General features: G+C 44.0%; 1 protein-coding gene across 1 annotated transcript; it reads right to left on the reverse strand.

The window, feature by feature from the left end:
* Positions 1-14,053: 14,053 nt before the first annotated feature.
* On the reverse strand, positions 14,054-104,363 carry TMEM255A (transmembrane protein 255A). Its single transcript, XM_029607840.1, has 9 exons — positions 104,025-104,363; positions 68,181-68,323; positions 61,056-61,118; positions 51,920-52,009; positions 48,493-48,570; positions 39,913-40,001; positions 31,029-31,188; positions 17,024-17,167; positions 14,054-14,593 (listed from the first exon to the last, which is right to left on the reverse strand). The coding sequence occupies exons 1-9, from the start codon at positions 104,086-104,088 to the stop codon at positions 14,429-14,431; spliced, it is 996 nt and encodes a 331-aa protein (XP_029463700.1). The 5' UTR covers positions 104,089-104,363; the 3' UTR covers positions 14,054-14,428.
* Positions 104,364-132,562: the final 28,199 nt, after the last annotated feature.

Consider the following 132,562-nt stretch of genomic DNA (forward strand, 5'->3'; position numbering starts at 1 on the left):
GGTTTTCCTTTTTTTCCTGAGTACAGGGGAAGCTTTGATAAATTGGGCTGAAGCGCTGCTGTAAGGGGATCAGTTATGCATTGGTTGGTGTTGGATTTAGATTTAATTACTCATCTTTTCCAACTCATAGTAAAGGCTGGTTTCAGTTCATGTATGGTAAAGGTCCCTACCCCAGTGGCAACTTACGTGCTTGGTAGATTTAAACCCTTTCCTCATGACCTGTTGAGGCTTACCCCTCCCCCCCCAAAATCTCAGGTGCAGCTGCTTGTTCTGCCTAAATAAAGCTACACCGACTTTCACAACAAAAATATCTGGCAAAGGCATGATTGGTACCAAAAAAAATAGGACAAATTACAACTAACTCATTTGCTAATGTGGCACCAAGAATAGTACTGTAGAAAGAACATTTTCCACCGAATGGCCTTGCTAAAGGTGACTAGTTTGTTGTTTTTTTTTACTCCCCCCTACACAGGATCCAGGCAAAACTCTGCAAGGTATTTAGATGGATGAGTACACCTATAATCTATGAATTTCATGATCAGACATCACAAGCGTTCACTGAAATTTCTCCAATCACACCTCCCTACGCAAGTTTTTACTGTCAAATGTTCTTGAAGGGCGTTTGTCTAGCAGGAAAACAGTGTTTGCAGAAGACAGCCTGGAGTCTCAATGTAACCATTATGAGGCAGATCTTCAGCACTACTTAGTCCAGTAGGGACTTATTTGGCTAAGTGAAGGAAGCTGTTCATCGGTCACCACTTAGGTGGATAAGTAGTTAGTCGGACAAATGGTGGGCATAACAGGGCGGAATTACATATTTGACTAGCTTAGCTGGATAAGTGCTGATTTTAGTTTTAACCTGAGTAAGATAATCAGATAAGTTATGGGTCAATGCAGTAAAGTGCGCACTGTTAGCCCCCGGTTGGATGCGCGTTTTCCACGCGCTATTTTTACCCCTTATACAATGAGGGGTAATAGCGTATGGAAAACGCGCTGCCAACCCCCCTGAAACTAATAGCGCCCGCAACACGCAAATGCATGTTGATGGGCCTATTAGTTATTCCTGCGAGATACAGAAAGTAACGCCTGCCAAAGGCAGGAGTTCATTTCGGCCAGCACCGGGAAAGTGTACAGAAAAGCAGAAAAAACTGCTTTTCTGTACACCCTCCGACTTGCTATCATAGTGATAGTAAGTCGGAGGCCCCAAAAGTAAAAAAAAAATTAAAAATTAAAATCTGCTCGCGGGTTGGAAGACGAACGCTCAATTTTGCTGGCGTCCGTTTTCCGAACCCATGGCTGTCAGCAGGTTCGAGAACAGACACCGGTAAAATGGAGTGTCAGCTGTCAAACCCGCTGACAGCCGCCGCTTCTGTCAAAAAGGAGGTGCTAGGGACGCCTTAGTGTTCCTAGCGCCTCCTTTTACCACAGGCCCTCATTAGCATATATTTTTTCTTACTGAATCGCGGCCCAGGAGAGTGGCCTGGGCACACATCGGGAGAGCGGGTGCTCGCCGGCTCTCATGCAGGTTTTTCTGTATCAGTCCGATAGTTTGAATACTGACCCCACTGCAATCTGGGTAAAGAATGTTACCTTGATATACAAAATGAAACCATCTTTCAAATAATTCCTCCGCTGAGAGAGGTAAAAACTAATTCACTTATTTGCAAGGTATCACATTAATTTTACATACTGTATGCAAACCTTTTAGGACCCTCAAAATTAAAATAGATAATTTGCCTTTTTAATGCTTTCAACATGTTGGAAAAGCACTTATGTAGCACAGGGTGGCCAACTCTGGTTCTAGGGAGCCACAAACAGGCCTGTTTTTCAGGATATTCACAATAAATATGCATGAGATAGATTTGCATACACTGGGTCTTGAATGTATGCAAATCCTTCTCATGCATATTTATTTTATTGTGACAATCCTGAAAAGGCATCCAGTTAAATGTGCCTCCAGGAGGTGTGGAAAGCATTGATCTATCTGACTGGAGGTATAGCTTTGCTCCATGTGGAGGGATCAGGGGTAAATATAGGGTGAAGGTTACCCAAGGACCTCAGATTTTCCTTGTTGAAAATTACCTCAACCTGATGGAGGTGGAGGTCACTTTCCATAAAGTCACTTTGAAAAGTGCTGGAAAATTATTGCAAATAACTTACATGATTATTATTATTTTTTTTTATTTATCAACAACATCAGTTCCAAGCCTAGCAATACTATCATTTGATTATATCCTTTATATAAAGCAAATCTGCTTACCTGTAAACAGGATTCTACGTGTACAGCAGGATGAATCAGTGAGGGTGAGAGCAGTGATGTTATCCAAAGTCACTAACATAAACCTAGCTTTCAGAGCTCAGTAAAGAGTTTACTAAGGATTAATTGACTTACGAGCCCCTAAGCTTGAGCAAGGAGGTTGTATTGACCACACTCTGACTGTTAGTCCTTTAAACAGGCTTCAGAGGAAAGGTCACTGACCCTGATCCTGCAGTGATCTCTTTGCTAATATTTACAGAAATAATAAAAAGGTCACTGACCTTGTAAAACCTAAAAGTTGTGATTAGGCTGAGAGAAGGGGATGCTTCTCCCGCTCCTATGCTGCAGCTATTTGGGGTATGTGCTATTCTGTGATGCATAAAACAGTTTATTTCCTAGCGTGTAGCCAGATGGACTCAGACCAGTGGGTTATGTATCCTCTGCTAGCAGATGGGAGACAGAGTCAGATTTCAAGCTGACATCATCCTGGGTACATATATCCCTGCACTGACCTCACTTCCTCAGCATCACTCCATTTCCTAGCAGATGCAGACACTACCCAAATATACTAGCACAGTGTTAAGGTACATTTATCTTCTTGTTGCAATTTTCCTAAGAAGATCGAGCCCCGCTCTCCTGTGGTGATACCTAAGGGTCCCTCCCCCAGTTGAGAATTCCTGAGATGATCTCCCATATCCCTCAGAGGTGAGCCTCGGTCCCGACGTGGACTTAGCCCCCAGAGTGGCTGAAAGGCAGCGGGTGCACATCCAAGCAGGGCAGTGAAGACAAAACCCTCTCCCCCTGCAGATGAAGACCGTCCGGTGCACAAGCGGTAAGCACCAAGACCAGGTAAGAAGGACATTTTTAATTCAGGTCTCCGGTCTTCAGAGCTCGGACCGCCGTACCGACTCTGCTTCCGGCAAGTTAAAAAGGAAGGGAGCACCGATCGGGTTGAGCAGCCTTGATTAGGCTAGGCCCCGATCCGGTGCAAGGGTCCACACACATGGAGACTCTTAGGGGGGGGGCACCATCTTACACACGGGGGTCATCGGCGCCATCTTCCCTTCCCCTCGGCAGTACGTGCAGGACAATCCGGCGGCTGATGCACATAACTTATGCGCATCCCATAGAATTGCACACAGCAGCACACACAACCGAGCCGCGTGCACACTGGAGCGCACTCCGTGTGCATATCTACGGCCGCACACAATTCACGTCCACAGTGACGCTAATTTGTGCGCCCAAGCATAGATTCAATGGCACCGGCATCCAAGAAGGCCAGAAGGCACTCTCTTTGTACAGGCCTGCCATATAAGAGCCGCGCAGCCTGAACAGGAGTCCTGCCTGTGTCAGTTTTGTGAAGAAGCCCAGGGGGGACCAAAGCCTGGATCTTCACTGTCTGAGGATGGGTCTGGAACCACTACATAAGATAGTTCTCCGGACCTTTGCAACTCAGAGATGACTTCTCCACAGGAGGGCACCTCAGAGACCTCTACTCCGACTCCCCCTGGGATTAACATGGACCCAGGGACCTTCTCCTGGTTGGAATTTTTCCAGGGGCTGCAAGCCTTTGTACAGGCGCAATTAGCCCCAGCTGCGCCCCAGGCTCAACCAGTGCCGGAAACACAAGATCCTCCAGGCCTTACTCGAATGCCTCGCCTAACTAAGAGTCTCCCTAACAGGGACCCGGTTACCTCAGATGATGATGACTGCTCCCTGGAAGAAGGAGAAATCCCTCCAGGTCTGGAACCATACAGAACCATGCTTTGTTTCTTCCACAAGAATGAATTACCAGCCCTTGTTTCCCAGACTCTGAAGACTCTGGGTATTCTAGGCACGGACCCCATGGCGGAACCAAAGAAGAACCCCATCTTAGTGTCCCTTCGTAAAGCCTCATGCTACTTCCTGATGATGGAAGCCATCCAGGAACTGATTGACCTGGAGTGGGATGCTCCAGAGCCCAGCTTTAAAGGAGGTCGGGCCTTGGAAGCCTTGTACCCTCTGGAACCAGCGGCTAAGGAACACCTGCGATTTCCAAAAGTGGAAGTCATGGTCTGCACTGTCTCAAAGCGAACAACCATTCCCGTTGAGGGAAGGGCTGCATTGAAGGACACTCAGGACAGAAGATTGGAATCCATCCTTAAACAGGCCTTCGACGCAACAGCAATGACACTGCAGATTGCCTCCTGCTGTGCACTGGTGGCACATTCCGGTTTGCTCCTCTCGAGAGAGGCAAATAACTCCGGAATGTATACTTGTGAGACAATGGAACCTGCAGCAGCCTTCCTGATGGAAGCAAGCTCAGTCCTAGGGGTAGATTTTTAAAAAAAGCGCGTTCGCATACTTTTATTTGCGTACAGGCGCAAACAAAAGTACGCTGCATTTTATAAGATACGCGCGTATCTTCTAAAATCCTGGATCGGCGTGCGCAAGGCTGCCGATTTTGGGCAGCCGGCGCGCGCCGAGCCGTGCAGCCTGTCACCGTTCCCTCCGAGGCCGCTCCGAAATCGGAGCGGCCTCAGAGGGATCTCTCTTTCGCCCTCCCCTCACCTTCCCCTCCCTTCCTCTACCTAACCCACCCCCCCGGCCCTATCTAAACCCCCCCCTTACCTTTGTCAGTAGATTTACGCCTGCGAGAAGCAGACGTAAATCTACGCGCGCCAGCGGACTGCTGGTGCGCCGTGCTCCGACCCAGGGGCTGGTCCGAAGGACTGGACCACGCCCCCGGTCCCGCCCCCGAAACGCCACGTCATTCGGCCCCGCCCCCGACACGCCCCCTTCCAAAAACCCCAGGACCTACGCGCGTCCCAGGGTTCTTCGCGCGCCGGCGGCCTATAGAAAATAGGTGCACCGGCGTGCAAGGGCCTGCTCGCGTAAATCCGGGCGGATTTACGCGAGCAGGGCTTTTAATATCCGCCCGCTAGTGCGTACCTCAGCCAGAGGAGTAGTCTCGGTAGTGGCAGCCAGAAAACAGTTATGGCTGCGAAATTGGTCTGCTGATGCGACCTCTAAAGTGAATCTCACAAGAATGCCCTTTAAAGGATCTCTCCTATTCGGAAGCGAACTGGTAAAGTTAGCCAGCAAGTGGGATGAATCACTATTGCCTCGGCTACCGGAAGACAGTGGTAAAAGGGTAAAAGATCCCAGCACCCCTCGCCAAGAAGAGCCAGGGGCAGAAGTTCTCAACACTTTAGACCCTACAGGAACTCACCGTTCCAAGCACCCCGTCCTTCCGGAAGGCCCCAGTCCTTTCGGAACTGACAGACCAAGAGAGGAACAGGCCCGGGGGCAGGCTCCAGCCGTGCCCCTCTCCAATGAGAAGGGGCTGATCCATCCACAGGAAGAGGAAATAGGAGGTCAACTTTCCCTCTTTTACCAAAGATGGGTCGAGATCACATCGGACAAATGGGTGCTAAACATCATTCGAGTAGGTTACTCTTTGGAGTTCCGCAGCATTCCTCAGGACAAATTTATTATGTCACCCTGCCACTCCCATACCAAAAGACTGGCAGTGGAAGCCACAACAAGATTACTCAGCCTGAAGGCAATAACTCCGGTTCCTGCGCCCCAACAAAATAGGGGGGGCTATTCCATCTGTTTTATTGTTCCCAGGAAGGAAGGGTCATTCCGGCCCATCTTGTACCTCAAGAATGTCAACCGTCATCTGCAGATACTACACTTCCGCATGGAGACCCTTCGCTCCGTAATAATGGCAGTACAACCAGGTGAGTTCCTGATCTCCTTCGACCTCTCCGAAGCCTACCTTCACATTCCAGTCCATCAAGAGCACCAGTGTTTTCTATGCTTTGCGATATTGGGTCACCATTACCAGTTTCGAGCACTACCCATCAGCCTGGCAACTTCTCCCAGAACATTCTCCAAAATCATGGTGGTTGTGGAGGCCACACTAAGGAAGGAAGGGATCTTGGTTCACCCTTACCTGGATGACTGGCTGATCAGGGAAAAGTCTTCGGAAGACTAAACAAATTACAAACTGCCTCCAGCTTCTTCTTCCTTTCATTCGACTGAGGGATTGTAAGTGCATGTTGGATTTAAGATGCACTTCTGGGCACATTCCCATTCATCCTGCTGACAGGAAGTTCCTTAGATTTGTGGTGAAAGACCTGCACTGTACATACACGTTGCTTCCCTTCAACCTCTCGGTGACTGAGGATATTCATAACATTAATTTTTTTATTTATATCCCATCATGCAAAGACTCCTTGCGGGGAGCCCTCTGTGCCTACCTTCACACAGGGACCTTCTCCAGCAGGGCCCAATTCTTCACGAAGATCCATCTCGATTCTCTCTTACGGTTTGGCCCTTGAGAGGACTCGCCTAAAGAAGTGCGGTTACTTGAAACCCATGATTGACACCCTGCTCCAAGCATGCAAGTTCTCCACATCCCTGACAATAATATGGATCTGGAGAATATTCGAAGCCTGGTGCGAAGACCGTGGGACTCTCCCACGGACAGCCAAAATCCCCATGATCCTGGAGTTCCTACAGGACAGTATGAAGAAGAGGCTGTCTCTCAACTCACTCAAGGTCCAAGTAGCCGCCCTCTCTTGCTTCAGGGCCGAAGTGAACAGTATCAGTCTAGCAGCTCATCCGGATATGACCTGCTTCCTAAAAGGGGTTAAGCAACTTCGGCCACCCCTAAAGTGGCCAGTGCCTCTATGGAACCTCAATCTGGTATTAGACTTCCTAGCAGGGGCTTCTTTCAGACCAACACGCGGTCTGTCACTATGCTTCTTAACATTGAAGATGGTATTCCTGGTGGCAATATGTTCAGCTCGTCATATCTCTGAACTACAGGCACTATCCTGCCGGGAACCCTTCCTTAGGTTCACTCCTGGAACCATACAGCTGTGCACTGTTCCCTCCTTCCTACCAAAAGTGGTTTCCGATTTTCACCTGAACCAAGCCATCTCCCTACCATCTCCTGATGAACACAAGGACTCTGAAGACTCACGCCTTCTTCGCCACCTAAATGTCAGTAGAATCCTGGTACGATACCTGGAAAGATTGGAACCGATGCGCAAAATGGATCGCTTGTTCATCCTTCACAGCGGGAAGAAACAAGGAGAAGAGGCCTCGTGGGCAACCATAGCCCGCTGGATCAAGGAAGTAATCAAGGCAGCCTACATGGAGGCAGGGAAGCCCTTACCACTGCAGGTTAAGGCTCATTCTACTAGGGCCCAAGCAGTATCTTGGGCAGAGACCAAACTGCTATCTCCCGCCAAGATCTGTCGGGCGGCGATGTGGCCCTCCCTACACACCTTCTCCAGGTTAAGAACATAAGAACATAAGAAAATGCCATACTGGGTCAGACCAAGGGTCCATCAAGCCCAGCATCCTGTTCCAACAGTGGCCAATCCAGGCCATAAGAACCTGGCAAGTACCCAAAAACTAAGTCTATTCCATGTTACCATTGCTAATGGCAGTGGCTATTCTCTAAGTGAACTTAATAGCAGGTAATGGACTTCTCCTCCAAGAACTTATCCAATCCTTTTTTAAACACAGCTATACTAACTGCACTAACCACATCCTCTGGCAACAAATTCCAGAGTTTAATTGTGTGTTCTACCACCTGGATGTTCAGGCCCAAGAAGACGCAGCCTTCGCAAGGGCAGTACTAAGTGGGCCACGGGCAGCCTCCCGCCCTGTCCGGGAGTAGCTTTTGTACATCCCACTGGTCTGAGTCCATCTGGATACACGCTAGGAAAAGGAGAAATTACTTACCTGATAATTTCGTTTTCCTTAGTGTAGACAGATGGACTCAGTATCCTGCCCACAACTGCCCCCAGAGAAGGAGGACCTGGGAAAGTAAACCTTGAGACCAAACAAATACGGGTAAGCCGTTGCCTACCCTTACATCAAGACACCCACAGTTAGTCTGGTGTCGGTGTTGACTTAGTTGAGTGCACTGGCGGTCTCCAGTTTTTTAATTCAGTTGAATCAGTTAATCAAGTTTAATAAGTATAACCAAGTTATGCAAAATATATATTCACAATGGCTTTTTGAGGAGGATACTGAGGAAGTGAGGTCAGTGCAGGGGTATATGTACCCAGGCTGACATCAGCTTGAAATCTGACTCCGTCTCCCATCTGCTAGCAGAGGAGCACATAACCCACTGGTCTGAGTCCATCTGTCTACACTAAGGAAAACAAAATTATCAGGTAAGTAATTTCTCCAATTTGAAACACATTAAAAATAACAGATGTGCATTTTGTTTGATCACTCATGTTTTCTTAAAATGCTACACCTCTTACAAATTCTGCCAGGGGTATGTAAACTTATGAGCACAACTAAATTTTCCAAGTGAGAAATTTTAAGTCCACTAACATGAGAGGTTCAAATAGATGTTTCATGAGTTGAGCTAGCACCATATTGAGGTCCCACTGCTCTGTAGACTTATTGATTGGAAGTCTGGAATGCCACAGTCCCTTCACGAACTTGAATACCTAAAGGTGGAGAGAGATCAGTGTCTCTTCAATTGGCTTGTGATAAGCCACGGTGGCACCAAGATCAATTATGAGGAGGATGAGAGGAAGAATAGATACTGAAGCAAGTCACTTGGTTTACAGGAGAAGGGATCATTTTCCACTTGAAAGTATAGGATCTTCTGGTTGAAGGGTTTCTAACTGAAATCAATACATCCTCTGCTGCCTTCAGAAGGCATAGAGAGGAGACTATTTATGTTCAACATCCATGCTGAGGGCCACTGATGGCAGTTTCAGATGGCAGAACCTGCCATCCTTCTGAATGGTGAGTGTTGAATTTATCCTTAATGGCATTGGAAACCAAATTGATGGATGGACAAGATATAGATGCATTACTTCCTGTGGCCATAATGGTGCTATAAGGATTATCTTTACCTTGTCCCAAAGTACCTTTTAGACCAAGGAAGGTGAACTCCAGTCCTTGAGGGCTGCAAATGGGCCAGGTTTTCAGTATATCCACAATGAATATGCACGAGAAAGATCTGCAAACACTGCCTCCATTGGATGCAAATCTCTCTCATGCATGCTCATTTTGGATATCCTGAAAACCTGGCCTGTTTGCGGCCCTCAAGGACTGGAGTTCTCTATCCCTGTTCTAGACGGTGTTGGCAAATAAAGAAATGGGTTGGTATGTATCCAGTTTAGCAGAAAGTGGCAGGAGCTGAACTGTAGCTGCTCAGATGCACAGAACAGAACTTTTTGACCTTCCTGTTAACTTTTGAGATAAACAGGTCAATCACTGGCTGTCCCCATTGACTGAACAAGTTGCCCAATACTTCTTGATCCAAGGATCATTTATGCAGTTGCAATATTCTGCTGAGGCAGTTCACTAATGTATTCAGGAGTCTTGGACAGTAGGTCCCTTGGATATGAGCACTGTGATGTGCTACCCATGGCCAGATTTAGATGGCCTCCTGGAAGAGGGCATAGGCGCTTGTACCTCCCTGCTTGTGTAGAATATGGCCACTTGATTGTCCATATGAATCAAGATTCTCTTTCCTAAGAGGAGACAGAGAGAGGCCTTGGAGCTTGGTGAATGCCTTACAGCTTGACTCTCTAATATGGACCACAATTCTTGGGCCCACATCACACCAGTGTGTGCCCCCCCCCCCTCCCATCCCTAGGCAGAGATGAAGGTAGACAGTCACTTGATGTGTGTAGCATACATAATGAGAATTTATAGATTTATTTACCACGGAAGGGATGTTCTCAGCCTGGAGGTCATGTAGAGGTGGTGGGATAATGGTTGATAGATCTGAATCCATTGGTTCCAGAGAGCCCACTGAAAGCCCTGCATGTGCAGAGGAGTCATGGGGAACCACATGTACCACAATCACCATGTGTCTGAGAAGGACCAGAACCAACCTGGCTGACACTCGATCTTATTGAAGGAAGGACCTTACTAGGCCTATCAGCAATATGGCTCTTGCAACAGGGAGAAATGCCTTTTTCTGAATTAAATCTATCCAGGCTCCTATGTATTGAATTATTTTGAGTCAAAACAAGGTTTGACTTGGCAAAATTAACCTGAAAGCCCAGGAACAGGAGGAGCCATATGGACTTTGAGGAACTCCTGACAGCGATGGACCCATCACCAACCAATCATTCAGGTATGGGAATACCCAGAATCCCTGCTGACAAAACTGTGCCACCACAACTGCAAGGGGTGCAGCTTGAAAGATCATATGACACCTGTTTTGGCTGATCTCCACTGGAGAATCAAATATAAAACAGCAATGCCAGGGCACAAATTACTGTTGTTGGCTGCTTTTCTCTAGATTAATGCTCCAGCTTCAAAACCCCACAAGAGCCCTATATGCATCACAGAGAGATTCATTGGATGTCCCGTCAGTGTGTCCTGATCAGTTGACAGACACGGGGGGAGTGAGCATTTACTAAGCCTGCACCTGTCCTTTGGGTTGTGATCTGTGGTTGATGGACTGTATGAGGATATTCAAGAAAATGCAAAAAACATGTTCTTTTAGACAGGCAGTAGCTGTTAATTTTTTTAACAGTTAAGAGGGTCGTACTTCAGAGCAGGTTTTTCTTTTTTGTTGGTTTTGCTTATGCTATGTATATTTTTATGTATGCTGCCTAGTGCTGTGTTACTGATGAGATATAAATAAAAAAATTAATGTTATGAATATCCTCAGTCACCGAGAGGTTGAAGGGAAGCAACGTGTATGTACAGTGCAGGTCTTTCACCACAAATCTAAGGAACTTCCAGTCAGCAGGATGAATGGGAATGTGCCCAGAAGTGCATCTTAAATCCAACATGCACTTACAATCCCTCAGTCGAATGAAAGGAAGAAGCAGCTGGAGGCAGTTTGTAATTTGTTTAGTCTTCACAAATCTAGTATAGGCCTCAATCCCCCCACCCCCCCCCCTCCCTTCTTGGGGATTAGGAGATACTGGGGTGCAATCTCTGCCCAGGCTTCTGGGAAAGGACAGGTTGGAGCAGCTTCTGCTGGAGGAACAGCTCCACCTCCATCCGGACCGACTGAGGAAGGTTCAGAGCAGAAGACGTGAAATCCGTTGGTTCAGAGGAGGGTAAGCAGTAGCCAAATGCCACACTTTTCAAGACCTACTGATCCTTCCCTCCCACCAGAGGAGACAGGTCTCAGTGTCGTCAGAAACTGATGCCTGGCTTAGATTGCATCTGCTCCTGATACTTGTCCTCTATCGAGTGGAGGGGGCAGGTGACGCTGCTGAAGAGTGGGAGAAGTGCAATGATGCTGAAAAGAGTGGAAGGGGATTTCTTTGGAATAGTGGGCACTTGTAAGAGGAAGACTGGCTTTGGGCAAGAGACAGTTGGACCCTCACCACCGGTGATAATGACTATAATGTGCTCTTTAATCAGAACCACTGTCTCTTGATCATCGTCACCGAACAAGCTGTTCCCCATCCAAGGTACATCTACATGACAGTCATGTACATCCTCTCAGAGGCCACGTGCCCACAACCCACATGAGCCTTTGGCCTCCTATGCACGGAGCCAAACTCCTAGCCGCAGTATCCATATATGGAACAGATAAGGTGCTTCTCACATTCCTCCATGTCTTCAACTGCTCGATAGAAGGCTGGATGTCTGGGTCTGACAATTCCATCAAGGATTTTAGCTTCTGGACACATACATGACAATACTGCACCATGCAAAGCTGGTGAGCCAAAATCTAGGTACTTACTAAAGAAGCTGGGGAGGCCTTTTTTAAAAAAAGGCATTCAATGCCTTGAGGTCCTTCCTAAGGAATGTTTTACAGTGATCATGAGTGAGCTTAGCACACTTCAATGCTGACTCCACCACCACAGAATAGAACAGCAGACTACCCTAAAACCAGGGGAGGGGGGGAGAGAGTGTGAGCAGGGGAGGTGAGAGAGTAGGGGGGTGTTTGAGTGTGGGTGCCAGAGAGGGGGCCTATATGAGGAGATTGTGAAGGAGTGTGTATGTGTGAGAGTGTGGGAGCTCGCCTGTGTGAAGGGATTGTGTATGTGGGAGAGAGCGAGCCAGTGTGAAGGGGTGCGTGAGAGACATAGGTAGCCTGTGTGAGGGTGTATGCATAAGAAAGGGAGCTTATGTGTATGCAAGAGAGGGACTGTATGAGGGGATGTGTGTGAGGGAGCCTGTATGAGGGTGTGTGTATGTGCACTAGAGAGAGGGAGCATGTGTGAGAGAGAGGAAGGGACAGGAAGAGTCTGTGTGAGGGGCAGTACTGAGAACAGGGTCAAACTCTAGGAGTGGCGATAGAATGGAAGGGGTTGAGCCTAGAGGTGGAGGATTTGGGGCCTGAGAGGGCAAAGTGGCCAGGGAAGTAGGAAGAACGAGTAGAAGGGACACTCTTATAGTGAATTTCTAGGGAAATTCTGCATCTTTAAGTAATAACTTGTTTTTCTGTATTAACTTAAACTGTAATTACTAAAAGACAGTCATGTAAATTGTGTTATTTTGACCAATCTAAAGTTTGCAGAATTTTAAGGTTTTGTGTGCAGAATTCCTCCAGGAGTAATGTCTGCCTCGTTGACCATCTGACTACACCTTACAATGTGAACTCTGCACTGATGACGTGGATGGCACCCTGGTCAACTCCAGCTAAAATAAATGGCTTGGCACCATGGGGATTTTCCACACGATGAAGGATGCTGGGACCTGCACCTCTGCAGTTTTGTCCTGTTTGGTGTTGAGGATGGCCCGGCTCTGGCGGAACCCTGTGCCAATGGCTCTGATCTATTCTTAAGCTTCTTTTAAGGATGGCTCAAAAGGTGGTGGCCCATGCTGCTTGGGTGCTCTTTTTGGTGCCTCATCTGGTGCCACAAGGTTTTACACCACAATGACTGAACTGGCTGGTGTCATGTGCTGAAAGTCCAACATCTTGCTCCTCAGTGAGGAGCAGCCCTGCCGATTCACCTCATGCCAAGGTTTTGGTTCTTACCCTCCTCTGCACCTTCTTTAGGGCCTTCTCCTTCCACACGCAGTAGTGCTGCACCCTGGGGGATATCCGACCCCAGCTATAGCAGTTGGAGGAGTTGTGGTCCAGGCCCAAGCAACAATAAATAGCAAATGGAATACATATCTGTGATGGATATCTGGTGCCCACAGAGGCAGGCCTTGACCCTGCTTTCTTGGCCTTCTCCATGCATCTTGACATCTTCTGATTTCCTATTTTATGTTTTTGAATTCAAAAGTTCTGTTTGAGAAGCTGCTGAGGCAGCAGCAGAAAAATTAGAAAGTAATGAACTAAATAGGGGCCCCCAAAAAATAGCAAACAAAATTCCAGAAAAGATTGGAATGCTTCGGTGCCGTAACAGACAAAGAAAGATTGAGAGGGTCACAAGGCAGAGTGTAATGTGAAAACTCACACACATGCTCATTAGTTTTTGCTAAGCTCAACAGCCAGGTCTGTGTTGGTGCCATCACCTAATGGCTAATTTGTGCCTGCTTGCTGACAGAGAATATAACAGAAGTAATTCTCGAGCTAACCATAAACAAACAAAAAAAAATAGCTGTGGGGAATTTAAGTCAAGCTTACTTCTCAGGAAATGTTCAAATACATCTGTGTGTAGTGTGTGATTGATTCTTGAATCAAGCAATGCAACCAACTAGAAACCCTTGGCAAAATAGACTTTCTTGCTTCCATGCCACAGAAATAATAATATACAAGAACTTCGCATACAACAAAAATAAGATTCTTTCATACTACAATACTGATTGAAAGATGCACCCTGTCACAGCCGACGCAGAAGTGCTCCCCTCTGGGGATACAGCAATATTTTACACAACTCTACATCCTTGTGCTAGAAAGGAGGAGGTAAAAATACATTTATTTAATTAATTATTAATTTATTTTAATTTTTTTTTAACAAAAAAACGGTTATTTGCCTCCATGTTATAGGGGCGGCTTGGGCCAGGAAGTTTTGCCAATTCCTCCCCAGCACCGCACGAGTCCTCTGCTGGAAGTTCATGCCTGGGTAACAGGCCCAGGCTGTGGCTCCTCAGTTCCTGCCATGTGCTGTCCCTAAAATACAGAGGTAAATATACACACAAACACCCATATAATATGCTGAATGTTATTTATCGTCGCTTAAAACTGCTTCAGCACTACAAAATGGCGTGGTGCACTTGCAGGGGGGAGCATGGTGGTGGTGTAGCCGAGCTTTAGGTTGCGTTCTCTTACGGTGTGTAGGGCGGTGGCTTTTCGTCCGGTGGAATATAGGGAGGGGAGTAGTGAGGGGGAGGAACACTGGACGGCCACAGGAGGCTCGATGTGGACTGGGACGCTGCAGGAGGGTCATCTGAAAGTCCAGAAGGAGTGGAGGCTGGATAGATGTTGGAATGCTGCCAAAGAAGACAAGATCTTTTCAGTCTGCAGCCTGCCACCAGAGCCCTTACAGGGGTTTAGAAATTTATAGAAAGAACTAATACAATGACTTTAAAAAAAAAAAAAAAAAAAGTCACTACAACACTACAGTATATATCTAGTGGAGCATGAACTTGTTATAATTCATTTAAAAAAATAATAAATTGTAAATGTATAATAAATTGTATTATAATACATATAAGGAAGAGAAAGAACAAATAGCAGTGAGAGACACAAAAGACCCAACCATTCACTATACACTAAAAAACAGAATTCATGTCAAATGAGAGGGGCTTGCAAAAAAAAAAAAATAAATTCAATTTCAGGAAAAAACACGTTTTCCATAAAATTATACTTTCTTCTTTTTCTAATGAACGCAGTCAGAAATTGGCTCCAGCCACTGAACTGCACCGGATAACAGCAAAATCCAGAATCAGGTACAAAACTTAGATTGTAAGCCCTCTGGGGATAGAGAAATACCTACAGTACCTGAATGTAAACTGATGTGATATCTCAGATTGAATGTTGATATATATTAAAAAAAAAAGAGCAAAATCTAGATTCAGCGCTGGAAAGTCCTAAAAACCGCTGCATCTAAAAAATACTTGAGCACGCAGTTGTCACTCTAAAAATAACCAGAAACCTCTTGCAAGGCACTTTCTTACTCCCACACGATTTCATGCCCCCAATACAAGGTTGCCTTTCGCCTGGAATGGCTGCCTCAGGGGAAAATATTTACCGTCCAGTCTGCTCCTATGAATTTAGAACAGAAGTGAATACTGTCTTAACACTGACAAACATTCAAATGCATTCACTCTGCAAGCTCCTCACTATCTTCTTCTCTTCCTACACCCTTCCTCATGAGCTCTATTCATCGGGCAAGTCACTCTTCTCTGCACTCTTCTCCTCCACCACCAACTCTCGACTCTGAGCGTTGCACCTTGCTCCATATGCCTGAATAGGCCTCCTTGGTCGGTGCATCATGCTCCTGCTCTGGCTATGTTCAAATCTTGAGGCTGCTTTCAATCCCTAACCACTTCTTTACAATAAATGCATGTTTCTGTTGGCTAGATTGTCAAGCTGCCTGAAGCAGGGACCGTCTCTGACATGTGCCTGTACAGTGCAGCATGTGTCTACTAGAGTTTTAGAAATGACTCGTAATGGTAGCAGTAAACTCATCAGCTGAGCAGCTGCTTTACAGAGAGAACTCCATTTGTAAAGATGTGTTCAGAGGAACGATGGTGAGACCTTATAGGTAAATGCATATCAGATTGGGGGAACATCTACTTGGTTATCTTGTGTAAGTGTAATATGATCATTAATAAACTAATACAAATGTTTTTAAATTTTAATTATTTTAAAACTTGGGGGATGAAGGAGGGTAAAGCCAGAGATCAGTCGGGTATGTAAACAAGGCAGCAGAGCTGGATGAGGCTTGCGGTCTGTACCTGCCACTGGAGTTTTTATCTTGCATAACCTCGTGGCCAGGGTTTTCTCTGAGAAAAGCTTTTTATTTGCAGATTTTTTTTTCCAAGCAGTTGGGATAAACTGAAAGGTTCAGAGAGTTACAACAGATCTGACACTTTGTGCTAGAGTATCCTTTCCTTTTCTGATGTGGCCTTGATCCTGTTTTTCAGAACTTAATCCAACAAAATGACTGTGCCTATGTTGCTCAATCTTCCTGTATTCAGAACTCGAGAGTTTAAGCTCTTGGGGTCGAGCACATTGTACCTATGTGAATTATTATACAAGGGTCTTGTCTGCATTGATTGCACTACAAAAAAATGTTCTTATTACTGTTACATCCAGTTCTTTGTCAGCACATTTTGCACTCAAGGCATCTTGGTGGTCAATTTTCAAAGGGTGCAGGTGCCTAACTGGTGGTCAGCATCCTAAATTAGCCTTTTTGAAAAGTTCTAAGGGCTGAGTGCTTAAATTTAAGGTCCTAAAAAATGAGCGGGTATGGGGGCGAAAATTCTTAAATTTAGGTGAATTTTCAGCTGAAAATTCCAGTCTCCCAAGATCACCTGAAATTAAATTTAAGTAATCAGTTTTATTTTTTTTATTAAAAATAGCCTCCTAAGGACAAGCAGTCATATTTATTTATTTATAAAACTTATTAATTGCTTTCCAGTTTTACAATAAAAACTTCCAAAGCGAAGTACATAGTCAATTTAAAAACAATAAAACAAAACAAATTAGAACATAACAAAATAAAATAAACAAAACAGACACTTAATAAAACAAAATTTCTATCATGCCCTATGGACATGTTTTCCCTGCATAGCGCAAATATGTGTACAATACTGAATTAGCCAGTCAGCCTATGCTCATACCAAAAATGGGCTTTGATAAAAAAAAAAAAATAATAATTCAGTCCAGTAAGCCAGGAATGAATTACCACCTACCTGTAAGTCGTAGGCTGTGTATGGTGGCAGATGAGGCGTACTGTGGTAGAAGCTGTTATAGGATGGCACATGTAGTCTTGAAGTACTTGATGCTGTGGGGCGCGGTGTTTCAACGGTGCAACTAATTGTAGGGAGAGCAGGAACCTGAGATGCACACAAGAACGTCAGAACAGCTTCATTCTCGCCACCACACTCATCCCACGAATTGATCCGTTCTAGCAAAGCTCATGCCATAAGAACATAAAACAAAAAGAATATGCCATACTGGGTCAGACCAAGGGTCCATCAAGCCCAGCATTCTGTCTCCAACAGTGGCCAATCCAGGCCATAGGAACCTGGCAAGTACCCAAAAACTAAGTCTATCCCATGTTACTGATGCTAGTAATAGCAGTGGCTATTTTCTAAGTCAACTTAAATAATAGCAGGTAATGGACTTCTCCTCCAAGAACGTATCCAATCCTTTTTTAAACCCAGCTACACTAACTGCACTAACCACATCCCCTGGAAACAAATTCCAGAGTTTAACTGTGCGTTGAGTGAAAAAGAACTTTCTCCTGTTAGTTTTAAATGTGCTACATGCTAACTTCATGGAATGCCCCCTAGTCCTTCTATTATCAGAAAGTGTAAATAACCGATTCACATTTACCCATTCTAGACCTCTCATGATTTTAAACACCTCTATCATATCCCCAGAATTGTATACAGTATTCAAGGTGCGGTCTCTCCATGGAGCAAATCAGAGGCATTATGACATTTTCCATTTTATTCACCATTCCCTTTCTAATAATTCCCAACATTCTGTTTGCTTTTTGACTTCCGCAGCACACTGAACCGACGATTTCAATGTGTTATCCACTATGAAGCCTAGATCTCTTTCTTGGGTGGTAGTTCCTAATATGGAACCTAACATTGTGTAACTTTAGCATCGGTTATTTTTCCCTATATGCATCACCTTGCACTTATCCATATTAAATTTCATCTGCCATTTGGATGCCCAATTTTCCAGTCTCACAAGGTCTTTCTGTAATTTATCTCAATCCGCTTGTGATTTAACTAGAAACATAGAAATGACGGCAGAAGAAGACCAAACGGTGCATCCAGTCTGCCCAGCAAGCTTTCACACTTTTTTTTTTTCATTCTTTTCTGTTACTCTTGTCCCTTTAAATAATTTTTTTGGTTCTAATTCCCTTCCACCCCCGCCATCGTAGATAGCAGTGTTGGAGCTGCATCTAAGCGAAGTATCCAGCTAATTGGTTTGGGGTAGTAACAGTCGTAATAAGCAAGCTACTACCATGCTTGTTTACTCAGCCTGTGCAATTCAGTCCTTGTTGGTTGTTTGAATATAAATCCCCTTTTCTTCATTCCCCCTGCTGTTGAAGCAGTGAGCTGCGCTGGATATGTATTCTAAGTGAAGTATCAGGCTTGATTTGGGGTAGTAACCGCCGTATCAAGCAAGCTACACCCATGCTTATTTGTTTTACCCAGACTATGTAATTCAGTCCTTGTTGGTAGATGACTGAATAAAAAACATCTTTTCTTCATTCCCAATTTTTGGTTTGGGGTAGTAACCGCCGTAACAAGCAAGCTACTCCCCTGCTTTTATGTGGATGCAAATCCTTTTTTCCACATTTCCTCTTGCCGTTGAAGCATAGAGCAATGCTGGAGTAGCATTAACCATGTGTATGTTTATTGAATAAGGATATTTATCTCCAGGTAGTAGCAGTCATTCCCACAAGCCACCCCCATGCCTCTTCTCTTCATTCACTTCCTCTAGACTTTATGGATCCACAGTATTTATTCCATGCTCCTTTGAAATCCTTCACAGTTTTGGTCTTCACCACTTCCTCCGGAAGGGCATTCCAGGCATCCACCACCCTCTCCGTGAAGAAATACTTCCTGACATTGGTTCTGAGTCTTCCTTCCTGGAGTTTTACATCATGACCCCTGGTTCTGCTGATTTTTTTGCAATGGAAAAGGTTTGTCGTAATCTTTGGATCATTAAAACCTTTCAAGTATCTGAAAGTCTGTATCATATCACCTCTGCTCCTCCAGGGTATACATATTTAGATTCTTCAATCTCTCCTCATAAGTCATTTGATGAAGACCCCATCTTTTTGGTCGCCCTTCTCTGGACTGCCTCCATCCTGTCTCTGTCCCTTCGGACATACGGTCTCCATACTGAACACAGTACTCCAGGTGAGGCCTCACCAAGGACCTGTACAAGGGGATAATCACTTCCCTTTTCTTACTCGATATTCCTCTCTCTATGCAGCCCAGCATTCGTCTGGCTTTAGCTATCGCCTTGTCACATTGTTTCGCCGACTTCAGATCATTAGACACTACTCTGAATAATTTTGTATCATCTGTAAATTTGATTTCCTCACTCGTTCCTTTCCAGAACATTTAGAAATATATTGAAAAGCACGGATCCCAATACAGATCCCTGAGGCACTCCACTGTCCGCTCCCTCCATGGAGAAAAATTGTCCATTTAATCCTACTCTCTTAGCCAGGTTGTAATCCACGAAAGGACATCGCCACCTATCCCATGACTTTTCACTTTTCCTAGAAGCCTCTCATGAGGAACTTTGTCAAATGCCTTCTGAAAATCCAAATACACTACATCTACTGGTTCACCTTTATCTACATGTTTATTAATCACTTAAAAAAAGTGAAGCAGATTTGTGAGGCAAGATTTGCCTGGGGTAAAGCCATGCTGACTTTGTTTCATTAAATCATGTCGTTCTTTTTTTTATTATTGATAATTTTTATTGCCATATTGTAAGTGACAGCATTGATACAGAACCATTGGTACAAAGTCATCGTTACAACCAGTTAGAACAGTAATTAAGAATGCTATCTGTATAACAAATGTAAATAATACACATCAATAAACATGAACTAAAACAGACTCGTATGTGTCTAACTGTAACAGTAAAACAGTCAATACCGCCGGATAATACCAGTGACATAGTTAAGCAGTCATTGGACCATACAGCATTATGAACCCTTCCCCCCCCCCCGCCCCTCCCCCCCACCCCACCCTCTGGGTTAATCGGAGCTGCTCTACTAGTGAAAGGAATGGTGTTCAATGATAGTATAGGGACCATAACTACAGGTCAAAGCTCTCGGACCAGGTAAGGTTCCCTTTTAAGATGCCTGTCCAGCCAACCATTGTTCGTAAAGCGCCCATGTCTTTGAAAAGCCCTGCATACACTGATGTCTATATGCCGTTATCTTGCCCAGTGTATACATAGTATGAACCTGAGCCTGTATCTCTGCCAGTGATGGTACCCTGCTCTCCTTCCAGAGGCGAGCAATAACACACCTTGAGGCCACCACCACATATTTAATAAATCGCATTAGCGCCCTATTATCTCCTTGTAGATTCACAAACAGTAAAGCTTGTACTACAGTGAGGGCTATAGGCGAGTGTGAGATGGTCTCTAGCCAATTCGATACCTGTGACCATACGGATTGTATATTAGGGCAGGCCCACCACATATGCAGAAATGTTCCCTCTGCTCCACATTGTTTCCAACACTGCGCCGGCTTATTAGGGTACATACGATGAAGCTTCACTGGGGTGATATGCCATCTATACAATAATTTGTACCCATTCTCTATGTGCCCAGCGGAGATGAGCCCCCTCCCCATGTATTGGAAGACCTCCAGCCAATCATTGTCTGAGAATGGATCAGGTAAGTCCCGCTCCCAAGCACGTAAGTGCACATAAGTGTAAATAGGTTTCCCCATTAACATCCTGTAGATGCGGGAGATAATTTTATCCATTTTATCAGCTTGCCGACCTAGACCTTCAAAATCCGGAATGCCCTTGGACAATTCTAGGTGTATAGCCTTTGTCTGGCAGAAATGGCGAACCTGAAGGTAATGAAACAGATCCGTGTCAAGCAAGTGATGTCTAGATCTGAGTGTAGCAAAGGGTATCAGTCCACCCGGTTCCCAGACATGAGCTAATTGAAATATTCCTCTCTCCCGCCATCTGCGGAGGACCATGGACTGTTGGCCCGGAGAAAAAGAGGTATTGTGAAATAAATAAGTGCTATGATATGAAGCTCGATCCCCTACCAACACATTCCTCCAGTGGGACCAGACCGTATAGGTACTCCGGACTGTCTCCGGAAGCTCAGGTGACCCAGCCCACGTATTTTTAGGTTGCCACAGCAAGGCTGCTAGGGGCATAGTCCCCAACACTGCCTGTTCCAGGCGAACCCATAGTGGTTGTCTCTCCCTCTTGTGCCAATCAACAACAGCTTTAAGGTGCGCTGCCGCATGGTACCAATGTAGGTTAGGGACACCAAGGCCCCCTTGTAATTTTGGGCGATATAATACTTTTCTGGATACTCTCGGCTGTTTTCCCTTCCAAATAAATTTCAATAACCGCCTCTGCCACTTTTCTAGCAACTGAGAGGGAAGTGCTAGGGGGAGTGTCTGAAATAAATAGAGCAGTCTGGGGAGGATATTCATTTTTAGGACCGCAATCCTTCCCACCCAGGAAATGTGATAACGGTCCCATTCTTCCAAGTTTTGATAAATTTTATCCATTAGCGGTGGATAGTTTAATTGAAATAGGTCCTCCCCAGCTCCAAGCTGTATACCCAAATATTTAATTTTTGTAGCTGCCCATCGGAAAGGATGAGCTCGCTTGAGCTGATCCACCATATGAGCGGGGGCTGAAATATTCAATAATTCCGACTTTTCCCAATTGAGTTGAAATCCCGACACCTTTCCAAAGTCCAGCAACTCTTGGCTAATAGCAGGGAGCGATTGATGGGGGTCTGTGAGGGTGAACAGAATGTCATCAGCAAAAAGTGATAGTTTAGATGAGAAATCACCCACTGTGACACCCGAAATGTGTGGATTATATCTTATTTTCGTCGTAAAAGGTTCCAAGAATAAAGCAAAAAGAAGGGGGGAAAGCGGGCACCCCTGCCGGGTGCCTCTACCTATCGGAAAAGTATCAGTGTAGCCCCCATTCACCTTCAAACTCGCCCGAGGGGCAGCATACAGTTTTTTTATCCAACCCAAAAAGTAATCCCCTATCTTAAAGGCCTTTAGAGTGTGAAATAGGAAGGACCAATGAACATAGTCAAAGGCCTTCTCCGCGTCAACCGCCAGCAGGAGGCTAGGTACTGCTCTCTGCCGTGCCCACCGGATAGCAGCAATGGTCTTTCGCACATTATCTGAGGCCATACGACCAGGAATGAAACCAGCTTGGTCAAGGTGTATGAGACCAGGTAGTATAGCATTAAGTCTATAAGCAAGTATCTTCGCCAGCAGTTTTAAGTCCAGATTAATTAAGGAGATTGGCCGATAGGAGCCACAAAGCGTAGGGTCCCTGCCTGGTTTCGCCAATATAGTGATACCGGCAGTGTTGGAGACCTCCGATAGAGACCCTGCAGACCTCAGAGAATTAAACAATCGGACCAGCAAAGGTGTCAGGGTCTCCGCATACTTTTTATAAAAGGTAGCCGTAAAGCCATCCAAGCCAGGGGACTTGCCTTTTTTTAAGCTCTTGATGGCCCAGGTTATCTCGGCTCCATCAATCTCTTTATCCAATAGAGCCTGCTGAGCAAGCGTTAATTGAGGCAGAGGAATATCCCGCAAATATTGCTGGATCTGATCATCCTGTATGTCCCTATTTGTAGCATACAGTGCTTGATAGAAATGCAGAAAGCGCTGCCGAATATCCCTGGTTTTAGTCAGTATAGTCCCAGACTCATCTTTGATTTTAATAATGGTATTGGCAGACCACTGCTTTTTCAATTTTTGGGCTAATTGTCTCCCAGCTTTATTCCCCCCTTCATAATGGATCTGCCGAACCCTTTCTAAGCGATAGGCAATGTCTGCTACTTCCAGAGCCTCCAATTGCCGGCGGCATTGATCCATACGTGCAAGTGTTTTTTTGGAGCCGGATTGTTTATGCGCCAATTGCAATTCGGTAATCTGGCGGAGCAAGCATGCTTTTTCAGCATTCTTTGTTTTTTTCACATATGTGGCCCTCGCAATTAGTAAACCCCTGGTGACTGCTTTTAGGCATTCCCATATATTCAAAGGTGTGGTGTCAGGATTATCATTTCGCTGCAAATAGTCCTCAATGTGACCCCTCAGGGCTTTAGAGAAAAACTCATCCTCCAATAAACTATCATTTAGTTTCCAGTATTGCACGCCTCGGTCATAATTCGATATTTGCAACGTTAGACCAATGGGAGCATGATCAGACCATGTTATAGCATCTATAAAGGTATCTGTGACCTGGTTAATAAGAGATTTCTCTACTAAGAGGAAATCAATTCGGGAATACGTGTGGTGCACTCTGGAAAAATAAGTGTAATTCCTGGATGAGGGATTATGGATACGCCAGGCATCTAAAAGCCCCAGATTAGTGAGAAATCGTTTAAAGAGTTTCCTGTCCTTGCCTGTAGGTAGCCTAGTCCCCTTGGAGTTATCCATATGCGGATTAAAAGTCAGATTAAGATCACCTCCTACAATGAGACACCCCTCAATGCAGGTTTCCATTTTACGCTCAAGAGTACAGAGAAATTCCCCTTGGTTGGCATTGGGGGCGTAGACATTCACCAGGGTATAGAGCCCATCACCGATCCGGAGCACTACAATAACATAACGGCCCTCTGGATCATGTATAAAAGCTTTCTGTTCAAAAATGATATCCCTGTGAATGAGAATGCCCACACCAGTATATTTATTGCTTTTGTTACAGGCGGCCCAGAACTGATGGGGAAAATTCGCATGTTTCATCGTATGTTCGTACCTGCGCTTTAGATGGGACTCCTGAATAAAGGCAATGGTGGACTGCTGTCTGTTCAGTTCACTAAACAGGAATTGGCGTTTACGATGGGAATTGAGTCCCTTAACATTAAGGGACAATATTTTTATGTCAAGCATTCTGGACACAACGTGGGACAGCGCAATCCGTATTAGAGCAGATACCTATGGTCAGGGAGGTGGTGGCTATCAGTAGGGCTATGGAGGCCAGGAAACCATGAACACTTAAGAGCGCCAGCAGGGCTACCTTCACGCCTCGAATATATTCCCCATTCCACAGCAGCAGCTTATAACTCAAATCACCCAGAACAACCCCTATTACCCAAAATACCCATCCAAACGGAACCCTCTTTGGGGAACCATTCACCATGAACAGAGAGGAATCGGCCATCGTGTGTCTAGCCCCCTCCCCCCCCACACAACCATTTAACATCAGAAATTGATGAAACTATATATTAAAACAATCTTCCTTTATGAGTGTAGCATATACCCTGCTACCCGTCGATAAACTTCGCAGCCATGAACTCTCAAAAGAGGTTCGCAACTGCACATTGTCCCGTGAAGGTCAAAGGCACGAAACTCACGGCCACAACAAGTCCAGGACACTCACATGAAAACCTGAGAATCAAGTATTCTTAGGAGGGGATCGCGCCTGATCCGGCATGCGGCGTAACCTTCGTCCTCCCTTGGCAACTCGCTGCCATTTGGGGGCCTCAGTACGTTGGCCTGTCGTCGGACCTCGCTGCAACGCCGCCTCGAAGCCGGAATAGCCCGCTGCTTGCAAAATGGCCGCTCCCTCATGTGCCGTTTTAATCTTATGAAAATTACCTTGCAAGGTGAAGGCCAAGCCAAACGGAAAGGTCCAGTGATATTTAACATTGTCCTTTCGCAGAGCCTCCGTGACAGATTTCAGATCTTGCCTCTTCCTTATGGTTGATGGTGCTAAGTCCGCAAAAATCATAATTTTATGATTCTCCCAGGTCCATTCCATTCGCTTTCGGGCCGCCATAGCGATCCTCTCTTTGGTAACATAGTCGTGGTATTTAACAATAATGTCCCGGGGCCGGTCAGATTGTTGATTGCCCAATGCACGATGTGCTCTGTCTATTTTAATGTGTAAAGCACTGGAGACCTCCGTTGCGGGCCGGTCTAGCGAGTCCAGAAGCATGAGACTGATTTTCTCAATGGTGGCCATACAATCCACGTACTCCGGAGTTTCGGGTACCCCTCTGAAACGAAGGTTCTGGCGACGCGAGCGGTTTTCTAAGTCCTCCACCTTGTCAGCGAGGGACTCGAGTTCAAGGGTTAGACTTCGCCGTTCGGCTTGCAGCGTTTTAATATCCTCAGCGCAGGCTTCAGTTTTAGTCTCTGCCTCAAAAATCCGGCGGCCATTTTCTGATATGTCCTCCTTCATCTCCTCGATCGATGCAACAATGTCCTTTTTATAATCTTGTAGGTCCTGTCGAAGATCTTGACGAAGCTCTGTAAACCAGCGTTTTAATTCCGTCCTGGAAGGTAAGTCATCGTCAAACGGCGTCACTTCCTCAGAGAGTGGACTCCCCGGTTCGTTTTCCTCCACGGTCGCCATATTGACAAGGCTCGCCACTTCTAGTCCTTCTTGTTTTTTGTAAGAAAATCGGCGTAGATCGGCAAGTTTTTTTCGTTGGGACATCGGAGGCTATAGCGCTCACGACGGGTAACCGGACAGGCGAAAATATATCGCAGCTGAGGAAGATTGTAATGGATAGTAGGCTGTGGGGAGCGAGAGCCCTCGTTCACCCTGCCATTCACACCGGTGACGTCACTCCTCTCTAAATCATGTCGTTCTATATGTTCTGTGATTTTGCTATTTAGAACACTGGTAGGTCTCTGTTCCAAGTATGCATCGGGTGGGGGGGGGGGGGGGGGGGGCTGGTGTCTGCTTTTTCAGCGGCCGTGGCAGCTATTTCGGCAAGAGTTCCCTGAAGGTCCAGGCTTCCCACGAGTGGGTCTGATCTCAGTGCGGGAACGGTGGCCATGTTTGAATCTTCAGCTGGGGAATCCCTACCATGGTTGCCTCCCGCCATTGTTGGCATAGGGAAGCACTGAAGAGACTCAGATGTTAATTCTCTCCTGGGTAGAGGAAATTCTTACCAGTCCTATTTCCCTTTAGATTTGGACTCAGATGAGCCTCAGGTTTTTTCTACCAAATTTATCTTACTGATGCACAGGGTTTATTTAGCAGAACAGGCGTCAGGGGGAAATTCTAGATCTTGTTCAAGATCTGGGAGTGTGTCTAGACCTGGCGGTGAGGGTCAATTTTGGGTTAGGTAAAAGGAAGTGCTCAGAGCGTTCATGAGGTGCTGGATCCTTCTTCCATGCAAGAGGAACGGATGATACAGACCACTCTGATGATCTGTAGGCTGCGATGGCAGGTGTCCTGGGGGCGGATATGGTACTGGATGCAAGAGACCCCATCGAAGGACCAGATGAAGTACCGGTGGACGAAAGTGACTATCCTACGGTGGTACACCTCTTCCAAAGAGAGAAACTCTGGCTGCTGATTCTCTCGGTGCTCCAGGAGTTGGGGATCATGATATCCCAGGAAGAGGCTGACTTGGAGGGAGCGGACCCAGTGTTGGATGGTTTGCAGGGGCCCAGCAAAGGCCTTTCCCTTCCATAAGTCTGTGAAGAAGCTGGTAGTTTAGGAGTGGGATACTCCAGACACTGGCTTAAGGGTTGGCAGGGCTATAGCAAAGCTTTATCCATTACCGGAAGAGACTACAGAGATTTCGGTACTCCCTAAGGCTGGCGCTGCTGTATCGGCATTCAGAAAGATATTCCAGTAGCAGGAGTGGCTGCTCTGAGGGATATACAAGATCTCAAGCTTGAGCTCGATCTCAAAAGGATTTTTGAAGTGTTGGCTCTGAGTATAAGAGCAGCAATTTGTAGCAGTTTTATGCAGAGAACTTCTCTGCGGTGGATTCAGCAACTGCAAGAGACACAGGCTGGGGGTCTGGTCCAGCAGCACAGCAGGCTGAATGTTTAGATGGTGATCGTGTATGGGGCTGATGCTCTGTAGGACTTGATCCGGATATCTTCGAGGATCATGATGTTGGCGGTATTGGATAGGAGATTGCTGTGGCTATGGAATTGGTCAGCGGATGTTTGGTCCAAATCTCAGCTGGGAGCTTTTCCATTTAAAAGAAAAGCTTTTGTTCGGAGAGGACTTGGAGCAAATGATGAAGCATCTGGGAGAATGTAAGGTCCATAAGTTGCCAGAGGACAGGCCTAGGGGTGGGGGTGGGGGTGGGGCAGATTTTTTTTCCTGCTCGGGTTCAGTTCCGATTAGAAGGTTTCTCCAAGCTAATGGTTCTTCGGGTCCTCAGAGGCCAACTGCGGTAAGATCTCAGTCCTGGAGTCAATTCCTTTGAGGTGACAGGAAGCCATCATGAGACAATGCTGGCCCTGGTCTGGAGGGGCGAAGTCCACCCTTCAGTTCCAGCTATCGAAGGGATAGGGATAAAATTACAACGGATCAGTGGGTCCTAAATGTAATAAAAGATGGCTTCGCATTAGAATTTGCTGGCCTGGTCTGAGACGCTTATCTAGTGTCCCCTTGTGCTCCTCTCACAAAGTAGCTAACAGTTCGAGAGACACTAGACCACTTATATCTTCTAGGGCCAATAGTACCTGTTCCTTGGGAGGAGCAAAGAACGGGGAGATAGTTTATTTCGTGGTTCCAAAAAAGGAAGGGATGTTTTATCCAATATTGGATTTAAAGAAGATGAATGCTATGCTCAAGGTGCCTCGGTTCCACATGAAGACCTTGAGGTCGATCATAGCGGCAGTTCGTCAAGGAGAGTTCTTGGCATCTCTCGACTTAACAGAAGTGTATCTGCATATAACCATCAGACTGCAGCACCAGAGGATTCTGAGGTTTTTGATTCTAGAGCAACATTATCATTTTTTGGCCCTTCCCTTCGGTTTAGTGACAGCTCCGCATACCTTTACCAAGGTGATGGTTGTGGTGGCAGCTGCATTGTGAAGGGAGGGTGTATTGGTACACATGTATCTAGATGACTGGCTCATTTGGGCATATTCAGAGGACATCTGTCGGCAATCAGTTCAAAGAGTACTGATGCGCTTGGAGTCTCTGGGTTGGGTGGTGAATCTGACAAAGAGCTACCTAGTCCCCTCTCAAGACTCTACAGTATCTAAGAGCACGGTTCAATACATGGGTAGGGAGAGTGTTCCTCATGGAAGAGAGATTGCTGAAATTGCATAGTCAGATTCGGCACATTCTAGGGCTTTCAGTACCCAGGGTCTGGGACTGTTTACAGATCCTGGGCTCCATGGCATCAACAGGGAGCTGGTGCATTGGGCATTTGTGCACATGCGACCTCTTCAGAGGGCCCTTCTCTCCCGCTGGAACCTGTTATTGGAGGAATTTCATCTTTCCCTTCCATTAGTGGGGGAAGGCAGAAACAGTCTGTCGTGGTGGCTTACTCGCACCAATCTCGAGCGTGGGGTGGACCGGAGATTCCAAATTGGGTAATAGTCACCACGGATGTCAGTCTCTCAGGTTAGAGAGCAGTGTGTCAAAATCAGTCTGTGCAGGGCCAGTGGTCGAAGCAGGAATCCTTATGGTCTATCAATCAGTTAGAGACACAAGAAGAGTGGTTAGCATTACTTCCTTTCTGCCACGGTTGCGGGGCCGTCTGTTGCGCATCCCGTCAGACAATGTGAATACAGTGGTGTACATAAACCTTCACAGCAGAATGAAGAGTCAGGCAGTAGTTCTAGACGCCCGGGAATTGATCCTTTTGGTGGAGCAGCATTTGGAGTGACTGGCGGCATCTCACATCACCGGGGTTGACAATGTCCAGGCAGACATTTTCAGTTGGAGAAGACCCCGGAGAGTTGGAGCCATCAGAGGAAGCAATGCATCTCATCCATGAGAGATGGGTGTATCCCGATTTGGACTTAATGGCGACAAAAACAGAATGCCAAGGCGTCCCGGTTTTACAGCTGCTGAAGAGAGCATGAGGCAGAAGGAAGTGATGCCTTAGTTCTGCAGTGGCCTCAAGGGATTCTTCTTTATGTCTTCCCAAGGTGTTAAGGCAGATAGAGAAACATCCAGGTGACATGATTCTGGTAGCTTCAGAGTGGCCACGTCAGCTGTGGTTCATGGATCTCATCAACAGGGCCATAGATGGTCCACTGATGTTTGGACATCTGTCATCTGACTTTTGAGAGGAGATGATTGAGATGGAGGAGATATTCCAAAGCAGTGATTACTACCTTATTGCAGGCTAGGTGACCTTTCACATCCTTGGCATATGTGTGCATTTGGAAGGTTTTTTGAGTCTTAGTGTGCTGGTAACGGAAGACAGCCAGTTCAGGCTATGATGTCGCATAGTTTGGCATTTTTACAGGAAGGGCTGGTCAAGGGACATTGGGTTATCTCCTGGGTAAGATGCAGGGGTATCCTTTGTCTGCACATCTAGATGTCTTGCATTTTCTTTGGGGGGCTAAGAATTTGTTGCCTCCGGTGTGGAAGCTTAGTCAATCTTGGAATCTAAATCTGGTCCTTTAAGAGTTTGTGTGAGGCACCTTTTGTAACTCTAAGGAGGGCAAACGCTTAAAGTGGTTTTACTGGTGGCTATTTGTTTGGTCAGGAGAATCTCAGAGCTTCGGGCTTTATTGTGTCGAGATCCCTTTCTACAGATTTCGGATTCAGGGATTTATTTACGCATGGTACCCTCCTTTTTACCAAAGGTGGTTTCGGTGTTCCATCTGAGTCAAACAGTGGAGCTTCCAGCCTTTCCAGATTTGGAGTCATCCTTGCCTTATGCGAGGGATGTAAGGCAAGCTTTGTTGCAGAATCTAAAGGTTAATAATGATTGCCGAAGATCGGATCACCTTTTTGTTCTGTTTAGTGGTCCAAGGAAAGGAGGTAAAGCGTCAAATGCTACAATCACAAGGTGACTAAAGTAGAGGATCAGGTCAGCTTATATTTCTAAGGTCGTCCTGTGCCTGAAGGGTTTAAGAGCTCACTCAACTCGTTCTCAGGTGACCTCTTGGGTTGAGTCTCATCAGGTGTTTCCATAGGAGATTTGTAAGGCAGCTACGTGAAAGTCGCTGCACACTTTCGCCAGGCATTATTGTTTCGATATCAGGGCTCTGGCTTCTATGTGTTTTGGTGAGTGTGTTCTGCAAGCGGGACTCTTCTGGTCCCACCCGAGTTAAGGGGAGCTTAGGTACACTTCAGGAGTCTGGACTGATCTGGGTACGTACAGGGAAAGGAAAACTGGTTCTTACCTGCTAATTTGCGTTCCTGCAGTACCACAGATCAGTCCACAGACCCACCCATTTAATTACAGGGGGAGAGTGGTACTGTTTTGTACATAGTGCAGAGTTGTTGGAGGCTTCCAATGTTGGTCACTTACTTTACTTTTGGGGAAACACATTTTCCTTTGTCTGGGTCACTTCACCTTCCTCCAGCTTGTGAGGGGGAGGGAATTTGCTTTCAAAGTCATTATTGCTACTATCTTGGCTTGGTTACAGGTCAATACTGAGGGACTGCAGATGGCACACTGGGTTACGTTGTGTCAGTGAAACTTTCTCCGTCTCCATCTGCTGGCAGGAATGCAAAACCCAGGTGTCTGGACTGATCTGTGGTATTACAGGAATGAAAATTAGCAGCTAAGAACCAGTGTTCTTATATCCACCATGAATATGCATGAGACTGATTTGCATATGAGGGAGGCAGTAATGCAAGTCTATCTGAAGCATATTCACCTGAGCAGCAGGGTGTGCTCTTTGGACTGGGCTGAGAAGCGCTGGGTAAGAGGACGCACACAGAGGTCCTGTACGCATATAGGGTGTGCCCTTTTTAAAAAGCACAGTTCAGAGGGCATAGCACTGTTTTATCCAGGGAAACGGCTTTTAAAATAACTCTCCCTCTGTACTGTAAATTCACAAGGTTCCTTTCCATACCATACATCCATGTTCAATGAGTTTCTTTTAATAAAAGTGAATTATGCAAAAAAAAAAAAAAAAAAAAGACAAAAACCCCAAACAAACAATACTTAATGTGTGTGAAAGTTTCAGAATCCTTGCCAACTCTCGGTCACTAGACTTCTGATGAAACTGCTCCAATAAAAATCGGCTGAGGTGGATTTAGTTCTTTCAGCGAAATCAGCACAGCTCCTTACCATGTCTTTGAAGCCTCCGAGAACGGCGGCAGTGATGATTCCCAGGAACAGCCCCACAATATTCAGGATTGTTGCTGACCAGAGCAAGTGGTAGAGATGGATGACGTCCTGACAGCTGCTGACGTCAATGTACTCATAATACTGGCCCGAGGTGCCCGTCCTGCATCAGAAGAAGCACAACAGAAACACATTTTCTGTGGACAATTTAAGGTATTAATTCCATGAGTCAGCAGTCAAAGCAGAGTTGCTTACCTGTAACAGGTATTCTCCTAGGACAGCAGGATGTTAGTACTCACACGAGTGACATCATCAGATGGAAGCTCGGCATGGAAAACTTATGTCAGTTTCTAGAAACTTTGACTGGCACAATGAGCATGCCCAGCATATCATTATCCACACGGGGTCTCTCTTCAGTCTCGTAACATAGAATTATGAAAAAATAAAATAAACACAGGAGAAACCCAACTCCATGGTATGGCGGGCAGGTTTCGTGAGGACTAACATCCTGTTACAGCTAAGCAACTCTGCTTTCTCCTAGGACAAACAGGATGGTAGTCTTCACACATTTATTTATTTATTTATTTATTTAACATTTTTATATACCAGGATTCATACAAGATATTGCATATCGTCTCGGTTTACATTGAAACTGAAAACAAGCATGAGCGCATGCTAATTACATAGAACATAAAATGCTGATGCTGATAACATAGAATGCTAAATGAAACTGAAACAATGCTAAATGAAACTGAAAACAAGCATGAGAGCATGCTAAATTACATAGAACATAAAATGCTGATGCTGATAACATAGAATGCTAAATGCTAATTACATGTAATGCTAGTTGCATGGAATTGTGATAACAAGCATGAAAGAATGTTAATGCTAATGCTAAATACATAATACAGGGTATGAAGTTTGGGTCCGAGTAAGATTGGGTAAATCTTACCCAATCTTACACATGGGTAAATCCCTAGCTACAAGCTGTTCCTGAGCAACAAACAAGACCAACAGGCACTCAAACAGGTGCCAATGGGCACAACAACAGTGGTGCTGTTGGTAACAGAGGGAAACAGTCTGAACCCAAAAAATGGGCCATCCCTGTCCGGACAGTAGTGAGAGGAAAATGTGTGGAGGGTACTCCACGTTGCAGCCTTGCAGATTGCGTCTAAGGGGACCGCTCTCAAGTGGGCCACTGAAGTTGCCATAGCTCTGACAGTATGAGCCTTGACATGGCCCCCAAGTTGAGGTCCCGCCTGAGTATAGCAGAAGGAAATGCAATCTGCCAGCCAGTTGGCCACAACCCCTAATCTATTCCTGTCAAAAGAGATGAAGAGTTGCATAGACTGCCTATGGCCTGCTGTTCGCTCCAAGTAGAAGGCTAAGGCTCTCTTATAATCCAGACTGTGCAGAGCCCGTTCGCCCTGGTGCGAATGAGACTTGGGAAAAGATGTTGGCTGGATGACTGACTGGTTAAGATGGAAATCCTTCACCACCTTCAGCAAAAACTTAGGGTGCATGCACAGAACCACCCTATCATGGAAGAATTTTGTGTAAGGTGTATATGTCACTAGGACCTGAAGCTCACTGACGCTGCACGCTGAAGTGACTGCAACCAAAAAGATGACCTTCCAGGTCAGGTACTTCAGGTCACAGGTGCGCAGTGGCTCGAAAGCAGCTTTCATGAGCTGAGCCAACATCACATTGAGGTCCCAGGACACAGCGGGAGGCCACAGGGGAGGCTTCAACTGCAGTAGACCCCGCATAAAGTGACCCAATATGAGTTGCACAGAAATGGGCGAACCATCCACACCCTGGTGATAGGCACCGATAGCACTCAGGTGCATCCTGGGTTGGATTTTAAGCCAGCATCCGAAAGGTGCAGAAGGTAGTCAAGCAGTTATGGTGTGGCGCAGAAGAACTGGTCCAAGCTGTGAAGCTTACACCACATGGAAAACCTCCTCCATTTCAGGCCATAAGACTTCTAAGTGGAAGGCTTTCTGGAAGCTATCGGGACCAGATCTGCCTCGGCCAACGGGGGCTATGAGGAAGAAGAGAATATGAGTACAGAAGACCCTCACCCCAATGGTGGGCAAATGTATCCAAGACTGGCTTGCCGTCCCCCCTGTACAGGGAGCAGAACTGGTCCACCTTCCTGTTGTACGGGGATGCCCCAGAGATGCCCCAGAGATGCCCCAGAGATGCCCCAGAGACGGAAGGGCCGATCTGTCACAACCTGATTCAGGGACCATTCGTGGGGGTCAGAAGGCCTGATTTAACCTGTCTGCCACCACATTCCACACCCAGGCTAGATACATGGCTCAGAGCACCATACCCTGGGACAGAGCCCATGACCAGATCTGAACCACCTCTTGGCACAGGAGGAACAACCTCATTCCCCTCTGCTTGTTAATGTACCACATCGCCACCTGGTTGTCAGTCTGGATCAGGACTGCTTTGCTGGTCAGCCGATCTCTGAACTCCCAGAATGTGTATTGGATCATACAGAGCTCCAGGAAGTTGATTTGACACTGTGCTTCCTGGGCGGACCATAGACCCTGGGTACGGAGTACCTTGATATGGGCACCCCACCCCATGGTGGATGAATCTGTAGTAAGCACAATCTGGGCTGGAGGAAACTGAAAATGAACCCCCTGCTCCAAATTAGGCAGACTCTCCCACCATGACAAGATGTCACGGAGAGATGGCCTGCTGCCACTGGGACCATAAGGTCCATTGAGCTCTGGGCATATGCAAGCAAGCGAAGGGGGTAAATGGATGGTCGTGGCCATGTGACTCAGGAGTTGTAGCATGTGGTGAGCCGAGACCTGCTAGCTCCGTTGGATCACTCCCGCCAGGGACGCCAGCACGAGAGCCTGATCATAGGGAAGAAAGGCCCTGGCCTGTCTAACCTGGTGCTGATGAAGCTCAACTGAGGTGACGGCACAAACTGAGACCTCGGGTAGTTGATAAGTCCTAGAGACTCCAATGCCCGAATGGTCAAGCACAAGGACCATAACACTCCCTCCTAGGTGGTGTTTTTGATCAGCTAATCGTCCACATGGGGAAACACTTGCATCCCCCTTCAGCGGAGGTGTGCATGCACCATGGCCAGACATTTGGTGAAGACACGTGGGGCCGAGATGAGGCCGAAGGGCAATAACCTGTACTGGAAGTGTCGCTTGCCCACTACAAACCGGACATACTTCCGATAACTGCGGAAGATCCCGCTGTGGGCGTATGTGTCTTTTAGCTTGAGGGAGCACAGCCAGTCCCTGCTTTGCAGGAGGGGAATCAGGGTGCCCAGAGAGACCATCTTGAACTTTTCTCTTTTTAGAAATTTGTTTAAGGCTCTCAAGTCCAAAATAGGACGGAGTTCCCCAGTTCTCTTTGGAATCAAGAAATACTAGAAGTAGAACTCTAATCTCTGCTGCTGCGGTGGAACAGGCTCAACTGCCCCAGCCATTATGAGGGCTGAGAGCTCCTGAAAAAGTATTTCCTGAAGCAAGGACAGACCCCAAAAAGGGGACAGGGGAGAATCCGATGGGACACCCCGGAAATTCAGCCAATACTCCTGACACATGATGGATAGAACCCACTGGTCTGAGGTAACACTGGGCCAATGGTCCACAAAGAACCGCAGCCGGCCTCTGACCAGAGGGCCTGGCATCAAGGGCTGTTGGCTGGCTGATGTTCCCTCGCAACCAGTCAAAACCCCGTAGCAGGGCTTGTCTGGTGCACTGGCTGAGGTCTGGGGGTTTGCTGCTGTCTAGGGTGGCCCCTTAGAGCTCATGCGCTGAGAATGGACATGCGAGGCAGGAAAATAATATTTCCTCTGATGATAAAAGGACCTCCTTGGGCCCTGCCGAGAGGACTTCCAGGCCAAAGACGGCAGGTCAGACATACTGGCCAAGAGGTGTTGCAGGGTCTCATGGTGATCCTTCAACGGAGCCACAGCATTCTTCACCTTGACATCAAAAAGTTTGTCACCAGTACACGGCAGGTCCGCAAGCTTCTCTAGAACTTCCAGCCAGAAATTAGAAGCCCAGAGCCAGGCCATCCTACGGCCCCAATGCCCATGGCCACTACCCTCATCGCCGTCTCAAAAACGGAAACAAAGCAGGTCACACACTAGACCTCGTCTTCATCAATACTGACATATGGGCTAATTACCACACAAATATCACTAATATCCCATGGTTGGACCACGCTCTAATCTACGCCAACCTGTCTTCCAACCGCAAACTTACAACAGAAAAAAAGCCCACCTAGATCCTTCTCCTACCGGCCACCCTTCAACATAGAGACACTTCAAGATAATCTACAAACAGAACTAACAAACATAGACCTATCTAACACTGAAAATGCCACCTTATCCTGGCTCAACATCACTAAAACAATAGCAGACAAGATAAACCCCATAATAAAGAAAACAATAAAAAACCCAAAACACCAGAACCAATGGTACAACGAAAACATCAGATCAGCCAAACACGAACTCCGAAAAAAAGAAAAAACCTGGAGGAACAACAAAACAACTATGCTACTGAACGCTTACCGATCACACTTAGCTCACTATAAAAAAACCTATCCACAATGCAAAAAAAAAAAAAAAGACTTCTACTCAAAAAAAACAAACCACAAATTCCAACACAACCCAAGAATGCTCTTCAATATAGTACATTGCCTAACCAAATCCTCCAATGACCAGACATCACCAACCTCCAAGCTCTCAAGCAATGACTTTGCAGACTTCTTTAATGAAAAAAATCAAAAACCTCAAACAACAACCTGAACAACAACACACAAGACCCGAAAATACAAATCATTCAAACACCAAGCTGACCCAACTTTGATTCAGCATCATCACTGGAAATCCAAAATATCATCAAAAAAATGAACCCAGCTAAGCACCCTATCGATAGCATACCCAGACGATCAAAACCATCGAACCATAAATATCCAAAACTTTAACCGACATCGTGAACCTATCCCTCACAGAAGGAAACTACCCCGACTGCCTAAAATCAGCAATTATCAAACCCATACTGAAAAAGAACAACCTTGATCCATAAATCTCACTAAAATACCGACCCATATCAAACCTACCATTCATTGCCAAAATCATAGAAAAAATCATCCACTCCCAACTCAGTGACCACCTGGAAAGGAACATTCTACTTCCCATACAATTCGGCTTCAGGAAACAACTAAACACTGAATCACTACTCCTATCACTAAACGACACCGTGCTCAAAGGATTTGACAATGGCCACAGCTACCTTCAAGTCCTACTAGACCTATCAGCAGCCTTCGACACAGTAAACCATTCAATACTGATTGACCGTCTCTCTGAAATCGGTGTAAAAGAAAAAACCCTACAATGGTTCTCATCCTATCACAAAGGACCTACCAGGTTTCAATCAATGACACCCTCTCAAAGAAAATAAACCTTGACATTGGAGTTCCCCAAGGCTCCGCACTATCGGCGACACTCTTCAACATTTATCTTCTCCCGATATGCCACTTCCTCTCAAACCTTAAACTGACTCATTTCATATATGCCGATGACATCCAAATACTTATCCCAATACAAAACTCTCTGGATGATACCTACAAAAAAATAGCCAACTATCTCACCAAAATAAAGCAACTACTAACCAACATGAGACTTATCCTAAACATTAATAAGACAGAAATAATCATGCTGGATAGAAAGAATAACCCTATGCACATACCACAACATAATGAATCAAAGTCAGCAATCTCTCCTGTCACCCATGCCCGCAACTTAGGAGTCATAATTGACAAGGAACTATCCTTCAAGAATCACATCTCCGCAAAAATCAAAGAAGGATACCACAAACTCCTAACCCTACGCACCTAAAAGCTTTCCTTTCCCCCAACGACTTCAGAACAGTCCTCCAACTACTCATCTTCTCCAACCTGGATTACTGCAACTCCCTGCTATTCAACTTACCTTTCACCACCATCCGACCGTTCCAAATCCTGCAAAACACAGCTGCCAGAATACTCACAGGAACGAAAAAATACGATCACATTACTCCAACTCTCATTTCACTACACTGGCTTCCAATAAAATACAGGATAGACTACAAAATACTATCCATAATACACAAAATAATATATGAAAAACAAACAAACTGGCTAAGTGAATCCATAAAACTCCACTCACCAAAACGAAATCTCCGTTCAGCTAACAAAGGTCTATTAAAAATTCCACCTGCTCGTCACAAACTTACCTCAACTGGGAAGAGAACCATATCCCTAGGAAGCCCCGAACTATGGAACTCCCTCCCAACCGAACTGAGAACACAACAAAATTTAAAAACATTCAAAAAAGAATTAAAAACTTGGATGTTCATCAAAGCCTACCAAAACGCCTTATGATTATATGCTACAATTTCCCTCCCTATCAGCCCATATAAACATGCAGAACCAATCCATATAACGTAATTTAACCTGTACAATTTATAACGTAAAAGCACGTAAGTTAACCTATACAATTTATAATGACTAAGACAATTAAGTTAACAAGTGTATGAATTTTGGAACACTCTGTTGAACATCGAAGCTTTGTAAACCGTTGTGATGGTGAAACCGGACGGTATATAAAACTCGATAAATAAATCATATGTGGAACGAACTTCTTGTTTGCCACATTCAAGGCCATGCTGGATGACTGTCAAAAAAGCATTTTCTGCTGCTGGGGCAGGCGCTCAGACAGGTCCTGGATCTGCTTCCAGAAGTTTCAAGAATATTGTGTCATGTATAGCTGGTAAGAAGCAATACAGGCAATCAGCATGGTGCCCTGAAACACCTTCCTACCCAGTGCATCCAGTGCCCTGTGTTCCCATCCCAGAGGGGCAGAGGCATGGGTGCGAGAATGCTTGGCCTTCTTAAGGGCAGACTCCACCACAACCAACTGTTGTGGGAGTTGAGGCATCTCAAACCCCAAAGCGTGCTGGATCAAGTAAACTGCCTCAGCCTTCCTGTTCACTGGAGGCACAGAGATGGGGTGTTCCCAGATTCGAAGAAGCAGCTCCTTGAAGATCTCATGAACTGGAACAGCCATCACACCTCCTTTGGAGCATCCACAAACTGGAGAACCTCCAGCATTTTGTATCGGGCATCCTCTTCAGTCAGAAGTTGGAAGGGAATGGGTTCTGCCATGGCCCGCACGAATCCAGCAAAGATTAAGTCCTCAGGTGGTGACAAGCCACTCCTCCGGAGAAAATGGGTCCGAGGGAAGGTTCCCAGACTCATCAGAATAAGACCCGGAGGTATCATCTCCCTATGGGTCATAAAGGACATTATCGCTGAGATCGCCTGGACACACTGGTGGAGGGCCCTTTCCCCAGTCCGGCAGCTTGGGCAGCGAGGCCCCCGAAGGACACGGAACCAGACTGGGCATCGCCAGCCATGGAACAAAGGGCCTCGACGGTGCCATGGGCGCTGAGGAGGAAGGAGATGATCCAGAAGTCCTTGAGTGCAAAGAGACAGATGATGGTTGATGCCCGGCACCTCGCTCCATCAAAGGCCCCACAGTGGAGGGGTAGAAAGCGAAGGCTCGGTATCAATCAGTTCCCCTTGGCTTTTTGGAGTCAATGCTCCTGATGCCGGAGTCAAGGGTTCGAACTTCTTCAAGCCAAAGAGCTTCTCTATTTTATCCAGGCGAGCACACCAGCCCTTGGGGGGGTCATCTGGTCGCAAAACTTACACCCCCGAATGTTGTGTGATGCCCCCAAGCAGAGGATATATACATCGTGCGGATCCGTGAGGGAGATAGTCCGAGGGCACTGGGGACACTGACAAAAACCCAACGACGCCATAACAAAAAGGCCTGGCGTGCGATCGATGACCAGTGAGCACCAAAGGAAATACCACCTAGAATCGACCGCACAGAAGGAAGAAATCTTACTGCGCTGCCCAACTAACTAAGCCGGGGAAATGGAGAGGGACCAGGCGCAGGAAAGTCGAAGAATCCACTGAGAAAAAAGCTTTCCAAACCAAAAAAAGAGCATGAGCTCCACAACTGCGAGATGATAGCTCCGTGGAAAGGAAGAGACTGAAGAGGGACCCCGCATGGACGCATGGATAGTGGCATGTTCAGTGTGCCGATCAATGTTTCTAGAACCTCTGACATGTTTTCCGTGCTGGGCTCCATCCAATGATGTCACCCATGTGAGAGGACTACCATCATGCTTGTCCTAGGAGAAGGCCACTAAACACACTTAAGATCTCATCTTTATAGGCAGCTGGTCTTAAGCGTAGTTTTCACATCTCCCTCGCATGCATGCTGGGACTTTGTTATATTGGCTGTTATCTACGTAATGTTAATGCCAGCTTTTACTTTTGCGATACACTTATCACTAACCTCTCTTTCCAATTCCCTATACTCCCTCTGCCCTCATACTGCTCCACTCCTCTGAAGCTCGAAGACCCCTCTTGCACTCAGCCAGTGTAAAACTCAGAAATGGTCATTTTAAGTGTCGCCTTGTTTTATACTTTGCTTCAGCTGGATCCCTGCAGCCTAGCTTCAGGCTACAACTTTGTTGAATAAAAAGAAGTAATAAACCCCCTCCTCCCTGTTTTTATCTATGTTATTCTGGCAGAGAATGGAGCATTTCCTGCCCTCACCAACATTTCATCCATATCAGGAGTGGGGAGACTAATATACAAGTTGCCGATAGATACTGCATAATACAGAGGGTTGCCAGGCATACCAAGCCTGGCATAGCTACTGACCAACCTTAGTAACAGTTTCTTGGTATTTGGCATTAATGGTTACTGATTTTGGATAAGTTACCCCAGTGCACCACTGCACATTACAAAACATGCTACAGTACAGCTTCACAGTCACCTTCCACAGTTGTAGAGGTCGCAGCAATAGCAGGTATTGGTTTTTATTTTAATTGTACATGGACCACGTAGTGGCAGCTGACAGACCACCTGTTAAAAAAAAAAGAAAGAAAGGAGAGCAAAGGATCAATTGTGTATCTAAAGCCATGCATGCCTCTTTAGGAAACCTGGTTCTTTCTGGGATCTTTTGATATGCTCAGCTCCAGTCTGAATGGGGAGTGTGCTGCTAACCATGAGCTAGGAAACTGGTGAGCAACCCATGCATTCCCAGAACCTGACCTAGCAAAAGCTGGAAGATGGCATCACTGCTCAACTCTCAATGTGTCTCTGCTCATGCCTGGCCCAGATTTAACTGCAAGCTTGCATCCACCTCAAGTTTTAAACTCTGATCGATGTAGCGGGTTTACTGTGTTACTCTGCATAGATATGCAGCAATAAAGGACTAACAAATGCCAGGCTTCCTGCACCCACAGAGAGCCACCCCTCAGAGGAGTTTCTACAGGTGATACCTTTTTATTGGACAAACTTGAGACGTTTGTGATTGGCATTACAGAGCCATGCTCCATTCATTAGGTCAGAGCAGAATGACTCAAGTCTGAACTGAACACAGAGTCCTCCAGTTCTAGGATCACCCTGTAGCTTCAAGGATAAAAGACGAACCAGTGTTGATTATTGCCTCGTTACAACTATGCCCTTGCAGATCTAATTTCTCTAAGAAAGCAGGACATCACAAAAGAACTAAGTCAGGAGTAAGCAAGTCCTCGAGTGTCACTGCCAGCTCAGGTTTTCAGTTATCCACAATGAATATGCACGAGATCTACTTTCTGCAGAGGTGGTGCATGCAGAGCTACCAAAGACATTCATTATGGACACCTTGAAAACCAGATCGGTTTGGTGGCACTCAAGGACTGGAGTTGCCTACCCACAAACCAGATCATTATTACCATTTTCTTGGGAAGGAGGTGCTGAGAATCTAAAGGCAGAAGAGAACCTTGGTGAAAGCTTTCCTGAAATATTTGGAATCTATGATTCTAAGGAAAGAAGGAATACAGTAAAATAAATAAAATGAATTTCAATAAAGTTGGCTTTAATAAGCTTAGAGCAGAGCTCCCCAAACATGTCCTGGGGGACCCGAGCCAGTTAGGTTTTCAAGATATCCACAATGAATATGCATGAGATAAATTTGCATGCATTGCCTTCATAGCATGCAGATTGTATCTCATATATTCATTGTGAATATCCTGAAAACCTGACTGGCTAGGCAGTGGTGTAGTTAGTGAGTGTGTGTGTGTGTGGGGGGTGATAAGGCCACTGGGTGCTGGTCAAGCTGAAGGCGCAAGCTGAAGAAACAAAAGCATTGATGGCAGTAGAACTACCCCGTTCCCCTCCGGATTCCTTCACTCACCTGCCTATCCTCAAACAGGAGGAAGAGAATGGGGTCTTGAGCGTATCTGTGTATGACTGCATGTACGTGAGAGAGAGTAAGCATATGGGATTGCATGTGAAAGAGAGTGAGCATGCGAGACTGCATGTGGCAGAGAGAAAGAGAGCAAGTGTGTGTGTGTTAGATTGCATATGGGAGAGAGAGAAAAGGTATGTGTATGTGATTGCATGTAAGAAAACGTATGTGTGATGGCATGTGGGGGAGTGAGAGAGTGAGCATATGAGACTGCATGTGGAAGAGAGAGCAAGTGTGTGTGTGCATGTTGGAGAGTGTTTATGTGAGAAAGAGAGGAGAAAGTTTGTATGTTCATGAGAGAGGAAACTAGTGTGTATGTGTATGAGACCTTGTACGTAAGAGAGAGGAAACGTGTGTGTGTGTGTGTGTGTGTGTGTATGTGTATATGTATGAGAAAGGGAGTGTGCATGCATGTGAGCCTGTGCATATGAGGGAGAGGGAGCCTGCATGTGTGCAAGAGGGAGTAAGCATGTATATGAGAGTATGTGTATATGAAAAGAGAGGGAGCAAGTGTGTATATGAGAGAGAGGGAGCAAGTGTGTATATGAGAGAGAGGGAGCTTGCATGTGTGTGAGCCTGTGCATACAAGAGAGGGAGCGTGCATGTATATGGGAGTCTATGCGTGTGTGTATATGAGAGAGGGGGAGCTTGCACGTGTGTGAGAGCCTGTGTATGCGAGAGAGAGGGAGCATACACGTTTGTGAGCTTGTGCATATGAGAGAAAGGGAGCGAACATGAATATGAGAGCAGTTGTGTATGAGAGGGAGTGTGCATGGGTGTGACAGCTGTTTGATGGGAGAGAGGCAACAAGGCACAAGATGCCTAGTGGTAGGCCAACAGGAAGACGACGACAAGGACTACCAGTGGGGGTGGGGGGTAAGCCATATGGAGGGTTGTGACTGAGAAGGAAGGGAAGAGGTATGAGAGAGGGAAGGAAAGGGAAAGACACGGGATGAGAGTGAGGAATGGCATGATGATGGTGAGTGACAGGGGAGGGGCAGAGGGAGGAGGTGAATGGCAGAGGGAAGAGAAGGGGTGAGTGACTGGAAGGACAGGGAGGGAAAAGGAGTTGAGGGATGAGGGGGGTGAGTGAGAGGGAAGGAATATGAATGAGGAAGGGAAGGAAAGGGAATGAGAGCGAGTGATGGGAAGGGCAACAAGGGAGGGGAATGACAGAGGGGAAGGAAGGGGTGAGTGATTGAGAAGGATGGTAATAGGGTGAGAGGGAAGGGAGATGAAAGTGAGGGAAAGGAGATGAGTGACGGGGATGGGGTGAATGTCTGAGATGAAGGGGAAGAGGGGGTGAGAAGGTCAGGGCAGAAGTGTGTGTGAGAGAGACAGCGAGAGAGGAGAAAGTTTGTATGTTCCCTCCCCCCACTAATCCATGACAATCAGAGGGTGACTGGAAATCAAAGGCTCCCAGGTATGGAGAGGGAAACGATTTTATACTTATTAGTTTTAATTATTGGATGCCATTTGATATGTCTGCTGTTTTTAAATATTTTTTACTTGAGTTTTGGGAAATGTTTAAAGTTGTTTTATCCTTATTTATTAGATGCTCTATTTGTCATCTGCTTTGAAATATTTTTTAATTAGTATAAATTACTGTTATGGAGTTATTTCTTGATTTTGTTTCATGAGAAATGGTGATGTTTCTGTTTTCACATTACTGTAGAGCATATGAGTCTGGCTGGGAGGGGACAGAGGCTGGGGAACACAAGTGCTGGAGACTGGGAAGACAGAATAGGCTGGGGAGCAAGATTGCAGGGGCCTGGAAGGATAGAAAATTGCGACTTCTATTGCTTTTGTTTCCCTGAGATGGGAAATGGGAGAATTTGATTTTCTCTGGTTTTTTTGGGGGGAAATGTGCATCTGAATATTTCTCTATTATTTCTCTGGTGTTATACTGCAGGCAGAATCTGGCTTTTTGGGGTTTCCAGTTCAGCTTTTGTCTCCATGTTTCTCTTTCTAACTTATGATCAGTTATTCTGTATTTGGTGAGGGGGCAGGCAGTGTGCTGTAATGAGGCTGCAGTGATGTGTGCAGCTCTGGAAAAAAAAGGACACATTTAGAATGATTTTCCTTTTTTTTTTCTCCTGATGGTCAGAAGAGGAAAAAATTGGAAATTACGGAAGAATTTATAAATTTTACATCACGGTCCTTGACTCTTTAGTTTTATTCTTTATCAGACAATTTTTTTTTGCTTGCAGTACCATGTAGGGAAGGGGCAGGTTTGGCAGCCTGTCTGCAGGCAGGGAAGCTTTTGTTCACAACAATCTGTCAGTTCATTTTTTTTTCTGGGGTTTCTATTAGTCTGACTTTCTTGCCCTTAAACATTTCTTTGAGGTGTAGGTGTAGGGGTGTAGGTGTAGAGGTGTGTAGGCAACAAATGCATTGGCCCCTGTTGGAAATTATTTTAAGGAGGATGTTAGCATTCAGAAGAGTATTGTGCCATAACAGACAGGAATGAAGCAGAGAAATCACCAATATTATTAGTGGAATTATTTAATATAAGGCCTATAAGTTAAGTTCTGAGAATACATATGCCATTTTTCTTAGCCTGCATGTAACAAAAAACTGTAATAAAACAAGTCCTTAGATCAGATATATTGGAGCGCCATTACTCAGAAAGGCTAACTGCAGATATCTGAACAGAACAGGACTTAGCCTCTGGGCCACACCACACCGTTTGCTGGTGATGCGATATCGGATAGTTGGGGCCTCAGTGAGTACATGGGGTGGGGTCCAGAGAAAGAAACTAGGACAAAGGTCAGAAGAATTAACTTAAAAAGAGCAACATGAGAGACAGGTTGTTTGAAATTAGAGAACCAACAGCTCAGAGGAAAAGCTTTTTGGACATTACCAGTGTTAATGAAATGACCCTTGGAGTAGGGAAAAGCTTTTTGGACATTATCAGTAGTTAATGAAGTGACCAATGAGTTGTTGCTGATTTCCCAACGAGCTGTGTTTCCAGATTTTCCAAAATATCTCACATCGGAAACTGTGTGTGTGGGGGGGGGGGGGGGGGGGGGGGGGGAAGTATTTTGTGTAGATACTCTTTAATGCAACTTTAGTCTTGTATGCTTTTTAATTGCTTATTCTCAGACTTATATATAGTAAAGCTTCTATACTTGTAATTAAGTGCATTGTGTATTCTATCACATATAACCTACCAGTCAGCCACCCCACCTTTTACAGCCCCTGGGCGCTGGAGACCCTCGCTACGCCTCTGTGGCTAGGTGTATCCCGAGGATTGCATTGAGAATCCCGGAAATAGAGGGTTTTTCACACAAACAGAAATGTCACAAAAAAATGGAAAATGAGCCAAATTACAAAGGATGAGTATAAAGGAAGTGAACTAGCTCATAAGGACTAAATCAAGGAGGCCCAGATACTTTAGAAGACATGTTTAACAAGGGACAGAAAGGATAATCAAACATTCAATAACTACGATACAAGAAAATTGCTGGATGTAGAGGGAAAGCAGATAATGTTGAGAAGGCAAAGGCATTTAGAGGACAATTTTCAAAGGGATTTCCAGAGATAAAAAGCATTTACCCATGTAAGCTGCTCCTGCGTACGCATTTTACTTCCAATACAGCACGTACTGCACTTCCACCCGCAATGAACTGGAAGTACTCCCAGGGCAGAGTTAGGTTGGGGGAGTAAACCTAAAGCATAGTTTTAGATTTTCAAAATTAAGCATCCAGAGAAAAAGGAGGTGTGAATTTCTGTGGGTACTTTTTCCTTATGCAATTTTGAAAGGAAAAAAGCAGGCACTCCCTTTCCCTTTGAAAACTGGTGCAAAGTTTACAGGAAAAAAGTACTCGTGGATTCTGCAGCAAGGCGGGCAGTTTGCAAATTGCCTTCTGTAATACCTTTTTCTTTTTTGTTCAGCCTCAACAAAAAAGCCATAAAAGGTGGCAGGTGATGAAAGAAGTAAAACAATGGGAACAAGAGTTCAGGTCAAGCTAGGGATCGGGGGGGGGGGGGGGGGGGGGGGGGGGGGGGGGGAGTATTGGGATAAGCTGGATGTTTTCAAATCCATGGTCCTTGATGAGACACATCCTAGATTACTGTATAGAGGTGCAGGGCTATTAGCAATTATCTTTAACAGCTACTGGAGGACCGGAAAAGGCGCCATCTTTAAGAAGGGGAAACAGGAGGAAGCAGGAAATTATAGACGAGCCAGTTTATCTTCAATATCTGGAAAAGCACCAGAACAACAACATCAATCAACTTGCAAACACCTAGATGGTAACAAAGAGCTCTGGGCCTAAATATAAAAGATTTGTGTGGTTACAATTGATTTTTAACCACCTAGATATAACCAGTCAACAACTTCAGGGGCCAAGTCATGGCATGGCAAGAGCAAGGGTTTCAAGTAATCTGAAGGGCAGGATTAAAATTCAAAATTGCCTTGTCATTTTGCAGAAATGGTCAGAGATGAACAGAATGAAACACAAGGGCGCGCACACACACACACACACACAGTACTGCACTTAATATGGAAACATTAAACATACAAATATAGGTACTAGTGTTGCCAGAAAAAGATGTGGGGAATGGGGAGGGAGGTGATGTTTTACAGTAGCCCATATACTACGAGCCAGCCCTCCAGTATTATGAAGAAAGCTATCACACTGGGATTTATTAACAGGAGTATTACAATTAAGACATGTGAAGTGATTCTCTCATTCTACTTAACATTAATAAGTCCTTGCTTGGAAAACTGTGTCCAGATATGGGCCTTACGCTTGAAGGAACTGTATAAGAGTTGGAGAAAATTCAGAGGGTAGCAGCAGACATGATCCTAGCCCTAGCTCTTATAACCTGTGAAGAGAAGATGAAGGAGCTGGATTTATTTAGCCTCTGAAAGAGGCTAAGGGGTGACTTGATAGCCATCTTCAAACACAGAAAGGGAAGTTACTGTAAAGAGGGGCACTAGCTATTCTCCTCCGCCACTGGGGAAAGACGTACTAATGGGCTTAAATTACGGGAGTCGAGATTTAGGTTTGATCTTAGAAAGTGCTTTTTTTTTTTTCCCCCTATTTAAATTTTTATTGAACTACTTCAGCATATGGAACAGGCAAACAACCTCTCATAAGCAACAGCAAACAAAATAGTACAAAGCCAAACCCCAGTACATTAATCAAAATTATACATGTTATTTTACTAGAAACCCAGCCTCCCCCCACCGCTCCCTCCCCATAAAACCCACCCACCCTAAGGCAAGCTATGACATCATACCCTAAGGGAAATCACACATAAGCCTTCAGGTAATACAGTGCGGAAAATAAACATTAAACATCCAACAAACTCAAAAACTCATAAATAAAAGAAAATTACCCCCTATGCAGGAGATGTTTGCCAGTACCCAACATAAGAAGCTATCAGAAACCAAGCAAAAGCATACAAAAAAAAGAGAAAAAATATAGCCCATCTATGTAGTAGCTTCTCTATTAACTTATAGCCGTGCAACAGGGCATCCAAACCCTGGACAGAGAACCAGACCTAATCGCTGTCAATTTTCCCATATAATACACACTGTGAAGCCTTCCCTGGATTGATAGACTTGGAACCTCTGTTAGGCGCCATTTATAAGCTCTCTCACCTTTAACAGCCAACAGCACTTGCATCAACAGTTTATGCTCTAACTCAGGAAGTGACTAGTTTGGAATCCCCAGCAAAAACAGTTTTGGATCCCCCTCCACAGTCTGCCCCGTTAGTGACTGAAAGAATAAAATAATTTCAGCCCACGACTTCTGTACTTTAAGGACATCCCCACCATAAGTGAACAAAAAGTGCCCTTATCCCCACATCCCCACCTGCACTCTTCCGGAACCGCTGAGGACATTCTATGCAGCTTAACCGGGTTCAAATACCACCTGAAAAATATTTTATAACCAATCTCCATTAAGATAGCTGAAACAGAGCTTTTCTTTACAGCTAAAAAGCACGGATCCCACTGTGCGTCTTCTAGGGCCCCTTCCCCTTCCCCTCCATCTCACTCCCATGCCCTATTATGGGCTGGTTTATCCTTCAAACAGCATTTAAAATAAGTTTGAGATTGGTCTACTGAATTCATTGGCTTGGTCACAAAAGCCCTCAAATAGTATCTTGTCTTTCTTCAGATCAGAAACTACCGTCCTCTGATTCACAAAGTGTAATAATTGAGCCAATCAAATGTGTCTCTATGTGCACTGGAGAATATTTTTCCTGGATTTCTTGGAGAGACAACCCACTTTTGTCCAAACCTGCTCCAATCTGGTTAACCCTAAAGACGACCATTGAGAGCTAGAAGCCACATCATTACCCGGTGGGAATTCTGTGTTCAGAAAGTGCTTTTTAACTGTAAGGAACATCAAGCATAGGGACAAATCAGACAAGCATCTGTTTGGGGTGATACAGGCACAGTGCATTCTACCTGAAGGCAGTAGGATGGATCTGAATGACCTCGCAAAGTCCTTCTGGGCTTATTATTCTATAAGTTTACATCCACATGTGCAATGGGGAGGGGGAGAGGGGATGACAAATAGCTGAGGACACCGTGTCATCTGGAAACAAACAGTAGAGACTGAAAATGAGGCCAATGTGTACAAGACGACTCACTGGGTCCTGTTTCTGTATTTAGGGTATGCCTATGGATTAATTCACCCAGCAACAGGAGGGGTCAGCAAACAGCTCAAAAACAATAAATCCGGTCAAGACACAGTGGTCCATGAGACAGATCTTTGCTAATTCTGTAGAGACAGCAAAATGTATATTACAGAGGGTGTGAATGGGATGCTACATCTGTCTCCTTTTCTTTTCCCAGCTGGAATGCCATACAAAGCATTTGGCACAGCCAGAAGTGGTTCCGTGCATGTGGTTCTTGCATGTAGCAGGCAGTGGCAAAACAGCAATCAACCATTATTTATTACAACGGGATTACTTTTTTCCTGTCAAACTGTATGCATGCTAAAGATTATTATTTGCCAACTCTGTGACTTCTTAGGCTTCTCCTCCGTATGCTCTTGTGGTTCAAATGATTTCACGTACAAATGATTAGGTAGCATTCCAGTGGAACCAAATAAATACCTCCATAATCAGGTGTACCATCGAACGAATTCAGAAGCTCACCTCAGTGGTGTGGTCAGTATAAGAACTTGTAGTTTTGGAAAAATACTGACATCTTCCTGCATAAATCGGTCTAAGATCCTAAAAAAAAATAAAAGAAAAGAAAGAAAGCACTATAGTGAGCTGCTCAGGATAAATGAAACACTGAAGCAATAGTCAGTAGAGACGACTTCTGCCAAAACGATCTTAGCAGCTATGGGACAACTCAGGACAGCTGTGATAGGGGCCCAGTTTTCGAAGGTTTTTGTTTTGCTTTGGGCCCATGTAAAAACTAGTTTGCAAAACGGGACAGAAAGCACATTCCTGGATTGCTCTGTTGTGCTGATGATGCATGCTTTGTTTTTTGATAAGAGAGTCTGGGACTGGAATGGAGTCCAAAAACAACGGTTTGCAAATCAGTATATGACCTGAGCAAAGGAAAGGCCAGCCTGCTGAGCAGGGAAAGTTCTGCAGTGCGACCCAGCACCCCTCCTGCCAGGTCTGTCGGTTTCCCCGTCCATTTCCTGATCGAACTGGCTATGGTGAGATAGGACAGTGGCTCTCCACTGTTGATCGCTGGGGTGTGGGGAGGGGTTTGGAAATGAAAAGGAACAGACTGTACCCAGGACAGATGAGGACATTGGTAAAGTATTTTTAAAGATGAAGTTCTTGGATCCAAACAAGACTGAAAAAAAAAAAGCCAAAGCATCAGCCAAGAATGCAGCCATTAACAAATAAAGTCAACAGAGATTGATGGTCTTGTAACTTTAGCCATTCAAGATCCTTAGGGCTGAATTTTGAAGGCCATGCTCACGCATAAAACCGTGTTTTATATACGTAAATGCCCATTATAAAATATCTAGGGGCTTAGTGGGTGTACAAGTATGTGAATAATCTAGTCACACATGCCCTATCACATGAACCAGCGAGTGGCATTCTGGCAGGGGTGGGAAGACTCAGAACGTACACGTATCCCTTTTGATTTTAAAAGGGTGCGCACACAAGTTAACTCTGCATGAGTTATCCCCACGTACCGAGTCGATTACCTGTGTATTTTCACAGCACGCAAGTTTGCTTTGAAAATTCAGGATAAAGTCTGCACGCCAACGGTACACATGGACGTTTCCTAGCTGTGCGCAATCATAAAATTACCCTTGTCATGCACCACATTGTTTTCAAGGAGCTGTGCGAACATTTTCAGGATGCCTCGTCTCTTCCTTCGATGCAGAAATCTGCAAATAGTTTTAGCCGCGGTGGCTGCATGAATTGCTGATTATGGAAGTCTGAAGCAAATTAAGCTGCAAACGGAGTCAGCTGGTGATCACAGGCACCATTCAACAGCAGGACAACTTTCAAAATGCTCTGCGTCATCACAATGTGCTCTGACTCTCTGAGATGTAACTGAACTGTCTTCCAATAGGAAACACAACCCCCCCCACCCCAAAAAAAAACCTAAGTGTTGGGGCGTCAAGTGCCATAAGTTGGATGGAATTGAATAAATGTTTCAGAATTAGTAGGAGGGAGCTGTGATCTTATATGATCAGTTTTTCTATAGGAAACTAGACTAAAAACTAGATCTATACACTTAGTTGCAGGCTCGGGAAAAAATGAAAATATGCAAACATATACTGTACATAAACTATTAAGGAAATGCACACAGTAGCACCCTACCATGTAATAAAACTGTATTTCAGGGGTTACGGCTCAGGTGATTGCACAATCACCTCATATACTCTAAGGTCTCCTGTAAAACGGGATGAAAGCATGCCAAAGTCAATGTAAACCAAAGAACGAAGTACCAGGGATCAGACACATACATATATATATACACACATACACATACTTCTAAAGTACAATGTATGTATGTCGATTGCTCTGATTATCAATACATGTTGCTTCTCCCCTTAGTTAAACTGCCAAAGGTTTACATTTTGACCTAATCAGCATCATGGCATGTAACAGCAGAAACCAGGAACATTTCAGGTGCCCGCTCTGCCTTCCACATGCAATACTGTTTTGTCTACAGCTTTATCCTCTCTTCTCATTCACCAAGGACCATCTGCACTTCTGAAAACATTTTTTCAGTTCTATTACCCTTTTTCCCCACCACTAGTTCATTCACCCATTCCCCTTTCTGTGAAGAAATGCTCTCAAATCTCTCTCTCTCCAGCTTCATGTCATGACCTCTTGTTCTAGAACTTTGTTTCATGTCTCCATTATACCATTTAGAGATCAAAATGTCTGTATCATGGCCCCCCCTTGGCATCCTCTTCTCCAGAGTATTCATTTATTTACTTGATTTAAATTCCATTTGGCAGTTTACATTCAGGCACTGTAAGCATTTATATACACACTAAGGTCCTTAAGTCTCATCTCATTAGGCTTGTAGGGCTCTGACTCTGCACCAGTTTGATAGTTCACCATTGGATTTCTTCTACTCTGTCTATGCCCTTTCAGAAATTCCGCCTCCAGAAGTGGATGCAACACTCTACAATCCAGAGATGTCTTCCACTGATCTGTAGAAAAGGTATTTCCACTTCCTTTTTCCTTCTGTTGTATACTTTTTCCCTTGTTCTCTGGCATTCCACTAAAATTTCCCTGCTCTTGTCTCGCTTGTCTGACAGCCTTGGAAAAAAACCCATCAAATATGATCTCTCCATGATCCCTTTACAGTCTAGTACTGATCAACGCCCCACATCATGTATTCCTCCCTTGGGATTCTACACTGGAATCTGCATGTTTTTGCATTAAACCTCAAGTTACCAAACTCTCGGCCAGTTTTTAAGTTTCAAAAGATGTGTTTCTGGGCCTGGCAGCTGGCAACTTATTCTGCAATTACAATTTCTTTACATGAAACCCTTCTGTATTCTGTAGCTCAGCCTGCCTTGCAGAAGACTTTGCCTACATGCGATGGCTCAACGTACATTCAGAAGACCTGTGATTTGCAGAGAGCTTTGTTTGATAGGAATATGGAGGAGCCGCACCTGATTCTTACAAGACAGAAGTGTGGGATGTTCCTGGAAGACCTGCTCATTGAGCTTTGGGTCCTTGGCAATCGATGGAGGGTGGCAGTGAACAGAAATAACTTTGAGACATACCCCCAGGACTAGGGGATGGAACAAAAGCATTCAAATAAGAGGGAAGTAAAAACAACACCTTTTGTACGTTTACAATTTAGTTAACAGGCACATCATCCATTCAGCTCTACATCTTTTTTTCCTTTCATGATTCGAAGTGTCACGCATTTTCTTTCACAAGGGTTTTTCTCTTCTACTTGTATCAAATTATTCCCACCGACGCTCAGGGCGATGAACAATAGCTTGTTGTGTGAATTATTTATCACTTGCAATACTGTAAATATCTAACTAAAGCAGGGGCAGTATTACTGGGTTTCAAACTGGCATGGGATGCATAAAAACATTTACAGTAATGAACACTGAGATACACTTACTAGATGTCTGGCAGCAAAAACTCCATCAACAATGGCACAACAAAACGCAGCTACAACCCCAAAACTGATAAAAACTATGGAGGCCACTAGCTGTGGAAAGAAAGAAAGAAAAGGCGTTACAGTCTACAGTCATCACGGCTTGTTAGACATTTCAGAACAATACACCCTGTTATGGGCTCTCCGATATCCCAGACCTCCCCCCCCCCGAAAAAAAAACAGGAGCAGTTTGGGTAGCAGGAATGAAGACATGAAGTGAGCTGAAGGGAGGGCAGGGACCATTCGGTGCAATGTGGAAATGCACCAAACTCCCAAAACAGGTAAAAGGGGCATGGTATCGAAATCAGATGAAGGGCTCAGACTGTATTAGCCCACCTCCTCCTCTCTCTCCCTTCCCCTATGTCCCCACATTTATTATCAGGCAACTTGGGAATCAGCCTCACGGATGGCCTGCAAGGCCTTTTCCTTTTGATAGCTGCCAGATCTCGTCTTCTCTGTGCTGGATCCCAATGCTACCTTAACTACAAACTCTGGTTTGACTGTAAAGCGTTCTATCGCCTCTCCATTTAAATTTATTGTAATCTGCCTCAAGACTAACTTTGTGGAAAAGGAAGAATATAAAAAGACTCATTAACAAATAAGTGACTTGGAGGCCGCATTAAGGGTGCCTTGGGCCCTGGGCAGTACCCCAGGCATGGGTCTCCCCTCCCACACCTGTTGCGCTAATTCTGTATAGGACCTCCCCCCTAGGCTACGGCATCCCCTGAAGCACAGCAGCTTTGAACAGGGAATCATGGAAGTCAAGTAAAATGTTTTGCTTCCAGCTGTGCTTTTTCCCTCTTGTAGCATGCGACAGTGCAGCGACTGTTCCAAAGCATACACAGGACTGGTCACCTCTAGTCCCAACATGCAGCACTTTCCGCCTGCCCTCATTTCTTTACGAGAAAAAGCAGATAAAACTGATGCCTCCATTAATTCAAAGTTTATAAAGTTTTGCCCGGCCCCTTGCAGGTTGGGATACTTTTTATTGGACTAATGTAAAAATTGCCCAAAGATGTGATATACAGATGCTTTCTTCATTCTGTCAGAAACATGTAATTAAATAAAGTGGGCCTCATTCTTATGATTGTTATTAATTTATCAAGTCTTTCCGTACCATTTGTATAAAAAATTAAAAATAGATCACAAAAAATCCTGTGTACCCAATAGTTGTGTATAATGTTGCCATCTAATATTGGACTGGAAAATTGCACTTCATGTATCTCAAAATGGTTGGCAACCTTTGCTTTGGCCTAGGACAGGAAGCAGTGCATGCTGGGAGATTTGATTTCACCATAAGAGCAGCTTCTGCCTACAGAGCAGCTCTCGGCTAAGGCGGCAGCATCTACTACCTATCTCTTTAAGAGCTCGCGGAAAACAACTCTCAACTAAGCCGGCAGCTCCTGCTACCTGCCTTGTTGAAATTCCCCAAAAAATCATTGGGTATTCACCTGATTCACCTATGTATTCAAAGAAAGCTTTGAGCCAACTGTGGCACAGTTCAAAGACTTTGCTTCAATTATCATCATCTACATTTCATCTTCCAGTAAGAGTTGAATGAGGTCTATATTCAGCCACTATTTGGCTGCCTAAGTTAGTTGGATACGTTTATCTGGCTAACCTGGCTGAGATATTCGGCGGTGCAGCTGTGCTGCTGAATACATTTGGCTCTCTTAAAGTTAGCCCGATAAGTTTATCCAGCTAGCTATAGGGCAACTGAATAGCAGACCTAAATTTATCTGGCTAACTATAAGGTTGGAAATCAGCACTTATCCGGCTATGTTAGCCAGCAAAGTTGCCCCACCCCAGAATGCCCCCCCTCTCTGTCCCAACCCTCCAACAGCCGGCCAATTATTTAGCCAGATAAATGGTTAGCTTGCTAAGTGGCAGCCATTCACCATGCTCAAATATTGAAACAGTGCCACTTAGCCGGATAAATGGCATTGAATATTGACCTCTATATGTTGTTCAGTTTTCCCTCTCAAATTTTAGAGTGTAAGGATTGGTCTGCCTCATGTATGGAGCTGAAAGAGATTTTAGCTATCAGTATAGTCATGCAGTGTGATCTGCAGTAAGGACAGAGTACAGAGAAAGATAAGGAATGATTTTATATATACACAGAGTGTAAAAACGTTTAAAAAAAAACAACAAAATCCCCTACCTCTTCAAGTTAAGTAGATTTTTCCTACATAAAACAATTTTGCATAAACTAGCAGACTAACGTGAACTGTTTTTCCTTTATAGGATTGAAGATTATACATAATGGTGGAATAGAAGTGTAAGTGGTAGATTTATTGTATGATGGTCCTTGCCTTAAATAGATAGTTTTGTGAAGAGTTATTAGTGGCATTAAGTTCACATCATAAAGTTAAGCAAAAACGTTTTATTCATATGTATTAGAGCTGTCTTTCCCTATAATGGACTTTCTTTAGGTGAGTAATTAACGAATGATTTTAGCCAGGGCATTAAAAAAAGTAAGATAGATGGATAAGATTCAAATATCTGGATAAGTATCACTATTTATCTGGCTAAGTAGCAGTTTTACCACTACTTAGCTGGATAAATCATAACCAGTGAGGATAAGTGCTGCTATTTAGCTGGATAAATCAGAACTTATCTAGATAAGTGCAATATGTATTTGACTGTGTTTTGTACATGCACAGACATATTGCAGAGTACATTTACACATACTTTAGAACCTGAGTACATCATATTTGCACAGGTTATAAAATACAGAAGTAGATTTTCACGTGCCCATATATACCCGTACATGGGGACCCTTGCAGCTGTTTGAACGTTATCCTTCCTTTGCTTCAAATGTACTTGATAAATTTTTTTGATTATTAGTTTTTGCCTCTTTTGCAAGCTTGTTCTCAAACTCTCTCTTGGCCTGTCTTACAGTGCCTAGACTCTTACCTATTTTCTTCATTTGTTTCTGTTTTCCATTTTTTTTTTTTTTGAAGCATGACCTTTTGGCTTTAACTGCCTCTTTCTTTTCACCATTAAACTATGCTGGCAGTCATTTGGTCTTTCTATGATAATTTTAATGCATGGATTACATTTTATCTGGACTTCTAATATAATATTTTTTAAAAATGTCCACTCTTCATGCAAACTTTTAACCTTGGCAACCGCTCCTTTTGGTTTTTTTTTCTAATGTCCTCATTCTATCATAATCTCCTTTTTTTAAAGTTGTATGCTACTGTGGTAGTTTTATTTAAATGTCCTCTCTCCGTTATGTAAATTGTGATTACATCACGATCGTTATTGCTTAGTAACCTTACAATAGTAACCCCTTGCACCAGATCATTCGTTCCACTGAGGACTAAATCTAAAGTAGCTGCCCCTCTTGTTTGTTCTAGGACCAGTTGCTTGATGAAGCAGTCATTTATGGCATCTAGAAATTTAACCTCTCTAGAATGCCCCAATGAAACACTGACCCAATCTATACTGGGTAACTGAAAGTTCCCATTATTATTGTATTGTCAACTTTATTTGCCTTTCTAATTTCAGCTGGCATTTCACAGTCTGTTTCTTAATCTTGGTCAGGTGGATGGCAGTACATACGCATGCACACTGCCAAACTCTTACCCATCACACATGGAATTTTTTTTAAATTTACGTTTTTATTGATCTCCATAAATCAAAAGGAAACATAAGCAATTACATTAAATAAAATAGAACAATTTTTATATGAAAATTTTCATATACGAACATTTTCATATACTACTCACAATAATATAATATACTATACTTAAGTCCTCATTATGGTAGGGGAGAGAAATAAGAAACTTACATTAAGAATAATACAAAAAGCAAAGAGAGAAGAGATAAATTATTTGTTCAACCTAGACCCTCCCTCTAGATCAAAAATGATAATTCAAGTCGTAACTGATTTATCAAGAATAAATGTTTCCAAATGTTATGGAAAATACAAATTTACTATTCTGGAAAGAAATCAAGCATTTGGAGGGAAATTTCAAGCACCCAAATGTAACACCTTCTCCTTAAGGTTTAGAAATTGCTTCCTTCTCTTTTGCGTTTCCCTTGAAACATCAGGAAAGATTTGTATTTTATGGCCACAAAAAGAAAGATGTTTATTCAAACAATATTTCCAAGAAACAGAATTCCTATCACTATCTGAAGAAAAAGTCACAGCCAAAGTTGCCCTCGTAGGAATGAAATCAATAGAGGATTCCAGAAAATCAGAAACAACTAAGGTTTCTTGCCTAGTGCCCTCTAAAATCCCATTTGAATTTTTTCGTTGTTTAGGCAAATAATAAACAGATACAGATGGAATCTGTTCCTCTGTGAAACTTAAAATATCTTTCAAGTATTTTTTTTTATACATCTCAATAGGAGATAAAAGTCTAGTAATGGGGAAATTCAAAAATCTCAAATTTTTACTATGGATCAAATTTTCCAAAACCTCTAGTCCATTATGAACATGCAAACTATCCTTTATAGAGGAAATACTAGCTTTTTGAACCGATGATAGAGCACTATTCATATTGGGCAGGCGCAAACAAAAGCACGCTGGATTTTATAAGATACGCGCGTAGCCGCGCGTATCTTCTAAAATCCTGGATCGGCGCGCGCAAGGCTGCCGATTTTGGGCAGCCGGCGCGCGCCGAGCCGCGCAGCCTGCCTCCATTCCCTCCGAGGCCGCTCCGAAATCGGAGTGGCCTCGGAGGGAACGCTCTTTTGCCCTCCCTTCCTCTACCTAACCCACCCCCCCGGCCCTATCTAAACCCCCCCCTACCTTTATCCATGGATTTACGCCTCCCGGAGGGAGACGTAAATCCACGCGCGCCGAGACCGGACCTGGGGGCGGTTCCGGAGGGCACGGCCACGCCCCCGGAACGCCCTGGCCCGAAACCACGCCCCCGGGCCCGCCCCCGAAACGCCGCGCCCCGCCCCCGAAACATTTGGCCCCACCCCCAACACGCCCCCGACATGCCCCCTTCCGAAAACCCTGGGACCTACGCGCGTCCCGGGGTTCTGCGCGCGCCGGCGGCCTATGGAAAATAGGCACGCCGGCGAGCAGGGCTTTGAAAATCCGCCCGATTAGGAATAGAGTTCTCTAGTATTTCTAAATGTTTATCATGATCACCTAGTTTCTCCCTTGTTTCACTTGCAAAAATAGAAATGTGAGATGTATTATGGGCTGATGTCTGATCAAGTTTAGCAACTATTCTCCAAATATATCTTAGTGTAACTTCTTCAGACATTACCAATTCCAAGTTCTTAACAGGTGAAACAAGAGAGGGTCTAGGTGGCCTAGAAAAGCTACAATCAGATACTGAAACATTATCCTGCACTGTAATTAAATTCAAAGATGGAATCTGTTGTGTCTTAGGAGAATGTAAATTCAATAAAGACAAGGAATTGGTACAGAAGATTGAAGTGGAGGTTGAACCTTGCCTGGACTTATTTATTTATTTATTTTTAGCTTTTATATACCGACATTCTTGCATTAAATGCAAATCATGCCGGTTTACAGTGAAACAGAAAAAGCAGGAAAAAATTCCTTAGTCGAATACAATGAAACAGCTTAGTTAACAAAGGAAACATAAAAATAAATTTTTACATATACACAAAGGTTTGCACGAAGGGGTGCACAAAGGGGAGAGCCCCTTTGTCGCGCCCATTCGGCGCGCGACGCCTGGTGTTGAGGCTGTCTTAACTGTCCGATGTTAGTGACGTCATGGGGGGGGCGGGGTCTAATGATCGCAGCACTTACATCGCTGCTTCTTTCCAGTTCCAGGTGAAGATCAAGCAGTTTCCTTCACTTCCCCTCCCATGACTTAATGAAACCTCAGTACTAGAAGCTTCCAAACTAGCATCCATTCCTGGCATTATTACCTAAATGCTGAACGTGATGATCCAATGGCCCTATGATGGTTCCTTGCATTGGAGAAGAAGCAATAACTTTACTTTTTCTCTTCCTCTCCCTTGATCGAACAGGCAGATAAGCTGCGTACCCCTTTGGCGCGTGTGGCTTCGGCTGTGCGCCAGAGACCCTTCGCATAAATGCCTAAGAATCCCCAACCAATGACATCACAACTGGGGAGGGAAGGGCATCCCAGTGCTTCCGATGGCACAAGCGCCGTCTCTCTCCCGGGCAGTCTCAGCAGACTTCTCTCCTCCCTCAGGTAGCTCACCCTCCACACATGGAATTTTAATCAGAATGATTCCATGGTACATTATGTCTCCTGCAGGACTTTTATTCAGCTTTACTCTATGCTATCCTTTTCATATAGTGCCATCCTTTCACTAATTTAATCTGTCCTGTCTCCTTGGTACAATTTATACCCTAGTATCACAGTGTCCTATTGGTTATATTCCCTCCACCATGTCTCTGAAATGTTTACAATGCCTATATCATCATATGCCATACATTCTAACTCTGCAATCTTACTATTCAGACTTCTAGCAGTCACATAAACATTTTAAAGTATTTTTTTTTTATTTTTCTCTCTCTTTGTATTCACAATCTGCTTATTAGTAGATGGTACACACAGAGTAGAGTCAATCAGATCTATGTATCCACATGCATCTGGGCTACTTCAGCCTCAACTACAACCTCTCTACTGGAACAGTCTAACTTCCCTGTTTTGCAGGTAACTTTGGAAGAACCCTCCCTCCGAATCATGCACTTCTGAGCAATTATTGACTTTACCCTATGGTCTAGATTAAAAGTTGCTCTATTTCCTTTTTGAAAGTTAGCGCCAGCAGCAGTGGGTTCCAACCTGGTTAAGATAGAGCCCATCCCATCATAAAAGGCTCCCCCCCAGTTCCTAATGAATCTAAAACCCTCTTCCCTCACTGCAACGGTGGAGCTCAGCCTGCCTCTGGGGTCCTGTGCATGGAACTGGGAGCATTACTGAGAATGCCACCCTGGAGATCCTGGCTTTCAATTTCCTATCTAAAAACCCAAATTTAGCTTCCACTGCTGCCTTCCTGCACCCTTCATGTACCACGAGAGCTACCCAGCACATTCTAAAATCTTATCTAGGTGGTGCGTGAGGTCAGCTACGTTCACACCAGGCAAGCAAGTTACCAAACGATCCTCACGCCCATCGGCCACATAGCTATCTATTTTCCTAATGATTGAATCACCAACCACAATGGCAGTGGAGATACATCCTTGGTACAAGATAAGGCATCACCTGAAGGGCAGGTCTTAGCTACAGGATCATTTCCTGACACACCAAGGCGACTGGCTTCTTCCCAGTGTTGTTTCTCTTTCAAAGCAGTACAAGGGCTGCTAGCCTGGAGTTGGAACTGCTCTGCTGTGTCATTGAGGGTCTCGTCTGTATACCTCTCTGACTGCCACTCTGGCCTCCAGAGATCAGACTCTGAGGGCTAGGAGCGCTCTGCAACAGTGCACACATACAACCTTTCACCAACAGGTAGATAATCATACATGTGAAACTCAGTGTAAAAGACAGGATAGCTCCCATCCCTCTGCTGGACTTCTGCCTGCATCTTAATTTTTGTTGTGTTTTTAAAGCTGTTTGAGATGTGGGTATGTTTAAATCTAAATGTTTTTAAATCTTAAGGGTTTGTAAATTTATTAAGTGTCTTGTATGGTAGTTTGTCAATGACCAGCAAAAGGACTAACTTTAGTTAATCACTAAAATCAGGGTTAAATTACTAACTGACTTGTGCTGAAGATTTTCTTCCTAATGGGGGTAATGATCTATACAATCAAAAAATGGGACTGGGGTGAGTGAGATATGGGGTAGGGAACAAACACTAGTGACTTCTTGCCCAGGCATGAGTTCTCTCACCTCAGATCAAGTGAGTGACATTTTCAAACTCACAATTATAAAACTTAAAATGAAATATTAACCTTAAACTAGCACATAGAATTCATTCTAGCTCTATTTTCCCAGAAAACAAAATTATAAAAAAAGTTACAAGCTAACAAACTAGCAATATACACAAACAGTAATAATTTACTGCCTCCCCCCCCCCCAACAAAATGTTAGCACTCTGTCCTGCAAGGCCAACTTACCAGCAGCAGATGAAGTTTCTACTGTCAGCACTCCCTCAGGTCTCACCTTCCTATATATCTGTGCTTGTAAGGCAATTACTCCAGACAAAAATATTTTAAAACAATCTTCTCCGAGGGATTCATATTGCAAGAAGTTTAGCAATTGACCCTCTCAGCTACTCCCCCTTCCTGTTGCTAGCATCGCTTGCCCTCGGCACCTTTTCAGATGAAATACTAGTGATTATTTGCAGAGGAACCAGTTCTCTCACCTTCTCAGATTAAGTAAGTGAACTTTGCTAAAAAGTAAAAAAAAAAAAAATGGGGTGGGATGGGGTGTGGGGGATTTGGTGTTGGGCTGCATAAAGGATTTTATATGTGCATCTACCCAAATTGGATAACTCTCTACTGGGCAGTCTGGATGGACTATTTACTAGGTTACTTATCATGGGAGCAACTCGGCAACAAATACTACAAATGGGGGCTATGACTGCCAATTTTTAAATCAACAGCACCATGCAACATTAACTCAGACTTAGCAAGCCCCAACACAAGAGTTCATTTTTGAAATGGCTGCTGCCTCCGGATCTGCAGAAAAATAAATATTGGCTTTGTCAGATGTTAAAGCTTTTGTTATATATTGAAGGGTTATTCTATAGAGTTCACTAAATAGCCACAAAATTCCCATAAATAAAATCTGCTGAAAGAAAACCAACCAGTGATGTGCTACTGGTTCCTTATCGAGGTGATCTAGCCAGCTCTGTTCCATAAAGCGAGCCACTTTTTCTATAAAAGACAATTATTTAGCAAAGGGATTCAGGAGCACCCCCCTACGCACTTAATCGAAGTCAACAGATTCCCATAAAAGTTGATGAAATTTAGAGAAACTGATGCTGAATATTCCAACCTGGTGAAATTCACATATTATATTTCCCTTTTTCCTCTTATTTAGTTAAGGAGGAGGCAGGCCTTTCTTTATGCTTGGTCACTGCTGATCAGTCCCAGAGACCTTAATACTGTCCAGTAATACATTCTAATAAGTAGGGTGGAAACTGTAGCGGTAGGACTTAAATGGCCATTTAAATGTTTTATAGCACTTACCATTTGTCTTTTATTTTCTATTAAATTTGCTCCAATTATTCCCAGAAATGACCCAAAGCCAAGCTGAAAAACAATTTTAAGACAAAGTGTTAATCTTTAAATTACAAAGATAAATCATTCAGACTGTTAATGAGATTTTATAAAATGAATTTAAGAAATTGTGTGTTGGAGAGGAAAACAAATCTTTGAGCCACAGATTTTGCAAGTGTATTACTTTCCTTGATCTTTCTTTCCTCTGTTATTCACAAATTTCTTTTATATTGCTTGCGGGACAGCCCTCAGTGCAATAAGAGAACAGAACCATGCAAATGGCTTTTTTGGCTCGTAAGTTTTCTGAGGCACAGAGTGTGCAGATAGCGGACCTTCCTGCATTCATCCTCAGAAAAGGTACAGCATGGTCAGCAGCAGTGCATGTTTCACTGTGCTGGCCTGCTAAAATGCCCCAACCCTGCTCTGGAGGTACCACCTTTTGGGAAAAGACAGGGACTTAGTCTGTGGTCTCTCTGCTATTAAATTCGGGTGCCAACTGGCCCCAGACTGTGAAGTCAATTTTGGTGATGCAGATGCCCTTCCACTGCAAAGCCACAAAAACAATTTTCAGATGACGACTGTTGGTCACTACCGACCTCCAGCTGCATCTGAAGGTGACCTGGAAGTGAAAAAGGTCTGTACCCCTGTATTAATTCTCTCAGCCATTCAGGTTTTTGTTTGAATAGACAAGTGTAGAGAAGAGGCCTTGTGCAGTTCTCCTCCCTTGTGTCCTGCCAGCACGTTTGCTTTGTAATCAGAATCTTCTTTGATTAGGAGGCAGCGGCATCTTTAATGGCACTGTGCATTACAAATCACTGTGGGATAAAATCTGTAAGAAACTCTCTACAGAAAGTCAAAGTCCTTCCCTTCGTTGTTAAAGTCAACCATCAGAAAACTGGCATGAAGGCTCAGTGCAGCTCATCCCGCTGCATACAACAATCAAACACTCTTTGCTCCAGGGCTGGGGAGATTTGTTCAGATGAAACCCAACCTTTATCTGCACTTGGGAAGGAGAGGGAGGAGTGTGTGGGGAGCAGACTATAGGGGTCCGATCAGGGCAGGCTCTCTATTGCTCCAGACAGATCCCGACCTCCTGCAGCTGAACTCGGGATTTCTGGGTCCCCTTCTTCACGTGGTGTTGGATCCAGGCTGAATGCAAATATTCATGTGTATTTTTAATTTGAAGTATTTGAAGATTCGCGTTAACACTGTAAACTTCAAAAACAATTATCTGTGAATATTTACATATTTGTAAAAAAAATAAATAAATAAATGCAAGTTTGAGTCAAATCAAAGCTAACAACGATTACCCAAGTAAATATGAGTCAAATTTGTATTGAACGAAGGGCCTTATTTACTAAGCTTATTTCCCCATAGACAAAGAATGAGGAAGAAGCCTTCGTAAATGAAGCAGTACGTTAGAAGAAGCTCCCAAGTCAGAAGCAGGGCTGTAGGAAGTTTCCAAGAAGACTGGGGCAAGTTTACACAGGGTAGCCATTGTTATAACCCTAATACAATGGCATCAGGAGTCTAAGGCGGCCGGGGGGAAAATGCACGGAGCAGCAATAGTTACAACCCTCACATCAACAGGCACAGAGTGGCCAGACATTCTTACTAGTTTTGGTGGCTATATGAATTATTACAAAGCTTAATGTTAGGGCATGGGAAGGGACCTGGTTTTGGGTTAAGTATGGGATTTGTAAAAACCAAAAGTGGACGATGACCATGTCTGCAATGGCCTACACCAGTAAAGATGGAGGAAGTCAGCACCATCCTGGACTTTAAACGTGCTTGGGACAGATGTGAAGGTCAGTGGCAGAAAATGGTTCTGAGGGTTTTATTAAAGGCATAGGGGTTTAAGTTTAGGAATGTATCTGCTCATCTACCCAAAGTGGTGGAGAACCAGACAAAAAGAGAACTGGACAGGCCAATTGGTCCTCCTATTTCATAATCTACTATATTACTACTAAGGGGAAATACCGTGAAGTAAGTGCATACTTGAGATATGGGTTAGCAAGGAGTGCATGCCCAGCACAGGTGTACCATGTGGTAAGTAGAGAGTGGACTATTGAGAGAGAGAGAGAGAGAGAGAGATAGGCGGAACTGGAGAGTACAGCCAGAGAGAGGGGAGGAGCTCAGTTTCCATGTGTGGTAGGAGAGTGTGGATTGGACAGCACAGAGAGAAAGGAATGGAGCTGGAGAGTACAGGGAGGGAGAGGGGAGGAGCTCAGTTTCCATGTGTGGTAGCAGAGTATGGATTGGACAGCACAGAGAGAAAGGAATGGAGCTGGAGAATACAGGGAGGAGCTCAGTTTCCATATGTGGTAGGAGTGTGGATTGGACAGCACAGAGAGAAAGGAGTGGAGCTGGAGAGTACAGGGAGGAGCTCAGTTTCCATGTGTGGTAGCAGAGTGTGGATTGGACAGCACAGAGAGAAAGGAATGGAGCTGGAGAGTACAGGGAGGAGCTCAGTTTTCATGTGCGGTAGCAGAGTGTGGATTGGACAGCACAGAGAGAAAGGAATGAAGCTGGAGAGTACAGGGAAGAGCTGAGTTTCCATATGTGGTAGGAGAGTGTGGATTGGACAGCACAGAGAGAAAGGAATGGAGCTGGAGAGTACAGGGAGGAGCTCAGTTTCCATATTGGCTATGCAGGTGCAGACAACTTTCCTCATTAGTACAGTTAGATGTTACTATGTATGCATCACTCGCTTGCACCTCAAACAAGGCAGTCCACCTAAGACCTGCTCAGCATTACAGGGCATCAGGTGGTTCCTTTTTAAGTCAATGAAAATGTCAAATGTCTGGTGGTGACCAAAACTAGTTAATATCTGCTAAATCAAAGGACTAAAGGTTATAATATACTGTGCTGCTGCTGTGTCTGAAATGGTGACCGCATTAACTAGCGAAGAGAGGGACCAAAATTGCCCAGAATAAGACAACGCAGCCAGGGCAACACCAGAGAATAGCTGACACGGCCGAGGAAGAAACAGCGTCTGCCTTCTGTCATTATTTGCCTATTTTCACCGACAACTGACATTTTGTGGCTCTAATAAGGGGAGGTTGTTCTGTAGCTTTTCAGCTACTCCTACCGTACAAACTAATTAATGAATTCAGATGCGGCAGGAGTGAGCTGGGTAATTCGGCAGCCACTGTGGCCAGCGGATTAGGGCCTGCCCGGTGCTTCGGCGATGACAATTCTGCCCAGCAGTAGGGGCAGATTTGCTCCTTCTCAGTCTCCTGGCACTGGAAGCACAACCGAGAAGGCAACAAGTACCAAATGAATAAAGACATCTACTGAAAAGTCTGGGGGGTAACTTGACCCAGGGTTCTAGAGGTGCAGCTCATGACTGAGTCTTAGAAGTATAAACTGCCAGATGGCCGTAAATAAGTGTCTCGGGGCCTCATGTCACCTTTTAGCATGGTGTTGTTGGGGGGGGGGGGAGACAAGACAGATCCCAACAGGGCTGGAAACCCAGGAAAAAGAAAAAACAACAAATCAGATCAAAAACCCCCATACCTGCTTCCTACAATTGCTCTACCCGCAATGTAACTCAGCGTGCCATAACTGATGCGCATCATCGGGAAAACCAACATGATGAAACCATATCAGTGGAGAGATTAAAGCTGTAAACTCTTGCCATGTTGAGGGAGAAAAAAAAAAGAATATTTTATATTCCCTTCACATCCTTAAAGGGGTGCAAAGCTCATTCAAGCTGGTTCAAATAATGAGCTTGCAGGGAGTCCGAGAAGGAGAGACTGGGAGAGGGACTCCAAATCGAGCGGGGTGCCTGGAGAGACTGACCTGTGTCGGCTGGGTGGTGAGAGACCCCGGTATATCCACAGTTCCAGCTGGGAACCCGGCAAGGGGAGGCGCCTCAGTGACATCATCGGTCTGCATCTGCCGATAAATTTGGACGACAGACGGTGCACCGCCGCCGTTGCCGGGCTGCCTAAGCCGCGTGCTCCGTAAGGGGCGCGCAGCTTGGTCCGGCTTAGGCCGGCAAAGGCTAGAAAGCTGCCCAACTCTTTAAGGTACTGCTCATTTTGGACTCATATCTCCTTCTTTAAGTACATTTTTTTTTTGTAAAATAGGGTAACTGATTATCCCTCATAGTCGTTTAGGTACTTATACTTAGTACTATGCCACATACAAAATGCAAAGGTAGGGTTAGACAGGAAGCCTCGAACCCTGTACACCCTGCCTTGGTTCAAACAACTATGACAGGATTTTATCCTTCAGCAGAAATAGAAACTCCGGAGAGTCCCATTGGAGGAAGGGATGGGGAGCAACCGACCCCCCTCCAGGGAAAGGTCAGTCTTAGTCCCGGGGCTCCAACAACACCTATTCCCCCTTGTAGCAATGCAATCAACCAAGAACTAAGCTTCTCTCCTGTACGGAATGCGTCAGATCAGGGAAGCCCGATTGAGGAAGTTCTAGGTTTGAGTTTGGCAGGGCAAAGAATGGTGGGAGAAGTTGAACTCCCTCCATCAAGGGTGGAAACTAATGGAGAAGGAATCTCCACTAGAAGGAAAGACTCGGATTCATCCTCAGGGAGCAGTAGCAGACAAGACCCTTCTGGGCAGCAATTAATAACTTCAGGTCCACAATTAATATTAGGAAAACCTACAAATGCGACAATGGATACGATTTGGCAAGCCATAGTGGCTTTGCAAAAGAATATCCTGAATTTAAATGGTAGTATTAAGGACATGCAAATGTCTTTACTTAATTTAAATCCAACTGTTACTAATCAGATAAAATCAATAATTAAGGTAGAAGAAGAAATTAAACAAATTAAATCAACCCAAACATCTATCATTCAGGGAGAATTGATTTTGCAAAAAAAAGTTGAAAAGATAGAGAATTCTATTAGGTATAAAAATGTGAGAATAGTTAATTTTCCAAAGTGCAAAATGATGTCACCGAAAGAACAACTGAAAAATTATTTTTCAGAAGTCCTTTCAATACCTTTGGATCAGTTCCCCTTAATAATAAATGCATATTTTGTTAGTTGGAAAAATGATGTGGTATCAGAACAAGGAGAAATTGAAACATCTCTGAATGTGACTGATTTAATAGAATCATCCCTCAGTTCCCAAGTGGAAAAAAGGGGCACGTTATTTGTCAAATTTATTAATGTAATGGATAGAGAAAAAATTTTAAAATTGTTCTTGGCCAAACGAACCTCTCTTTACTTGGGTCAGACGGTTTGGATCTACCCAGATTTATCTAAAGAAACGCAGTTGAGGAGGAAAAAGGTTTTATTGTTGGTGAATCTGGCCAGAACATTTGGAATTCAAGCATTAGTGAGATTGCCATGTAAAATGTATAGTACGTGCTGAAGGAGCAAGATATGTGTACTTTGAACCTGAGCACCTAGAGAGGTTCTTAGAAGCTCGCCGCAAACCCGAGGAGGTACCTGATTCTACCTTGTAAGTTGGAAAATATTATTATTCTGCTTTACCCTAATTTGATTTAAAATGTTATATTTTAAATGTTAGAATGCTAATGTATAGGACGTCCCTACAATCATTGGTAATTATGGGAGGGAAATTTGTTAAATTTCTTTGAAAAATTGTATGATATAAATATAATTGGATCTCCTCATTTTGTTTTAATGATATTGAAATATGTAATCTTGAAATTATGAAATAAAGAATGAAAAAAAAAAAAATGAGCTTGCACTGCAACTGGATTCTCTGTGCCACTCACTCTTGCTCACAGGCAATACAGGAAAAGTAAGGCAAAAGAACGCTGCTATTTTATTTCCATCCTTGAATCCTAGCACAATCTCCTAGAGTCTTCCTTAGGAAGCGGAAACATTGCTCTGCATTTATCAAATGTTGCTGCCATGTGGGATATCCGAGCTCGTCTCCCCCTGCCCCTTTGGGAACACGGAGCCTGGGTGAGAGGGCGCATCCTGGTTCTTGCGCCTTCTTGATGCCTGTTGGATGCACCCGGCTCTAAAGGGAGCTGCAGTTCATGCCTCTTGCTTGCAGGGCTGTCACAGCAATGGCAAGGCTGGAAAAAGTATCAAAAAGGGGGCGGGGAGAAGCCATGAAACCTACAAATTAAGGCTCATGGCATCCAAGCCCTTGGTGGGCAGGAGTTAGCTGAGTCATATGCCTGCAACAACTAGTAACTGAGGCTGCCGGGCTGTAAATATAATAATAATGTTAAGTGAGTTGGCATATACTGTGAGCACATGACTCAAACAAGACAACGAAGCCTGAAGAGTACTAGAGAGCCAAACACACCCCACTGGTACAAGGTACACTAACAGTGGGAAACTTGAACCCTTCTCTGATAAAAAAAACCCCAAACAAAACAAAACCCGGTATGTGATGTTACTTATGTATCTTACATAAAGGAAGGATTGTGTCCATTGGTCGCTATGTTTGCCTTTTATATGACATTTTAAAGTGACTTTAGGTGACATTTCAATGCCTTAGTTCTTATTAACAGCTACAAACAAAATTCAAAGGGGCCAATACAAACTATTGTACCTCCGTGATCAGAAGTCTGTCCGCACCTTGGCTTTATTCTACAGGACAAGATGAACTGGTCAACCTTACAGCCAATTCCTCCTTTTATGGCAAAGCTGATATGCAGGTGCCCATTCGACCAGGCAGATAGTTGGACCCTGTTCCCTAGTGTCGTACTAGACTGATCCAGCGAGCACAACATCTCAAGTCAAGTCAGAGTCCCGGTTAATGGGGCACATCTACAGTTTAATGTTTGCTGCCACTGGTCTACATACTGAAATGCAGAGCAGAGTTTGAGAGAGAGAGAGAGAGAGTCATTCTTCCCCAGCATATGGGGAAACTGATAGCACTCCCTACACGTGAAAGGTCTTATACGGTCACCAGTCATGATTAAGTGAACTACGCTACAACTCCAGTCTCCTTCTAGGCAAAGAACAACGTGAGTGAGAGATGAGTAATGGAGGAAATCACAGAACACAAGAGAGAGAAAGATCGGAAACAGAATGGAAGGCCTCACTGGCTCTGCATCCCTTAGAGCACCTGTTGTGTCACAAGGCCCATTTCATCCAATAAGTCATGCACACATACCTGGGATTTCTATACTTACAATAACCCCCGGGTAATAACCACCAACGGTCACGTTTTGCGTCTTGGTGGTAGCGGCTAGGCCCACAGTAAGAATTAATATTGACACAATGAGGAGAGTCACAGTTACGAAGACAGAGTTCCTCCTTCTTCTACTGAATGACCCTAAAAACACACACATACACAACAGAAGCTGCTGATTTCAGCTTGGGACAAAAGTGATTAAAAAAAAAAAAACCCAAAACCAAAAACAACTTTTCCAAAAGCCCACAAATTCTTCCTTTCCTTTTCAAATGGTTATAAAAAAAAAAAAGGTGGTATGTGCCTAACAGTTTTGCTTAGCTGTATCCTTTGTTTCTTTCCAGCTGTTTCTTGCGTAAATGATACAGCAGGCATTGCCTTCTCTTCTGACTAAACTCAGAAATCCTTCACTGCCTATGTTTGTGCTAATGGAGATATTGTTTCCAATTTACTGGCTTACTATACAAGGATCCTATCCAGACAGCAGATTGAACAAGTTGCTTGGTCTTGCTCTTAAATAACTTATTCCTAAATCTGTGTCAAAAGTCTTACACCTGAACTAGAGAAAAGTACCCTCATTCACATCAACCACCACCTTGGATTAGGCAAGTCTGAAATCCTCTCTTCGCTATGAGACTAATATTCCAAAAAAAGATGAGCACTTAAGTTAGTCCCTATTTTTAGCCGAAAATTCTTCTATATTTAGGGACCTAAAACTTAAGGTCCTAAATTTAAGAGCCCAAGAGCCCAGTTTACTAAGCATTTTCCCCTTAGATGGGAGAAGTAGGTCTCTTAGGTAAGTACCTAGTATGGACAATTAGTGCCATGCTCACAACTTTTTTTTCCTTCCCTAAATATATCCCTGCAGCCACCCATTTTTTATGTTCTTAGTGAAACTAGGGGGCAGATATTAAAAAAAAAGCTGAGCCCCTAAATTTAGGCCTCTAAATTAGGTGCCCAAGTTTTCAGCTTAAAATTCACAAATTTAGGGTCTTAAAACTTAGGGCCTGCTATTGATTTGCCTAGATTTAGGCTCACAAGTTAGGTGCCTAGTTCTGAAAATCAGTGCTCAGCTCCTAACTTTGTTACTCTACCCCTGTAGTCACCCACTTTTCAGCTCCTAAATTTAGAAGCCTTAATGAAACTAGGAGACTAAATTTAGGCATTCAGCCCTAGGACATTTTCAAAAGGGCCAATTTAGAAGCCAACTCCAAAAGTTAGAAGCCTAAACTCTTTAAAAATTGGCCCCACGGATCCTAAATTTAGGTATTCATCCCTATTTCAGTTTTGAAAAGGGACCAAATTTAGGATGCTAAAAGACTGACCTGTACATAAGTTGGCTCACTACCCTAACATCAGCAGTATGGGGCTGCTCACAGCAGAGGGAGGAACTGCCGAAAGATCCAGGACTTTAGAGCAGATGCACACCTGCATATTGCAACCAAATACTCACGTTGCACAATGCTGTGTCCCAGGTCTGACGTATACAGGCATTGTTACACAGAAACCAACAGACTTCCACATGCTCATCTAACTGAAAAACACTCATTCTTATCAAAAGACTGAATATCATCACTCATACTGGTCACTGCCCTCACACACAGCCCGGCATATCTATCATACGAAAATCATTACAAAACCTGGGTTTTCTACTTCATCGAGGTGCTGGAAAGTTGCCCATGGCCTGTTGCTGTTGTCCAAGTATCTCCTTGTCAGTGTATGCAATGCACACATTGAGTCCTTGCTCTACTCAGATAGCAGCAGATCAGGAGCCACAGGAGAATAAAGCTGGCAAGGACAGTGGCTAACCCCTGTTAAGCGCCAGGCCATTCAGGATACAAGAACACTTAGATTTTGGTAGAAAGCATAATTTTTTATTGATCAATATAAGTATTCTTGGGAGATGCTGATGCCATTTCTCTGACAAACTGACTAGCAGCCACAGGAGAAGAAAGGAAGTGATCCTTCTTTTATAGATAACATACAATATCATGGAAGATTCTAGAATGCGTGACTACCTCAAGGATAATTTACATAGGTTATCATGTCAACAGCATGATAAGATCATCCCTAGCTACCCCTGAGTATTCCTCCAAGGTGGGCCCATTTACCATAACTCTCTAGATAGTCCTTTGTTCTGTTAGATTCTTGCTGGTCAGGGTAATTACCGTATTTTTCGCTCCATAAGACGCATTTTTCCCCCCAAACGTGGGGGGGGAAATGTATGTGCGTCTTATGGAGCGAATATAAAAAAAAACAACTAAAAATCTAACAAAACCCCCCCACACACACTCCTGACCCCCCCCCCAAGGTCTGCCAAAAGTCCCTGGCGGTCCAGCGGGGGTCCAGGAGCGGTCCGGGAGCGATCGCCTGGACTCGGGCCGTCGGCTGCCAGTAATCAAAATGGTGCAGACAGCCCTTTGCCCTTACTATGTCACTGGGCCGACCAATGGCAGCAGTAGCCCCTGTGACATAGTAAGGGCAAAGGGCCGTCGGCGCCATTTTGATTACTGGCAGCCGACGGCCCTTTGCCCTTACTATGTCACAGGGGCTACCGCTGCCATTGGTCGGCCCCAGTGACATAGTAAGGGCAAAGGGCCGTCAGCGCCATTTTGATTACTGGCAGCCGACGGCCCGAGTCCAGGAGATCGCTCCCAGACTCCCGCTGGACCACCAGGGACTTTTCGCAGGTCTTGGGGGGGGGGGGGGGTTCCCAGTGAAAGATAAGTTTTCTGATCTGGAGAGTGGACCAAAAATGACCCTCCCCAGACCCGAATACAAAATGGGGAGAAAAAAAATGTTATGCACTCCCCTAATTTGCTCCATAAGACGCACCGACGCCAGGGGACAGAGCCGGTTTAGCACAATTTTTTTTTTAATTTTACCCCTCTGAATCCTAGGTGCGTCTTATGGTGAGGTGCGTCTTATAGAGCGAAAAATACAGTAACACATCTGTGGCTGTGTTTATAGAAACCCCTGCGAAAGAGTGCTCCATTGTGACAGTATAGCCTGAAGCTCCCTCCTTTGGCTTCTGTTTTGTGTGACCCTGTGATTAGGCATCACCTTATGGAGCCAGCTTGACTGCCTGTCCAGATGTCCTGGGAATTCTGCAAGTCATTCTCAATAAGTCACTTAAGAGTTCATACAGCCAGGAGAGGCTAAGTAGAGGATTCTGGGGCATTTGCCTTTCTCCATGTTGGTTTTCTGTTCAGGCACATTCCTCATTTCCCTCATGCCACTTACAAATGGCAAGAGTGGCACATCAAATACCAGAGGGGAGACAGAACTGTATGAAGTGATTATGGCAAATGGGCTAAAATGTGTAGGCTAACAACTAACCTTGTGTGCGCATTGTGATCCCTCTAGATCCCCACTAAAGTAAATGAGACTCATAGATAGACACGCATTCTCTGATTAACAAATGATAGCAGTATGACTAAGTTTCACTAGGTATCCATTGGCTCTATAGTTAGGTTGCAAGGATGGCTGCATTATAAAGAAGAGAAAATCTATAATAGCAAGACCACATATGTTATCTTTCAGAGTCAAATAATTACATAATAGTGTTGTAACGAGTGTAAAGATAGGAAGAACAAAGAGAGACTAGTATGAAAGTATTATTTTTTCTAGGTATACTGGGCGAATCTCTGCAAGGAGTACTGCTATTGTAAACAACAACCCGGGATAATATTTGCTAAACAAACAGGGATATAAGCAATGCACATAACCAGAAGAGTGAAGGAAGCCAGGAAAATAAAGAGGAAAACCAAGAATCAGCAGAAGGACTCACATTGTGTTGTGCATTCATAATGTGGGACAAGTTATACAAGTGTTGCAAAGCATGAGACATGTTCTGGTCATAGGCAGAAGTGGGCCTACAGGTGAGCAGAAGTGTCACATTACCAGAGAACATCTGTGAGAGGTCGTAAATAAACTCAAGGTAAAGAAACTGATAGGTAGTGTTACAGGAAGAAATACCTAAAAAGGTATATAGGAAAAAATAGAAGGGGTTAACTAAATTCGGTATATTGGGTACGGTTAGGAGCAGGGGGAATAGAATATGAAAACCAATAATGTGAGTACCATAAATGTAGGCTGCAGGAGAAGAAATAAAGAAAAATACTTGTGCAGAAACAGCAAAAGGGCAGAATTTAACTCAAGGGAATATGTGATTTATACCAAGTCATATCACACTGTAAAGTGGCAAGCAGTGGGACAGGGTGATTGGTTAGTGTGATCAGACTAGCTTTCATAGATAAAGTAAAGGAGAACATATCAAATAATCATCTCACTGACTCAGCAAGTAAATGCATATATGCATTATAAGGTATAGGACTGGATAATGCTACAAAACACAAACTCTAGAGACTAATAAAACCTGCATTAATTCAGATTGTGTCATTAACTTGAAAACCTAAATAGTGGAATTTTCAAATGGGTACATAACTAAAATATTGACTAGGTATAACATATTTTTGTTATGACAATCAGTTATCACATGTCAAATAAAGGTCCATATAATGAAGGGTGCAAGATGACTTCTGTGCAAAGGATGGGATGATTTCTGAAATCAATGGCACATGACGTATGCAGTTCTCTCAGTATGGTGGATTTCTGACATCGGAGGATAGCCTCTTAACTCATTATTAGATACGTATGTTAAGAATTAAAGCCTAATAAAAGAGCAAAACAAATTCAAATTAATTAATGAGACAAATTCCATCATGGCCATAACTCCCTGCATCTAGTAATCCCTACATCTGCATAATATTCCCAGTTTATTAGGTAACATGCAATAGTCAGGACCACAAACAACTTAAATGCTCAGACATCACACAGAAACATGCATTTCACTGAAATGACATATAAATTCATTCATTGCATTCTTCAGGTGTCATGACACACATATAATACACAAACAACAATTAACACATTTGAGCTAATAAATTAGACCAAAAAGTGTTTGGATCGATCCACAATAAAACAAAAGTCAAAATTAAAATAGATCTATTTAAAAATGAAAAAAATCAAACTGGGAAAAAATATAATCTTCAAGCGTTGCAGCTCAAATGGCAGAGAAGGCTTTGTTTTCAACCTGGAAAGATATAAAATCTGGCATACAACAAAATTAAGGTAATGATTAAAGTGAAATTACAGCTTCATTGAAACTAAACACTCTGATATGCCGTAATTCAGCAAATAGCAGTCAAGCTACTTTCTTGTCTGTATTGTTATGCCACTAGGAGGCACTACCACAAGTTGTGGTGTGTGAGCTGCTTTCCCTCTACAGATCTAAAACCCCTTTTGTTCCATTTCCTAAGGCAGAGCTTTCCAAACTTTTCATGTTGGTGACACACTTTTTAGACAAACATAATTTCACGACACGGTAATTCAGTCTACTAGTAAACCAGAGGTTAAAGGTTAAACGAACGAAACATATTTCGACAATTTATGTATGTTTCCTTAAATATATACATAATAAAATGTTTCACGACACAACCTATCTCATGAAAACCTTAAATTTATATTAAAAATATATATTCCAAGATTCATGTTATTGTTATAATTTATGAGAAACAATAATAAAACAAATTGTCTGTCCCCCACACACTCATCTCTCTCCTCCCCCCAACACGTCTGTACCCCACACACTCATCTCTCTCCCCCCCAGCACGTCTGTACCCCACACACTCATATCTCTCCCCCCCCAGCACATGTCTGTATCCCACACACTCATATCTCTCCCCCTCAAGCACATGTCTGTCCCCCCAGCACGTTTGCCCCCCACTCACTCATCTCTCTCCCCCCAGCACATGTCTGGCCCCTACACTCATGTACCTCGTCTTTTTGATTGTTGCCAGTTAAGTGCTTCACTCCCTTCCATGATCACCAGACACTGCTGCTTGCAGTCAGTACTCCTCATGGCCAGGCCTCTTCGGCAGCAGCAGCCAATGCAAGGATGGCTGGGCTCGTTCCACCCACCAAGCCCCCAAAAAACACGATTGACAGCAAAAATCACCCAATAATAAGCAACCCATAAACTGAAAAAAAAAAGTGAATCTCTAGGAAAAAAAAAGCCCAAACTCGCATCAGAGTTGACCGGGCTTGCGCGACACACCTGCACACTGCAGGCGACACACTAACGTGTCCCGACACACAGTTTGGAAAGCTCTGTCCTAAGGTGATAATGTTAGTGCTTTGTAATTCAAAATCTGAAAACCTGCCACCTCTGTTAATGGGTCATGCAATGCACAGACAATACTTTAACTATCAACCCCTAACTTAATTCCTAAAAATGAAATCTGTGACTGACCAATTTGTGCATTGTTAGAAATTATTTTATTTTCTTCCTATGCTAATGTTTGTAAAAGTAGCTCTGTAGCGTGCATGCAAACAGATAAAAGATAAAGGGATTTCTGCAAAACCTTGTGGGATTGATAACTTTGTTATACTGAAAAGATGTTAATTCCCTACTTTGAACAGCCAAAGGCACACAGTAGTATGCATTAGCCAAATCTAAGACTGTGTACCACTTACCCAGTGATTTCGTTTGGCAAATAGTAGCTGGACTTGTAACATTAGGGTATTCTGCTAGTATCAGTTCATTTAGTGCACGTAAGTCTTGCACTAATCACCACTTCCCTGAAGGTTTTAAAACTGGGAACAAGGGAGTGTGGTAAGGTGTTCCACTAGATTCTATTATACATGTTTAAGAAGTGATGCAATTTCTGGTTTAATAACTTCCTGTGCTTCTCTGGCTAAGGGATACTGACGTCATATAGGACCAGTTCATCCTGGCTTTAATTGAATTTCCACTGAATCTATACTCTGCACTTTGCCATAAGAGTCTTGTTCAATTACCCATACTGAAACAGGCACTTATGGAAACTGTTCCTGTGTGTGAAATTAACAAACTGTCTGGCTGAATGCACTACTTTGGAGATTGGTGCACAAGACAGCTTGTAACAAATCCCTGCCTAACAAATTTACTGGACAATTTGGGGCATACAAAAACTGACTTATTACTTATTTTCCTTGTAAATGTATACTAGGTTTAGCTGTTCTCTGTACCAGCTTATTCTATCCTTCAAATCCTGTTTATTCTCCTTCTACCTCTTACCATCCCTCTAGGTATAATTACTGCACCTATTAATTGATTCTGGGGATACCAAGCATCACCCCCACTTATTCCACATCATCTGAAACCACTGTAACCCCGGTTATCCCAGATACTTTCTCAGCAGCTTTTCTATCTAGTAAAAAACTTTACATTTCTTTCCCTCTTTTCGCTTATTTAATTCCTCCATCTGCATAGAACATAAGTTAGTTTGGAGTTTAGTTCAAACTTCAGCTCCTTTACTCTTTTCTGTAACGTACCAATCGCTATAATGACAAATACTGAGAAACATTTCGGACCACAGCTTGCTTTCCAGCCATGGTCACAAATTGAGAACAAAGTGTCTGCAGCTTCCCTTTGTGCTCTGGTCTGTACAAATTAAGCTTGTTTAGTAACCTCTTGTGCTGCAGAGTCTGCTAACGCCTTACCTCTATGAATCCAAGTATCAGTAGTGTGGTGGGCTTTCACCCAACATATAGCAGTTAGTAATCTTTTGTCTCCTCTATCCCTTAAGTGTGATGAAATAAGTTCCCCATTAGAATCCCTACAGGGCGTTGCCATGCCTACTAATGTATCAGCTTACATCCCTGGGTGTGCCTAGCACACTCCTTGGGTGGTGGTTTCTTAAAAGGCTTCGGTGAAAGTTTATCCATTATAATTCTATCATCTTTATCTACCTCTTCATCTGAAGAATGCAAAACTCCCCTCTCCTTTTCTACTGAGAGAATATTTCCCCCTTCTGCTTGTTCGCTCTGAGCTGTCAAACATGTAAACTCATCCCCAAACTTTTGTCTTAATTCATCTACTGTCAGACCTGATTGTGCATTGCCTGAAGGGTGCATTAACCCTTTGAGAATACAAGTCACTCCCTGCCATATGTCCTGCACTTCTAATTGAAGTGGAAGGGAAGATGAAGAAACTGCCATTGATGGAGATACGGCAGGAACTACTGCTGGCAATGGAGTCACCGGAGTTCTGACTAGCTTAGGTAGTATGGGAGTTCCCTCTCCTGAAACAGCAGTAACAGATATTGGAGTTAAAGGCGGAGGGTCTAACTGTAATGGTTTATAACCTGGAGCATCCGGACCTAATTCAGCCGAGGCAGTATATAGTGGAAAGTGACCTAACTGACTACAGGCATCCAGCAAAGCTGGATATAAGCCGGGCATACTAAGGTCACCTGATACAGAGGAGTTCAGAGCAGCTGTAGCAGGAGCAAAGGGTGGAGGCATCTTACTACAACACAGTGGGCTGTAAAGAGCCTTCGCGTGGCCAAACAAATGCAGACTGTCCCTTAGACTGTTTTCCTAACTGCACCAGGTATCCTATGTCTGCCCTAAAATCTTTTTATTTTATTGTTTGAAAACCCAATATCTTATTAGTTTCTACCCAAATTCAATGTTAGCCAGCCAGAGAAAGCTGACGAAACCAAACTTTGTGAAATAATCTACTAAATTAAATTCACTTACTGTAACATTTCTGAACAACTTTAATTCCTTGTTAGTCTGTTTATACCTTAAACCAGTTCTCCCCACTGTGTCCTACTGCACATTCGAATGCCTGGAGCTTTACATACCTCCCCGCTTTTTCTTTACCTGCCAATAAAGTTAACTCTCCAGCTCCCAGTGCCCTTTCAAGTTCTGAAACTTCCATAACAATTGTAATTCAGACCCCATTCACTGCAATGCATTACATCATGGCAGAAATCAGACATAAATAGAAAACCAGATTTCAAACTACACTTTTCCAAAAAGTTCCTTTTATTTTTTTTATGTTCCTCTAATAATCCCTCAGCCTTGCAAGCAGGGCAAGGACTTACAACCATGGACTAACTAGTGCTGTTTTTAAACCTCCTTGTATTTTTTTTCCAGTGCAAATTTATTAAAAAATATACAGACAAATAAATCAAAATCACTCTTAATAAGTTCTTATTAAGTATAATAGTCTACAAATGGGCATCCCCAAAGTAGATCAAAATAAATAGTGCACTGTTATTTACAATTGGCCAAAGAAAATATTTTACTTTCTTAACTAGAAAATTAAAAACTTGCAAATTAATTATAGGCATACTTACAGATCTGTCATCCCCTATGTAGTAGAGGGCATTCTCTTCTGTCTTCCGGATACTATTTTCAATAAACAATCATCCAGAAATCTTCTGTTCCTAAGAATTACTATGCAATAAGCAAAACATCCTTCGGACTAGAGCCAATTAAAGTCCAAGTAGCAGCGTTAGGTCTGATCCTGTCCAGCAGATTCAGACATAAGACTGCACCATAGATAGCCTCAGCTATCAAGTCCCATCTGGGTGCCATAATGTTAAGCGCCAGGCCATTCTTTATGACGCTTATGTCCAGGGATACACCACCACTTAGATTTTGGTAGAAAGCATCATTTTTTATTGATCAATATAAGTATTCTTGGGAGATGCTGATGCTGGTAGTCAGTTTGTCAGAGAAATGGAATCCCATTGTATACAGGAAGTGATCCTTCTTTTATACATAACATACAATATCATGGAAGATTCTAGAGTGCATGACTACCTCGAGGATAATTTACATAGGTTGTCATGTCAACAGCATGATAAGATTATTCCTAGCTACCCCATAGTATTTCTCCAAGGTGGGGCCCATTTACCAACACTCTCTAGATGGTCCTTTGTTCTGTTAGAATCTTGCTGGTCAGGGTAATTAACACATCTGAGGCTGTTTTTATAGAAACCCCTGAGAAAGAGTGCTCCATTGTGAGAGTATAGCCTGAAGCTCCCTCCTTTGGCTTCTGTTTTGTGTAACCCTATGATTAGGCATCACCTTATGGAGCCAGCTTAACAGCCTGTCCAGATGTCCTGGGAATTCTACAAGTCATTCTCAATAAGTCACTTAAGAGTTCATACAGCCAGGAGAGGCTAAGCAGAGGATTCTGGGACATTTGCCTTTCTCCATGTTGGTTTTCTGTTCAGGAACACTCCTCAACCCGCTGTTTTATCGTGCAAATGCTGGAATCATGGTGATGGTATGCACAGTGCGGGAAAAGGTAAATAAAAGAAGATTCTAGGGGATCATGACTGGGGGAAATCAGAGAACAGTTGGTGAAGCGTAACCTTCTGTACTATTTGGATTCCTCAAAATATCAACTTCAAGTTTTTGGATGTACTGCTTCATTTCTGTAAACTCTTGTTCCAATATCTTTGGGGGTTTTTTTTACTTTTAAAATTCTAAAACATTTTTTAGAATAAAAGGTGTGCACTTTTAATTATAGTCATATCTCCTTTAAAAAACATCTTTTAATTGTGCCTGAAACATTCATCTTCAGAGCAGTTTCTACATGGGGCTCTGATATCTGCAAGATGACCTGTCTAAAAAGACTTGAAATGCCTGTATTTCCTTAGGAATGAACTGTAAATCAGAAGAAACAGTGGGAGATTATGAGCATGGGCTAAACTTTCCTGAACTTTATTCACATTTGTTGTGTATGGGCCTAACTTATCAAGATTCTTCCTGTTCCATCCCTCTATGATAATTCTGAAATACATCTAGGCCAGCGATTCCCAGCCTTTTCAATCCCAAGGCACACCTACATTAACAGAAATGTTGTGGGGCACCCCGACCTCCACAGAGCAGGCAGTGCAGACAGGGAGAGGTCTTGTATGGCCATAAGAAGAGCTAGGGAAGCACGGAGAACTCTTCCAGTCACTCTTCCAAATTGTAAAAAAAAAAAATTAGTGAGGGGGTGGGCAAACACACACCTGATTCTATCACCGTAGACCAGTTCACTCTGCAGATGTGCAACAGAAAGGAGAAGTCAGTGCAGTGCGAGCAGCTGGCTCAGTTAATTACCTTGGCTGCCATGTGTGACTGCCAGACTCTCACTGCTGCTGCTCCCAACACTCAGACTGAGTCACAATCAGTGCTCAGCGCACACTCTTCCTGTGTCACTCAACCTGGGGTTAAGACAGAGGCTGGAAGGACTCAGAGGCTTAGCAAAGAGAAGAGAAGGTGCTGTCTGCATTGTGTGTGTTGAACAAAGCTGGGCCCAGCTATCCGTGCCCTACATGCTGCTCACTAACTCCCACTCCAGAGTTCATGCTGTAGCTAGGAATGAATGGCATGCTTGACAACACAGGTTCTCAGAAAGGAGCTCCTACATGTGTAAGAACCACCACTGAGAGCCAGGCGCTGAGAGCAGAGCCCAGGTGCTAGTATGGATCTGAGCATAAGGTACTGGTAACTTTTCCGAAGCACTCCGGATCAGGTCTGAAGGTGCACGAGAGTGCCACAGCATACTGGTTGGGAAACTTTGATCTAGGCAATCCTGTGTTTACTGGCAAACCAAGAAAAGTGGCGGAAAGGCAAAATACATATCTTCCAGTATCAGTGGTGATATTATGAGGGTTACATTCATGTGGAGAATTTACCTTGGAATTTAAAAAAAAAGTATTTTGGGCTAAAAGTCCACAGTTCCCTCTTTAAAAACACTAACAAAAAAAGGCATTTAGATACTGGCAATGATATTTTTATAGGCCCACATTCCCTGCTATATATATTTCAGAAAAATTACAGAACATTTCCAAGTTTTTTTTTTGGTGTCAATTGTCTGATGTTCTTTGTTCACGGCTATAAACTTCCTGGTTCTCTACTGTAGAGCTCAGCCTCATTCAGGAATCCCAAGTCCTTAGTAACATCACACACTGTCCCAGAAGCAGCCAGGAAAATTCAAACTGCCAACATAAAATATTCGCCTGAATCAACAAAACTGCACAAGTGTGACAGTAAATTAGGCTCCTGATCGAATTCTCTTGACAGGCTGCTTTAAGAAGCCTGTTAAAATTAAACTGAAATCTTTAAAATAAATTACATAAGACTGAAGCCAGAGAGACATTAGATGAAGTGTGTTTTACTTGTCTTGTTTTCTCCCCTTTGTACAGCCTATTTCCAAGTTCATGGAACAGGATGGCAGACAACGAATGCAGCACTCATTTAGCCTGCCACTTTAATTTCTTGATGCAATGCCACAGACCCTGCTTGACTTCTGCCTTCACCCTGATTTCGCCACCACTAAGGCTCCTCTGTGCTGCTCCCCAGGCTCTCTTGCACTCCGGCACTGTTTACCCTCCACCATGCATCCATCGGCCTCACTCTTGTTAATAGATAGTTCCTTACGTTACTCCTCAGTGTCTCGACTTCTAGCTCCATGCCATGGCCCCTTGGTCTAGAATGTGTGCATTACATCTTGGCTCTTGCACCTCCTCCTCCTTCAGCTGTTTTACTCTGCATTCCCTGATCACAGATGACCATCTAAATCTCCTCTGTGGTCTGTTTAGATTCAGAGACGAGAAAGATTGCTGTCTGATCACAGAAAATCACCATCCGAAGAAAATGCCAGCACCAAAAGTTTCAAAAGGAAGAAAACTCTGAAAGTCACCAAGAAACCTAAAAATTGCAGAATTTGCTTGGGGGAAGGGGTGAGGCCTGAGGGACACCATTTTATTGGACTAACATTCTTGTTCTGGCCTGATGAGGGAAGCCAAGCTCTTGAAAGTTGATCATAAATGCATTAGGTTAATCCAATAAAATGAATCACCTACAGCTTTATTTCTACATATCCAAGTGGGCTAACACGGAAACCACACAACTTTATTCAAAGTTACAGTATAATGCAATTGTAAAACATTGATATATATTAGCCCAATAAATGCATCAAATCTGAGACAGGAAGGAGTTTCTGCAAGTATGCAGGAACAATAGTCCACTGCAATTCCAGTGTAATGCAAGTCAGATTGTTCAAAGTAACATTGCTATATCTATTTCTTGACTATGCAAAACGCTTGGGTCTTATTCTGTGGTTTCCCTTTTTCTTTTCTACTCTGTCTAAAATAATAAACCAACGCCTCCTTCTGCGAGTCCCTCTTGAGCTCGAGTGGTCATCCACACTTTACATGGATCAGCAGGATATCAGTGGGTCTGAACTTATCAGCAGACCCACTGCTGATAAGTTCCCCCGGGAGTTCCCCCGGGAACTCGCGCCTCGCGGCAGCAGCCTCCTCCCAACGCTAACCTCTTCATTTTCAGCCCTCGCGGAGGCGGAGTCCCATCGGCCGCGGTTGAACATTTTCCTCCGAGCCGCGCTGCAGTCTTCTTTTCTTCGGGCCGATGTCGAGCGCACTAGCGTGGCCTCTTCTTGCCGCGCACTCACCCGATACTCTCCACTTCCTCTTCCGGGCCGCGGGGCCCTGTGTGTGTGTATGAGAGAGTGAGAGATTGCATGTATGTGAATGATTGAGAGCCTGTACATGTGAAAGAGAGCCTGCCTGTGAGAGAGAGAGCATGAATGTAAGTTTACCATTGGGAACCTGTATGTGTAAGTTTGTGATTGAAAACCTGTTTGTGTGAAAGAGTATGTGTGTATGATTGAGATCCTTTGTGTGTGAGAGAAATCATGTGTATGTATGATTAAGAGCCTGTGTGTATAAGTAAGAGAGAGATCATGTGTGTCTGTGTGTGATTGAGAGCTGGTTTAGGTGATGGAGCATGTGAGTATGTGATTGAGAGCCTGTGTTTAAATGAGAGAAAGAGACCATGTGTGTCTGTGTGTGATTGAGAGCTGATTTAGGTGAGGGAGCATGTGAGTATGTGATTGAGAGCCTGTGTGTAAATGAGAGAAAGAGGACATGTTTGTAAGCATGTGAATGAGAGTCTGTGTGTGAGAGAAAAAGACAGCATGTATGTGTGTGATTGAAAGCCTGTGTGTCTGTAAGCGTGAAAAGATAGACAGCATGTGTGTAAATGTGTAATTAAGAGCCTATATAAGTGAGAGAGAAAAAACGTGTATATGTGAGTACTGAGAGCATGTGTGTATAGGTGTGTCATTGAGAGCCAGTGTGAGAGAGAGCGCTGGTATGTGACTGAGAGAGGAGAAAGTTCCAAGCAAACCACCCCTCCTCCTGCTAATTCAGAACAATCTCAGGACACCTGGATATCAAACGTTCCCAGGTATGCAGAGCAAAAAAATGTTTGTATCCTTATTATTTTTCATTACTGGGTCTTTGTGTCTGCTATTTTGAAATATTTTGTTGGTATCTGGAAATGTTTTATATGAGTTTTTAATTATTGGATATTCCACTCATCAGCTGTTTCGAAATATGTTCTTTTTGTTAGTACAGTTTTACTGCTGATGATTTTATATTTCTTGATTTGTTTTATAAGGATGGGTGATGTTTCTTTTTTCCTTTGTTACACTGCATACAACCTCTGGTTTGCTAGTAGACTGAATTACTGTGTCCCGAAATTATGTTTGTCTAAAAAGTGTGTCACCAACATGAAAAGTTTGGAAAGCTCTGTCCTAGAGATTTACTGAAAGCCCTTTTCACTGCTGTTCAGCACCATGGTTTGGACAGCTCCAGTGATAGACTAAGGGGCAGATTTGTCAGTTTTTAAGTTCACATTCTTGGAATACTCAAAATGAGGAATTACAATATTTTTCTTTAACCAGCAATAGAAATCTAAGAAACGCATTAACTTTGCTAGTGATGCTACACTGCATTACATGTGACTGTAAATATGCAGTGTATGCCTTTAAGTGCAGAAGGAGTGGCCTGGTGGTTAGAGCAATGGGCTGAGAACCAGGGAAAATCCCATTTTTCCTCATGGAAACTTTCTTTAACATTGGACAAGTCACTTTGGGCCTCATTTTCCAAGCAGTTTACCGCGTGCGAATGCAAATTAGTAATTTGGTATTCAGGGGACGGAGCATATGTAAAGCAGGAACCAGTTTATCATGTGCAGCAAAACAGCCGCAGTGTTAGCGCGACTGCTATCGCGGCTAATAACTACAACCCTAAAATTTGCGTTACGGGGCCAGTAAAGGGTTATCGCAGTCCACGATAGTTCCGGACAGCCTGTTTCGGGGGGGCGGGGGGGAGCCTTACTATAGTGCCTATGCCCTAGACAGGTATTTTAATCCCTATGGGAGGGCCACCTACTAACTCGGGGTGGGGATTAGGTATGAGCGTCGGGGGTTGGGGGCCACTTTCGCATTCCACATGAGACCTACGGAAAGAACAGTGGTCTCTAGTGAAGATTTGCTGGCCGTCGGAGTGAGGAAACTCACTCCAAGAAGAGATTTGGGCTACATTCTCTCCACCTAGCTTGTTGTTGCCCAGGTAGAGTGTCCAGCAAGCTAGGTGGAGAGAACGTTGCCCAAATCTCCTCTTGGAGTGAGTTTCCTCACTCCGACGGCCAGCAAATCTTCACTAGAGACCACTGTTCTTTCCGTAGGTCTCATGTGGAATGTGAAAGTGGCCCCCAACCCCCGACGCTCATACCTAATCCCCACCCCGAGTTAGTAGGTGGCCCTCCCATAGGGATTAAAATACCTGTCTAGGGCATAGGCACTATAGTAAGTCAGTCTCTCTCTCTCTCTCTCTCTCTCTCTCTCTCTCTCTCTCTCTCTCTCTCTCTCTCTCTCTCTCTCTCAACATCGTGAATTGCGCTAATGTTTTCGCGAATGGCGAAAACATCGCCGCACGCGATGTTTCCCCACTGCACGAAAGAAGCCTCATTTGCATTGGTAACGCCCCCTAATGCGTTACCAATGCGATATTGGAAAATGAGGCCCTTTATCTCCCATTGCCTCATGTACTCATTTATATTGTACACTCTTTGGGGTAGCAATTTATTTTACATCAAGTACAAATAATGCTATAAGCCACCTTGAGCATCATTTGGAAAATTAGGCTAAAAATCCAAAATTAAGGTTTTCATATCGGATGCCTTAGGTTGAGACAAGAAAAAAACCCCCAAAACTGAGGATGACTGAATATAAAAATGTTTGAAGGGGGGGGGGGGGGCACTAAGCTGAGAGCATTAGTTCAGCATTTTACAGAATTTCAGCAGTCCGGGTTTACGAAAGGTCTGGAAGTACTTCCGTCTGCATTTGTAAGGAGGGAACTGGGGTATACAACTGCTGAGACATGAAACGTTTTCAACTTGATACTGCATGGTAAAAATAAATAAATAAATAAATGTATGTAAGTAGTGACCTCAATTCTGTCCCTGTGCTTGGTCTCCTTGTTGCTCAGCTGTTTACAATAGTTTGTTCGTTCTTTATCAGACTTTTTTTTTTTTTTGTTAACGACCAAACCGGCATCTCCCCCACCCCTCTTCAAGGACTGATATTAGACCCAACCATGGGGATATCAGAACTTCCACTTGACAATTTCAATATTAAATTAGCAATCACGACCATATCAGAACTTCTGGGTCACGCTTCGGTCACCGTTTATTACTGGTTTGATCATGACTGAATGATTCTACTTTTTCTTTTATTATATTTGATATTCTGCTCAGAGTGGATTCCATATTTAAAAAAAAAAAAAAGCACCATAATGGATTATAAGCAATTAAGCCATGACGGTTTTTCACAACATTAGTTTGATTTGATGGAGGACATAACGCTAGCATTTGTTTGTAGGCACTGATAATTGCGTGTGTTTGAGGACAGAAATGAAGGTCATGTGACTTATGATGTCACTGAGGCACTGGATGTTTGGTCGTGTAAATAGTAACAGCCCGATTTTAACTGGGCCAGGCGCATAAAAACAGTGGGGTTATGGGTATGGCCAGGCCTTGCGCGCACATTTTAGAATGGGCCTGTTACGCGCAGAAGTGCTGACGCACACATGTTATAAAATAGCCGTGTCCATGTGTACATGCCAGGAACTACAGTTTAAAATCTATGCTGACGATTTGCAGTTTATGGTACCCTATAACACTTCATGGACCCACACTTTGTCTTTAGTCTCCCTATATCTTACAACCAACCATCGACACTTGGCTCTCTCATAACCGGTTGAAACTGAATAAAAAAAACAAACCAGAAATAGTTCATCTTACATCAATTACTGATTCATCCATAGGCCCTCCATCTCAATTTCTATTCAATGGAGTTTCGAACCCTATTGCTAAATCAGCTAAAAATTTGGGCATAACTATCAATTCAGATCTTTCATTAAAACAACATATATCTTTGATCACTAGAAACTCATTTTACAAACTTCATCTGTTGAAACGTCTTCGCCCTCTACTCTTTTTTCATGATTTCCGGACTATTCTTCAATCACTTATTTTTTCTGGGCTTGACTACTGCAACTCTCTATATATATAGGTCTTCCAGATAATGCACTACACTCACTTCAAGTAATCCAAAATGCAGCTGCACGTATCTTGACAAATTCTTCAATTAAAAACCACATCACCCCAATACTTCAATCTTTACATTGGTTACCAGTGAAATACAGAATACAGTTTAAAATTCTAACCATCATACACTCCCCTTATTCATAACCCTAATTCTACTACTTTATGCTCTATTCTCCATATATACAAACCTTCTAGATATCTAAGGTCTATGAATAAAAATTTACTAGATATTCCATCACCTCGACAGGCCCGTCTTGAAATTACGAGAAAAAGAGCCTTCTCAGTTACTGGTCCGATCCTCTGGAATGCATTACCAGACTCACTAAGATCCATACCCAATTTGAATCATTTAAAAAAATCCTTAAAAACATATTTCAAATTGCATTTAAAATTACACCTACCAAATAACAGATCCAAACTGATTCTTCACATTTATCCATATGGCACCTTATATTTTTATTTATATTTTTACATTATGTATTATTTAATTTTGTATTAGAACTACGTTAGCCATGTTTTATTTTTAATAATTTAACTACATTTTCTGTAATATTATGACTTTTCTTTTTATTTTTTATTTATTTTTTATTTTAATTTTAATATACTTATGTAAACCGTTTTGATTAAACACTGTTTGTAAAAGCGGTATACAAACACTTTTAAATAAAATAAATAAACCGAAAGCACATGGGCGCATTTTTTTAAAATCTACCTTTAAGCATATGCATATTTTGTAGATGTTATATGCACTCTAAGGATGGCCCCTGGGGACTGAAGCAAGTTGATTTGTCAATATAGCCATTAAATAAAAGTTTGAATTTACTATTTTGGGCTTTGCAAGCTCTTTTTATACTTTTCATTTAGGACAGCAATAAACATTTGGCGCTATGAAGGGAGCTCATCTACATTCAATTACCTAATTACCTTTCTAACATAGTCTTCCCATTTTTATGGCAATTATGGAGAAAAGGAAAAATGTCTCCAGTAAAGATTTACATTCTGCCGAGGTCAGAAAGTGACCTGAGTACTTTCGAGATTAAAATCAAAGCCTTAAAACATCTTGCTCATTGAGCATTAGTAAAGATTAATAATTATTCTGAATATAAAAATACCTCTTAATCTTAGCAAAAGCTCCATATGGCCAAGCTAGAAATGATATAGATATATATATATATATATATACATACATACATATACACACACACACAGAGAAATGAAACAGTGTGGGATGTAATTTGATTTGTTTGATGATACTGTCCCAAGATATATATCCTAGGAAACTTTATTTAAAAAGATAAAAACTCTTGCAGGGGTGTCCTGGAGGAGCGGTCCGACCTCCCGATTGGAAACCGCAGCTCACATACTGAAGGCCAGCTTTGTGCTGTGCTGCCTTCACAGCTGGGGCCTTGCTGCACCTCCTAATTTTAACTCTGTTTTCTATATCGGTTCCTTCTATTTTAGCCACTTTGGGGGTAACTGTGTAACATCATGCATAAGCAGCACCAAGTTTCAAAACAGACTTAGGCACATAAGTCGTCTTTGAAAATTAATCTCCAAATACACCCGCACACATTTACACCTGCTAAAACATCTGCACAAATTCACTGAGAAAATTCCTGGGTTGGTTTTTTTTTTTTTTTAAGTATGCATGCAAGTAGAAACCCCTCCCCAGGAACACTTCCGCTCAGTCTGGGTAAATCTACATGCATACACAGGGGTGAATTACCCTCCCTATGTATTACTTTGACAAAACATGTCAAAATGATTGTGCCAATAAGATTTGCCATACTGGATCGGACAAAACGTCTATCAAGCCCAGCATCCTGTTTCAAACAGTGGCCAGATCCAGGTCACAAGTACCTGGCAGGATTCCCAAAAGGTCGATAGATTCCATTCCATACTGCTTATCCCAGGAATAAGCAATGGATTCCTGTAGCTCCATCTTAACAATGGTTTATAGACTTTATAAGTCTTGCCTTACCTGGTCAGACCAAAGGTCCTTCATGCCCGGCATCCTAAAGCAAGATCATGTTCAGCTACAGAGATTGCTGTGACCACAACACAGAGTACTAACCACTATACAATCGTGGCCATCTGAATCCAAGTGTACCTTAGTGTCCATGGTCTGATTACAACGAGGCTTGCCAGCAGTTGCAGAGGCGTTACAATGCACAATGTTCCAAAAATGGACTATGGGGAGACTGACCTGATAGAAGTTAGAAGTTTGGGGTATGAGAATAGTATTTACACAAGATCCTGCAGCCAGGGAGCCTCTGGCTCCTGGACGGACACCACACTCTTGCCCTACTGACCTGCCTTCTCAGTCACTTGAAAACCAGCAGTCAGGGAAAAAAAACCAAAAAACCAACTTGGACCATTCTGAAAAGGTAAATCTGTAGTGCAGAGCTCGATTAATTATGATTCTGGGGCAAATGGGATTCTCTGTGGACTGCGGTGCCTTTTATTGGCCCAGCATATAAAGATTCTGTAACACATAGGCTTCCGAGACCACACAAGTCCCATCTTCAGGCCATCCAGATTGTTAGGAGGTAAAACATTTTATTTTGGTATCAAGCAGTGAAATGCTCATGTCACATGACCGATACATGTCAGCCTCTTGCTGCCCAGCCTCAAGAGTCATGACATCATGAAAGACGAGAGTCATGTGACCTGCAGGTACCTGCAAATGACAGCATCTTAATTTAATCGGGTTTTCAGCCACCCCCACAACCTTGTCCTGAAATTTTCTCTGAACCCAGAGAAAACCGTGGCAGGTTAGATGGGCATCTGGAGTGGATATTCTGCAGGACTTTGTGCCGTTTATCCTGTAGGAAACAAGTGCCAGCTAATCTCAAGCAGAGGCCTTCACTGCTCCTGACAGATGTATGTAGTAATATTTTGCATCATACCGTATATTGCCAGTGTCTGGGACAGCATCGTACCAGATAATTCCCAGGGTTATAGAGTCCCCCACCACAAAAATGTCCCCCATCGAGGTTGAGCTCAGAAAGGTTTAAAACGATTTCCTCAAGGTGAGTCAGAGAAAGATGGAGGAGCGGATACAGGATCTCCAGCCGCGAAGCTGTGAGGTGAATGATTACCTTATTCTTGCCAGCCCAGCCATACAAATTCTTCCGCAGGTTCCGACTAAAAACATGAATGTTTATAATCACCATATACAAAATTTCTTTGAAAAAAGAATGCCCAATAGCACTGTCTTAAAACAAGTTTCTGCATAAAGCTCTAGGGCCTGTCGGGAACTACAATATACTATGGAGCTTTTGGCAATGATTTTGCTGAAATGCACATGGCTAATTCCTCCCCATGCTGTTTCAGCATATGTTAAGTTCATTAGACCATAAGTGTCAAATGAAAGCAGTTGGCCTATGGCAAGCATTTTTGGTAGCACTTTTCGAAGTCTACAGCATGCTCTGAAATTCTGTTCTACAAGTCACTGACAAGGCCGATGTGTGTGCATTGAGCGGTGTCTTACTTGAAATGGGTACCAGGCCTCCTGTGGTTGGGAAGGGTGCTGAACACCACACTCTCACTTCACTGCCGCACTGTTTTGTCTTTCTCTGCCGGGGCGCCCAGTCCAAGACTTCATTCTGCCTGCCTGCTGACTGTTCTCAAATTATGTCACTTGATGATCCCTGACAGGACCCTCATTACCTTCCTGAGCCGAGTTTCCTAGGACTCATAAACACATGGCGGGCAGCAGACTCTGTACATCCAAGTCAGAAGTAACCCTGGAACACAATCAAATTTTCTTCTGATGCTGCACGCATGTGGCCAGCTCACACCCATGGGCCTATTACTTTTACATCTCTAAATAACGCAGAGCTCCAAGTCTCAGCATGCCAAGGGATAAAACCAGGACTGGATCAGCCTGCCCGGACCAATGGAGTCAGCTGGCTTCCAGTTAATCAGAGAGAGCAGGAAAGAAGGGACAGGGCTCTTTTTTTTTTTTTCCTGTGTAGCGCCACTTGTGTGGAACAGATTTCTGGAAAAAATCTGGCAGTTACAAGATTATAGTGCCTTTTGTAAGCAGATAAAAGCTTACTTATTAATGAGGCTTTTGGTTGAGCTACATGCTGGTTTTGTTTGATTGGTTTTTATGCTGGTTTTAATGTTTTATTTGCTGTTATTGTGTATGTTATGCTGTAAAGTGCCCAGAACAGAGGCCTGGTAATTAGGTGGCCTAGACGTTGCTGTAAATATATAATATTTAAAAATCCATACCAGTTGGAGCTCAGGCGAAGAATGGAAGCACAGCCAGCACCATCTTGGATTACCTGTGTTTGACATTGTTGCTGGCAACCCGGACAGTTATAAGATATAATATAAAAGAAATACAGTATTTTTCGGACTATAAGGCGCACCAGATTATAAGGCGCATTATCAAAAAGTGCCTGCTAATGCGTCCTGGTTCATATATAAGCCGCACCGGATTATAAGGCGCACCGGATTATACTGCTGGAGCACAGAAACTCCGCGGGGATCCTGCGCAAGGAGCTGTACGCAGTGGGTGGGCGGCCACCCTGGGCGCCGGGTCTAAGGCTCAGAGCCTTTTTTTTTTTTTTAATCGGTTGCGCCCTTTAAACTACGGTACCGGTACTTTTTTATTATCCCCCATATGCCCCCGGGGGCAGATCGGCAGGCGCTGATGCTGGCTCCCTGCCGCAAGTAACAAGGAGGCGGGTTCTGGCTGCCGCGGAACGCAGCTTGATGTCGGTATCTCCGGCCACATGGATGGTTGAAAGCGCTGCATGCGCTGATGCTCCTCCTCCTTTCCTGCCTGTGCGTCCCCGGAAGTAAACGTTGCCGGAGCCACGTGGGCAGGAAGGAGGGGAAGCATCAGCGCATGCAGCGCTTTCAACCATCCATGTGGCCGGAGATGCCGACATCAAGCTGCGTTCCGCGGCAGCCAGAACCCGCCTCCTTGTTACTTGCGGCAGGGAGCCACGAGTCTTCATCCTTGTCTTCAGCGGCATGGAGCCGCCACCGCTGGGGCCTGTTCTGTGGCCTGGGTGGCCCCTGAAGGAATCCTTGCGGCAGGGACGCAGCGGCCCGAGAAGACGAAGAGGCCCGGTGAGTGAGAGACTGAGTATGAATGATTGTATGAGACACAGCATGTGACAGTGAGAGCCAGTGTGTGTGTGTGAGAGAGAGAAAAGCATGTGAGAATGAGAACCTGTTTGTTTGAGGGAGAAGATGGAGAGAAAAGAAACAGAAAAAAAATTCATATATAAGGCGCACTGGACTATAAGGCGCACTTCCGATTTCTGAGAAAATTGTAGGTTTTTATGTGCGCCTTATAGTCCGAAAAATACGGTACTGTATTTAAAAGCAATGTAGTCATCTATAAGATACAGGGCACTGCAATAGCCAAAACACTCGCATTACCGCTCTAAAATCTCCCTTATCTAAAATATATTTGTACAGATGGTATCTTCTGTAACAGGAAACAAGGAAGGAAGGCTGAGGGCTTACCTCGCCAAGCCCCCAATGCTTCGGCCCAGCCCGATGGGCCAGCCCATGCTGTGGGTGGCAGCACAAGGGACCCCGGATCCAGCCTTCCCGGAAGTATCCACACCTGCAGCTGCTCAGCTGGAATTAGACCTGAAGTGGCGTCCTGCGGCGTGATTCTCCTGCGTTCCCCCCCAGCTCTCTCAGAAGCTGTGGGGGCCGTTGCAGAGAGAGAGAGGAGGGGCTATCGCCAACCACTGCTGTGTTGGAGGTGCTTTGGAACCGCGGGACAGGCCTGGAGATGATGTTCAGTCGGGTGGATCTAATCAAGCAACAGGACTTCACAATGATTGACACCTTCTGTCCTTGGGACAAGTGCTGGGTCCTGAAACCTTTTAGAAACTACCCCCCCCCCCCCCGAGGCCAGATCCTAGGCTATGAAGGACCTCACCTCCCCTTGCAGCCAGGACAGAAGACAGAGCTTGAGGAGCCCAAAGTGGTGACACAAGAGTTTTTAAATATATAAATGCCACCAAGAGAGAGCGGGACACCGGATCGGTAGGCTTCCACACTGCAGTCTTCTACTTTGACAGTAATGAAAGGCGAGGTGGCTATGAGACAGAAACTGGAAAACCTCGCAAGCTCCTACAGGCAGTTAGATCCGAGGTTCTTGAATTACCCTAAATTTTGGATGTCCCAAAAACGATTGTTGAGGCCATTCCACCATCATGGAAAGGGGATTATCTAACCGCGGGGAAACGTAAAGGGAAGAGGGAAGCAGGTGAACAACCCCTGTGTGGGTAAGCTATGAATGGACAGCTTGCACCTCAGTCGGGCATTAGGAACACCATTGGAGAAGAGGTCACTAAAGTCACTCGGGCAGATACAGTATGGTGCGCTCGGACGAGAGCACCGTTTCTCCGCGCATTTCTGACACGCATCTATTACCCCTTATACTGTAAGGGGTAATAGTGCATCAAAAATGCGCTGCCAACTCTCTGAAAACTAATAGCCTTCATCACATACAAATGCAAGTTAATGAACCTATTAATTAGTCACCCGGGATACTGAAAGTAAAAATGTGTGGCCAAGCCGCACATTTTACACTCAGAAATTAATGCCTACCCAAGGGCAGGCATTAAAATCTAAGCAATCCTGAAAAGTGTACAGAAAACACTGCTTTTCTGTACACCCTCTGACTTAAATTCCTAGCGATATTAAGTCGGAGGAATCAAAAGGTTTTTTTTAAACCTGCCTGCTGGTCAATGGGTTAGAAAAGTGGATGCTCAATTTTACCGGTGTCCGTTTTCCTAATCCATGGCTGTCAGGGCGTTCAAAAACAGACACCGGTAAAACTGCGCGTCAGTTGTTGGATCTGCCGACAGCCACCTCTACCTCTAATAAGGAGGCACTACGGAAGCGCTATTGTCCCTAACGCCTCCTTATTAGCAGGACACCGCAGTTAAACAAAGAATCGTGTGCCCAGGAGAGGTGCCTGGGCTCTCCCGCACTTTTAACAGTATCGGCCTGACTCCGATTGTACTGTACCTGATGGAACTGGGGCCAGAGAACAAGTTTTTCTTAGGGCACAAGACACGGATCTTCCTGGAGTTTTGCAAAGCTACACGAGCCAGAGGTAAGCACATTTTCTCAATGCAAGAAGAAACTGTTTCACTTGGGGTGCAGTTTATTTTTATGATTTCCCTGTAAATGATTTGTACAGATACAGATAAGAAGTTTCTCGGATGGAATTGTAAGTTCATACCCCCCCCCCCCCCTCCAGGACTCTGTCTCTGTCTTTGCTCTCTGGTCAGTTCTGGAGTGGGAGGCACGGTTTAACCTTAACAAGATATCAATTCATTGTTCTGTTGCAATGGCATTAACAAGTATTGGTGCTGAGGAGGCATTCGGCTGTATAGTTCCTTAAGGCGGTGGATATTCTGTTTCTTTCCCCTCCATCCCCCTTGGATCCCTTACTTGTGGACTACATGAGACCAGGCAGTTCTCTCTCACTTCCTTAGGTTGATTTCTTTCTTTCTTTATTTCTTACTTACATCAATGACATTTTTTCCTTCAGCTTTGGAAAGCTTCTTGTATTAAGGGCTAGAAAGGCAGTTTATAAATGTTTTAATAAATAAACCGATTTTCACAATTAACACCATAGATTCATAACAACAAAACCAAACATTGGGCACTCCAGTCATTGGTTGCCTTCCTTTACCTCACTGTGTTCAGTCCTCATCTCTGTGTTTCCATCTTCAAGACTTACTCCACTGATCTGGAAATAACAGGGGGGGGGGGGGGGGGCGGGGTTTGTCCGTTTGGTGACCTGTGACTCCATGTTTTCCCCGTGTACTCCAGAATTAGTCTATTTGTCATTTCTATGTTATTTTAATGGTTAGTTTGTTATGCAAAGATATTTCTTCCCAAGCCTTGCAATACATCCAATGGTGGCACTTCAGTTGTGGACCAATTTAATGAAATATATTGGCAATTCTACTACCGAAAAATGTAAGACATTCCCTCTCCCATTAACAAGTGGGGTTAATCATAATTCTACAGGCACGCTTATTGGTGCCTTGCACCGAGTATTACAAAATTCAAAAATCTGAGACCAACAAGCACCATATTTTGAGCCATTCCGCAAAGCGATGCACAAACATCCCAACTCCATTCCTGCATTTGATGCAGGTTCATGGCCAATGTTCCCTCTAAGGATTGGGCTGCTGTCAGCAAAAAGCTTTGGTTTCATTACCCTGTGAGCATTAATTTCTTTGATGCAAAAAGCCTATCAATTTTATGCTCACAGCAACCCAATCCTTAGAGGGAACATTAGTAGCAGCATAAACACAAACTCTCTCACACCCTAACACTTGCATATTCACTTTATACTCTCTTACATATACGTGCTCATTCTCACAGACGCACACACTCACTCTCATTCACTACGCAGACTCTCACGCATATTCACACTCACTCAGTTCTCCTTCTCTTCCACACACACACTCATCTCAGTAACTGCAAACCCTTCACTGCCAAACACATTAAGAACACAAACCCCCTGCAAAAAAAAAAAAGTCACCTAGAACCTTGCCATACCATACCAGCACTATCTCAGAACTCAAACAGCCTTATCTATGACACTGCAGCAATGCAATTATAACATGCCCTAGAACACTAATACACCACCTACTGGGGTTAACACTTCAAGCCAGACTGCTACCAAGCCCTATAGAGAAACTATATTCCAGCAGAAATACTGGACCGGATGGTATACACGCCAGAGTTCTGAAGGAACTAAAAAATGAAATTTCAGACCTATTAGTAAAAATTTGTAACCTATCATTAAAATCATCCATTGTACCTGAAGACTGGAGGATAGCAAATGTAACCCCAATATTTAAAAAGGGCTCCAGAGACGATCCGGGAAACTACAGACCAGTTAGCTTGACTTCAGTGCCAGTAAAAATAGGGGAAAGTGTTCTAAACATCAAAATCACAGAACATATAGAAAGACATGGTTTAATGGAACAAAGTCAGCATGGCTTTACCCAAGGCAAGTCTTGCCTCACAAATCTGCTTCACTTTTTTGAAGGAGTTAATAAACATGTGGATAAAGGTGAACCGGTAGATGTAGTGTACTTGGATTTTCAGAAGGCATTTGACAAAGTTCCTCATGAGAGGCTTCTAGGAAAAGTAAAAAGTCATGGGATAGGTGGCGATGTCCTTTTGTGGATTACAAACTGGCTAAAAAGACAGGGAACAGAGAGTAGGATTAAATGGACAATTTTCTCAGTGGAAAGGAGTGGGCAGTGGAGTGCCTCAGGGATCTGTATTGGGACCCTTACTTTTCAATATATTTATAAATGATCTGGAAAGAAATACAAGTGAGGTAATCAAATTTGCAGATGATACAAAATTGTTCAGAGTAGTTAAATCACAAGCAGATTGTGATAAATTGTAGGAAGACCTTGTGAGGCTGGAAAATTGGGCATCTAAATGGCAGATGAAATTTAATGTAGACAAGTGCAAGGTGATGCATATAGGGAAAAATAACCCATGCTATAGTTACACAATGTTAGGTTCCATATTAGGTGCTACTACCCAAGAAAGATCTAGGCGTCATAGTGGATAACAAATTGAAATCGTCGGTTCAGTGTGCTGCAGCAGTCAAAAAAGTAAACAGAATGTTGGGAATTATTAGAAAGGGAATGGTGAATAAAGCGGAAAATGTCATAATGCCTCTGTATCGCTCCATGGGGAGACCGCACCTTGAATATTGTGTACAATTCTGGTCGCCGCATCTCAAAAAAGATATAATTGCAATGGAGAAGGTACAGAGAAGGGCTACCAAAATGATAAAGGGAATGGAATAGCTCCCCTATGAGGAAAGACTAAAGAGGTTAGGACTTTTCAGCTTGGAGAAGAGACGGCTGAGGGGGGATATGATAGAGGTGTTTAAAATCTTGAGAGGTCTAGAATGGGTAGATGTGAATCGTTTTTTTTACTCTTTCGGATAATAGAAAGACTAGGGGGCACTCCATGAAGTTAGCATGTGGCACATTTAAAACTAATCGGAGAAAGTTCTTTTTCACTCAACGCACAATTAAACTCTGGAATTTATTGCCAGAGGATGTGGTTAGTGCAGTTAGTATAGCTGTGTTTAAAAAAGGATTGGATAAGTTCTTGGACGAGAAGTCCATTATCTGCTATTAATTAATTTAGATAATAACCACCGCTATTACTAGCAACGGTAACATGGAATAGACTTAGTTTTTGGGTACTTGCCAGGTTCTTATGGCCTGCATTGGCCACTGTTGGAAACAGGATGCTGGGCTTGATGGACCCTTGGTCTGACCCAGTATGGCATGTTCTTATGTTCTTACTGCACCTCAGCTACCCATGCAGAACACAGACCGACTCTTACCTAATCTATATTAATAAAAATGTAAATGTTAGTTTGTTCAAAATCAAATCTCCGAAAGTTCTTCACCGATTGCTTTGAAATTTTGACACAATGTTGCATTCGATTTCACGCGTGTTTTTATATACCTATATTATATAGATGTCACACCTGTGACAGGTAAAAACATGCTTTTTGGAAAAAACAGCGCCATCTTTTGGACGTAAAAGCAACACACGCTATCTACAATATAAATGGGCTCTGACTGACGGACCGCAAATGCGCAGTAGAGAGCAGCTCTACCGCGCATGTGCAGACCATACAGCTCTGCGCTACGTGCTGGGTGTCACAGAGGGGAGGAGAAAAGGGCAGACGAGTTGTCGCTCCGAGAAACGGCTCAGCCTTTTCCTCTGCCGCTGGGGAAGGGGGGAGGGAGTAGAGACTGCCGGACACTTACACACAGGAGGAGGAAAGGGTAAAAGAGTCGCCGAGCCAGTCCGTCCACCGCCGGGGAAGGGGGGGAGGGAGTTGGGACGGCCGGCGCAGAGCTAATGCGCATTGTGAAATTAAACCAGACTGAGCCACGGCAATGAGTGGCTGGGTACAGCTGGTACAGAATAAGGGACTACAAATCAGAAACAGAAACAAGACAAAAATGAAAAGCCCGAGAAACTAAACTCTGAACAGTGTAATACTGAAGAAAGAACAAAATACAAATACGTAATGCACATTTCCAAAGAGAACTTATGCCAATCACTAAAAATTCAATGTAATTTTTTTTTTTTTACTTTTGTTTTCTGATCTTATTTTTCTAATTGATTGGTCTCAGGTTTTGTTTTTCCACGTTTCCTTTCTCGGTCTTTTTCCAGTACCTTTTAAAGGGTCTTTTTTCCCCCCTTTCTGTTTCTTCTCTCTCCACCTGTCCCCTTCCTCCCTCAAACACTCACACAGGCTCTCAACTCACACTCGCGCGCTCTCTCTCTCTTTACAGGGCCTCAATCTCCCTCTCCCCTCTGGGCATGCTCTTCTTGGGCTGCCTCCAGCATGGCTCCGCCGGTTTTCCTGCGCAGGGGCGTAAAAGCTATGCTTGGCCACAAGAAAATTTGTGGCGGCTACGCATGCGTACAGCTTAAATTGAACAGTGTTCAACGCCACACAGCCTATCCTATGTAGCAGCTTGATCTGCAATGCCAGCAGCCCGCTCCTTCCAAAAAGAGCAGACCAAATCTGCAGAAAGTTTTCTTTTCCTTCCTTCCCACCAAGAAGTTAGTTATCTGAGAAGGCGCACCTCTGATTTTCAACATGCAAAAGAAAATCACCTAGGTTGGAATCCTCCATGTTGAAATACTGAAACCTGCTGTTAAGTTTTTTTTTGACATACAGCCTCACTTGGGAAGACCCAAAATATAGAAGTAAAATCCCTGTGCCAATCACATACACATTTTTAAGACAATCAAAAGGACAAACACCCCTTCTCTGAATGACCCTGTCTCAGAATGTCTCCCAGAAACCTTAAGGGTAGTAATCCCTAGGGGATGCTGAAGACACAGCCAATGCTGGGCCTCGATCCCTGGGGGACGCTGAAGACACAGCCAATGCTGGGCCTCGATCCCTAGGGGACGCTGAAGACACAGCCAATGCTGGGCCTCGATCCCTGGGGGACGCTGAAGACACAGCCAATGCTGGGCCTCGATCCCTAGGGGACGCTGAAGACACAGCCAATGCTGGGCCTCGATCCCTGGGGGACGCTGAAGACACAGCCAATGCTGGGCCTCGATCCCTGGGGGACGCTGAAGACACAGCCAATGCTGGGCCTCGATCCCTAGGGGACGCTGAAGACACAGCCAATGCTGGGCCTCGATCCCTAGGGGACGCTGAAGACACAGCCAATGCTGGGCCTCGATCCCTAGGGGACGCTGAAGACACAGCCAATGCTGGGCCTCGATCCCTGGGGGACGCTGAAGACACAGCCAATGCTGGGCCTCGATCCCTGGGGGACGCTGAAGACACAGCCAATGCTGGGCCTCGACTTTCACAGTCTAGGGTGCTGATACCCAGACATTAGGGATAAAGAACAGGACTGCTTCTACAGCCAAGTCCAAAAGCAAAGCACATTCAAGCAGCATTGTCTGAATTATCAGGAAAGTTGCTCATCATGTAAAAATGTTGCTAGCAGTGATTTTGTTATGGATTTGACAGTTGCTTGGTTTTGATTATAAGTATTACGATCCTTAACATATGGCATGGGGATAACCTGCACGGAGCAGCAGTGGCTTCCATAAGAAACTTGCTGGGCAGACTGGATAAGAACATAAGAACATGCCATACTGGGTCAGACCAAGGGTCCATCAAGCCCAGCATCCTGTTTCCAACAGTGGCCAATCCAGGCGATAAGAACCTGGCAAGTACCCAAAAACAGTCTATTCCATTTTACTGTTGCTAGTAATAGCAGTGGCTATTTTCTAAGTCAACTCAATTAATAGCAGGTAATGGACTTCTCCTCCAAGAACTTAACCAATCCTTTTTTAAACCGAGCTATACTAACTGCACTAACCATAACCATATTTAAAACATTAGTTTTAAATGTGCCACATGCTAACTTCATGGAGTGCCCCCTAGTCTTTCTATTATCCGAAAGAGTAAATAACAGATTCACATCTACCTGTTCTAGATCTCTCATGATTTTAAACACCTCTATCATATCCCCCCTCAGTCGTCTCTTCTCCAAGCTGAAAAGTCCTAACCTCTTTAGTCTTTCCTCATAGGGGAGCTGTTCCATTCCCCTTATTTTGGTAGCCCTTCTCTGTACCTTCTCCATTGCAATTATATCTTTTTTGAGATGCAGCGACCAGAATTGTACACAGTATTCAAGGTGTGGTCTCACCATGGAGCGATATAGAGGCATTATGACATTTTCCGTTTTATTTATCATTCCTTTTCTAATAATTCCCAACATTCTGTTTGCTTTTTTTGACTGCTGCAGCACACTGAACTGACGATTTCAATGTGTTATCCACTATGATGCCTAGATCTCTTTCTTGGGTTGTAGCACCTAATATGGAGCCTAACATTGTGTAACTATAGCATGGGTTATTTTTCCCTATATGATCACCTTGCACTTATCCACATTAAATTTCGTTTGCCATTTTGATGCCCAATTTTCCAGTCTCACAAGGTCTTCCTGCAATTTATCACAATCTGCTTGTGATTTAACTACTCTGAACAATTTTGTATCATCTGCAAAATGGATGGACCATTTGGCCTTTTTCTGCTGACAATTCTGTGTTTCTATGTTCCTGGGGTGGGGGATCAGGGATACCTTTAATAGAAAGAGTGTCTCTCTAAGCTTCTGCCCATTCATCTGTCCTATCTCACTGCAAGTTTTAATAACTGGAAACAGCAAGCAGGCCGATGCTATACCATGTGTTCAGGCTAGCGCACTGGTTAACCCGCAACTGGACGCACATCCACAACCCCTCATGCAATAAGGTGATTAGCGCGTCCAAAACGTGCGTTCAAACCAGCACGTAGCTAATAGTGCTCATCATATGCAAATTCATATTGATGAGGCTACGGTATTAGCTATTACCCACTTATGTAAAAAATAAATGTGCGTCTGACGTGCACATTTTTACTCTCAAAAATGAACGCCTGCCCTGGAGAACGCGTTAAGTCTTGAGGAGCCTCTAATATCGCCACGAGTAACGTAAAAAAAAAGTCTTGCCGGTGGTCAAGTTAGGAAAACTTGCTTGTAAAATTCAGCATCCGTTTTCCTAACCCGCGTACAACCATTTCTCCTTGGCGCCCAATTTCCCCTAGTGCCTCCTTTTTAACGCCGTGGCTTATTTGCCTACTGCATTCCACGCCCAGGGAAAGGTGGATGGGCACACTCAATCATGAGTGCCCATTTTTCACGTGCTGATACTGCATCGGCCTGAAGACGTGTGATAACGACATTTCTTTGCTCGGATTCATCTTACTCTCTGAAGAAGCATGCAAAATGGTTGTGAATGACCAAAAAATGTTAGTAAGAATAGTTCAGATTCTAGAATGCTACGAGAGCTCTTATCTCACAGCCATCTGACCTGCTAAATTGTCTGGCAGACTGCCTTTTTGGTCATTGTACAGTACCTAAGGACATAAAGAGTTGCCATACTGGGTCAGACCAAGAGTCTATCAAGCCCAGCATCCTTTTTCTAAAAGTGGCCAATGCGGTCACTAGTACCTGGCAAGTACCCAAATATTAAATAGATCCCATGCTACTAATGCTGGTAATAAGCAGTGCCTACTCCCTAAGTCAGCATGATTAATAGCAGTTTATGGACTTCTCCTCCAAGAACTTGTTCAAACTTTTATTAAACCCAGCTACACTAACTGCCTTTACCACATCCTATGGCAACGAATTCCAGAACTTAATTGTGCATTGAATAAAAAATAATTGTCTCTGATTTGTTTTACATGTGCTACTTACTAATTTCATGAAATGCCCCCTAGTCTTTGAATTTATATGAAACAGTAAACAACCGATTCACATTTACTCATTCTAGACCTCTCATGATCTTAAAGACCTCTTATCATATCCCCCCTCAGCCGTCTCTTCTCCAAGCTGAACAGCCTTAACCTCTTTAGCCTTTCCTCATAGGGGAGCTGTTCCGTACCCTTTTCTATATCTTCTCCAGTGCATCTATATCTTTTTTGAGATGCAGTGACCAGAACTGAGCACGGTTCTCAGCGGTCTCACCATGGAGCGATACAGAGGCATAATGACATTCTCTATTTTATTCACCATTCCCTTCCTAATAATTCCTGCTGTGAAGGTTTTTGACAGAGGGAATGATCGTTTTCCATTTTTGGACCTACCTTGTGGAATTCTTTGCCTAGTAACATCCAGCTAACTAACGATTAGAAGATATTTAAAAAACTGCTTTCCCCTGATGCCATGGCCCCCTGATCTAATAGTGTTATTTAAAGGACCTTAATATCCAAGTCTCTGCGATTTAGTAGGATGTCTGCTTTTTCCATCCTACTGTAAATAACTCAAGTATTTTGTACTTAGTCAATGTATTCTGTATTGTATGACATCGTTTTATTATCCAGTATGTTTTTAATTACTGTGTAAGTTATTTTGTACCCCACCCTGGACTATTTGGAAGGGCAAGTAATAACTACTTTTAAATAAATAACTAAATTCCTGTTTGCTTTTTTGACTGCTGTGGCACACTGAACCCGACAATTTCAATGTATTGTCCACTATGACACCTAGACCTGCATCCATCTAAGCAAGTCTCCTTTAATCCCATACTTTTGTAATAAGTGGCACTTTTTAAAATAGTTTCTACATATAAAGGTTTACAACACACAACAAAAACAAGTTTATTCAATTTAAAATAAAATTTGCATCCAGTTAGGGCAGAAAATGTGTCTTTTGTTCACAATGCTGCAAAATACTAATACTGAATTTTGTAATTGCCCAGGTAGGGTTATGCAACTCTCATAACGGATTACTTTTCCTAAGGTAGGGCAGGAAATAAAAATCACTTCAAAAAGATACAATGAAAGCATCATAACACACCAGGTCTCTCCTCTGTTAATCAGACTGCACAGTCTCTAAATATAATTTGCTTTACATACGGGGTCACTGGGAATGTGCAGGCACAATAAAGTTACAAAATTCTGTCAATTAGATGCTTCTCTGACTAAAATTTTCTTACATTTTCTATCACTTCTTTTCTAGAAATGTTTTTATTTTAATGTCAGTTTTGTTTACTTTTGGAAGCTGCAGGCTTTGTACACTGGATGAGGCTCCAAGGCTGTCCTCTCCCCAGAAGCTGAAAGCCAATTAAGGAGAGACAGATCTCCTGCTGGGAGGAGAGAGACAACCAGAGAGATTCTAGACCTGAAAGAAATTCTGCAAGAAACTGCTCTAAATAAATCCCCCGCAATTTCTATGAACATTTTCTGTAAGAGCTGGTAGCTTATCTGAGCGAATCTGTGTTGTTATAAAGCAGCCTGGGATACCCATCTATGAAAAGGTGTAAGTAAATTGGTCATGAGCTGGATTTCTTGAACTGGTTAAGGTTTACAGAAGGTACAGTCTGAAATGAAATGCACATTGTGTCTGATACTTTCGAAAACAAACAGCCGCTGACTTCAGCAGCGAAGCTTGTTAGTGTCGTCCCCCTAGACAGAAGGTACAACACAGCAATGCAGAGCTGAAAGCACGCTGCCAAGTGTGCACCAAAAATAAACCCTACTGACGATAGCTGCATTACAAAACAGAGCTACACATGTCTGCTTCATTTGCCACCTTCAATTCTATCTGGAGCAATTGGAGGGTTTTTTTTCTACGGATGTGGGCAGTCAGAGAGAGCCTCCAGAAGGTACTCTGAGTCCTGTGCCTTTGTGGAAGCATTTAATCATGGGCAGCCATGATGTTACCAAATTACAAAATAACACCACCTGCTCCAGGGCAGCATTCAAATAAATAAACTGTCAGAACCATTTACCTGAAAATGAAACCAGAGACTGTGCATTCCCCTGCCCAGTCCCCACTCACACACCCCCCTCACTCCCAACACAGCTCTTACCCACAAACACCCTCAGCTCCCACCCATCCTGATTTCTCACCACCTCTTCTGGCTTTGCTTGTTCGCATCCATCAACCCAGCCTAGCCTTCCTGCTCCATCTCACTCCTCGTCCACCTAACCCTATATGCCCCATGCTACCCAGGCCTCCTCCCACAATTCTTTGCTCCCCCACACAGAGTCTCTTTGCTCCAGCATTCACCTTCCTCTGCCTCAGACCTCACTCCCCGGTCTTTCTGCATGCCACTGCTCTCCCCAACATTGAAGACAAGCCCCATCCTTTCTGGGGCCTCTCTTCTGTATCCACTGTGTCTCCTGAATCCAGAGTCACAGTGAACCTGCTGCTCCCCAGCTGCTCTTTCTTCACCCTGTCCAAGCCAGAAACTGTGATGGGCTAACCCAGCACTCTGCTTTGGCTTTAAGTGCTTTAAGAGCCAAATCAGTTGGCACAGGAAACACAATAGCAGTCAAGCACTCCTCACCCAAATTAAAATAAACTGCTTCCCAACCTTTTTGCGCCTCTGGTTTGATTTATCCACTCTGCGCTTGTTCCTTTTTCCCTTGGGTCTTCTCCATTTCTCTACTTAATCCTTCTCTTTCACACTCTTGGCATTTTCTTGGCTTCTGTGTTGACCTCCATCACAGACTCTGTCCCTTTATTGGTAGTACACCTTTCCTCCCTACCCGACCTCCTTCTCTTTTACCAGACCTAGTTTCTCTGGCCACCTTCCTTCTCCCCTCTCAGCGCAGCCTGGCCCTCCACCCTCAGGTCCATCCAATCTGTCTCCAGCCGGCTCAGTCTCACCCCCTCTTCTCTCTCTCTCTTTCAGTACCATCCCTTTCTTCTTTCACTTGCCCCCTCCCTCACCCCACCTCTGCTCCCTCCTCCACTTGCTTTCTCCCACTCACTCAAGAAAACTTCTTTGGCAGGTGGCGGGGGAAACAGACGGCTCCGCGGGTAGAGGGGCCGCAGAAGGGGGTGGAGGAGAGGACGCAGGCTCGGCTCGGCAACGCTCCTTTCCGTCTCCCTAATGTGCACCAGGAGTGGTCCTTGTATGTGGGACAAGAAACAGATTCCTCTGAAATACCGTATGGACGCCCAGAAATGTAAACATCATATTGTCCCGCAATAAATAATGCTGTCTCGGAATTATTTATTTTCGGACAACATGACACTATTCCGTGAGAGCATTACACTATTATGTATTCCGGTACAATTTGACAGAATAAATAATAAATCACGGGAAATTGTACCGATCATAGAATATTGCCATTTTATCGCGTAAAAAGGTAATTAGCGCAGAATAGCGTTATAATATTTCATGGCATATGTAATAATATCGTGGAACAATGTATGATCACGGAATGACCGGTTAGCACAGAATAATGGATTACGGGATCATGTCATATCACGAAATAACGGTGGATCATTCAGCAGCAGGTGCAGCTGCAGCCACCTCTGCCGAACAGAGGAGACGGGGAATATCTCTGGGCCCCCTCCCCGGACAACCGTGGGCATCCTTGCCTCCCTGCCGCTTATGCCGAAGTGAAGAGGGGGGCGGGCGGGCTACTCACCCGTGGAGTCGGTGGGCACAGTCAGCCTGCAGGCGTGCTGCTGCTGCGTCAGGCGCCGATGCATGCTCAGGTCGGGCGCTCCTCCGCTCCCTAGCGAGCAGTCCGGCAGCGCCTGCCCCGCCGAGGGCGAGAGTCCGCGGGTGCCACCGTCCCGGCTCGCAGCCGCATCCTCCCGGCCGCCGCCGCGCGCCGGGCCATTAGGACGGCCCTCCGCCTGCTCGCCCGGAGCACTTGTGCGCGTGCGCGGGCTGCCCCTCCAGCGGCTCGAGCCTGGTGGAGCCTTCCCGTGACGTAGGCAGCGCGAGCTGGTCGACCAAGAGATCTCAAGATGTGGCTGAGGTCTCCCCTTAGCGATATTACTGGATTCGGGGGGATTTTTTTTTTTTTTTTTAAGTTGACTGAAAACTAGTGAAGTCAATTCTGGCTAGGTCTGTGCATTAAACGACTGTGAAATGTGATTTTTATAACTGGGGTGCAAGATTAAATTCCGTTTATTTTTAGCCCCAGGTGACTTAGGGTGCCATTTTGGTTCCCAAGGCAGTCATGCGAGTCGGAGGGCTGTAGCGGATAAGGGGAAGCTCCTGCTCTGTATGTGCCCTGCGTGATCTTTGAAAAGCGCTTGAGCTCCGGGAGCCTTGGGGAAGCTGAGAGCAAGCACGAGGTCATTCTGTGACGCAGCCAACGCTTCCCCCTCCCAGTCACCCACTTTCCTGGTGCTGCTCCTTCGCTCCTCCCTTCCTGTCGCACTATAGGGCTACTTTTTGCCCTCCTGCTCTATACTGCCACTTACGGCGTAGCCAGAACTGATATTTTATTTGGGAGGGAGGCACTATACTATCCCCCTATTCCACTTCCATCCCTTACCCCTTCCTAAATAAATAGCCCCAGGCCTCTTTTTTTCATTCTGCTACAGTTTTGGCCTCTACTGGGAGTCTGTTCTAGCTATCCACTTTTTCTGTGAAGAAATGTTTCCATAGGTTACTCCTGTGTCTGCCCTCGTTGAGCCTCTTATCTGATCCTTTGTTCTAGAATTGACAAAATGTGTCTTCTTTTTGCATTATTTATACCTCTTGAGTTATTTGAATGACTCTATCGCATCTCGCCTCTGTCTCCTCTTTTCTAGGGTTTGCATGTTTAAGTCATTAGGTCTCATTTCATTAGATCTTCTGCAGACACTCGACTACTGACTTTAAGACTTGTATTTACAAAATGGCCCTTGAAAAAGTTTTTAAACGTTAGCTGTTCCACTGCCCACTTCAGCCATAGGCTTGTTGTTGCTGACGTTTTGGCACTTTATAACATTTCCTTAGATAGTTTCAGTGCAAGGCACTTACATTTCTCCTTGAGCAAGCACTGCATGGAGCTTAATGTATCTTTGACGTGAAGGAGGTTCTCAAGTCTGCTGTGTTTTCTATTGTTACGCTAAAACGTCTTCTGATTGAAGAAAAACTGGATGATATTTTACCCAAAGTACCAGGAGCATCCCAACAGATCTTGAATCTGGGCTATGACCCATGCAGAGCTGACAGGCAGGATAAGGCCAAGGTTTATTTTAGTACCTCACTGTTCTGTGGATATTAAAAACATCCTTTAGGTCAAGACAAACCATTAGACGTCTGCATACAAAATGATACAGCTGAAGTTTTTGCCTTGACACATTTTTTCTTGTTAAACATATGTAGGGACCTTCATTTTTGTTCTTTTTTTTCCTGGGACTTTATCAGGGTTTATTTTGACAAGAACAAAAACTGGAGAAAATCAGTTAAAAAAAAAACCATTCATTATTTTTCCTGGTAAATATCAGAGTTTATTCTGATGGACAGAAGCCAGGACAATAAAACAGTAGTAAGCAGATTCTCCCACCTGCCCTCTCAGCGGCACCCCATCTCTACCCTAATTCCCTGCCTAGCACATCCCTCTCTTCCTCCCATCCTTTGCAACAGCATTCGTTCTTACTGGGAGGCACCAGGCTTCTTCAGCAGCATTGCTTACTGAGGCTCCCATGCTCTGCAGCACTGCACGTCTGCTTTTGTGCAGGGCCAGGAAGTTTGCTGGGAAATTGCTTCTGGTGGACAGAGCCTGCTTCAAATGCATTCATGGCACCAGGCAGCAGGTATTTTGGGCTGCTTGGGGGGGGGGGGGGGTGGTGAGGAGGCAGGACTTGAAGCTCAGCATGGTTGGCACTGAAGGGCGAGCACGTTCACTGGTGGAGTGTAGGACTTGAAACACAGCATGTGCTTTGGCCCACACCGGTTTCCAGCAGTGGCTGGAGGTCTTGAAATGCTGCATCTGCAGCTCTGGAGCTGCTCTTTAATCAGCCTAAAATTAGGATGAAAAATCGGTTTAAATTGATTGTCACCTTTGGAAAAATCCTGGAATTTATGGGTGAAAATCGGTTCAAACTGAAAATAAAGGACCCTAAGCGAATACAAGTATAACAGCTTTGCAGTTCTTAGATGCACACATTTCAAAATTTAACATGTCAGCTTTTCAACTACAATGGTCATGTAAAGAATAACCATGTAAGGATGGAAAAAGAAGAAAAACAGATAAACAGAGACTGTGTACATAGACAAGCACCACTGTGGCCATCTAGAAAAGAAAGAAAAATAAATAGGAAAGTCCCTGAAAATGTAGCATTTCAAGTAGCAGAGCATTCATAGTGAAGTGAAAATGCAAGTGCTAATTGCAAAGCACTGTAGGGCAGTGGTTCTCTGCCCAGTCTGTGGAACACACATTACCCATCAGGTTTTCAAGATGTTCACAATGAATATGCATGCAGTAGGTTTGCATGCGTTGCCTCTGCTGTATGCAAGTCTATCTCATGCATATTCACTGGATATCCTGAAAACCTGATGGGTAAGGTACCTCCCAAGGACTGGGTGGAGAACTCCTGCTATAGGGTCACCAAAAGAATGTGGCAGCAAGGACCTTGCATCAAGCAGGGTATGCACCTCCACCCACTAAGTGGCTGATGCAATAACATGCGCGCAAAAAATGTGAGTCCAACCTGGACGTTTTTTGAACGCATGCACATCCCCTCTCTTGGGCACTCAAAGTAATACTCAAATGAGCTGGCGTGCTAAAAGGGACACGAAATGGATACATTGCACGTCCCATGAGAAGTGGCTGCGCGCAGGGAAGGAAAACAGACACTCAATTTTCCGAGTATCTGTTTTCCTAACCCGTGCACAGCCATGGGTTAGGAAAATGGACGCTCGTAAATTGAGCTTCCCCTTTTCGTAACCTGACTGCTGTCAAGATTTTTTTTTTCATGTTGCAGCTTTCTGTGGTTCTTCCTACCTAGTATCACAACAATATTAAGTAAGAGGAACCACATAATTTTTTTGCTTTTCTGTGCATGGCTTGAGGTGCCTCAAAACTTAACACCAGCTCTGGGCTGGTATTAATTTTTTAGGGTTAAAATATGCGCGTCAGGCATTTGCATGTGATGAGCGCTATTAGCAATGCACTGGTATGGGCGTGTGTTTTGGATGCACTAATCCTGATATTGCATTGGACATGTGTCTAGTGCATCCAAAATGCGCAACCAACCGCGCATTTAGAGGTGCACTGAGCTCAGCACCCGATATTGCATCGGCCTCTAAGTGACAGCCCTAATTAATTCCTTTAATAATGACAAAGTCTGATATAATATCCTTTTAACCGAAAAGACAGCCCAGTAAGGATCTTTGAAAAGGAAAGAGTAGTCAAAACCTAAGTTCTGGTTTTGTTTCAGCCAGATGAAGGCAGTGTAGCTCCTGAAAGTGGGAAATTATTTTAAGGAGTTATTTTAGATTACGTGAAGAACTAATATCACTAGTGTAATTATTTGATATAAGACCTTTAAGTTCTGAGACTGCATGTGCCATTTTTGCTTGTAACAAGAAAAAAGGCATGAGATCAGCAGTTACTCATGAGGCTAACGGTGCAGATATCAGGGAAAATAGGACAGTAGCAACTTAGCCACACCTAACTGTTTGCTGATTTGATAAGGACAGACAGTTGGGCCTCAAGAGCACATGGGAGTAGCCCAGAGTAAAACTGAAACTAGGACAAAGGTCAGCAGAATCAACATAAAAAGACCAACTTCAAGCTGTTTGAAATCAGAGAAAGAACAGATCAGAGGAAAAGCTTTTGGACATTAGAGTGATTAATGAAATGCCTGATGAACTGTTTCTTGTTTCCAACGCTGTATTTCCATCTTTCCAAAGATATATCAGACTCACATTGGAAACTGTGAGGGGAAGTATCATTGTATATATTCTTTAATGCAAAACTAATCTTGTATACTTTTATTGCTTTTTCTCAGACTTATAAGTAAAACTTCTATACTTATAAATAAGTGTGTTTGTATTCTATGACAAAATAACCACCAATTTTTCTATCCACTACAGAAAGCTAGCCAAGACATGTTAGCTTGATAAAAGAGTTTCACCTTGTGTCATGTTTTTTATTGAGTTTTACTTCTGCACGTTCTTCAGTCACACAATTGCTGAAATGTGGCTTAGCCTGCCACATTTTTCCCACTGCTGCTACCAAATAATACGAGGTATATGCTGAACTGCTGAATGTTCCCTTAACGGACTGTGCAGGTGAATGCACAACACATAGTTTATACAAACAACTTTTATTTTACATATTGTAGATTCAAAAGCATTGCTCACACTAATTTTGAATGAACAAGATGAAGCCCGAGCACATTTTATCCTTGCTCAGTGTTGACTCTGTTTGCTGTAAACTCAACCTCAATTACTTTCTGTGAATAAAGTTTTGACTGAGGATAGGCCATCGAGCATCAAAAATTATCAAAAGTATTTTTACAGGAGAAATAAGCACTTTTGATGAAGTGGACTCTGTCCTTGAAAGCTCATGCCTCAATAAATTGGTTAGTCTATAAGGTGCCACCCGACTCCTGTCATTTTTACTACACCAGACTAACAGGCTACCCTCTGAAGATCCAAATCAATTACAAGTAGGTCTAATGTAAGCCAAGTACAGGGAATAGCTTAAAATATGTCCTGCAGTTAGAATTTTGTGTTTATTATCATCTTTGTCGATAAATGCCAAGCATTTATAACTTAAGTGAGTTTGCTGAATGCATAATGCCAAGCAGAGTGAAGCAGGAAGACTGCTGTGGTGGTGCTCAGCTCTCTGCCCTTAAATGTTCTGGGAACAATAGACCTTGGCCCTAACACAAAATGGTGGTCTCCTATTAGTGCTGCTAGTAAACCAGTTCCTAAACCTGACAAATAACCATCTAGAAAACCACACCCCAGTGCTACATTATTATTTCTGCTTCACGCTGCCAAGCTGGAGCTGTATACTGCATTAGTCTGAATGTTGTAGATGGAACAGTATCTAGTCTAGCTGAAGACAGCTGCTAAGCAAAGACTGAATCGTGTGGATGGCATGGTGGTCTGTGTAGCTGTAAACTGTGACCTTACTATGAGAGGAACAAGTTGTCACTGCAGTGCAATTGCCCTCTTTCTCACGTTATTTAAGATATTAAATGGCATCACTTTCATAAATGCTAAACATTTCTCCATCATATATAGTGAATGTCACAGATTCTCATTCTTCAGCTCAGTAGCTCTCAACCCCGTCTTGGGGGCACATCTACTTGGTTTGATTTAAATATGAATATGCATGAGATATTTGCATGCATTGGAATATGAAAATTATTCTCATACATATTATGACAGATATCCTGAAAACCAGACTGAGTAGCTGTGCCTGCAGTTTTTGTGCAAGCTTTTCCCCTTTAGGCTAACAGCCACATCACTGGAACTATGGGAGTTTTGTTACAATAATCTGGAGTCTTTGTTGGTTGTGATGCCTTGTAAAGGACAGGTGTGGTACATCAGCTTTGTAGACCTGGAAGATCCTTTCTTCAGATGTCATCTGATTTGAGCTCAAAGCTGTGAATCTGGAGAACTTGCTTCAGTCCGCCATATCCATTATCCACAATGTGCCCCGAGAGTCACTGCAATGCCCTATGCTCAGACGTCTTCAGAATAGAAACACCACAAGTACATAAACAATCTTTTACAGAACTGTATGCTCTGATAGCACTTTATAAATAATTCAAAATATTTCTTTACAGAGAGGATGGTGTACTCATGGAAAAGCCTCCCTGTAGAAGTGGTGGAAATAAGGACACCATCTGAATTCAAGAAGACATGGAATAAGCACAGAGGACCTGTGAAGGAGATACCTAGGCAGTGGATATATATATGGGTAATCTGGATGAGTCGAAAGGTCTTTATCGGTAGTCATGTTCTATGCTTCTATGTTATGTATCACTAGTACACTTTTTGAAGACCCTGAGACAAAAATCTAAACACTAGGAAATAAGGCAAACACTTCATTATGGGTTTTGATAATACCTAGCATTCAACTACCAGAAATCTGTTTCTACTTTGCACAACATATGGCAACAAGATACCAGTGAGCAAAAGAAAAGCATTTAAATCCAAAGCTTTTCCTGAAAGGAGATGCCTTCAGAAGGTTGCATTTTACCATGGTGCTCAATGAATCAGTCCTTTTAGTAGTGTGCTGATTATAGAAATATATCATGGCTGCAAAACTTGAGCAAGTCTGAATTTAGTAACCTTGATGACCTTGATCTCAAAATATCTCAGTGTTAAACCCAGAGACATCTCAAGTAGACACACTGCTAGACTTGGAGTTTTCATAGCTAAGCCAGGAAGGACTGGATTTGTCAAAATATTTCTGGCTCCTTTCCCTGAACTTTTACATTTTACGCCCTTCCACATTCAGTTATAGAGGGGTTGCCACTAAGAAAACACAGATTTTTATTGCTTTCAAATTTGTAAACATATGTATTGCAATGTATTGTTAGGCTTTGGGAAATAAATGTTTCTTGTTTTCAAAAAATATGCATTCAGAATTGTTAAGTATATGTGTGAAACAGACAATTCTACAATTCCTAATCTTCTCTCACCATCACGTCTTTTCTTTCATCATCTCAGCCACATCTGAGCCCTAATGAACTTGCTCTATCAATTCTAACACCTATTCTGATCTCCATAAATACTTAGGGACTGATTTACAAAAGATTGTTTAAATGCAAAACGAGAGAGAGAGTCTATAAGGCCTTCATAGTAGTCAAGTACTTATATCTCTATAGGAGGGGCATCTAATAGCTGGAGGTGAAGTGCTGGTGATGGTTGAGGGTTGAGGGTTTAGGGGCCAGTTTTTCATGCAGAGTGAGAAGTATGAACAGCACAGTACACCTCAGTGAAGATTTGACATCATTTGGAGTGAGGAAAGTCTCACAAAGATAATATTTCTACTATGTTCTCTTACCCTAGCTTGATGGCCTCTATAACAGGATACCTTCATGCTAGGGCAAGAGAACATAGTACAAAATGTCATCTTTGTGAGACTTTCCTCACACCAAATGACGTCAAATCTTCACCGAGGTGTATTGTGCTGTTCATACGTCTCACTCTGCATGAAAAATTGGCCTCCAAAACCACCACCAACACCTCACCTCGAGCTATTAGTTGCCCCTCCTATAGGCATATAAATAGTTGCACACATGAGGGCCTCCCCAGAGGCTCTCTCTCTTTCTCTCTCACACTCACACACATGCAATTTGAAAAATTTATCATGATATTAACCCTCATTTTTATAAATCCCACCCAAACTTGCTACTGTTATTATTGTGTTTGTTAACATCATAACGCATTTGATGAATGACCCTGTAAGTGCCTTACCCATCAAACCAGTCATTTATATTATATACAAGGTTGGTTTAGGTTAGGGGTAGGAGACTTCAGTCCTGGAGTGCCACAAACAGGTCTGCTTTTCTGAATGCCCACAATGAATATGCATGAGATATATTTGCATGCACTGCCTCCATTGTATGCAAATATATCTCATGCATATTCATTTTGGATGTCCTGGCACTCCAGGAACGAAGTTACTTACAGTACATCTGGTTTAGGTTGAAAGAAGACCAATGAATGCCTAACAGATCTCTGCACAGGGTAATCCAGAGAAAGGTGAAAAGCAGTCTGCATCTGTGGCCAGTTCTGCAGCAATTAAAACAATTCCTTTCTAACCTCAAATCTGGCGGTTGGCTCAGAATTGCTGAATTAGCACTTTTCCCTAGTGTATAATTACATCATTCTACCCACCAATGTCTTTTTCCTCTATACACTTATCCAGTTTACTTTTGAATTGATTTAGTGTCATAACTGCAAGTACATCTGCTGGAAAACAATTCCATAATTTTTGTCATTGAATAAAAATTTGCTTCCTTAGAAGATGGCGAAATCTATTAACCTTTCATCTCAGAGGCTGCCCCCTTGCTTTATTTGTAATTCCTTTGGGAAACAGGTTTACCTGTGAAATCCCTGTAGTACCTTGCAAAATCCCTGTAGTACCTTGCGAGTACAAGGTAGTTGCATCTCTACTTTAATATTTTGATTTGGTTTTAAATGTAAATAGTCCCAGTTTAGTCAATCTTTCAGCACATATAAGCACCAAGAATGTGCAGGGGGTTTTCCCCACATTTTGTTGGTAGGGAGTTTTGTTATGCATGTGAACCCTTGATCCGGTTGAGGAATCTATGGAACTACTTAGGAATTGACCCTTAGAATTACCTATAACTGGGAGGCGGACAATACTTATAGATCAGGCAATAACTTCACCTTACTAGCCCATGTTCCCCGCAGGTTGGGCCTTTGGGTATCGGAGCTAGCAGGATTTACCAGAAAGTCCTTTAGCAGAGAAAGAGTCCAGCAAAGATCTGAGTCAAATTGATGACAATTAGGGAACAAGAATAGTCTGAAGATCCAGGCAGATGTCTCAAGCATAATCAATGAGGCAAAGTATGACTCCAGATGAAATACCATTGAAGAAACACTTTAATTTAAATCCCTACTAGCATATACAGTCCAGAGATATTCAAGATAATAGATCCACAGGCAGAGAACTGAGGAAGATACAACAGTAACTGAAACAAGCAAGAAAAACAAAAATAACTAGGAGTTAACCCTCTGCAGTGCTTCCCTTTACACTGACTCGTTGCCAAAACAATGAGAGACGCTGGCAACGGCCCCACACAGAACTCAGCGATGACATCATCCGGACTGCTCACTCCAACAACGTTCCACATCCCCGAGGCACGCGCATGCGTCCCAAGAGAAGAAAACTTGCCAGCAAAATCAACAGCGTCTCACCCGTGGGGAGAACACTGCAAGCCCGATCTGCCTCAGCCCACCGGCGAGAGACGCCGCAACCACCTACCGATGTCTCGGCCCGCCAACCCAAGATGCAGCAGACACTCGCCGGCGCCCCCTCCATGGAGTGAATGCTGCGACGACTCGAGCCTCGCCACCCCCTGCCACATCGGAGGAGCGAGAAGATCGGACCACAATTCCAACAGTTTTTTCATGCCTTTTTCCTTTATTTAAATTTGATTTCATTATTTATTACATTCTATTTTCCTACACCATGCACTATAATGTGCACAGTAGAAGCTGATTGTTTCCCAAAATAAAGCTGTAACTTAAAGTAGTAAAAAAGCCTCCCCTACCACAAGCTTTCCCTCCCACCCCCTGAAGCCTTCCCTTCAATTTCCCCATCCCCAGGGTTCAAATAGGGCAGGAGCAATCCCTGCTTGTGCTCTACTCCAAAATGGGGATTGCTCCTGCTCTGATTTGATCCCAGGAATGGGGTAAAAGAAGGGGGAGACTGAGGGGATGAGAAGGGAAGTCTGGCAGGGTGGGGAGGGCATTTTTTTTTTACCACTTTAAGTCATGGCTTTCATAAGTGAGGGAGAGGTCTGCTTAGTAGGGAAAATAATTCAATTGGATTTTTGGTCTATTTCCAGCTGAATTTTTTTTTCAGACATTTCATTTCAACAAATAGCTATTTGATGAAACAAATGATACAAAAATGTTCAGATAAGTTGCTGTTTCAGTTAGTATGTAACACACTGCACCCAAATTAACTCATTTGTTGCATTTTTCACCTTTGGCTCATCTGCATGCACATCCCTAGGTCTACCAGCTTTGACATTTTTTTTCCTTTTGTTTCCTTTCTAAAGTAAAGCATAACAAAATAGGAAATTTTCTATTTCATTTGCAAGGAGAGCACATTCCTAGCAAGGAGATAGAGCAATTTTTAAACTAGAACAAGGGGGAAAGCCGACAGTCACTCAGCAGTGCATGGTTCGGAGGAATGTATCCTTGATCATGATACTAATGAAACAGGAGAGTTAGGGCATCCCATCAGAGAAGTTCCAATAAAAGCATACATAGTCCATGTGCCTATATATAAAAAATCACCTGAGCTAAAATCTCTATCAACTGAAAAGCAGGTTGTTAATACAAACAAAAAAACCCACTTTGAAATGTCTGTATGCCAATGCCAGAAGTCTAAGAAGTAAGATTGGAGAGTTAGAGTGTATAGTAGTAAATGATGAGATTGACATAATTGGCATCACAGAGACCTGGTGGAAGGAGGATAACCAATGGGAAAGTGCTATATCAGGGTACAAATTATATCGCAATGATAGGGAGGATCAACTTGGTGGGGGTGTGGCACTTTATGTCCGGGAGGGTATAGAGTCCAACAGGATAAAGATCATACAAGAGACTAAATGCTCAGTAGAATCTATATGGGTAGAAATCCCATGTGTGTTGGGTAAGAGTATAATGATAGGAGTATACTACCATCCACCTGGACAAAATGATCAGACAGATGATGAAATGCTAAGAGAAATCAGGGAAGCAAACCGATTTGGCAGTGCAATAATAATGGGAGATTTCAATTACCTAATCAAAAAAGGGAAAGTCAATGGTGTACCACACAGATATAATCAGCAAAAAATTAGTGGAAACCAAAATAACTTTGTATTATAGCCTAAAAGGTGTCAGCAAGCCTGTCGTTGTGACACTTAAAAAGTGACCAACTGGTCTATACATCACCCACCTTCCAAAGTCCTTTTTAATGAAATAGATATTTTTTAAATTTTTAGATTTTTGTAAAATTTCTTCTAATATGCATTAGTGAAAGACTTCGCATTCTATTTAACCAGACCCAACACGGCCCGTGTTTCGCTATGAAGCTTCTTCAGGGGCATGCAATGATATCAATAAATAAATAATGATATCAATAAATTTATTGATGGTGGAAGGAGGATAACCAATAAATTTATTGATATCATTGCATGCCCCTGAAGAAGCTTCATAGCGAAACACGGACCGTGTTGGGTCTGGTTAAATAGAATGCGAAGTCTTTCACTAATGCATATTAGAAGAAATTTTACAAAAATCTAAAAATTTAAAAAATATCTATTTCATTAAAAAGGACTTTGGAAGGTGGGTGATGTGTAGACCGGTTGGTCACTTTTTAAGTGTCACAACGACAGGCTTGCTGTCACCTTTTAGGCTATAATACAAAGTTATTTTGGTTTCCACTAATGTTTTGCAGATTTCAATTACCCCAATATTGACTGGGTAAATGTAACATCAGGACTTGCTAGAGACATAACGTTCCTTGATGTAATAAATGACTGCTTCATGGAACAATTGGTTCAGGAACCAATGAGAGAGGGAGCTATTTTAGATTTAATTCTTAGTGGAACGCACGATTTGATGAGAGAGGTAACGGTGGTGGGGCTACTTGACAATAGTGATCACAACATGATAAAATGTAAACTAACTGGAAGGGGGAACAATAAGTAAATCTACAGCTCTAATACTTAATTTTCAAAAGGGAAACTTTGATAAAATGAGGAAAATAGAAAAAAACTGAAAGGTGCAGCTGCAAAGGTTAAAACTGTTCAACAGGCATGGACATTTTTAAAAAATACAATCCTAGACGCGTAATTTAGATGTATTCCTTGCATTAAGAAAGGTGGAAGGATTACCGGCATGGTTAAAAGGTGAGGTGAGAGAGGCTATTTTAGCCAAAAAAGCATCCTTCAAAAATAGGAAGAAGGAACCTTCTGAAGAAAATAGGAAAAAGCATAAACATTGTCAAGTTAAGTGTAAAGCATTGATTAGACAGGCGAAGAGAGAATTTGAAATGAAGCTGACCGTAGAGGCAAAAACTCATAATAAAACCTTTTTTAAATATATCCGAAACAAGAAACCTGTGAGGGAGTTGGTTGGACCATTAGATGACCGAGGGGATAAAGGGGCTCTTAGGGAAGATAAGGCCATTGCAGAAAGACTAAATGAATTCTTTGCTTCTGTGTTTACTAATGAGGATGTTGGGGAGATACCAGTTCCGTAGATGGTTTTCAAGGGTGATGAGTCAGATGAACTGAACCAAATCACTTTGAACCTGGAAGATGTAGTAGGCCAGATTGACAAACTAAAGAGTAACAAATCACTGGGACCGGATGGTATGCATCCTAGGGTACTGAAGGAACTCAAAAATGAAATTTCTGATCTATTAGTTAAAATTTGTTACGCCCATCGGTCGCAGACGGCTGCGACCACTAATGCTCACCTCTTTCTTTGTTGCCTTGACATCATTGGGGAAAGTGGCAGCCTCTGCCAGCTACCGCCGACCTTCCTGGCGTACCCGGGACAGCGTGGGCACTGCCGACCGCCATCTTGCCTTCAGGATCACTTAGGCGCGCGCGTGCGCGCACAGGCCAGTCTTAAGCACGTCATGGCGACAACCTCGGGGGCATCCCCTCCGGATGACGTCTTCACTCTGCTATACTTAAGCTGGCTGGCCCTGCCTATTGACGAGTTAGCAAGCTGTTCCCTAGTTGCTGAATCCGCTTCACTCTTATGGACTTCCTGTTCCAGTTTCTGCATGTCGGCGTGAGAAGCTCTGGGTACCCGCTCCTTGGGGGCCTTCCTCATCTCTGGCTATCCACTCCTCGGAGGGCCTTCTGCCTTGGACTGCTGTCGGTTCCCGTTCCCCGGGACCTCTCCTGGAACTACCACTCTGTGAGTACCTTGATTCCATGGTCCACTATGATACCAGCCTTATTGTGGGATCCTCTCTGGTGTACCCCATGCCTCGGGCCACTACCGTGTCATCTCTAAGTGAGGAACCACTCTGGTGTACCCTGCGCTGCAGGTCACTACCGCATCACCACTACAGAGAGAATTCTTCGGCGTACCCTGCTCAGCGGGCCACTACCGGATCTCCATGCCTGAGGTATTCCCTCTGGGGTACATTTTAAAAGAGAGTGCGCGCATGTACTTTTTTTCGCGCATCAGGCGCGAACAAAAGTACGCTGGATTTTATAAGATACGTGCATAGCCGTGCGTATCTTATAAAATCCGGGGTCGTCGCGTGCAAGGGGGTGCACATTTGTGCAACTTGCGTGCGCCGAGCCCTGCGCGTGCTGCCCATTCCCTTCCACCCCCCAGCACCTTCCCCTCCCTTCCCCTACCTAACCCACCCTCCCGGCCCTATCTAGAACCCCCCACCTTTATCAGAAAGGTACTACTGCCTCCGGGCAGTAGTAACTTACACAAGCCGGCATGGCAGGTCCCGACACAGGCCGCTGTGTCGGGGCACTCGGCCATGCCCCCGGACCGCCCACACGCCCCCGAACACGCCCCCGATCCAAAACTGTGTCCCCTGGCCATGCCCACGACCGCCCCTTTTTGCAAGCCCCAGGACTTACGCACTCAGTGCATAATTAAGCTCTGGAATTTGTTGCCAGAGGATGTGGTTAGTGCAGTTAGTGTAGCTGGGTTCAAAAAAGGTTTGGATAAGTTCTTGGAGATGTCCATTAACTGCTGTTAATCAATTTTAAGTAGGTAATAGCCATTGCTGTTAATTGCATCAGTAGCATGGGATCTTTTTAGTGTTTGGGTAATTGCCAGGTTCTTATGGCCTGGATTGGCCACTGTTGGAAACAGGATGCTGGGCTTGATGGACCCTTCGTCTGACCCAGCATGGCAATTTCTTATGTTCTTATCACACCCACATTTTCCTTTCTGTCCTTTTTTGGTCTGAATTCTATACGGTTTCTGCTGACCACTGCATTTCCTGAGCACAAGCCTACCACAGTGCTTGGTCTATGCATATTGTCTGGCATGTATACAGTGGGCAGTAAGTAACTGCATCTAAAATTTTCTAAAAATTAATTTTAAGATTCCTCACATTCCAACCCAGACTTTGATGGACTCTGGGAGTGTGAAAACGCTCATCTGAAGAGAGTTAGTAAAGCAGGTCTAGATTAACTATGACCGAGTCGTGACCCTGGCATGCACCCATGGAGACCAAAGACAGTATCCAATAAGCCAGGACAACTGAAAACTCCGGTCAGCCAAGACAAAACTGAGGTGTGAGTTCTTCCTTGGCTACTTTATTCTATGGTGATAGGTTGGGACTGTCCAAACTTTAAGAGCCTGTGGAACCAGCTCACAATGGGCCATTCAGCCACAACAATGAAGAACTGGAGTTTCCAGAACTCTTTCCCTTGGATGTTCCAGATCTGTATCATAAAGACTCTAAGACTTCTAAATCCCGGAGGCATTGCCAACAGGATAAATACAGTTATTCTGATAATTTAGAAGCAATTGGGGAGGAAGAATCCGAGTTAGAGAAAGAATAGCAACCCACACAGAATGTCTTACCTGGCCACTTGAATGGGAAAAGGGGGGTGAACTGGGGAACTTCAGATGGACCCAGAGGGAGGGTGAGTGTTGCAACCGTTGCTGCCCGACGTCTCCACTCCGCCCACCTTACCTCATTGGCGACTCCCTCCGGGGTTGATGAAAGGCTGGCTGCCGCGGCGTCTTTCGGCCATCCTCGTCCGGCATCCCCGGACCAGCCCAACGCTGCAATCCGTCATGTTGACCTGATGCCTAGATGCACGCGCACGGCACGGCCCCGCCTCAAGTACCAGAAGTGGTGCGAACCTCAGGGGCGTCCCCCTGAGATGACATCATCCGCTTCAGATATTTAAAGGTCTCTGAATTGCTAACAACTCGAGTTAGCAAGGATATGGTTTCGTTCTATCTACGCTACTCTGCCTCTTCGGACTAACCAGGGGTACTCACTCCTCGGGGGCCTCGTTCTCTCTTACTTTGTAGATTGCAGTCTGGAACCCGTACTCGCTCCTCGAGGGCCCTCGTTCCTGGACTTCTTCAAATTCACTTCTGCCTGGAAGTCATCACTGCCTACTACATCTGTGAGTTACCATCGCTCTCTCAGAGCTTTCCCTGAAACCAGGTACTCGCTCCTCGAGGGCCTACTTCATTCCAGCTCCTGGGCTTCTATGAGACATTGTGTGAGTGTTACTATCAGGTTCTGTCCATGAACTCTGCATACCCTGCCTACTCACTATATTTCAGTTTCTCTACAGCTCAGCCTCCAGGGATCGCTGTTCCAGTATCTGAGGGACTACAGCCCAGCCGGGCATTCCAGCTCACTACTGCCACCTCTGGTGGTTCAGTATATTGTCTAATAAAAGAACTAGTGTGTGTCTGTCTCCTAACTGAGCCTGACCGGTGGTCCCTCTCGGGATCTTCCCCCGGGGGCGTGGTCATCTGCCATCGGTCCAAGGATCCACCCACAACTCTCCTAAATAATAACAGAGAGTGTAGAGTATGGAGGCAAAGAAGACACTTCAGGCAGCTTTCATCGCAGGCAGAAAAAGGGCTGGAGCACACTTCGGCGCTCTCTTTTATTGTACATTCATACAAAGGCAGATGATGTGTCATTACATGATTGGCTACTTTCCCCATAGCAACAGACGAGTCCCTACACTATTGGCTTTGGCTCAGGGGGTGTGCACGGATCATCTCATTGGCTGCTGAAATCTATACCTCCTGACTTTGTCCTGCCTCTGACTAGGGAACACCCAGCCCTACTTTCAGGCTATCAGGAATAATTATAAGCCAGAGAAATACATGACAGTCAGGTGACATATCAGTAGCAATTTCACTTGCATTCGCATGTATAATATATTTAAGACTTAGTGGAAACACAAAGGCATTCTCCACAGCAATTACAGATCCCAACTTGATCGGTTGTATGGGGGAGGAAGGGAAATAGAACCAAGAGCTAAGAGAAATAGATAAGTATGAGAGAAAAAATGTGTGAAGCTTGCTGGGCAGACTGGATGGGCCATTTGGTCTTCTTCTGCCGTCATTTCTATGTTTCTATGTTTCTATATGTTTCTATGTATCCTTTCCTAGGCAGAGAGGCCTAAGCACAAGTGATGCTTTTATTCAGGCAAAGGTCAGGGAGAAGGGAAGTTAGTGTTTAAACCCTGATGAAGTGGCTTGCTGGTAAAGCTCATATTTCCCACATCTCACCCTTTCTGTTTTTGTTTAGGCAGCTCAATAAAGCTTTAGACCCTTTTTGAAATCTGTTATGTCTTGGTATGGGCTGGAAATAGGGAAAGGGGGATTATGGAGAGAAGAAAGCTGATTTGGCGTGGTGTGCCAGCTGCCGATGAGCTCCTGAATCTCCATATCACCCAGAGCTGGTGCAGCGTGGTGTGCCAACGCTGCATGGCTCAGGATTCCCTATTAGGCATCTTACAAGACATCTTTGTATCCGGGCTGAGAGCAAGGTTTCAATATGGATATGAGGTTGGGTATGCACTGAATACAGCAGCACAGGCAAATAATTAAGACAATTACAGTAATTATAATAGAAATCACCCTTTTGAGACCAGAAATATCAGGGAGCCAGGACCATAGCCAGTCCCATGGAGAAGTAGGTATTCTGCCTGAAAATAGTGCATCAGCAACCATGGTTTCTATCTGCTCTATGGTATGTGTGAGGTTTGCTTTATAGTCTGATATGTACACACAGCAATGAGATCCAATTAATGCACAAACACCACCCTTAGATGCTAAAATGGTGTCTAAGACATAGCGGTTCTGTAATGCTACTTCTCTAATCTGAGAGACTTCTGTTGTGAGTAGTTTTAATGCATGGACTGTCTGATTAAATAGGGCAGTCGTCCAGTTAGCTAGGATGTGTAAGTCTCTGTAATTCATATCATTTAGGTTATATAACTACAAAGGGTAAATCCTTCGTCCCCTCTATACTTTCTGCACCTGCTTGGGTCTCCCACTGCACATCCTGAAATCTGCCAATTGCATACATATGTGGTATAATAATGTAAGTGTTCAGTGATTAATACAAAGGTTCGGTTACAATATGGACATTTCCCACCTGAATCCCCTTCCCATCCCCTGTATCATAGTCCCAACAAAGAGCGGCAGTCTCTTGAATAAGGCTACCAATGTGTAGTATGGTATTATTAACTGGAGAGTTAATGAAAACACCTCCGCAGGCTTGGGTTGGCATGTGTGCGCAGATCCAACAGTCTGTTCGATTCAACAGGTGTGAAAAGTTCTGTGCATCGAGGATGTACATGTTGTCCTGCCAGAGTCCTTGTTCTGAAATCGCCAGAGCTGGAGAAATAAGGCAAAGGAGGAGGGTGCAGAACACAATTGTTAATGAGTTGGCATTCAGGCAAGAAAAGGCGGCTAATAAGTTCTCTGGAGTTTACTCAAGGCCTTGCTGTTCTAAGAGTTGTGCAGATTGGTTGGATAGGGCCTTGATCTGTCCCCAGGTCATGTGGTGCTGCTTTTTGCAAGGAGTCCGATCTCTGTCCTTCTGAGGGCTGTGGAGGCTCAGGGAGAAGTTTGGGATTGGGTCCTGTAGACCTGGACACCTTTCCATCTTTCCATGGCTTGATATAACGGCTTGGAACCCACCCAAAGTGGACCTGTGGGAGTAAGCAGAAAAGCATATCCTCGTTCCCCATTTTAAGGGAACGGGACCGTACCAGACATTAAATATTCTATACAAAACTGATGGCTGTGGGTGACTAACCCTAGTCCCATAATGATTACTCATGGCTGTGGTCTTAAATTTGATATGTTTAGATGATCAATACTTTGTTCAGCCAGTCCTGTTTAGGGGAAAATCCAGGGGCAATCCCTCCTTTTTCTTTTTGTTTGGTCCAGAGCTCTTAAGGGTATGATTTGCTCTCTCCACAATGGCTTGCCCTGTGGTGTTGTAGGGGATGCCAAATAAGTATTTAATGTTCAATTATTGACAAAATTCATGCAAAGGAATGGCTGCAGTAAATAGAGCCATTATCAGTTTTCAGAATAGAGGGTAACCCCATTATCAAGAAAGTTTTTATGCAGTGATCAATTTTCATTCAGTAAAATAGCAATAAATGTAAATTAATCATTTAAAGGAAAAGTCATTTGCAGTAAGCAGAATCAAATGACAAGTATATTAGACATTACATTAAACATATGTTACACAAGACTGACATATATTCATATTCATTCATACTGCAAATATTCATTTACACAAAACTGACACATATTCATCCATTCTGCAAATGTTCATTCATAGTCTTCTTGGCATCAAGACAGACAACAGATAACACATAATATGAGCTAAAAATCTTATCAAAAAGTATCAAAAACAAAAATAGATCAAGGATCAAAAATCAAAAGTCAAAAGGTGTTAGAAAAATGTTTGAAAATGTTAAAATAAACTGCAAACTGTTCATCTTCACATCTCTCATGGCAGTGTCAATCTGGAAAATATTAAAAACTGGCATACTGCAAAAAATTACTAAGGTAAGAATTAAAGTAAAATTCTTACTTTTTTAACTTTGGAGAAATCAATTCTATTATTCAATTTAATAAAATCAATTTGGATTTGCAAGAAAAGGTTTGGGCGGGATTGCTTTAGATGTAGCAACCTCTATCAGTAAAAATTTTAAGGTTCAGAATTCTGTAAAAATTTGTGAAAAAGAAAATAAAACTGAAGTTTCTTTACTACAGAAGGTCTGTAGGCCTGAAAAATAAAAACTATTATACAACAGAATTATTAAAACAATAATATCCAGGAAGAGAAGAAACAATGTTACAAACATACTGGCTATCAGAAATAATATTTAAATCAGCATTCATGAAACATTGCAAGGCGAGAATGACTGCAGCTAGTTCTGCTCTCTGCGCTGACCGCTGAGGTGGTGTAATTTTTGTCACCCATTTTTCTTGCACTTGCCAGGCGACCGCTCCCCATTTCGGACTACCATCGGTGAAAACCGTCTGTGCCTGGGGAAGAGGGGTAGGCGATAGTCCTGGATAGACTGAGAGTGGGACCTGATTAAATGCAAGGATACGAGGATCTGATGGTATGTGATAGGAAATCTTACCCACATATTCTGCCAGTGCAGCCTGCAGTACTGATGATTGACATAACATCCTTTCCCAGTCCCTAAGAGGTAAAGGCACTATTATATTTGCTACATCAAGTCCTAGCAAAACTCTGCTACGTTCTCATCCTTTAAAAATTAGTTCTGCATGCATAAGCGGTAACATGCTAATTGTATGCGAAGAAGAGTGTGGCAAGTATAACCATTCAATGATTAACGTCTTGTTCCCTGTCTGCCTCTCGACTAGTTGTGTTAAGGTCGCTGTAGGCTGTTTCGCGGTCGGAATCAGGATTAAAGTGAAGGGAACATTGTCAGCGCATCTATCTACCCATATAAGTTTCAGTGCCTCATTGACCTGTTGGAAAATCTTTTTCTGCTGTGGAGTTAGCATGATCAATTCTGATGGATTTGTCTTATTCCTTAAAGCATCAAATAAAGGGCTGAGCATATGGGTAGGCAGACCCACATAGGGCCGCAGCCAATTGATGGATCCCAGTATTTGCTGTAATTGTACATATGTAAAAGCATCACTCATTTCTAGCTGTGGGATTTGAGGGCTTGAGTAAGTCTGCAGCATCTTATGACCTAAATATAAAAATGGTTCATGTTTTTGCACCTTTTCAGGGGCAATTTTCAACCCGGATTTGGCTAGTTCCGAGGATAAATGGAGCAGCCAGTCATCTGGGATTTGAGGTGCAGCCACTAAGATATCGTCCATCTAATGATATATCAATGCATGTGGGAAACGCTTCCGAAACCCTTGCAGCGCTTTATCCACAAAGTGTTGGCATAATGTGGGGCTGTTCAACATTCCTTGTGGTAGAACAGTCCACTGATAACGTTTAGTAGGTCTCTGATTATTTAAAACAGGGACAGTAAAGGCAAAGAATTGTTTATCCCTTTCACACAGTGGGATTGTGAAAAAGCAGTCTTTCAGATCTACTATTAAAATTTGATAATCTCTAGGAATCATGTTTGGGTTTGGGGTGCCGCACTGAAGCGGACCCATAGGTTGCAGAATAGCATTAATGGCTCGGAGATCGTGGAGGAGTCTCCACTTTCCCGATTTCTTTTTTATTACAAAAACAGGTGTATTAAATGGACTAACAGTGGGTTCAATATGACCAGCAACTAATTGATCATTTACCAACTCATTGAGAGCCTGAAGTTTATCGTTAGGCAGGGGCCACTGCTCTACCCAGATGGGGGTGGTGGATTTCCAAGCTAAGGGGAGAGCAGTGGGCTTACTGTGAGACATGCTTAATCTTCTATTACTAGCCGGGCTTGAAACTGACTCATCAAATCTCATCCCCAAAGGTTAATATGTATGGGGAGAATTACTGGTTTTAAGTTTGCTGTGCCTGAGACAGAGGGATTTGTCACAGTTAGCCAGCGAGCACTGCGGCGAGCCGGCTACCGTCCCCCTACCCCCCACACCGAGGGGGAGTCTACTGTTGGCCAGTCAGTGGGCCAGTTATCAGTGGTTATGACTGAGACATCGGCTCCTGAGTCTAAAATGCCTTCAAAGGGCTTACCGTCTAGCAAGTAGGTTCTCTTCGGTTTCTCTTTTTTGATTGCCTGAGTCACTGCTAGGATGCTAGGGTGCAGTGCCGGGGCTCGGGTAAATCCGAAGCTGCTGGAGCCTCTGGCAGTCTGCTGTTCTCCTACGGGCAAGACACATGGAACCATGACTAACTGTGCCCAGGAGTCCCCTTTGTGCAATGTGAGGGAGGATTTTGTTTCAAATTGAATCATAAGGGTACCCTCATAATCAGAATCCACAACTCCTGGGATAACAAAGATCCCTGCTTTACTTGCAGAGGATCGAGGTAGAATTAACCCGATGGTTTGTTCAGGCAAAGGGCCTGTAAGCTGAGAGGGCATCAGGGTGACCTGCCCCGGGAATGCTACAAATTTGGTGTCTTGATTAACAAGATCTATGCCGGCGCTGCCGACTGTTGCTGCTGCGGCTGGCTGTACTCGAATCATGGGGGTGGCAACAATTGGGCTGGGGCTTGTCGCTGGCCCGGAAACTAGTTTCCCTGACCAGTACTTCGACATTGATTAGCCCAATGAAACCCTTTTTTACATTTGGGGCATACAGTTTTTGGTCGTGATCTGGGGTCCCCTGCAGAGTTGGTTCTCTTATACGCTCCGCCACCTGGGGCTCGACACTGTTGCTTAAAGTGGCCAGGTCTCTTACAATTAAAGCATGTACCTTTGGGTTGGCCTTTCTGCAGGGCGAAAGCGAGGGCATCCATTTGAAAAGCATGGGTACCTACATCTGCACATGCTTTAAGCATGTCTGCTAGGGTGTAATCAGGTCTGCCAACTATGGGTTGTAAAACCTTACGGCAGTCGGCATTTGCATTTTCAAAAGCTAACTTTGTTATGAGTTCCACACTTGCTTCTGTATTGTCTACCTGTCGCCGAATGGCTTCCTGCAAGCGATCAATAAATTGTGTATAGGGCTCTGTGGCTGCCTGGCGGGTCATTGTGAATGACTTTGTAACCTTCCCTGAATCGGGGACCTTTTTAAAGGCTTTATTCATGCAGCGGACTAACGCTGGATAAGCGACCGCTGGTATGCCAATTGCTTGTTGTTCCATGGTAGCAAATTGACCTGACCCATATAGCTGTTCTGGGAGGTAGGCGCCACCCGAATTGGCTCCCGCTATTAATGCTTCCCTTTGGTATTCAGATTCCCATACTACATACTGGGCTGGGGTGAGGAGCATGCGGGATAAATCCTTCCAATCTTGGGGAACTAATTTGTAGCCATTAGACAAACCCTCTAACAAACCTCGGGTGTAAGAGGAATGGAAACCTGTCTCCTTAATGCTTGTACGGAGTTCTCTGAGGATACTATAGGGAAGGGGGGTCCAATTATATTCTGTCCCGCCTTGATCATTGATCCTTTCTGTAATGGGAAAGGCTTGAAGCCCTTCTAATAATTCTTCTCCTGTAAGATTTCCTTTCTCCTGTTCCTGCTGAAACCCCATGCGGACCACCCTTCCCATGCCAGGTTGTAGCTTAATTGTGCTCAAGAGCTGGTTTTCTAAAGAGGGCGGAGATGTGTGAATGGTTTGTGCCTTGGGTGTAGGTATGGGGAGCTGAGGATACAAAGAATTTGCTGGCTCTGAGGGATTTTGAAGATAAGGTGGGGGAAGGGTAGGTGAATGGAGTGTATTGCCTGCCTTTTTACTGTCTGCTTCTAAAGGCACATGAGTTGAAGATTGTTTGAGACTTTTTATCCCCATGTGCTCTATGGCCTCTGTACATTTTTGCCATAACAATAACTGCCTGATTGGGGACCTTGGAGCCGTATGAAGACAATTGCCTATTGAAATCCAGTCCTGGATATTTAGAGTCCCCGTTTCTGAATACCAAGGGCAGCGGCAAGCTATTTCACTTATTAATTTTTCTAAATCCCCTAATCTGACTTGTGCTATTTCCCCCCTGGTGACGAAATAATGATTCTTGATGATTTTCTGCAGCTCCTTGGCATGTAGCCTCTGCTGTATAGATAAATCACCTCCCATTGCTCACGAATGTGGGGAACAAACTTGCTAAAAAATACTTAAATATACTAAAAAGTACTTTAATATACTTACGATTTGCAAATCTGTTGAACGATGCGCATCTAAGCTATGTCCAGCCGAATGAGCAGAGAGTTTATCATCACGTCGCGGGATCACCAGATGTAGAGTATGGAGGCAAAGAAGACACTTCAGGCAGCTTTCATCGCAGGCAGAAAAAGGGCTGGAGCACACTTCGGCGCTCTCTTTTATTGTACATTCATACAAAGGCAGATGATGTGTCATTACATGATTGGCTACTTTCCCCATAGCAACAGACGAGTCCCTACACTATTGGCTTTGGCTCAGGGGGTGTGCACGGATCATCTCATTGGCTGCTGAAATCTATACCTCCTGACTTTGTCCTGCCTCTGACTAGGGAACACCCAGCCCTACTTTCAGGCTATCAGGAATAATTATAAGCCAGAGAAATACATGACAGTCAGGTATCCTTTCCTAGGCAGAGAGGCCTAAGCACAAGTGATGCTTTTATTCAGGCAAAGGTCAGGGAGAAGGGAAGTTAGTGTTTAAACCCTGATGAAGTGGCTTGCTGGCAAAGCTCATATTTCCCAGAAGAGAGTCCTTTAAATGGGGCTGGGAGCATATACAAAGGGTGGACAGAAAGCCAGTCTCTGGGTCACAGCTAACAGCCTATTCCTCCTTATTTCGTAATGAAAGGGAGCCTACTTTACCGAGTTACAAAGGGAACTGTGGAGAGGAAATTGATAGAACAACTCCTGGTTCCCAAACCATATCACCAGAAGGTTATATAACCAGCTCACAGCCACCTTCTAGGGGGTCAACTAGGGGAGGTAAATATACAAGAGAAAATATTGGCACAGTTCAGTTGGCCAGGCCTATATAAACAGGTCCAGTTGTTTTGCTGTTCCTGCCCTATCTGCCAACTTACAAAGCCTGCTGGTGTTTGGGTGGCACTTTTCATACCAATGCCCATAATCGAGACCCCTTTCAAAAGGGTGGGCATGGACTTTATGGGGCCTCTAGAGAGATCTACTTGAGGAATTAAGTACATCCTCATCATTCTGGACTGTGACACAAGATATCCAGAGGCAATACCGCTATGGAACATGAAGTGACAACTGCCCTAATGGAAGTGTTTTCTAGGGATGTGAATCGTGTCCTCGATCGTCTTAACGATCGATTTCGGCTGGGAGGGGGAGGGAATCGTATTGTTGCCGTTTGGGGGGGGTAAAATATCGTGAAAAATCGTGAAAAATCGTTAAAAAATCGAAAAATCGAAAAATCGAAAAACCGGCACATTAAAACCCCCTAAAACCCACCCCCGACCCTTTAAATTAAATCCCCCACCCCCAAATAACTTAAATAACCTGCGGGTCCAGCGGCGGTCCGGAACGGCAGCGGTCCGGAACGGGCTCCTGCTCCTGCATCTTGTCGTCTTCGGCCGGCGCCATTTTCCAAAATGGCGCCGAAAAATGGCGGCGGCCATAGACGAAAAAGATTGGACGGCAGGAGGTCCTTCCGGACCCCCGCTGGACTTTTGGCAAGTCTCGTGGGGGTCAGGAGGCCCCCCACAAGCTGGCCAAAAGTTCCTGGAGGTCCAGCGGGGGTCAGGGAGCGATTTCCCGCCGCGAATCGTTTTCGTACGGAAAATGGCGCCGGCAGGAGATCGACTGCAGGAGGTCGTTCAGCGAGGCGCCGGAACCCTCGCTGAACGACCTCCTGCAGTCGATCTCCTGCCGGCGCCATTTTCCGTACGAAAACGATTCGCGGCGGGAAATCGCTCCCTGACCCCCGCTGGACCTCCAGGAACTTTTGGCCAGCTTGTGGGGGGCCTCCTGACCCCCACGAGACTTGCCAAAAGTCCAGCGGGGGTCCGGAAGGACCTCCTGCCGTCCAATCTTTTTCGTCTATGGCCGCCGCCATTTTTCGGCGCCATTTTGGAAAATGGCGCCGGCCGAAGACGACAAGATGCAGGAGCAGGAGCCCGTTCCGGACCGCTGCCGTTCTGGACCGCCGCTGGACCTGCAGGTTATTTAAGTTATTTGGGGGGGGTTCGGGAGGGTGGGGGATTTAATTTAAAGGGTCGGGGTGGGTTTTAGGGGGTTTTAGTGTGCCGGCTCACGATTCTAACGATTTATAACGATAAATCGTTAGAATCTGTATTGTATTGTGTTCCATAACGGTTTAAGACGATATTAAAATTATCGGACGATAATTTTAATCGTCCTAAAACGATTCACATCCCTAGTGTTTTCACAACTTGGGCTGCCCAAGGAGATCCTGACAGATCAGGGCACCCCGTTCATGTCCAAGGTAATGAAACAACTCTGCACCTTTCTTAAGATTAAGACTCTGCGCACCTCGGTATGTCACCCTCAGACTGATGTTTTCATTGATTGCTTCAACCAGACGCTCAAGCAAATGTTGAGGAAATTTGTGGATGAAGACGGCAAGAACTGGGATTCCTTGCTGCCCTAGGTGCTGTTCACAATCCACAAAGTTCCCCAGAGCTTGATGAGATTTTCCCCTTTTGAACTACTGTATGGGAGAAGGCCTAGAGGAATTTTGGATATAGCTCGGGAAACTCGGGAAGACGAAGGAAACCCTGGGCAGGACCTAGTGGACTGCATTCTCCGAGTTCAAAATTGCTTTAAAAAAATCTGGAGAGGTGGCCCGACTATGCCTAGAGATGGCTCAGGCTACCCAAGCCCAAACTTTTATAATCGTTCCAAAAAGTATTCCAGCCAGGGGACTGCATCCTTGTCCTACTCTCCTCTTTGGAAAGCAAGCTATTAGCCCACTGGCAAGTGCTCTATGAAGTTTTGGAGAAAACAAGGCCTGTGGATTACAAAATAGCCCAGTCTGATAAACAAAAGAAAACTCAGATGTACCAAATAAACCTTCTAAAGAAGTGGGTTCCAAAAGTGTGTGGAGTGTACAAGAAGAAGAATTTGGTCCAAAAGGCAGACCTGAAGTGGACCAAACCCAGATTCCTTTCGGAGAACAGCTGTCCACTGCACAGATAGTTGACTTAAAGCAGCTGGTGAAACAAAATAAGGAGATCTTCTTGAACCTACCAGGTTGTACACGCCTAGTGCAGTCTGACATCATTATACCTCCTGAAGTTTTTGTGCAGCAATGACCCTATTGAATTTCTGAAGCCAGACTCCATGTCATTGAGACCAAAGTGAAGGAGATGCTTTGGCTCGGAGTTAGAGGGGAGCTAACAGTGATTGGTGCCAAAGCCAGATGGCAGCATAAGGATCTGCATTGACTTTAAAAAGGTCAACAAGTTCTCACAACATGATGCATACCCAATATCTCAATTGGATGAGCTTATTGAGAATCTGGGATCAGCCTAGTTCATCTCTGTTCTATAACTTACAAAGGGTATTGGCAGGTGCCTCTCATGTCAGCAGCGAAGGAGAAGACTGTGTTCTTAATGCCAGGGGGACTTTTCCAGTTCACCGACCTCCCTTTTGGACTCCATGGTGCCCCTGCACATTTTAGGACTTGGTCAATCACCTGCTCTGCCCACATTAAGGGTATGCAGCCGCCTATTTTGATGACATTGTGGTGTACAGCTCAGATTGGAAGACAGATCTAAGCCAACTCCAGGCCGTGCTAACCAGTCTGAGGAAAGCAGGACTGACGGCCAACTCTCTGAAGTGCTTCCTGGGGGGCAAGTCCAATATCTTGGCAACACCCTGGGAAGGGCAAGGTTCATCTGCAGACCTGGAAGTTTGAGGTGATAACCCGGGTGCCAGTCTCCACAAACAAAAGCAAAAGTTCCTAGGCATCATGGGGTATTATAGAAGATTTATCCCCGGTTATTTGGAGATGGCAGAACCTCTCACAAGGCTGTTGGTGAAGAAAGCACCTGAGAAGGTCCAGTGGTCAGCTGAAACAGAGAAGGTTTTCCAGGCTCTGAAAGAGGCGTTATGCTCTGAACTGGTTCTGATCAGTCAAGACTTTATCAAACCCTTCACAGTGCAGACCAATACCTCAGAAGTAGGCTTGGAGCAGTCTTAGTCCAAGAGAAGGATGGCCAAGAATATCCTATGGCAAACATTAGCCAGAAGCTGATACACAGAAAAAGTGTTATTCAACTGTCGAGATGGAGGTCTTGGTAGTCAAGAGGGCCTTAGAAGCCTTGCGCCACTACCTGCTGGGACAGCAGTTCGCACTTGTAATGGACAACCAACCACTCTTTTGGATAAATAGAAATAAGGAGTCCAATACGAGGGTAATGAGATGGTTACTGACCCTACAGCTCTTCAACTATGAAACACAATATAGGGCAGGAAAGGAAAACACCAATGTGGATTTCCTGTCCCAAAAGGTGTCCCTGATACAGGCAGGCGCTCACCTGGATAAGGGTGAGCTGAGGGGGAGGGTATGTAAGGGAGTCTATAGGAAAGTCCCTCAGACTACCTTAGGGGATAGGGCACAGCTGTCTCGCCCGATCTTCCTTAAGATCCAGACCCACAAAAACTCAGGGCCTAGAAAGGTTAGACAGGTCCCGGAGAGTAGGCAGGAAGCCAGCCTATGCTAAAACCTCTGGTTTTTGATGTGCATACTACAGTACCTGAACTTAAGGTGAGCTGCATTTGTTTGACTTTTCTTTCACTGTAAATAAATTACACATACAGGACACAGCCAGAGTCTGCCTCCTTATTCCTCCTGGTTGTTTCCCAAGCTGCTATCACCCAAGTTACCACATACAGCTGTAGGGGAGAGTTAACCTCTAAGCTTACCAAGCAGAAGCTCCTGTTCAAACCTAATTGTGTAAAATACAGAAAAATCCCCTTTCTGTAGATTGAAAAGACTGAATATATGGATTTTTTGAAGCTATTGCAGTCTTACAGTGCAGGCACTGAGACAGGTTTTCTGATGCCTTTATATGACACCTTATGCTATGTATATTTCATTTTGTTTTTAAATCCTTTTTTTTTAAATATTTTATTGAAAATTATTTAACAATCACAATCAATTGAGATTAACACATACAACTTTGAATGTCAGGAAATAAAATAAAATAAACAAACAAAACTGGTATAACTCTTGACATCAGTGTGTTCTCATTTATATCTTAACATGTGCTGTATTTTGTTTTGACCCTTTCCCTGCCCCCTCCCTTCCCACCCACTCCCCCCCCACCCTCTTTGGAAGGCGTTCCTGTGCCCGTTTGCCGAGCCATTTAAATACTTTTTTGATCTACATAGAGCACTAGATTTTTCGTTTGCTTAACCATCACTGCAGGTTGGATTTATTGATGTTTATTCAGCAATTTGATCCAATTATATATAAAAAAAAAAAAAAAAGTAAAACTGGCTGCTACTCTGCCTCTCCAGTTAGAAAGAAAGTGCACTGATCTTAGTGCAGAATCATTCCAAAAATCTGGGAAAAGTTGCAGTGAGAAGGGAAAGCGAGAAGACTGGATGTGCCCAGAAGACAGGGTTAAGCTGCCACCTATTTCTGTCTCCCTGGCTTCCTTTCTTACCTTAGCCCAGCATTTGCATGAGAAAAGATCATTTCTGGCACAGAGGGAGAAATTATAGCTGGTCTTTTTTATTTATTTATTTTTTTTTGAGAAAGAAAATGCTGTTGGTTTTTTTTCTGTAACACAATTCGTTTGGATACATATATGCATTGCTATAATCCATTTTTTTCCTCAATAAGACAAGACCTCAATTAATGCTCTTCAGTCTTGAGCTCTTGAAACGTGAATTATAAATCAGATAAATTAAATCAAATCATTGTTACTAGAAACAAGTTTTCTTCTTTTGACTTCTAGCATTTCTCTC

This window comes from Rhinatrema bivittatum, chromosome 6 (genome assembly GCF_901001135.1).
Source record: "Rhinatrema bivittatum chromosome 6, aRhiBiv1.1, whole genome shotgun sequence".
In the NCBI taxonomy this organism is placed as follows: domain Eukaryota; kingdom Metazoa; phylum Chordata; class Amphibia; order Gymnophiona; family Rhinatrematidae; genus Rhinatrema; species Rhinatrema bivittatum.

Excerpts from the sequence above, each read along its gene's own strand:
- TMEM255A (XM_029607840.1), bottom strand. The coding sequence starts at position 104,088 with ATGCATCGGCGCCTGACGCAGCAGCAGCACGCCTGCAGGCTGACTGTG. Across the intron at positions 52,010-61,055 it reads TAGAAAATAAAAGACAAATG|CTAGTGGCCTCCATAGTTTT; the intron begins GTAAGTGCTATA and ends TTCTTTCCACAG. Across the intron at positions 31,189-39,912 it reads GACCTCTACAACTGTGGAAG|GACGGGCACCTCGGGCCAGT; the intron begins GTGACTGTGAAG and ends CTTCTGATGCAG.